This window comes from Citrus sinensis, chromosome 3, assembly GCF_022201045.2.
Source record: "Citrus sinensis cultivar Valencia sweet orange chromosome 3, DVS_A1.0, whole genome shotgun sequence".
Classification (NCBI taxonomy): domain Eukaryota; kingdom Viridiplantae; phylum Streptophyta; class Magnoliopsida; order Sapindales; family Rutaceae; genus Citrus; species Citrus sinensis.
Genome location: NC_068558.1, coordinates 49,589,347 through 49,730,212, shown reverse-complemented (window position 1 = coordinate 49,730,212; position 140,866 = coordinate 49,589,347). Strand labels below are relative to the sequence as shown.

The 140,866-nt window shown below is 34.4% G+C and overlaps 15 protein-coding genes, 4 long non-coding RNA genes and 1 pseudogene across 27 annotated transcripts; 14 read left to right on the top strand and 6 right to left on the bottom strand.

Moving 5' to 3' along the window:
* Positions 1-4,306: 4,306 nt before the first annotated feature.
* LOC102607505 (common plant regulatory factor 1) lies at positions 4,307-9,321 on the top strand. 4 transcript variants are annotated; one of them, XM_025092511.2, is made up of 13 exons: positions 4,307-4,576; positions 5,584-5,715; positions 5,864-5,908; positions 6,012-6,107; positions 6,244-6,324; positions 6,537-6,578; positions 6,739-6,899; positions 6,978-7,023; positions 7,137-7,185; positions 7,907-8,046; positions 8,253-8,330; positions 8,460-8,585; positions 8,708-9,321. In XM_025092511.2, the coding sequence occupies exons 2-13, from the start codon at positions 5,653-5,655 to the stop codon at positions 8,939-8,941; spliced, it is 1,161 nt and encodes a 386-aa protein (XP_024948279.1). In that variant the 5' UTR covers positions 4,307-4,576; positions 5,584-5,652; the 3' UTR covers positions 8,942-9,321. The 4 variants fall into 4 exon arrangements, with proteins under 4 accessions (XP_024948279.1, XP_006491226.1, XP_006491223.1 ...); XM_006491160.4 differs by having other exon boundaries at positions 4,310-4,576; positions 7,802-8,046; XM_006491161.4 differs by lacking the exon at positions 4,307-4,576 and adding an exon at positions 5,280-5,423 and having other exon boundaries at positions 7,802-8,046.
* Positions 9,322-10,425: 1,104 nt separating this feature from the next.
* Positions 10,426-14,319, top strand: LOC127901140 (putative glucose-6-phosphate 1-epimerase). Its single transcript, XM_052437569.1, has 8 exons — positions 10,426-11,309; positions 11,412-11,486; positions 12,016-12,072; positions 12,163-12,326; positions 12,628-12,762; positions 12,877-12,979; positions 13,235-13,334; positions 13,610-14,319. The coding sequence occupies exons 1-8, from the start codon at positions 11,199-11,201 to the stop codon at positions 13,801-13,803; spliced, it is 939 nt and encodes a 312-aa protein (XP_052293529.1). The 5' UTR covers positions 10,426-11,198; the 3' UTR covers positions 13,804-14,319.
* A 1,645-nt stretch (positions 14,320-15,964) lies between these two features.
* LOC102608686 (NDR1/HIN1-like protein 13) lies at positions 15,965-17,769 on the top strand. The gene is made up of 2 exons (XM_006491165.4): positions 15,965-17,229; positions 17,354-17,769. The coding sequence occupies exons 1-2, from the start codon at positions 16,490-16,492 to the stop codon at positions 17,367-17,369; spliced, it is 756 nt and encodes a 251-aa protein (XP_006491228.1). The 5' UTR covers positions 15,965-16,489; the 3' UTR covers positions 17,370-17,769.
* Positions 17,770-19,199: 1,430 nt separating this feature from the next.
* LOC102608974 (ubiquitin-conjugating enzyme E2-17 kDa) lies at positions 19,200-22,795 on the top strand. 2 transcript variants are annotated; one of them, XM_006491167.3, is made up of 4 exons: positions 19,200-19,405; positions 20,488-20,615; positions 21,189-21,293; positions 21,479-22,262. In XM_006491167.3, the coding sequence occupies exons 1-4, from the start codon at positions 19,336-19,338 to the stop codon at positions 21,536-21,538; spliced, it is 363 nt and encodes a 120-aa protein (XP_006491230.1). In that variant the 5' UTR covers positions 19,200-19,335; the 3' UTR covers positions 21,539-22,262. The 2 variants fall into 2 exon arrangements, with proteins under 2 accessions (XP_006491230.1, XP_006491229.1); XM_006491166.3 differs by lacking the exon at positions 21,479-22,262 and adding an exon at positions 22,369-22,795 and having other exon boundaries at positions 19,202-19,405.
* A 1,938-nt stretch (positions 22,796-24,733) lies between these two features.
* Positions 24,734-26,114, top strand: LOC127900946 (ethylene-responsive transcription factor CRF5-like). The gene has a single exon (XM_052436445.1). It carries the CDS (start codon positions 25,147-25,149, stop codon positions 26,032-26,034), a length of 888 nt encoding a protein of 295 aa, XP_052292405.1. The 5' UTR covers positions 24,734-25,146; the 3' UTR covers positions 26,035-26,114.
* Positions 26,115-30,549: 4,435 nt separating this feature from the next.
* LOC127900961 (uncharacterized) lies at positions 30,550-31,761 on the top strand. Its single transcript, XR_008052871.1, has 2 exons — positions 30,550-31,124; positions 31,201-31,761. It is a non-coding gene; the product is annotated as an uncharacterized LOC127900961 (long non-coding RNA).
* Positions 31,762-33,779: 2,018 nt separating this feature from the next.
* LOC102609718 (mitochondrial carrier protein MTM1) lies at positions 33,780-39,168 on the top strand. 3 transcript variants are annotated; one of them, XM_006491169.4, is made up of 10 exons: positions 33,788-34,276; positions 34,813-34,887; positions 35,459-35,578; positions 36,129-36,188; positions 36,326-36,496; positions 37,010-37,109; positions 37,317-37,408; positions 37,529-37,678; positions 38,215-38,273; positions 38,422-39,168. In XM_006491169.4, exons 1-10 carry the CDS (start codon positions 34,034-34,036, stop codon positions 38,555-38,557), a joined length of 1,206 nt encoding a protein of 401 aa, XP_006491232.1. In that variant the 5' UTR covers positions 33,788-34,033; the 3' UTR covers positions 38,558-39,168. The 3 variants fall into 3 exon arrangements, with proteins under 3 accessions (XP_052293053.1, XP_006491232.1, XP_052293054.1); XM_052437094.1 differs by having other exon boundaries at positions 34,134-34,281; XM_052437093.1 differs by lacking the exon at positions 36,129-36,188 and having other exon boundaries at positions 33,780-34,276.
* A 64-nt stretch (positions 39,169-39,232) lies between these two features.
* Positions 39,233-40,161, bottom strand: LOC102610033 (uncharacterized). The gene is made up of 2 exons (XR_008053121.1): positions 39,657-40,161; positions 39,233-39,565 (listed from the first exon to the last, which is right to left on the bottom strand). It is a non-coding gene; the product is annotated as an uncharacterized LOC102610033 (long non-coding RNA).
* Positions 40,162-41,622: 1,461 nt separating this feature from the next.
* Positions 41,623-47,823, bottom strand: LOC127901078 (tubulin gamma-1 chain). The gene is made up of 12 exons (XM_052437092.1): positions 47,431-47,823; positions 46,468-46,668; positions 45,690-45,801; positions 44,957-45,357; positions 44,316-44,369; positions 44,141-44,245; positions 43,591-43,665; positions 43,439-43,483; positions 43,186-43,314; positions 42,728-42,832; positions 42,573-42,650; positions 41,623-41,911 (listed from the first exon to the last, which is right to left on the bottom strand). Exons 1-11 carry the CDS (start codon positions 47,557-47,559, stop codon positions 42,582-42,584), a joined length of 1,425 nt encoding a protein of 474 aa, XP_052293052.1. The 5' UTR covers positions 47,560-47,823; the 3' UTR covers positions 41,623-41,911; positions 42,573-42,581.
* Positions 47,824-57,654: 9,831 nt separating this feature from the next.
* LOC102610656 (uncharacterized) lies at positions 57,655-59,930 on the top strand. The gene is made up of 2 exons (XM_006491172.1): positions 57,655-59,557; positions 59,782-59,930. The coding sequence occupies exons 1-2, from the start codon at positions 57,655-57,657 to the stop codon at positions 59,928-59,930; spliced, it is 2,052 nt and encodes a 683-aa protein (XP_006491235.1).
* A 1,558-nt stretch (positions 59,931-61,488) lies between these two features.
* LOC127900856 (protein SUPPRESSOR OF PHYA-105 1-like) lies at positions 61,489-62,842 on the bottom strand (annotated as a pseudogene).
* Positions 62,843-64,998: 2,156 nt separating this feature from the next.
* LOC107178707 (uncharacterized) lies at positions 64,999-65,941 on the top strand. The gene is made up of 2 exons (XR_008053322.1): positions 64,999-65,675; positions 65,765-65,941. It is a non-coding gene; the product is annotated as an uncharacterized LOC107178707 (long non-coding RNA).
* Positions 65,942-66,225: 284 nt separating this feature from the next.
* Positions 66,226-70,694, bottom strand: LOC102610955 (mitochondrial adenine nucleotide transporter ADNT1). The gene is made up of 8 exons (XM_006491173.4): positions 70,284-70,694; positions 69,572-69,620; positions 69,285-69,448; positions 68,713-68,750; positions 68,058-68,170; positions 67,705-67,818; positions 66,703-67,047; positions 66,226-66,605 (listed from the first exon to the last, which is right to left on the bottom strand). Exons 1-8 carry the CDS (start codon positions 70,439-70,441, stop codon positions 66,522-66,524), a joined length of 1,065 nt encoding a protein of 354 aa, XP_006491236.1. The 5' UTR covers positions 70,442-70,694; the 3' UTR covers positions 66,226-66,521.
* A 14,263-nt stretch (positions 70,695-84,957) lies between these two features.
* Positions 84,958-89,269, top strand: LOC102611440 (jasmonoyl--L-amino acid synthetase JAR4). Of its 2 annotated transcripts, none has more exons than XM_006491176.4 (5): positions 84,958-85,355; positions 86,022-86,320; positions 86,407-86,508; positions 86,731-87,533; positions 88,669-89,269. In XM_006491176.4, exons 2-5 carry the CDS (start codon positions 86,028-86,030, stop codon positions 89,208-89,210), a joined length of 1,740 nt encoding a protein of 579 aa, XP_006491239.1. In that variant the 5' UTR covers positions 84,958-85,355; positions 86,022-86,027; the 3' UTR covers positions 89,211-89,269. The 2 variants fall into 2 exon arrangements, with proteins under 2 accessions (XP_006491239.1, XP_006491237.1); XM_006491174.4 differs by lacking the exon at positions 84,958-85,355 and adding an exon at positions 85,677-85,840.
* Positions 89,270-97,051: 7,782 nt separating this feature from the next.
* LOC127901139 (protein ENHANCED DISEASE RESISTANCE 4-like) lies at positions 97,052-101,808 on the top strand. 2 transcript variants are annotated; one of them, XM_052437565.1, is made up of 6 exons: positions 97,052-97,686; positions 97,848-97,984; positions 98,282-100,574; positions 100,886-100,946; positions 101,043-101,266; positions 101,408-101,808. In XM_052437565.1, the coding sequence occupies exons 2-6, from the start codon at positions 97,870-97,872 to the stop codon at positions 101,460-101,462; spliced, it is 2,748 nt and encodes a 915-aa protein (XP_052293525.1). In that variant the 5' UTR covers positions 97,052-97,686; positions 97,848-97,869; the 3' UTR covers positions 101,463-101,808. The 2 variants fall into 2 exon arrangements, with proteins under 2 accessions (XP_052293525.1, XP_052293524.1); XM_052437564.1 differs by having other exon boundaries at positions 97,052-97,984.
* A 6,217-nt stretch (positions 101,809-108,025) lies between these two features.
* On the top strand, positions 108,026-111,434 carry LOC127898600 (protein trichome birefringence-like 25). The gene is made up of 3 exons (XM_052438466.1): positions 108,026-108,655; positions 108,952-109,229; positions 110,316-111,434. The coding sequence occupies exons 1-3, from the start codon at positions 108,229-108,231 to the stop codon at positions 111,096-111,098; spliced, it is 1,488 nt and encodes a 495-aa protein (XP_052294426.1). The 5' UTR covers positions 108,026-108,228; the 3' UTR covers positions 111,099-111,434.
* A 450-nt stretch (positions 111,435-111,884) lies between these two features.
* LOC102612422 (uncharacterized) lies at positions 111,885-113,175 on the bottom strand. Its single transcript, XR_372050.4, has 2 exons — positions 112,929-113,175; positions 111,885-112,170 (listed from the first exon to the last, which is right to left on the bottom strand). It is a non-coding gene; the product is annotated as an uncharacterized LOC102612422 (long non-coding RNA).
* Positions 113,176-114,691: 1,516 nt separating this feature from the next.
* On the top strand, positions 114,692-116,371 carry LOC102612935 (hydroquinone glucosyltransferase). The gene has a single exon (XM_006491179.3). It carries the CDS (start codon positions 114,834-114,836, stop codon positions 116,247-116,249), a length of 1,416 nt encoding a protein of 471 aa, XP_006491242.1. The 5' UTR covers positions 114,692-114,833; the 3' UTR covers positions 116,250-116,371.
* A 5,257-nt stretch (positions 116,372-121,628) lies between these two features.
* LOC127901342 (hydroquinone glucosyltransferase-like) lies at positions 121,629-123,453 on the top strand. The gene has a single exon (XM_052438455.1). The coding sequence runs from the start codon at positions 121,806-121,808 to the stop codon at positions 123,252-123,254; it is 1,449 nt and encodes a 482-aa protein (XP_052294415.1). The 5' UTR covers positions 121,629-121,805; the 3' UTR covers positions 123,255-123,453.
* A 12,949-nt stretch (positions 123,454-136,402) lies between these two features.
* LOC102613522 (probable WRKY transcription factor 46) lies at positions 136,403-139,428 on the bottom strand. Its single transcript, XM_006491181.4, has 3 exons — positions 138,563-139,428; positions 138,293-138,421; positions 136,403-137,225 (listed from the first exon to the last, which is right to left on the bottom strand). The coding sequence occupies exons 1-3, from the start codon at positions 138,874-138,876 to the stop codon at positions 136,574-136,576; spliced, it is 1,095 nt and encodes a 364-aa protein (XP_006491244.1). The 5' UTR covers positions 138,877-139,428; the 3' UTR covers positions 136,403-136,573.
* Positions 139,429-140,866: the final 1,438 nt, after the last annotated feature.

Here is a 140,866-nt window from a genome sequence, read left to right as displayed (position 1 = left end):
TGGAACCGAATTTCATTAATTTTCGTTAGTCCGAACTCTACATTCAATAATAATCAAAACCTTTCCGGGTTTTAGTTTCGTATTAATTTAATAATTTTAATAAGAATAATTTAATAATTTTAATAAGATGTTTGTTATATAATTGAATGAATGATATAACTTGTTAAGTAGCTAAAGTAACAATTTTTTCCTACCTTTTGAGATAAAATAAATATTTACAGTACTAGATATTGCTCGTGCAAAGCTAAAATTTAGATACAAAATCAAATAGATTAATTTAACTTTTAATTACGTTTCAGACTTATTTCATGCAATATTAATTATAGAGATATAATGTATTTTCTTTTACTTACTTGAGAACAAATAAATTTTGTGGGAAACGAAGAAGACAAGTGAACGTAAAATAATAATAATAATATTGGGAAACTATATGAAGAAAAATATTTTTTTATTTATAATTTTTTTAATATCTCTTTCATGCATCCATCTTGTCCAAAAGAGCAAGTCCTTTTATATGAATAAAGTAGATTATAATTATTTTCTTCAATTAGTTTTTTATGTTTCGTTACTTCTTAGGTGCATTTACTTATGAAATTGAGAAATTAGAATTCGAAATCAGAATGATAGAAAGTGTTTACTTGTTAAATTACAAGGAAAAATGAAAATAAAATATGTTGGTCTACACAATTTTAGGATGAGCGAATAAGAACTTGATTCTCATAAGGCATTAGGAATCAAATTTTCATTCTGAAAACTGACTTTTTGACTCCAACTAAATTTCTTAATTTCCATTTTTCCTTGATTTCATAACAAAAAAAAAAAGAATGAAAAATCAAACCGAAATTCCAAATTCCACATTCATCAAATTCAAACCAATAACAACGTCATTTGATCTTATTGCATATAAGCACTTGTTAACATTGCGTCACTAATCATTAGGCGATATTCGCTCGCTACTCATCGAACCAGCAGCAGGTCATCGCCAACTGCCACTAATGATGACGATGACAATGATGATGATGATGATCATCATCATCATCATCGTCAGGTTGTAAATAAGGTATAATTATAAAAATTATTATTTTGGCTTAATTATCCATAACACAAGTGATATAAAAAAATGTACGACAATAATAATCATTTAAAGAAGCATGTCAAATCCAACATATAGATATTGATAAAAGAAAAACATAATTTGAAGAATTACAAAATATTCTTTATAGGGTCTCCACAAATTTTCATGCGAATTTGAGACTTTATACCGATGTCAAATGCTTTTACAAGTGTGAAATGATTTTTCAATGGTTTACAACATTATAAAAGCGTTGACACTGATGTGAGCACCTCTGCTTAAGAATGATTAATTTATGGTAATATACATATAATTGTAACTATGTGAAGGTAATTTCCTTAGGACAAGATTTAAAAGAATTATAACTTATTACAATGTACAATTTATTTTTATTTATAACTAGGTTAAATTGGGACCAAGATTATTTTATTATCATAAAAAGGCTATTCCTGTACATAATATGTACGAAGGTTTTAATGCATTGTTGTAGGGTTATAGTGCCTACATGTCAGAAATATACACATTTTCATAATTTTCTTTAGGTCCTACTCTCTTGCATATAGTATATTATATTTAGATTAACATCACGTTGATGATGTCGGTACCGTATATATATATATATATATATATATATATATATAGATACAGAGATAGAGAGAGTCGTTCTTTAGTAAAAACATTATCGTTTTGATTAAATTACATGCGAATCAAATAACAAAAATGTTCTTAGTTTTTGTTATTTATGTATTATACATAAAAGTTTTATTTCTCTTGGGGAGAGTGTCTGTGGCAAAAATGAAAGAGTACTTGATATTTTAACAGAATGATCTCGTATAATGATGATAAAACTAACTATAAAATCTTATAACATTACTAAAATATTCATTCAATTTTATTTTTTAAATTCTTATTTACTTTCATATGGAGTAAATATTTGTATAGTTCAAATATTTAAAAAAATATCTCAAAATATTATTGTTGTTAAATTAATAACACTCTTATCGTCGTATTCATTTTTTTTATTTACTTTTACAATAATAACCTTTATATTATTATTTTTTGACATTAATCAGAAGGAAAAATTATCAATCAATATCCACCCTGATGAATAATATTATTTTATTGTACTATTGAACAAAAAAGCAAAACATCGTATCGATTTCACTGGATAATTTAATGGCTTTGCAGTTGCAGCCTCTCGCTTGCTTCTGTTCAAGTGTGGGACTGCCATGGAGTAAGCACAAATGACAAAAGCATTAACTTGTCAAGATTAACAACGAGGGCACAAGTCACTTGAGCTTGTAGCCCAGTCGTGGACCATTGCCCTCAAAGTTAAGTATGACTATGAGGGTAATGGTTTGAGTCCCCACAGACTCAACCTCCCTCAATTAAATATAATTGTGTGGAAATTTCTTATAACGTATTTCTTCCTTGCGAAATGCGAGTGGAGTAGAGACATCTCTCCTCTGTGAGTGGTATTTAGATGAGCATGTACTTCATAGAATAAAAAATGTAATAATATAAGTCTCATGTATATATATCTGATTGTAAATATCAGTGTAATGACCTGCTGTCATAGCAGTTGTATATATCTCTCTGTGTAATACAGTAACCTGATGCTTAATCAGTTTAAAAAAAAAAAAAAAACAACGAGGGCACAATTTGATGAATCCATTTCCATAAAATTGACAAAAGTATTAATCAGGTTGTGCTGAGAAGACTACATATCACGATCAACTTCATTCGTGCAAACCATGATGAAAACAAAAAGAAAAGAAAGTTCAATTATATAGAAAGTGTAGCCAAGGAAAGTTGAATTTGAAATTTTAAAATACATTTGCGGTACCATGTCATTTATATAATAAGTAATGATATTATGACTTGAGTGTATTTATTTTAAACTATTATCATACAAATAATGATTATATTAAATTTAATTATATATATCATGCATACATTAATTAGTTATAATATATTTGAAGTAGTCTAAAATTTCTCCAAAAGGGGGTGTTGTGGTGAGTGAGAAATGAGCGCATTGGTAATGAAGAATGAAAGTAACTGTGGCCATTGGTTTCATCGGATGGTGGATATTGATTCGTAAACACTAAACTTTTTCTTTTGTTAATGTCAAAACAAATTATTGCGAACGGTACTGATGTAAAAGTAAGCATAGAGAATAAGAGAAACAAAAAGCAATGACAAGATTTTTAACTAATTTAGTAACATGGGTATTTTGAGGTATGTTTTAAAATATAACTACTTAATAAATATTAATATCAAATTATAGGAATTAAAGAGGATTTTATTCAATAATTATGTGGTAAACAGAGGAGTAAAACAATAAGTTTTCTCCAAAAAGATTATTTAAATAGAAATAAATTCATATTATATTAATCAAATTATCCTCTCATCAAATTTAACAATCCTCCATTTTTTTTTATTAACCTACTTATAGTACTTCCCCTCGTCCAATAATAATGATATTAAAATTAATATAGTATTATTTAAAGAGAAAAAATTACTTTTTAATATTAAGAAAGAGAAAAATATCTTATACGAAGAATTTTTTAAAATTTTTATTATTAAGAATTTTTTATTGACGCTCTTGTGATGTTATGGTGTTAAGTCGAAAATTAATATCATAACATTATGATAGCATTTGATTTTATTATTATTCTCATCGTCATTGTCACTGTTGCAACCCTTTATCATTTATGCCGAGAAGGTAAAAGCTGTTTGGCAATGCCAAGTTATTTGCAAAAGGTCAAATTAAGTTAAAAGAGTAGAAAAATCTAATTAATTAATTAAATTAAGTTGCATTAAAATCTGAAGAAGCAGATTGAAAATTAAGAAAATATCAAATAAAATCGTAAGGAGTTAAAAGCGTGGCTAAGGAACCCCATATTGCTCGTCAATGACTGGCCAGGCCAGCGGCCGCTAGCCAGTCGTGGATTCCAAAGGACCTATTCATTCTAGTTAATTGTCTAATCCAATTGAAAAAATCTGAATTATTTAATTACAAAAAAAAAAATCAAAACGAAAACAGAACACGTAAGCCACATGAGGGTGGAATAGGTTGGACCCAGGGCAAGGGACGCGTAGATCGAGTTAGAAACGGCCACGTCTACGGTAGAAGTGACGTTGGAATAAATAAAAATGGCCAGCGCGATTATCGATGGGCCAACTCAACAACCAACTTTGCCCACGTATAAACGGTGTATTTGTATACGACACGCGTATGGTGACGTGGATGGTGCCCTGGCGCTCCTCCTTCTTCTTCCCCACCTCTTCTTTCTCTCTCTCTCTCTCTCCTCTCTTCTGTTCTCTGTAAAAAAACACAACTCTTCAGCTCCTGTTTAGCGAACCTTAACGAGAGAATGCCGAGCCTCACAATTTCCTTATAGAAATTTTCATAAAACCGACGGCGTTTCAAAATTTAACGGTTTAAGCATTCAAATTCCTGGACTTTAGGCAGGAAGGAGACTTGGTGTTCGATAATTTCAGGTAATAATGAACTTTTTAAATTTTATTAATTTTTATTTTCACTGTTGCGTTAGAAGATAACTTTGTTTCTCTTACATGGTGAGAGAGGTGCATGAAATTGTTGTGGTCGTTAAACTACGGTGATTAGTTGTCGTTTGGTTGGTGAGCGCATGCAGGAAACTGATGCAATATTGGAATTTTACGAATGTCGGATTATCGTGCACTTGAACAACATAACTCCTGTTTAAATAACTAAACTTTGTATGATTTTTATTTTGGTGGGGGGGGGGGGGGAACACATGAACAGACTGTACGAACAAAAAGTATTTTTGATTAAACTCATCTGGTTCCCTCAGTTCTTCCTTCACTTGTAGATTCTTACAATTTCTCGTTTACGGCTTCTTTACATCTGAAATTTTATTACCTCGAGAGGGAGAGATATTTGTAAAAAATTAAAAAAAAGAAAGTGACTCACTGTTTGCTTATGTTTCCGTGAATTGACGGACGAAATCCCGAGCGTTACGAGTTATCATGAAAGAAAAAACTGCAGGAGTTTTCCATCGCAGTTTCAAGGGTATTTTCGTATTTGTATCTCATACCATCCTTGTGAGATGGACGTGTTGTCTTTGATAATCCCTTTCTTGTTTGCATAGATCACTTTCTTTTTCAATCGTTGGGTACCGTAAAGACAGTTGTACCCTCTGGCCTTTCAGACTTTTTCTGAGGGCTTTCTTGATTCTTCTTCTTCTTCTTATTATTTTATTTCTTTATGATATGTTGAGTTTTTTAAACTTTAAAGTGAATTTTGGAGCTGATGAATTTAATTGCGATAGCCTTCAAAGTATTGATGAATTTATTTACTCCGAAGGTGGTGCATTTCTATTCTCTGTATTTTCTAGTTAAGAAAGGGATGATTTCTTCATATTTCATATGTATTGAGAATTTATGGAAATTTTATGTATATGAATGATTGTATTCGAAACTATGTTTTGTTTAATTGTATCATTACTGTTCTCTTGTCTTTTTAGGCTGCTTGCTCTTTGGAACTTCTTGCATCATCAAAAATCAACTGAGGGTTTCCAGTTTGGTGGTTGGCCATGGGGAACAATGAAGATGGAAAGTCCTTCAAGTCTGAAAAACCATCTTCACCTCCACCTTCGGTGAGCTGAGAAATTATACATTATTCCTTTATAGAATTCAATAGCAAAGATGGAGTATTTGCTTGGAAGAAACAATTTCCCCCATATCTTGTGGCGTTTAACTGCTGAAGTTTGCATCTGAGTATTTGTGAAATTGTTTAATTGGCAGGATCAAGGCAATATTCATATGTATACTGATTGGGCAGCTATGCAGGTTATTTACTTTATCTGTACACTTTGTTTCCCAGTTTCGTTTTAATGCACTGTTTATAGTGAAGTTGCTAATGGGGAATTATGTTCTTTCTTTACATCTTTAGGCTTATTATGGCCCCCGAGTTGCTATTCCGCCATATTACAACTCACCCATTGCATCTGGTCATGCTCCTCAACCCTACATGTGGGGCCCAGCCCAGGTATTGCTCAAAGCTCACGAGGATTGCTTTACCTTATTATTTAAGTTGGGAACAGTATATATCATTTCCTTATTCTGAGGAGTGAATTAAGTTAATACATGATTGGGATAATTTAGCATCTGTTTATTTCTTCCAGCCTATGATGCCACCATATGGAGCGCCTTATGCAGCCATCTATTCTACTGGAGGTGTTTATGCACATCCTGCTGTTCCTTTGGTAAGTTGATGTCCCCGTTATCTTTTGAATAGTCTATTCTGTCATTAGGTACCTGAGGAGTTTCACTTTTTATATTACGAAATAATTATTTATCTGTAGTGTGCAAAATTTGAGTTTGTGTGGTGTTTGGAAATCCTTTTAGCTGTTGCCCCCTGTTTGACAGAAAGTTTCTGATGTGTCTATTTTCCTTTTGATTTTCCCCAAAATTCTAGGGATCACATGCACACAATCATGGTGTTCCAACCTCGCCTGCTGTAAGTGGAGCCATTAAAGCTATGTTTTGTTGTATTTTTGGTGAAATAATTATGAGTAAGAAATGCGTTGTTGGGAAGAGATAGAATTCATTTGTGATTGCAGTTTTAGTTTAAGCTCCCACAAGTTGATTTTGGATGTAATTATAATGCGATAATGCAGGCTGTAACCCCATTGAACACAGAGGCACCTACTAAGTCGTCAGGAAATGCAGATCGAGGTTTAGCAAAGAAGCTGAAAGGGTTAGATGGCCTGGCAATGTCAATAGGCAATGCTAGTGCTGAGAGTGCTGAGGGTGGAGCAGAACAAAGGCCGTCACAGAGGTTGTTTATATTCATTTTCATATCGTGGTTCCTAGTTTATCTTTTCTATTAATGCTAATTGAATGACAATTTGAACAGTGAGGCCGACGGTTCTACTGATGGAAGTGATGGGAATACAGTTAGGGTGAGGACTTATTTTTCCTTTTCGAAACATGAATACGTTCTTATGCATTTTATGCTATAATTTTGGTATATTTTATAAATTTTGTCTATCTTCGCTGTCTGTCCTATTATCAGGCAGGTCAATCTAGAAAGAAAAGAAGCCGAGAGGGAACGCCAATTGCTGGTATGATTCTGTTTCTTCTCCAAGTTTTCATGAAGATGAACAGTAGATTTTGACCCGTGATTGTTAATTTAAGTGGCATAGATGAACAGTAGATACCTGTGATTGTTAATTTTAGTGGCATGGATTTTCTATTCACTGTTTTACAGCATTTCTGATAGCATAGTTTATGTGGCTTAACTGAGCACTCTGTGGTTAGTCATTGTAGATGAGAGATGATGGTATTCTAATTTTTCCTGTGATTCGAGAATAGACTAATTGAGTATAACTTGTTTGCTTGAGTAAATACTTGTTTTGTGGCTTAATTGAGCACTTTATCTGTGTGCCCTGTGGGTTTGTGAATCTTATTGGCAAATGTAGTAGTGATGATTTGTTCCAATAATATTCAGAAATCATTTATTATTATGTTCATGATTTGTAGAATGCTCTATAGAATAATTTGTATGCCCTGTATAGCATGCTGTGCTCCGATTTTATCAATTAGCTTGCAATGTGAATATGATGCCACCTATGGGGGATAACGGAAAAGCAAGGAAATGAAAATAAATAATTGGGCCATGGGACACTATTGATTAGTCTCGTTTGCAATATTATAAGGTTTGTTTAACTTCTATGCCAGGAGGAGATGGGAAAACTGATATCCAGTCAACTCCTGTGCCTGTTGGTGTGAATGCTACTCCTGATAAGGTGTTAGCTACAGCTGTTGCTCCCACTTCTGTTTCAGGAAAACCCGTTGGTCCTGTGCTTTCTCCTGGCATGCCTACAAAATTGGAGCTCAGGAATGCACCTGGCATGAACGTTAAGGCAAGTCCAACCAGTGTTCCACAGCCTTGTGCAGTTTTACCTCCTGAAACCTGGATTCAGGTATTTTTTTGCCAATGCTATTTTATTATATTTTATTTTTAATCTTTCTTACCACTCTGCTTTAACATGATATGGAGCGGCTTGTTTCTAAGTTTTGATTTGATGTATTCCAAGAAGTTTATGTTTAGAATTTTGGTGGTAAATGCAGTGTCTTTAGAAGTTTTCGGTTGAAAGTAATTTTTGATTGTTTTGTACCCTTTTCTCAGAATGAACGGGAGCTGAAACGGGAAAGGAGGAAACAATCTAATCGAGAATCTGCTAGAAGGTCTAGGTTGAGGAAGCAGGTAAAGTAAAAAGAGATGTGAGAGTACTCTTACTTAAAAACTTTGTTTCAATTGTTGGAATCACTGTATAGCTCTCATCAATATAGGAGCTAATTTTCTTGCTTCTCCCTATTTAAAACTTCCTTCCAGGCTGAGGCTGAAGAACTTTCTCGTAAAGTTGATTCCTTGATTGATGAGAATGCTTCCCTCAAGTCTGAAATAAATCAATTATCAGAGAATTCTGAGAAACTGAGGCAAGAAAACGCAGCATTACTGGTATGCCATATAAATGTTATTATTTTCTGGACTGTTAGTTTGTTTTCCAATGAAGCCAACAGGTCATGTGTTTTTGTATGCGAATGTTTTTGTTGTAATCTATTAATTGGTTTAACATACAGGAAAAACTGAAGAGTGCACAACTGGGAAACAAGCAAGAGATTGTTTTGAACGAGGACAAGAGGGTTACACCTGTTAGCACAGAAAACCTATTATCTAGAGTTAACAACTCCGGTACTGTTGATAGAAACATGGAGGAAGGAGGTCACCTGTTTGAGAAAAACTCAAACTCTGGTGCCAAGCTACATCAGCTTTTGGATGCAAGTCCAAGGACAGATGCCGTGGCTGCAGGCTGATTAACTCTTTTAACTCTTTCTGTAGAAGCCGTTTTGCTTGTCTGCCTCGGAAACTAGAGCTAACAGCCAGAAAGAATGAATTAAATAGCTGAATTAGTGTTGTTCTATGTCGTGTGTAATGTGGTTGGTTGTCTTTTTAACTCATGGCAAACCTGATGTATTTTAGTAAAAATCAGAGTGCTAGGATGGGAGATGGGTGTACATTTAAGGAGGAGAGTAGTGATTGTTCAGTTTAGGGGGGAAAGGACTTTGGAATCTATGTTATGTCGTATTTATTAGGTGTGCAATTTTATTAACTAGTATTGAACACAGAGAGACTCACTGTTCTATGTCAATGCCAAAGCCCCAAATGATACTGCGTGCGTGCGTGCTTTCCTGGATTCTTTTTTCTTTCTTTGTAGTTCTTTCTTGTTATTAAAATATAACAAGTGGCCTTCTGAGTCGGGCCAGGCAGCGTAGCGTAGGATTCAAAGCGTCCTCGTTTGATGGGCCCACATGATCCATCTACGACTATGCCCGGGGTAATTCGAATTTCAACCCCGTGCCGGTCAAAGACTTGACCGGTTTCGTTTTATGCAGATTAAAGAGTTAAAGACGACAAATTATCTGGCCTTATACGTTTCTGTATGTAACGCAGCAAATGAGGAGCAGCCACGCGTTGCAGGAGAGAGGAAAAGTTGTTGGAACTTAGCTGATACAAGATTAATTTCCATTGAGCTGTTACATACAGAGTCTGTAACGTAGTTTTGTCCACGTTTTCAAATATAGAGTAGTGGAATTCTGGCAATCCAGCATCGTGAACTGAGTTCAGTCGTTTTGTTTTGTTTTGTTTTTTTTTTGTTTTTTTTTTGTTTTTTTAATAAATTTTGGTTCTACAATGTTTAATCACACAATACAATTACACGTGTGCGCAAATATATGAAGAGGATAGAAAGGAGGATCGTCGATCGGTGCCTGCGGTGCAAACGAAGACACCATGGCTGTGGCCCAAGGCTGCCCACGTAATTGAAACACTAAAATCTACTAAGCCCTTATGCAGTAGCAGAAAAGAGGACCAAATCTACACACTCCCTCCTATCGTTGCCAGTTCATGGTCCCCATAGGATCTCATCTAATGAACATTCGTCTCAAATTTACCAAAATTCGCACCGTCAAATCAAATGCAATTTTCAAATTCCAAATAACGATACTTAGAAATTTCTGGGTGTAATTGTCAAAATAGTTCAATCTATCATCCATGGCTTACTGTCACATCCTAAAGAAAAAAAAGGTCCACCTTGTTGTATCATATAAAATTTTAAAAATGAAAAAAAGATAATAATAAAAGGTCCGCTTTTGTTGGTTAAGGCGATTTTGTCAAATGGAGGGCTCTGATTCATTGTAAAGTCAGTGTCATAACGTGAGAAAAATAATTCTCATTCTTATTTGAATTGTTGACCGTTTGTACAGCTTTTAACATGTACTTTCTCGGATTTCCCACGTCCTAGATCTATGCAACCGAATTCTCAATTTTCAATTTATTATTATTTTTCTTCACATGCTTTCACAATCTTGTTTCCTACCCAATCTTATTTTAGTTACAAATGTTTAAGAAATAGAGCAAATCCAACACTTGTGAGAAAAGTATTGCTTCTAAACACTTTTTCTTTCATTATCATTAGCCAAGAGGCAACAGCCATGCATGTGCTCTGTTTTTTTTGTTACTTACTTACAGTCATAGGCTCATAGGCCCTGACATTGCTTCAATATTAAATATGATGAAGTCGTTAGACGTTAGATTTACATTTCCAAATCTAAAGGGTCTTAGTTAGTTTGTCGTTTTTCGTCATCGTTTTGAAATTTAAATGTACGTACGGTCTGGGAGGGGCTAGTCCTATCTGCAGAGTGCAGTAGTGGGAGATCATTAATGTTCGAATTTATAACTCCTCGAAGTTTGATTTCACTTGTCTTATTATATAAAATAGGACAAGATTGACTAATTTAAATAGGTGTTGGGTTACTCAGTTGCCAGATGTTTCAATGGCGTTAGCCTTTCTGGGGGGGTTCTCTAGATCTGACTGACTCCGAGCAACTTATAAATAGAATCTAGTAAGAACTTGCAAAAAGCTATTGTTTCTAGTCCACGAGAAAGGTGATTTTTTGGATTTGGATTCTGGAAGTGTCACTCTTTTTATGTTCATTAGTCATTACTGCTGTCGGCAACTCAAGATAGGTGAACAGTTTTTGTTTTTTATAATAATTTTCTGTATCGCAACATATGGGACATTCGGCAGCAGTGTGGGATTACAGGGCTGCAATTGAGATTGCAAAAGACTGGAATGGTATTGATCAGGTTGTTCTTCGGAGCCCACATGGACCCTCTGCTAAGGTGAATAGGGAACTTGTTCCAGATAACTGGTTGTGTATGTTGTCATCACTCATCATTATCATCAATATCATTGTTCTTATTTTATTTTGAACGTGTGTATAGGTTAGCTTGTACGGAGGACAAATAACTTCATGGAGGAATGAGAAAGGAGAAGAACTTTTATTCACTAGTAGTAAGGTGATGTTTTGTCATTCTTTTTCTTTCAATGATGGTTACCCTGTCTAGAGTCAGTAGTGATTACATTTCTAAGGTCCTGTTATTCAAAGGAAATGGTGCTAATTTTTTTTTTGTCCTTCGTCGTATGAATGATTATTCTTAAGATGTGGAATTTTATCTGAAAAATAAATTTGGTTTCATCAGCTTCAATCTGGCTATATTTTGAGGTAAATTGCATAGTTTACTGAAGAATTTTGGGAGTTTGTAGATATTAGTTGTTTTGTTTGATTAACTGATGTCCCAAGAGTAATTGCATGTGTAGCATGATATGATGCTGCATCCGACTGCTAGTGGAATAATGTGTATACCGCGAGAACTTGATTAAAATCATATTATTGCTGTAAGACTTTAAGCAGCCTATTCATTTAGTAGTCGCCTCTCAGTTGGAATCTGGCTCTAGACTCAAAATTTGATGAAGATAGCATAAATCTACAAGCTAGAGGCATTAGAGAAATTCACTTGTGTTTTTTTCTTTTATCATCAAAAACAGGCAATATTTAAGCCGCCAAAAGCAATTCGTGGAGGGATCTCTACTTGTTTCCCGCAGGTACTTTAAACCAGTTTTTGGTGTAATGCATTGATATCACCCAGTCCTGAACATTTTCTGCCCGCTCATACTATTTTAATGCTTGTGAAGTTTGGAAATTGCGGGTCACCAGAACTGCATGGATTTGCAAGGAACAAATTGTGGATAATTGATGATAATCCTCCACCTATGCCCCCAAATGATTCTGATGGAAAAACTTGCGTTGATCTACTGCTTAAACCATCTGAAGAGGACCCGAAGTGCTGGCCTTATAGGTATGGACTTGGATGTTGCAGACTTTGCCAAAGCTTTTAAATAAATTCACAACCAACATTACAAAGTTGCACTTAGAGCGCTTAAAATTAGTTTATCAGTTCTGTCATAGGTTGAAATCTAGATTGTATATAATTACATTATGTGATGTAACTGAGGTTTAATTATTGATTATTGATTTTTGTGTGCCACTGCAAAATTCAGAACTATCAGTTTTTACCTTTGTAAAATGGCAAGTTAAATTCAGAGCTGTCAATATCTATCTTTGGTTACGCTATGCTAATGGACCTTTTCTTTTCTCAGTTTCGAGTATCGTCTTAGGGTGATGCTTGCAGCAGATGGAGGTCTGACATTAATATCAAGAGTTAGGAACATTAATGGCAAACCGTTCAATTTCTCCTTTGCATATCACACATACTTGTTGGTTTCTGACATTAGGTATGCAATATCATTTGCACAACTTAAAACAGGATTTACCTTTTGATATTTCTTAACGATCTAATAATGAGTATGACCTTTTGTAAGTAAAAATGTTTGCAAATGTGTTCACAGTGAAGTGAGGATAGAAGGCTTGGAGACACTTGACTACCTTGACAATCTTCGTCAAAGAGAAAGATTTACAGAACAAGGAGATGCAGTAACCATTGAATCTGAGGTAAAATCTTGAGTTTTTCAGTACAGCTGTTAAAAGGATTTGGACTTAAACAATCAGGGAACAAGGCCTCACTTGGATTGGCCGAGATTCTAAATTCCAACTAGTTTCAGGTTTTACTTGGTTGTGCCTCTTATTCTTTTTCAATGTGGAGTAGAGTCCATTGATGCTGAGAAAATTGAGTTTGGAATATGAGGGTTATGTTGCTTCTGGGATCTCAGGCTTGTTTATTTGTTTATTTTTTTTTTTTTTTGCCAGATGGATCGAGTTTATCTTCGTTCTCCTAATGTAATTGCAGTGCTTGATCATGAAAGGAAGAGAACATTTGTTTTAAGAAAGGAAGGCCTGTCAGATGTTGGTGAGTTACCATTTGTTTAAGTATGCACGTCACCTACTGTTAACAAGAAACAAGTGCATCAATTTGTATATATGCATCTTGTTAATTAAAATAATCTCGAGTGAGACTGCAGTTATAACTGTGCTTGTGATGCTTTATTATCAAGAAATCTGATTACCGAGTTGCAAGAGAATTCCTGTTAACATATCAACGGACATAACAATTTGCTCCGTGGGTGTTGTTCTCTGAGCCTTTGATATTTGATGTTTTTTTATATTTCTTTTGAAAATCTACAGTGGTGTGGAATCCATGGGAGAAGAGATCAAAGTCAATGGTAGATTTTGGTGATGAAGAATACAAACAGATGCTATGTGTTGACGCAGCAGCAGTCGAGAAGCCTATCACGTTGAAACCAGGCGAGGAGTGGACGGGGCGATTGCAGCTTTTGGTTGTGCCTTCGAGTTTCTGCAGTGAACAGTTTGAACTCTAGGCAGGAGATCTTCAAGCTGTGCAACAAAATATCAATTTGTAAATGGCCATGATTGGTGTAGTAGGAATAGTTAGTAGTTCAATGTTGCTTTGATTTTGTATTAGTAGCATTGAACTGAAACGAGGCACGAAGTTTAATATTTCTCAGCGCAGGCCTTTGAATGCATGATATTGAACCAAAGAAGTAGCGTTCTATAGAAATGCCAAGATTCAGAAACCGTGACCATCATTCCCAGGATCCTTTTATCAGATTTTGATTCAGTGCCACTGCCGTGCCCGTTGTTTTGAAGCTTAACATTATTCTTCACCGATAATCCACCTGATGAATTGTCATCACTCGTCTTTCAAATCATGATTGCTTCGCTGTTCTACATCAGTTGGTTTTCCTGAGGCTGTAAGGTCAAAAGTCTGAACGCTTCAACTGAGTATGTAGATCGATTTGTTTTCAGACTATTTTAAACGGTTTGTTCATATAAATTCTTCATGTCATTGTGCACTGTCGTGATGACTGGTGGCAGACCATGATTTTGGCTTATGTGTGGTGGGAGATGATGGCGTATTGAAGGAGCTTGAGCTAGTTCGATTTCAGTATCTTGATGGAGGAGCAAACAATTTTTCATAGGATGATCACTCATCTCTGCTCAACATGCAAGTATGAACATTTGTTTTCTTTCTCGCTGCTAGAGTTTATAAATCTGAGCAATTTCTATTGCTCAAAATTTAATCCAACTCAAAAAAAAATAAAATAAATTAAAAAAAAGGGAAAAAATAAATCTTAAATGAAGTAACATTCTGCTTTCTGAAGCTAGCAAATTCGTTTTGATATGCAAGATTTTTACATTTGTCTTGACTGCTTTTAAACTTCACTACCCGCCACAAATAAATTCCGCTGACGTGGAACTTTTAGACCGTTATAATGTGATTCCATCTTCAATTAACAGTCCTTTATTAAATATTCATAGTAAAATTCTATGAACTAGATATTTCTTCTTTATTTTTTTGAAAAAAATTGTAACTTCTTTGGAATATCACTGATGCACTCTATTTGCAACTATTGTTTTCTCTTAAATTTAAATTTCACACTCCTGAAAATACTCGAATCCTCTACTTAATTTATAGATAAAGAGAAGAAATGCCGACCGCAAAATTATTACAATGTTTAACATTTTTTTTTTTTTACACTAGATGCATAGGAGATTTCAAATTTGCGAATTAACATTTGAAAGTATATGCTTTCGACCATAGGTAAGCATATATAATTTTACATTATTATTATTATTATTATTATATGATAATATCTTTGCAAATAAATGTGTTGCGGTGCCTGCTATGCATGCCTATGATAGATCCTAATAACAATAATGATCAATCCCCGACCAAGAAAATGGCATGGTCGGCCAAAACGTCTTAAATTCAATTTTGTTATTCTTGAAATAAAATCTCGTTACATAGATATAACCTATTCTACATTTTATAAGATTAAGTGATGTGTCATTTTTCGTGATTGGTTCACGTAGTATTCAGTTCACCGAATCACACGATCGAGTCATAAATACCAAACAAATATTGGTCCTTTCTGCGTCACTCATGGGTAGGTTACTAGGTTAGGGGCTACTCTCTATTCAGTATTCACCACCGATGTCATAAACTGTGAGTGGTAACTAATTAAACTGGTAATTGCTCGTCGATGTAAATTGTAAAAAGCCAATTCAATGGATAGGATTACCGATAAATGGCAGCGCGCTTTCAATCCCACGTGGATCAAAATGCAACAGTCGGTATTTTTTTTTTTTTTTTTTGGGGGGGGGGGGGGGGGGAAAAAGACATAATAAAATAAGTTTTATTACATCATGTAATTAGAATTATTCGTTTAATGTGCAGGACTAGAAAATAACATTTGTTGTCGAGTTATATTTACAGACCTAATTACTATTTAATAAACATAAATTGACATCACACCGCTTATTCACACATGTTGTAAAGGAAATAGACGCGGAAACTCAAACCACTTTTGCCTGCCCGTTTGAACAAAATCACGCAATTTTCTGAATTTACCAAACCAACAGTAAACAAAGTGCAAAACTGAAAACAAACACACTACCAACCAAAAAAAAAAAAAAAAAAAAAAAAAGAGTGCAATTACAAACCTTCCCGCCATGTCAGCGTCTAAAACGCCGCGCGTGAATCTCGCGCAAGATGAATTTGTGCCACCCGTACTCTAGCTTCCGAGTGAAGCGAGGAGACAACCCCTACCTTCTTAATCCTCAGTCGTGCCATCTTATAGGTTTCTCACTCATCCTTGTGTGTTAAATTTAGCGCGCTCTCTCTCTCTCTCTCTCACAGTCATAATGACTTTGTCATCACGATCCGATTTGATGAACAATCTCAGATCTCTTTAATCAGTTTCGTCTCTTTTTTTTTATTATCATTAATCAGATACATAATTCACGATCGAGATCTCTGATTTCCTCATTTAAATTCTCTATTTCATTTCCCAGAATTTTGGTTTTCACCCGCTAATCAAGATTTCGCTTCACCTTGATTGATCGATGTGTTTATTCATTTATTACGTGTTCGATTATTTTGAATTTTATCGATCATTTCATCATTAATTAGCTAGATTATATTTTCGATCGTATTAATCCCCCCCCAACCCCAAAAGAAAAACAGGGGGCCGATTGATTTCCATGTCGACTCCAACTCCAAGAATAGCCGGACAGCAAGCGAAGCCGATACTCCAGAAACCGCCGGGTTATAGAGACCCAAACGGTCCGCAGGCCAGGCCCAGACCGATAGGCCCGCCTCGTAAACCACCCATCCCACCATCGTTTCCCGCAAAGAGGAGACGAAAGAGTTGCTGTCGTGTTTGCTGCTGCTGCTTTTGTTTCTTCATAGTATTGCTCATCATCCTCATAGTAATCGCTGGTGCGTTATTCTACCTGTGGTTCGACCCAAAGCTCCCGGTTTTCCATCTCCAGTCATTCTCATTCCGGCACTTTAACGTCTCCGTGAAGTCCGACGGAACATACCTGCACGCCGCGACGTTAACGAGAGTGGAAGCACGGAACCCCAACGGGAAGTTGAGGTATTATTACGGGCACACCGACGTGGAGGTGACTGCGGGGAAAGATAAGGAGATTGACTTGGGGACGGGGAGCGTGCCGGGGTTCACTCAGGGCACAAAGAACGCGAGGAGTCTGAAGATTGAAACGAAGACTGATGAGCTCGTTGAAGATGGGATGGGGCCAAGGCTTATGAGCCATCACAAGAGCAAGGATTTGGTGGTGAACGTGGTTGTTAAAACCACTGTGGCCGTTATCGTCCAAGGCCGGAAGACAAGGCCGTTGGCCGTCAAGGTGACTTGTGGCGGTCAGAGCTTGAAGGCTCTCGATAAAATGCCTAAATGCACCATCCATTTCCTCAAATGGTAATTACTAAAAAAAAAAAAATTAATTAATCATCTCATTTAATTAATTAATTAATTATGACTTAATCAATTTCTCTCTTGTTTAATTTGATGCAAATTCTCACTATTACGATCTTCATTGCAGGATCAGCATTCATTGATAAGGGATTCATATAAACGGAGTTCGCATGATGATAGAAGATCGGTATTATATATGTAGGATAAGGCAGTTTTTTCAGAAAAAAAAAAGTATTTTTTGTATTTATAATAATAATAATCATATTGTTATTATATATGGAAAAAAAAAAACAAGCAAAAGAAAGAGTGGTCGGTGGAGTATGGGTGTCAGGGTCGGTGGTATATGAGACGAGAGTCGTCTAACGAATGTGTCCGAGTCCGAAAGCTATGGATTCTCTTTGATGTCATGGGGTACATATGTCTTGTAGTTGACGAAATGGGTATGTGTAAATTAGCTGTTTGTTTAATTTATTGTGGTTGATTGGGTTTGATATTTTTTCCCCCCAAAAAAAAAAGAAAGAAATTATTCGATTGATTAAACAATCTTTTTTCATATGTCACAGTGGTGGCTGTTGGGGGGGGTGTGTTCTCTCTCTGTAGGACAGTAGGAGTGGTGGTTTTCGGATTCCTGATCAAACGAACTAACAGGCTGCCTCCATTTCTTTCAACAAAAGAAACCAACAAAAGTAGAAAGAACAAATCTAAATTAAATGTAAATTAATATAAGGTGCTGCATCCATTTTTATCTTTGGAAAATAAGCTGTCACGTTGTGCTAAGAGTGGAGTGTTTGCTTCGTTAACTAAGACTAGCAGAAAAGGGAAAGGGAAATCATATCTACTTTGGTGCAATTTTTATTATTCTATTAAAAAGCTGAGTAATGCATTCAATAGGGCTCGCTTGTCAAGATTTACCATTCTAGTTTGTTGGCTTTCAAACTTTTAGCGGGAATAATAATAATTACTATTACTATTTAGATTAATTATAATTACTATTTAGATTGGAATGTTGCCACACTATCCATATACATTTTTACTAATTAGATTGGAATGTTGCGAATGTCAAACTTGATGATAATCCCTGTGAATCTTGTTCTTCATATATTCTTGTGTCAAGGAGAAAATTTCATTGCTGAATTATATATTATTTGACGAATTGTCACTTTCACAATCATTTCAGACCAAAAATATATGTCGACTAGCACCTTAAAACAAGTTTATAACATAGCCCACATGACATCAGCAAGGCTGGACAGGCCCGCCCTTCAGATTGAAAACAAATTTCAGAAAGAGATAAGGGTTTTAATTAAAATTAAAGTTTTAAAACTTTATACTTTGACCCCTTTAATTTACGGATTTTACTGTCCTTCTCAAGTTTGTAATTTGTTTACTCTAACGTCCATTGAACGAAATCAAAGCTCCGCCGTTAATTAGCTTCAGCCAAAAGTCATTATGAATGGAACTGTGGTAGAATTCGCAATGAAAAATTATTAAAACAAAAAAAAATTAACAAGTGACATGACCCTCCAACTAGAAGTTCCAACGGGTCGGGTTTCATGTATTTCAGGTTTTTTTAAAAAAATTTATTTCAATGAAACCCGACCCGTTAGAACTTTGAATTGGGGGGTCATGTCAACGGATACTGAGAACCAATCAGAAATCAAAGTTGCTAGTATTCAAGGACCAGAATCCGGCGCTCAGCTGAACTTATGCTAAGATCCAAGTAATTACTGACTATTGATCCGAGCTCACCTGAGCACCGGATCCGTTTCCGTATCGAAGTCGAACCACAGCCATTCATCTAGAAAACTATTTGATGGGGCCCAAATTTGCATACGCGTCGAGACCAGGACTCGTAATCGTAACTTCTGGGTTCAGTATAGTTTCTACATACATATATATGTGTATATATATATATATATATATATATAGATATGTTTATACATATATTTTAGTGTTATTAATATTTATTATATAATCTATTTCTATTTTGATATTTCGTACAGCTTCCTCCAATTTCCAATTGTTCATCATATATCTTTCTCCGTCTCTCTAGAACTTCGTTTCCGTCCCGTCGGTCAAAGACGATCTTCGAGAAAACGTAGTTTGTTCATGGCTTCGAAGAGAATCTTGAAGGAGCTCAAGGATCTTCAGAAAGATCCTCCCACCTCTTGCAGTGCTGGTACAATTTTATTCTTATGTCTCACGCTATACTTCCTACAGAATTGCTTTGGTCTTCGATCTATGAATTTATTGCTTGTTGCTTCTGGGCTGTTATGTTAATTTTTTCTTTTTTCAGTTTAAAAAGTGTTCTATTGTTTGGGTAATATATTGTTTCCTTAAGTCTTTTTATGGATGGGTTTTGTATTTCAAGTTTTAAAAAGCTACTTTTCACTTGCTTTTGGGGGTTTGCTGCAGAGCAATTTGATTGGAGTCAATTAGATAAACATATATACTGGTGATTAAGTTGGATGATGCATTATGAGTGCTTAGATTTCATCTGAAGATTGTGAAACAAGCACAGCCAAGAGAAACCGAGATTTTTTTTTTTTAAGGGTAAATAGATCACTCACCGACAGAAATATCACGGTGTTTTCTGTACTGTGGCAGCAACTTGTTAATTAGTTTAACCAATATGGAACTAGCTTTTTACTGGTTTAAGATAGTGGCAGTTCCACAATTGGGCTTTTTATTATTCAAGTCTGGTGTGATCTTTGAATCCCATCTTAAATCTTCCATTTTTCAGTATGTATTATGTTGATTGCTTCTTTCTGGAAACTCTTCCATGCTAATGGATGACTGCTTGTGCAGGCTTATCCATGCACAAAATAATGCCTTTGTTAAACAAATGTTGTAATTACTTTTATAAGGTCAGTTTAATTGTAGGGCTGCAAACACTGTTATTCTCTGTATGTTGATTGTGATGCAGTCGAACTCTACTTGATTTTCAAGCTCAACAAAAATACTTCACGTGCTTTTTTTCTTCTGTTATCAATGAATCTCTTTCGTTATTTTGTATCTGTATAATTGGTGAAGAAGTGTGTCTTCTTCTATTATTTGTAAAATGGGTTTGACAGAAGATATTCTAGAATGTCTATGATGTTACATTGTATAACATCAGTGATGTTTTGTATCCTGTATACTGTTTTGATTGAAATGATTTTTTATTTATTTACTATTTGTGGCTCACAGCATGAAGTATTATGCTCCGTACGCCCATTTTGAAACCTTTATGAGAAATAACCTGTATTTATATGTTGACAGGTCCTGTGGCTGAAGACATGTTTCATTGGCAAGCAACCATAATGGGCCCCCCAGATAGTCCTTATGCAGGAGGTGTATTTCTAGTTTCAATCCATTTCCCTCCTGATTATCCATTCAAACCACCTAAGGTATAGGACAGTTCTGGTATTAGTTATCAATGTTGACTCACATATATTCACTTTATCTTCTAAATCTCCAGGAAAATTATATTCAAGAAAGTAATTATAGGGATTCCATATAGGAAATGAACAAACTTAAGCAGGGCAATGAGTTATCCTGGAAAGGAGGAAGGTTGGAAGGGGATTAATAGATGTTTTCCAAAAATCAGAAGCACTAATATTACCCTTTTATGTTCTCAAAACTTCTTTTCTCTTGTATTTAATTATTTTATAAGTGGTAGAAGAGATTTATGATTTGCAGATTTCAAGTTTATTGTACTTGTGGATGGGGACTTATTTAGATTCTGAACATACTGACCTAGAAAATTCTTATGATCTAAACATGTTGGTGGTTCGTTTTTCAGTGAAATTTTTTAGTGCTTGGCATATAAATAGAACTTATTATGGCAGATAAAGCCCCTTCGTCTGATATTGAGTTATTCAAGTTTAAAATCTGTTCCAGCTTAACTAAATCACTGTTGAGGAACATACTGCAATGCAATCCTTTACACTCTTTAAGTTATTGCTCTTTCTGTATTGCAGGTCGCGTTTAGGACCAAGGTTTTTCACCCAAATATTAACAGCAATGGCAGTATATGTCTCGACATACTAAAAGAGCAGTGGAGTCCTGCCCTCACTATATCTAAGGTCTGGTCTATTAACAACTAATTAACATTAAAAAGTGGACATGATTTTAACTTTGCTAATCCAGATACGTATGGGCATGATATATTAACCACCTCGAGAAAGTTACTAAATTATTCTGATTAGGTAGATAATGTTATGAGCCAAACTTTATCTGGCTGGTTAATTTATTCTTATGTTGTGACCAGGCATTCACAATCGTTTCTGAGGTTGGATGCATATTCCTGTGTTTGAAAACACATCTTTAGGGGTGATTTAGGCATTGTAGTTGACCCCAGATCCTTTGTTGTGATAAATTTGAAAGCCTGGTTTGGCTGATGCCAAGATGTGATTTAGGCACTGTGTTAGGATGAAATTGCAGCTGAGCTGGTCCTATGCCTTCTCAAATTATGGCCATAGTCATATTTGCTTCATTCTGATCTGGATGATGGGTGTATTTCATTACGCCCATGGCCAATGCAAAGATGTGATTTTGTCTCTGTATCGAACAAAACTGGAGAGTGCTGGTCTATGGATTCAGGTGCATGGGTTATTTGTGATGCTTTGAACTGAACCATGGTGATTGATTCAGCTAATAGACAAAACCAGTTCCAAAACCAAACATCCCCTTTGAATCCCGTATCAATCCAGAAACTACAGCATTTTTAATTTTGCAAGCCCCAAACCCAACCATTTTAATTTTTCTACTTCTTCCATTCCTAAGTCAAAGCACTGTAGTTTCAGGATTGGTTTGGGATTCAAATGGGGATGATATTTGTGCATTTGATCTTAATACTGGAACGTGAAATCAAATTTTTTCAAGTGAATGAAACCTGAACTTGTTAGTGCCACAACTAATGCAAATGAAAAGCTTGGTTCATGTAAGCTCTTAATTGTGGCATTTGCAGGCAAGTTGCTTTGTAAGTCTCTTCTAGGTGTATCATTGTTGGTATTAGAACTAATATATAAATCATGAGGAGATATTCAGAGTTATTTTTTTTGTGTTGTTCAAAGCTTTCTTTTTGCCATTGTTCAGTATTGCATTTTCATCATTGCTGTTTTTTAAGTTGGTGGGAAGGGTGGTTGTTTCATCTCTCAGGTATTGCTCTCAATTTGTTCATTGTTGACGGACCCAAACCCAGATGACCCTTTGGTGCCAGAAATAGCTCACATGTACAAGACAGACAAGGCTAAGTATGAATCAACTGCTAGGAGCTGGACCCAAAAGTATGCCATGGGCTAAGTATGAAATCATCTAGGACATAGTCTTTCATCACATAATATTTATGTATAAAATGAAGTGTGATATGCTCGTCTTCCGTCTTTGTTTTTGCCTTTTGGAAATGATAATTGAAGATGGTGTTCATGCACTGTCTTCCATCAAAACAAGATTGATGTTGTATTGTAGCTTGCTTGTGTTGACATTGATCTTGTAAGATCAGTGGTTTATGACTTAATGTTCTTGGGTGCACGCATTTGTTTACCATGTATCTCAAACAGTTCTGTTTAAATTACTGTTTGCTCTAGCTTTAAGCTGCTTATGAGATTGCAATTTTATCCGTGTTTACAGCTACGAGCCGACAAGGATTTAGGGCTACTAGCATATATTGGCAATTAGCTATAACTCTTGTAGTCACATTGCACGAAGTGACCACAGGAGGAGTTTTGTTTTTTTTGGTTTTTTTTTTTTTTTTTTGGTGGGGGGGGAACATAAACAGTTCTTGTTACCTTACATATAATGAGGTAAGGGTAAGAAAAGATGAGAGATTTGACAAGTGGATCGTCCTTTTTTTCGAAACGTGTAGAAGCTACAAATACAAGTTCACTGTTTAGAATAGTCAAAGTTGGAGTATCCCCTCCGATTTCCGGTACAGCCATATACGGCATGAAATGTTGCGTTTTGATGATGCTACAACAAATATTTAAGGAGTTTCTTTGTATATGACATGGATGATTCGATCCGCAAGAGGCAACCGTGATTGCGAATGGGTTGATCTCCGAGCCGAGTACATTTGTTATCTTATGTTTGTTTTTCGTCGCTTTACTTATTAACATAAAATTAACTTACAATAAATATCAATTGAGACAAATATATTTTATTATAATGTTATATAAATAAATTATATGATAATATTATTTTATTTAATAATATTATATTGTTATATAATATAATATTAATAATTAATTTAAATAATATTTATTTAATATTACTATAAAATTACTATAATAATAAGGAATAACATCAAATATTGTAAAATATTATTATAATATAATATAATACAACTGTATTAAATAACATATTACTCAATAACAATATAGAGTATTAACTATTAACCCGTACCCTTATTTAATGTAATAAAATAGTAGTACTTTAAAATCTCTCCTCCATTCCGCGTAGAAAAATGAAAAGGGCAAACTGGGCAAAGGTCACGTGAAGTAAATGAACAAAATGAGAATGTTTTTTCAGTTGCCTACCAACCATTTATTTCAACCAATGTCTTGCGCTTGCTTGGTCCCCAAGCCGGTGTACAGCGCGTGCCATGGACTTTCTGGGCTCCATTCAATTCCTGTGTACATTTCAACTACAAATATGGCTTTCTTTTTTTAAAATGAGTAAATGACAATGAATTCTCGGTAAGACATTTATGAAGAATACGATTGTCCCTGAAACTTTTCTTTTTTCCTTTTTTTTGCTATTTTATTAAAACTAAGCCTATATATAATTCAATTGATTTCAAATTTACAAAGGAAAATGACCCAAAAGAAAAATTAATGCAAAACAAACAGTGGAGTTGCTTACGTCTGATCATACTTCACCTTTTGTTTGCAGTGCAAGTATCATCAATCAAGAATTTATTTTTTCTTAGTCAACCCGAGTTGATCTATAAACTATAGAATATTCAGCAATTTGACTTGGAGAAACAATCATTATAGAAATTTTTTAATTGGTTAAAAAAATATAAGAAGGTGAGTCAGACTGGTTCCAAACTTAAACAAAAAGAAAAATGAAAATGAAAATGAAGAGGTTAATGCTGGGTGTCTAAGCAAGTATAATTAACAGATTAAATTTATATTATCACTACAATAATATTTTTATTTAAACTATTTTGAGTCAGATTTTCTGACAGTCAAAGGCTGGACTGACACGTTGGTGACCGAATGACAATCGCCAACGTTGGCAGCAGAAGTGGTTACTGCACTCTCTCTCCCATGACGTGGCCTATATTGTATAATCGAGGGAAATGCATGTCTCCCCGGCTGTCGCGCCTAGCTTTAATCACAGGCGAACAGGGAACTATTTAAGCGCGGGACCCACAAGAAGTATCCAATGCGATTCAAGCTGTGAGGCATGATTTGCATTGGCCGGTGGGAGTAACCAAGTATCATTTCCTTGACTGGCGAGTTGATATCGGAGGGCTAACCCAGTTTTTGTTGGGATGTGTAGCCACGTGTCAAGAATCAAGAGCGATAATCTCTGATGCGGCGAGTCGTTTGGGATCTCCGGTGGGCACCGGAATCTCCGGCTGTAACTATCGGTCTTTTTATACGATTTATTATTTTATTTATTGTTATCCTTTATGTGTTTGATTTAAAAACAATTTAAATCACTAATTAAATTTTAAACTCGTAACTTCTTCTTCCAATCAATCAAAAAAAAAAAAAAAAAACTTTGTTTTTAAAATTAAAAATTAAAAAAAGGGTCCATGCTACGTATTTACTATGATTCTCTATAAAAACACTGATTCCTGGTCTTTTGACTCCTCCTTGCAAGTTGCAACTGAAACTCTCTTTGCTCTCTCTCCCTCTCTCTCCACGCTCTCTTCTTTATCTATTTATTTCTTTCTTTCTTTCTTTCCCAACTCTCTTCGCCTTAAAAATGAATCAGTTAGTTTCTTCATCATCTGGAGCCAAATACAGAGAGCAGCGAAGCACGACGACAACGGTTGTAAAACCATCTTGTTCAGGAACAAAAGTTATACGTGTTTCGGTGACGGACGGTGATGCGACAGAGTCATCAAGCGATGAAGATGAAGAGAGGGGAGCGAGAGTGAAGAAGCAGATAAACGAAATCAGAATTGTAGAGTGTTCAAAATCAAACGAAATCAGTTGTTCAGAGAGTGTGAAACAGAGAATGAAAGACAGAAGCATTCCGTTGAAAAAAAGAGTGGGCGGTAGATCATACGACAACAAATATCGAGGCGTGAGAATGCGGCCGTGGGGCAAATGGGCTGCCGAGATTAGAGACCCGTTTCAACGAACCAGGGTGTGGCTGGGGACTTTTGAAACGGCAGAAGAAGCTGCTCTTGTTTATGATCAAGCTGCTATTCGTCTTAAAGGCCCTCACGCTCAAACCAATTTCTTGAGGCCACCCCAAACCGATCAAACATTTGATTTTGTAACGAGCGGCTATGATTCCGAAAAAGAGTCTCAGTCTCAGACTCCAACGTCCGCAATACCTTCCCCGACGTCCGTTCTCAGGTTCCACTCCAACGAGGAAATTGAGCTCGCAAAAACAGAGTTGTTTAATCTTGAGAGTGATCGCTGTTGTCCGTCTCAGGATAGTTTCCAGATTTATGATTCGGAGCTGTTGGATTCTGCAACTCCGGCTCCAATCTTTTTCGATGATAAGATGTGTGTGCCGCTTTTGAAAGAAAATTTGGGTGACGTTTCTGTCGATTTAGGCGGGGATTTCGATTCATGCATTTCGGAGTGGGACGTCGATAATTACTTTCAAGATCCTCCTCCTTTGCCCGATTCGCATTGACGGTCTTACTGTTAGTTATCAGTTTTGCTCTCTCCCTCTTGTCCATCCACAAGTGTGATATACATATATTTTGCCCTCTATGCTCTTTATTTATTAGCCAAAATTTTTGGGCGTCACAGCATTCTTCGGTCTCCAATCTCCCCATCAGTGTCTGAAAAGAAAACCAAGCACGTCTGTAAATTCCTGCCTCGACTTTTTTTAATCGTTTTAAATTTGTTCAGTTCAGCATTCAGTGTGATATTGCAGGATTTATTTTAATTTTGCCACTAATTACTAAGTACTCTCGTTTTGGTCAATAATATCCGCTTAAACTCAAAATGATGCGTTTCATTTGTGATCCTCTGCCTCTATAATAAAAATATATAATAATTATTACTAGTAAATGTGTGTGTATGTAAGTGTGTTAGAACATGTTAAATAAAAAGTAAAAAAAAAAAGAGATCCCACTCCCCACCCACTTAAATGTGGAGATGGTCCCTGCCACTCGAATCAGGGCCAAACTCAATAGTAACGGGGTCTGGGGTGAGAAATTATTTACTGTAGGCACTAGGCAGCAGTTGCCAATTGGCGCTGCGCTCATGCCCCGCATATGCATAAGATAAGGCTGCCATGGAAAGCAACTAAGCTAAAGTGGAGTCCAATCCATGTTCAACGGTTGGCCATCGTAGTTACTCAAGAGCCGTACATACACACAGAAATTATGTGTGTTTCTGTTAAGCCCCTTGTTCATAAAGTCCATGAGAGTTCAGTACAACTCCATGTTCTTATGTTTGGTATTTCCTATTGTTATGTTAAATCTATGTTCCACAAGCCAGAGTGAATGTCATGCGCAGGTGTCTTTTCTGTCTATGCCAAGAGTAAGACTGTGTTCCCTTACTTTTCCAAGTCATAATTTGTCACATGATAAGTGATGACTACACGAAATTTTGATTGTTAAATTGTTCAACCTCCCGAACGGGCTTTGTTTATCAGAAGATATCATAGACAAAAGACAAAACTACAAGAGCACAAAAGAGACCAGAATCAAATTTTGAATCCTTAAAAATGTAACTGCGTTGGTCCCACGGAGTTTGAGCCAGTGGGATCCTATATAATACATTTTTATTAATAATAGAGGGATACAGGATAGGCTGTGTCCCGTATGCGAGCGAGAAATGCACGTGATGATAATGCACGCTATAATTATATTAAATATATATATATATATATGAGTTGGTTGTATTATATTTAATATTATACTTTTTTGTCTTATTGGATGCAACCATTAGATTGAAATAAATAAAAGTGATTCAACACTCGATAGCTTCGTAAGTGAATATTAGCCTAAACTAATTCAACAGTTTATGATTGTTTAAATCTTATATATTTAATCCAAATTCAATACATTTAGAAATATTTTCCCTATATTATCTCATCTTCTCACATACAAATTTTTTATAAGTCAAATAATTAGACCGTTGGAAATATCATGGTGAAGCAAAATTTTGGGTATCTCTCAAATTACGAACATGTTAGTGAAGTTTCAATCAAAATAATTAGAAGTTGAATATTATTGAGCTTCCATCCACCAAAAAAATAATAATAATAAAATTGAAACTGTTATATAGATATTGGGCAAAATTGGCCGTTAATCCAGTTGACGCACATTAGTTCTTTAGCATTAGGATTGGCTGATTGAGGAACTCTTTTTTCTTTTTTTCGAATGAGAGGAACTTAAATATAACTCCCATTCAAAAGAGAAAGATATTAATGATTCCAAAACATATAATTAATATCATATCTCGAACAATTGACCGTTAATTGGCCGTTAATCCAGTTGACGCATATTAGTTATAATTAATGAAACGGTTACCGGTGGCTGATAAATAGAAAAGCATCCAACGGGGTTGTCTAATATGACAATAAGTGTGGTGCCATGTAACTGTTGCATCACAGTTAGACCCATATATATATATATATGTGTGTGTGTGTGTGTGTGTGTGTCAAACAGTCAAAGTCTCGATATCTTGGAAATGGTGGGAATAGGCAATAGGCACAAGGCTAAGGTGGGATTTTCTGTAATCCAAAGACAAGCCGCCCTGCTTTTCAAGTGAATTCCCGGAGCGCTTAATTCTCCGGCCACGAGCGGTATCTTTTTCTGAACATATGGTCAAAAATAATCTACAAAAAGCTTTCGTTATTTGGCTATTGCTGCCTGGCTTTTCTTTTCTTTTTTCTTTTTTTCCTGCAGTTGGATAACGTTTTAAAATTTGAAAGGAAAAATTCATACCTAACTTCCTGTACAAAGTCTCTGATACTGTTACTAAATCTCTTGGAAGATGTTCGAATCAGACCCACTTGTTTGCCTTTGTTTAATAGTTTCCTACCGTAGCATTTGCACAAATTTAATGCATGTAATAGTGACAAAGCCAGTGCCTCATTTGTTGTTTTGGAGAAATTTTAAAATATCTCATATGCATTACAAAAATTAATACATGAATGGCATGTATAGTTGAATTAAATACAATCACCACTTGCACGATAGTTTTTTAAAATAAATGCACATATGTCATGATATTATTTACTTATTGTATGACTGATATGGTACTTTAGATGTATTCTAAAATGTCTTTGTTTGCGAGGAGAGCTTCGTTTAAATTAAAGAGTGGCGTAACACCGACAAACTTTCATAGAATCAATAAATTCTTAAATAAAATATGATAATATCATGAGATTTAAATACAAAATCTTCAGTTTAATCCTGTAAATCTCCTCATAACATCAAATTTTTTCTCCCTTAACTTTTCAGAAAAAAGTGCACGTACCTTTTTAATCTATATAACCCGTTTTGAAAATTTTATGTAATAATCTAAGCCCTGTGAGCTCCGCCCTTGTTTGTCTGCTCAGCCCTCTGACACCTCGTTCAGTGTCGGTGCTGCAGTGCTGCACTGCATCTGTATGTGTTTTCGTTTCTTAAGCCCGCGTTGAATTTACAAATGATTGCACTGCATCTGTATGTGTTTTTGTTTCTTAAGCCCGCGTTGAATTTACAAATGATTCAATATTCTATTTCTTTAATTTTGCCCGAGAATAGAATTAGAGTTCCAATATTTTAATCTCTGGAAAAAGAAAAATATACAAACCCAGCTTCAAAAATAAAATTAAATAATATGTTAAGCCAAATGAATTAATTAAAGTCAAACAACGTGGATCATGCTTGAAACCCCAAGAATTCAATTGTTTAAACAGACAAATGACGGCCATGTATCACGTATGAGAGCCGAAAAGATAAAGAAGGAAACGAAAAGTAATGAAAAAAATATTCCAAATACGCATAAGCATAACATTATGACTCATTCCCCTAATGATTGTGTTTTTTATTTGATATTTCAAACACAAATACAATGTTAATGATAATATGCAAAAATTATCATTTCGCATAATTTTAACTAACTATCGAATAATTAAACTTCGGCCAATCGCCCTCAATATTAGACTCTTGCCGGGCTTCTTGAGCTCTTTATTTATATATATTTTTTTGGGTCACCAAATGGTAACTAATTTTGTGTTGGCAATGATCAGAAAGTGAGCTCCAGCAAAATTTATGCCGTGATCGACATCTAATCTTATCCTGTCATCTTATTGATTGCAGTTCAATGAATACAAACATTTAGGGCCCATTAGCTAAGAACTTTGGATGATCACAGTCGTGGGGTCTAGGTTTTACTAATTAATAGCATTTTTTTTTTCGGATAATAATTGAAGGAAAAATTGAATGAGGTGTGTTTCTGAAATATAAGTATTGGGTCCTCTTTTTCTTCTCCTTTGTTTGTATTTGAACATGTTGCTATCCATATGGACATTAATGTTCATGATCAATATTGTTTTTATAAGTTTAAGCTTAAAGTCATGAGGCGAGGATTAAAATATAAGCAGTAATGTAAATGTTAGCTTATCCGATTTGGCCGTTATATACATACATCATGACTTCACACTCGGCAGAATATTTAGTTCGTCGTCGGTAGCCACTGTTTTGGGTCATTCGTTAAACAAAAAGTTGGATTATTGGACCTTCCGAAAATCTTTTAAAACCCTTCAGGATATTTTCAAGTTTAACTCATTACTCATCAGGCTGGGAAGTCTTTTATGTATAGATTGAAAGACTCTACGAAGAATAAACTGTTAAATTAATTTGAAAAAGAAAAAAAAATGACTTATGGGTAATAAATATATTGTTCAATTTAAAAACTATAAATAATGAACTATTTATACCGTAAAATCTCTTTATAAATTATTAAAAATTATAAATTATTTAACGAATGACGTATCATGTATATTATATCATTTAAAATATAAATTTAGATTATCATTACTCAAAAAAAAAAAAAATAGAGGAAAAAGAATGTTTTAGTGTTTCAGAAAAAGGACAGAGATGGGTTGTATCCTGGTGCATGGTGCATAGATGTTGATACCATACCTGAACCAATTCACCCAATATACATGCGATGGGCTGGCTGAACATAAGGAGCGTGGGACTGTGACTGCGGCACTAGCAACATGTGTAACAGCTAAGCTTCTCAGGCCCTAACAAAACGTCACTTTAAAGCGAATCCACATAAATAAAGGTGAAAGAGAAAGAGACCGAAATGATTTGCAGTACGAAATATTAATTGCAGAGCATACTAAAAAGAAGAAGAGGCCTAGCTTTAATTCCAAATTGTCTCAGGCGCTCCAGCTACAAAATAAGTCTGAAAAAGCGTAATGGTAAAGAGAGATTGCGAAAAAAAAGAAAAAGAAACACGCAGGGATTGAAATGTCATAATACAAGTGCAGACATATTAGAAAAGAAAACAAAATAACTATTTGGACAGGATCATTTATATTTGAAGAGCTGATGGGCTATGAATGATCATGATGAATTCATTGATGGAGTTGGGACAAGCCACAATTATGCTCTGCAAATGTGAATCTGAAAGCAGTATCAGCTTTTCTGTAAATTTCGTGCAGAACATGCTGGTCGCTTCGGTAGCGTTGCGGAGAGGGAGAGGGAGAGATCGACTGCTTTAGGAAATTCATTGAAGGAAGTTGAAGAGTTGCTGGTCTATTTTCAGGTAAATGTTTTTTCTGCCACTCTTATCAGTTCTTGTACGCTTTCTATATATATATTCAGGAAATTGCTTGCAGCAGATGCGGTCTTGGCAACTGACAGATAGGCGTGCGGCTTTTCACTTTGTTTGCAAAACACCAGATTACGTCTCATGGAACAACTAACACCATTTCAAGGAAGAGCAGTTGAAACAGCTGAATGCATGTTTTGGACACCAAAAAACTGCTCTCAGTTGTGATTTAGAAGACAAGACAAAGGATTTTCAGTTTTCTTGTCAGTTGCATCACATTCAGATTTTTCTTTTTTCTTTTTTTTTAACCCGTACAGGCGGAGAAAAATCTGTTGCCAAATTGATCATTGGTTGCGGCAAGCATTTCATCAACGCTTCACCTTTATCATTCCAGATCCAGGCAAGTGTACTGCTGTTCGCAGTCGCAGAGAAGAATTCTTTTATCTGTTGAATCAAGAAATGCTGTAAAAACAGTTCCGCGTCTTTTGCGGCAGAGGGGCTCCCCCCCCCCCCCCCCTTTCTCGAACAGTATTAAGATTTGATTCTCAGTAGCTATGTTGTCTCTTGCTATTACAGCAATTCAACATCCCTTTGTGGTTTTGGACTTTGAATAGAAGCATTATTTTTCATTTGTGCGTGTCCCATTCAACTCGCGTCGATCCTCTTGCAAATCCCGTATTCTATTTGCTCATTCAAAGTTGTTCAATTTGAATGATAGGTATAGGACTCCTGTTTCCGTTCTGTTTTGCCCTCGTCTTTACTAAGCTCCATTACATTAAAGAAAAAAATTGTCCAATTTGGACCCGCCGAAATATTTTGAACCCTAAAATAAAATTACTTTTACAAATCAAGTACAAAGAAAACACACACTAGATGAATTCGTTTGAGATTGCGATCAAAATAACACAATAAGCTAATTAATAAGAACAAGAAGCTCGTAATCAACCTGCTAATTCTTATGGCCCACATCGTAGGCCCAAATAACTCAATAGGAGCCCTATTGGAAATACAGGGCCCATCGTATACAGCAATGATATGAGTAGGCCTTTGGAAACTCCTTTTAAATTCCTTATAAAAACCATTTTTTAACTGAAATTACTTAGACGATCAGAAACAAATTAATTTTTTTTCTTTTAAACACTTAAATAAATTATTATTTTAATAATATTTTTACGCCTGCCCCATTTCATAATTTATATTTGTAATTTAAATTTTAATCAAAATTTTTTTTTGAAGAATTTAGAATTATGAAATTAGAAATTATGTAACAAAAAAATAATTTAAGATTTTAGGATGTGCGTGCAGTTATAAATTAAAAACTTAAAAGAAATACTTTTTCTACATGAAATTTAATGACAAAATGTTTGATTTTAATTATGGATTGATATTTTATAAATTAAACCTGGGCTATTTTGGAAAGAAAATATAATTCAAAAAGGGTATTATAAGAAGGGAAATTATCAATCGTATACATTTAGTTTATTCCGTTATCAAATTTACTACAACGCTTTTAGGGTATATCAGTCATCCATCCTAAGTTGACAAACTGTATATGTCATCCACCAAACCGTTAGTTGCCAGTTAAATATGATGACGTCATAAGGGTAATTTTGTCTTTTCATATGATACAAGTGACAATTTAAAGGTATATAAGTGATCATAAGAGATTTTAAGGGTATACAAGTGATAATTTTCAAGGGTAAAATCGTTAATTCATTATAGTTCCGTTAACTTTCAAACGACATCTAACGGTTTAGTGGTCGACAGATAACTTTTGTCAATTTAAGGTGGACGATTGATACACCCTTAAACTGTTGTAGTATTTTTTTTTATAAAAACGCAAATTTAAGATATACGAATGATAATTTCTCGTCTAAGAATTATTTAGGGGTATTTTATTGGTGTTAAAAGTTCTACTCTAATGATATTTGACACCCTCCAATTATCTCACAGTCATTGACTTTCAATTTATTTGATTACTTTTCATAATTACCTTATTATAATAAAAAATTAGTTTTTATTTTATTATATTCTCTCTCTGCCCCAACCCTCCTCGCTCTCTCTAGCATAACCATCAACCTCATTACTTGTCTTTATTAACAAGTTCATCACCACCACCATCTATCTTCTCTACCATTAATCAAATCACATCAACTAACATATGATGAGTTTTAGTATTGGATTTTGTTAAATTTTATGAATAAATGGTGAGTTTCATTGTTATTAATGATACTGTTTTTACTTTGTATGATAATCTAAAATTTTATTTAATTTCAACATTCGGGATTCAAGTAAGAGTTATATTTGATTTAAATTTTTAATCAATAAAAAAGATAAGAAATTAATCTATTGAAATATTGGGAGTGAAGAAAAATATTTAATATTGAATTATTTTTATTTTTAATGAAGATAGTTATAATATAAGTAATATTAATTAAGAAGAGGAGACTAGTAAGATAAATTAAAAGGTCAAGTATCACCTCTAATATATCGTATTTAATAAATAAATACTAAATTATTTTGTTTATTATCCAATACAACAACAGAATGTGCAAAATTTGCGTGTCAAGTTCATGTTCTCTCGGGATGAGTCTTTATTCGAGAAGTACACGTCAGACAACGATCAGTTACTTGGCGCCATCACTTACACGCCACCGCACCGCACCAATCGCTTTAGGCCCTCCTCTTTCTTTCTTTCTTTCCCATGCAAATTAATTGGAAAGACCTAGATAGATAGAATATACTAAAACCAACCAAAATTTGACTTTAAAAAAAAAAAAAAAAACTAATGTTCAAAGGATTACAAACCTCACTACCTTATTGTTTCTTTTGATTCGCATTTCGAGTTCTGCTGTTTTGGTATATGCAAATTGTTTGGAATTTTACAAGTAAACAAGAGGGGAATGGTGGTGGGCTCAAGGGTGAGTGTGCCTTCATGGATGAGCGCGGCGGCGGCGACTAGGGTTGATTTGGAGGGAAGCGTTTCGTCTGTGACAGTATCATCAGAGACTTCGTCTAAAGAGGAAGCTTTACGGCATTCAGAAGCCATAAATGATTTCAGTTTGGGGTTTGCAGAAAGGGCTTTCTCTGCTGCCGGCGCTGCTATCGTTTCTGCCGTTATTGTTAATCCTCTCGATGTCGCTAAGGTTTTGTAATGACTCTACTCCACCTAAATTTTCATTTCATTTTTTCTTTATTTAACTTATTCATTGCTAATTTTGCTCTGTTATATCGAAATTTTTCTTCCCTTTAATTGTCATTTTCATTATTTTTTATTATTGTTAGTATTATTACTACTTTTGAGAATCGTATTGTGGATAGATGTTAATTATTGTTTCTCTCTATCTCAAGAATAGAATCCAAATGTTGTGTCATTATTCTCAGTCCTTGAAAAGCTATGATTCTTTCAGAGAATGAAAGAAAAGGAAGCAAAAAGATTGAAAAATTAAATTTTCTTTATTTAGCTACTTTTCACGATTCTTTTACTAATTATTATAAATATTTTAAACGTGGGCTAAAGTCGCCCAATTATTTTCTAAATTTGAGTTATGCTTGTTGCATGGATCCTCTATCTCTTCTCCAGTTTAACTTTTTTCAGAAATCCTAGTCTTCACATTGCTTCATCTTTTGAGATTTCATGATGAAGCTAAAAAGCTAATAGATGTCCTGCCTTCATCTTCAGACAAGGTTGCAAGCCCAGGCTGCTGGCGTCCCTTATGAGGGTCTATGTCGTACAGCATCTTTTGAAAGTAACATGGTATGTGAGCTGCCCTTTTTGGGATTCTTTACTTTGCATTCTACACTATCCGAAATGGTATCTTAAGAGGAAAGAAAATGCTTGAAACATTGATATTAGAGAAAGTGGGGTATCTTCTCTGTACATGAATAGCCATATCAAGAAAAAAATCTTCGTGTCCTGATATCAAAATGACTTATATTGAGCACACATAACAGTCTTACCAAAACTGAGTGGTATTTTACATTATGAAATTTCATCAATTGCTATTGTGGTCTAAGCTCTGGCCACCGTCTAACTTCTGTAGGTACTAAATGTATTAAGTGTTAGATAACTTGTTGAGAGAATGAATCCAAATGTTTTAAAAATGCATGTCATCTGTTTTGCTTCCCTCTGGTTTTCCCCCTTGGTTTGCTTTTGTTAAATTTGTCTCCTCCTCTCCTTCAGTTAGTATTTTGAGAGGGTTGGAATGACAAATTTGATAGATGAATTCTCTTTTCTGTTATGATCGTTATGCATAGACATTACTATTCTTACTGCTCTATGTTATATGATCTTGTGATGAGTACTGTCTTTCAAATTGTTTCTGCAGATGCTTTCAGATATGAGAAATTCTCCATCATGCACATGTGCAGTTCCAGGCACAGAACCAGCTCCAGAATGTAATCGATATAAAGGAACACTGGATCTTTTCTACAAAGTCGTACGCCAGGTTGGTGGATACAAGGACTTTATGAATAAATTGCACATATATCTGATAAAAAGAATTGAAGTTTTCCAAAAGTGTATAGTTTACATCTGTGGAGAAAAGCTTTCCTAGGACTATTTTTATCCTAAAGAGTTTTATATTGGGTCTTTGTAAAGTATTGTATCTCCAAAGAAGAAAGAGATCCTAGAAAGCAGTTGTTATAGTTCACTGGAAAATTATGAAGAAGAAAAACTAAATTCAATCGGAATTACATGTTAATACTCCTGATTTCCTATTTAGATGACGTCATTTTTCCAGTCCTAAAGTGATTTGATCCATGGGCAAAATAACTCCATAAGAACTGGGATTTGTAAAGAATGTCTTATAGACATTGTTTAGAACAAGTCAACTGATGGCATTTTAATGTACTGCATTTTACTTGCAGTGTGATTACATATATTATGGAAAGAGATTTTGTATGCCTTCAATAAATAGATTGCTTGGTGCTAATGTTGGTGAATCTTAAATTTTGATCATTAATATCAATGGTTTCATAAGAGCTAAACATGTGCAGGAGGGATTTGCCCGACTATGGAGAGGCACTTATGCAAGTTTAGCATTGTCTGTGCCAACAGTAAGTCTCTCCTGTACATAAATTGCTTGTGTTTCTTCAAATATTTCATCCCATACATCAGTGTGGCATTGAAATTGTTTTTCATTCTGATGATTATCTTTTCTTTTTTATTTTTTTCTGTTAATTACTTTTTTCAGGTGGGAATTTACCTTCCTTGTTATGACGGTTTTCGCAATTTGATGGAAAATTTCACCACTGGCAATGCTCCAATGTTGACACCATATGTCCCCCTAGTTGCTGGGTCTGTTGCACGTTCGTTAGCATGTATTAGTTGTTACCCCATCGAATTGGCAAGGACACGGATGCAGGTATATTTATATATTTTTCTTGTTTCTTACCCAATATGACCATGAAGTACAAGATTGTAGCTGATTTGTCTGCTTGATTTTGATGTCTTATTGATAGCAGTGGACCATCTTGGTTGTTCAATTATCTCATAAAATCCACATTGGGAGTAGAGTGTAGCATAGGTATTCGGAAATTGAATACTCTATCCAATTGTAGGATATTGATGTGAGATTCTACTGGTGGTTCTGCCTTCTTACTTGACCATTTACACTCAATTTTATGGGACAAAATTGTAGGAATACTAGTAGTATTTACTATAAAGGACTGGTGGCATTGCTATACAGAAAAAAATTGGCATCCATTACTCCTTAGATAAAATACTCCTGAGGCATTCACTATCCATTTTCATGAGTGTGTTCTATTAGTTACGTCCTTGACTATGCATGAAGGCACATTTATCTCTTTTAATATGATTATTTATTTTTAATATTTTTTAATGAAATGTTATTCTTCTGATTTTCTATGCATTTTAGGCATTCACTGAAACACAGTCTGGTGTGAAGCCTCCAGGAGTGTGGAAGACACTTGTTGGTGTTGTCAACCCGCTCAAGAGCCGAAATAGCTCTCAAAAGTGTAAGTTGGCTATGTTTGGAATGGATAATAGAAAGTATTGTCCTTGCTCTCTTAAATTTGGTTTTCAGTTGATGTTGAATGAGCATATGCAATTATCTGGTAATGTATTGTGAACTGATTGAGCTTGATGAATAATCTCAAAAATTTAACTACATTAGTTCTCAGATGCCCTTTTTGATATCATTGCGAACACATCCTTTTTAACAGTACAAAACTACCGGATCTTGTGGACTGGTGTTGGAGCACAGCTTGCTCGTGATGTTCCCTTCTCTGCTATCTGTTGGTCAACCCTTGAGCCAGTGAGATTTTATTCTCTCGAGAAGTTACAAGATATATCTTAATTTTCAAACATTGACATCTTTATGTTACCCTTTGGGAGATGTCAAACTTATGCTATTTTCCTATTTTCATTTGTGTAGATCAGGAGAAGTATTCTTTCCCTGGTGGGTGATGATGCCAGGGTTACCAGTATCCTGGGGGCAAACTTCACTGGTGGTTTTGTCGCAGGGAGCATTGCAGCTGCAGCTACATGTCCCTTGGATGTTTCTAGGACACGACATCAAATAGAGGTTGTTTCTCAGAACCAAGCTTCACTGACATGGATCTAATCTTTTCTGTTAGGATTTTGTGCCGCCCTTGATTCCCCACAACTAGAAAAAATTGTTCTGTGACAGGCAAAATGAAATTGAAAAAAGGAAAAACTTTGGTACCTCGGGGAGGATTTTTTTATTTTTTATTTTTTTAAGCAACCATCATATCTGTCTGAATGCGCATTGATTGTGTCAAAAACTTGACTGAGGCAGTACCTTCAAAGGTGGAATGTCTTTCTTTTGTGCATGGACAGGGAATCTTAGGTAGTAGTAAATTGAACTGTTACCTTTGTATTGACATCATTTATATTTGTCTGTTTTCATTGACCAAAATACCTTGATGGAAATTAAATTGTCACTAGAGATAGCAATGAGAACATTGGACCAACCAACTTCAGCTATAAAGGGGAGCACAATTAAGGAATTGGAATGGCTGAATTGACTCTCAGTGATTATTTCCTTGGTTCCTTTAATTGTTTTGGTTCTTAATACAGTTTTCCTTTTGCCATCTTCAGAAGGATCCTACTAGGGCATTAAATATGACTACAAGGCAAACATTGATGGAAATCTGGAGGTGGGTAGCACTCTTATTAGTTTTCATTTTGTATTTTATATTACCAGCCGAAGAATGTCAAAATGATTCTTAGACTATATTGATGTTTTGCTTTCAAGAATATTTGCTCCAATTGACCTTCATGACCCCAAAATTTCCCCTGGAACAGGGATGGAGGAATGAAAGGATTGTTTACAGGAGTAGGGCCCCGTGTTGCTCGTGCCGGTCCATCTGTTGGCATTGTAGTCTCCTTCTATGAGGTTGTCAAGTATGCTTTATATCAAAGACACCAACTCAATAATTGAAAGGCATAAGTTGATATTGCCGGCTGAAAATTTTATTCGATATTCGGCATTACAGACACATTACTCAAGCTGAAGGATAAAACGTATTATATTATGCATTATAGATACCTTAATCTAGCTGAAGGATAAAACAGGATTAAAACAGATCATATTCTGCATCCTAGACACCTTGATCAAGAGGAAGGATACAACAGACCGTCCACCACACCCACAATCTTCAATTCATTCCATTTTCAAGGCTGACCAAGTGGAAGCTTCTTTGAGAGAATTTTTTTTTTCCCCTTTTTTTGGTGAAGGCCATTTCCTCTCTTCGAATGAGAGAGATTTTTTCAGTGCCTTTGTCTTCTTTGAAAGAAAGTTACCTTCAAATTCCATCAATGTAGAGAGTAAGCCATGGACCATGGATGTTAGATAAGGGAGTTTCAATTGAGTTTTGCCTTCTACGGCTATATGGGTACATGGTACGTATGGTAGAAAGTTAATCTCTTTTATACTTTTTTTTTTTTTTGGCATCACCAGCTTGTATTTCATTTCATCTCTGTTTTTTAATGTGAGATGGCGTTTCAATTTGGATTTTAATGTGCAAGAAGGAATTTTGGTTTGCTGTTCAATATTCTTTGGTGGTATTTATTAGGCAGCAGATTAACAAGGTAAAATTACTACCAAGGCACAAGAAAGCAAAAGAATCCACCTCGCGGCTGGATGAAATGCTCGAGATAAATACACACACCAATAACAATAATAAGATCCAAGAATCACACACAAGAAAGAGAAAAATAAAAATAAAAATAAAAAATTCTTCCCGCACTACCAATTTATACGGACATACATAGCCCCATCATCCAGCCCCAACTTCTAAGAATTCTAAGATTGAGAAGAAGAAGAAGAAGAAGAAAATAATTTAAAAGAAGCTGTAAGAGGAAGATGCGTCTAGTGGGTGGATGAGGTATGTAAGAAGCAGAGCCACCAGCATGAGCAAGTACGCGATCCCTTGGTCGATTGATGTTCCTGAACAACAATACAAACTCGGTAATCATCCCGGAAAGAAAAAATAACCAAAAAGGCAGATTTAAATTGATTCTAAGGGAAGAAAACCTACCATCGCTAGAAGGGGCAGGAGCAGGAGCAGTCGCAGGAGATTGGGCTTCAACTGCAGGAGAGGCTATGGCGAGTATAAGACCCAAAAGTGCCAAGAAGCAGACAAATACTCTTGATGTAATAACCTCCATTTTTCTTGACTCTTCTCTCTTTTAATATTTCTTTTTTTCCGACGAATTCCAGTAATATTGTGACTTAAGAGAGGAACAACAGCCAAAGGTTCGAATTTGCGAGAGAGAATGCGAATGCGGGGATCGGTGATTTAATTTGTAGCAGTAGTTTCTCTCTTTTTAAATAAGGCTGGAAATGGAAGAAGAGAGAGAGAGAGAGAGCTGATGATGAGGATGAGATATAGAGAAATCCAGCAATCGATCAAGGGTATAATTGTAATTTGATTTGTGCTTGCGTCGGGGTCCACTTAGATTGAGGTTAGTGATGGTTGATTATACGACAAGAAGGCCATGTGACTCCCTACTAAAACTAAAGCTTCATTCGGCTACAGACTGTCAGCCAAGTTGTCACCCAATTCTTTTTCCTGCGAACGTGCCCCACCTACCATTCAAAATTATAACGGATTTAACGGCTAATTTCATTGTTTTTAAAGTTGTTACAAGATGCCTCTCATGCGTTTACGAGTATTATTATCTGGACACCACAACTGATTCGAGACTTCGATGAATCCATTGTGGTCTTGCGGAGCTAATTGCACATTTTAAAAAAAAAAAAAGTAAATGAAGGCATGTGGTTGGCGAAATAAAGTAATGATTGACAAACAACCATCTTTCCATCCTAAATAATATAAGGTATGATGTGTAACAAGTTATAGAATAAGTGCCACGAAAAAAAATTTAAAACCAATTTTTTATTTTAAATTCAATTTTTGTAAATTCTCTTCTCTTACCATACAAAATTGTGACCATGCAGTTGATGTGGTCTTCTAAAAAATAAACATTTACAAAATAAATGTTAGGTTATTTTTATCTCTTTTAAATTATTATCGTAATTATCGTATTTATATAATTCTAGGGATTTTGGAGTCTATTGTTCTCCTAATCTTTAGTTCCGTAAACTAGTGTTTAAACTAGTATCAATGTCAATAATGGTAAACTGAAACATTTTATTTAGCAATTAAATAATTGTATTAGGAGGTATTTGATTCCTCTAGGCACTAAAAACATGTTTACAAATATTTCAATTTCTTCAAATTAGTTTGATTTTTTATTGCACACAATTTGTACCTATAACCGCAGTCAAGGAGAATTAGGGGAGCAGTAGCATTCCACGTCTTACTAACAAACGTAACACAAGGAACAGAAATTCTTTGCTCTTTTCTTATCTGTCCTAGAAGTTAAGTCACCTACGACAATCGATTACAGCTTGTATTGCCGGTCTCATCACGACCGTTCCTAACCGTTACATGTCGTAATCATTATCTTTTCTAATGCCAAAATTATAAATTAAAATCCAAAATGCTTTGTACTAAGAATATGAGTTGCCCCGCAGCAGACTACAGTTGCCACAGGCTATCAAACAAATAAAAGAACCATGTTTTATACATATTTTAATCCGATCTCTCAAACCACGAAATTGTTTTTCGGTATAAGCAATTTGATAGGGGCAGCCTAGAGGTGACCTGGGATTCAAAACTCAATTTCTTAGGGGCTCTCAGTAATATGGGGTCTAAAACTCAGAGAACAGAGAAACTTGTATAATTATAATGATATCAAAAGGATACTGAGTAAGAAGAAGACAGTCAACACAATCATAAATGAGACTAAAAAACATGTGGTACGCACAATGCACCACATGCTATGTTTTGCTCTAACGAATGACGACAATAGGGCACATGGGAAGTATGGTAGCATGACAGAATTTTCTCAAAAATATTTAGATGATGCAAAATCCTGACCAAGAATTAAATAATACATCAATAGAATAAGGAAAACGAGAAACATATCAGCCATCAGTTGTAAGAAGAGGTCAATCCACGCCAGAAATTTTGAAATTCTGGCTCCAGCTGTGCTGCCTGGATTTCTTTAGATTTTAGGGGAAAACAAAGGCAATCTGATGAAAACAGTGACATTCTGCATTTCTCAGACTTGGGTATCAATAAATATCAGTTGAAACAAAAACACCCAAAACTTGAATGCACTATAGATCACTCAACGTTCCACACAACAGGAACAACTTCAAATACAAACACCCATGTTTAATTACAATTCTCCTTCCAGCATGCTTTCACCAAAAGGCTACATCCTGTAGTGAGCAAAATCGAAGATAGTCACAAAATTGAAGATAGTCAACTCTCTGACTCAAAAGGGGAGGGGTGGGTGGGGGAAGAAGCTTCCCCAAGGAAATCAGATAATACTACATCTACATGAGTGAACCATGGAGAAAACACTGTGGGAATTCAAACCTTGCAATTATAACATTAAGGCTACTTCAGTAGCTTCTAAAAGAATACATACAAAGATTTCACTAGCACTTGCAATGCCAAAGCTTCAAGTAAAATATAAAGAAAGAGCTACAAAAGGATGGTCGCTGTAACCCATTGGTAAGTGTTGAGAGCCATTGGTGCAGGAATTTAGCTTTCTAATGATTATTTAAGGGCAAAAAAATTGAATCCACAACTATAGTTGTACTACTAGAAATTTTTGAGATGCGATATATTGATGCTCTAACTGATTATACAATCATCTAATGCAGTAACCTATTAGAAGAACATGACATTTAACCATTTAGTGGATAAATCTTTTCCTCAGGTTTTTGGCCAGTTATTGGACAGTATAACAATAAAAATTGTCCTCTGAAAAGTACCCCACTACAAGCAGAGCCAGTTATATAAGCTTGGCATGCACATACATGCAACGTAGAACATAGACTCCTAATTTTCAAGGATAATGCAATTTTAGCTTACCTGGTTTATTCACACTGCTAAGTTTGGATCCACTGATCCAGTGGCATTGCCTTCTCCTGTTAGAATGTGGTCAGGATCCTGTATAAAATCATCAAGTAAATCAGTAAGATCCACAAGGAACTAAGGGCATAAGACATCAGGGCCATATCACAAACCTCCATTCCCCATTTGATGTAATCTGGGGATTCACAAGCCTTATATTCATCAACCAAGCTCTCAATTATGTCCCTTGATTCATCAAATTCTGAAAGATCATTGTCCTGCCAATGTTTGATATTTCATCAAAATAATATGCAAATGTAACACAAGCAGTCGATAAAACTAGCACAAGCTTAAGTGACTATTATTCATAAAGGGCCTATGTCAATAAGGTATGAGGAGAACAGTACAATCTGTGCCCAATTTATTAGAACATTTATCAGATGTATAAAATTGATTCCTCAAATAGAGACGTACATTTTATTCAAATACAATAATATCTTATGATCAAACAACATACGCGTAAATGCATATATAACAAGAGAGGAAAATAATTTATTATTCCGATGGTATATGCAAAATTGTCAAATCATAGCAGAATTTGATCATGTCAGTAGTGAAGCTGGAAACTTACAGCAAACATTGGAAACTTTCGGTAGTTGTCAAGAAAGGCTTGCTTTTTTCGCAACTTCTCATATTGGCTCAAACATTTGCTGAAGAGATGCCTGATACTAGTATGGCTTGCCAGCATGAGACCACTAACCTTACAAATACAACATATATGTTTATAGTCAAAAAAGGTTGATATCCCCAGTAAGATTCAAAATGATTGTATACCATTAGAAAGGATGAAAAATAGTGAATAAAGACAAGATATGAAATCCTACCCTATGTGCAGTTTGAACGTATGGCGACTTTCTAGAGAGAGCAACCTACAAAAGGAACTCAAACAGCAAAAGTCATATTAAACCCAGCATTGAGCCACAAGTTCAAGTCAAAAGAATGAAGACCAGAAGATTGCTAATTCAATGGAGAGGACCTGAATACTTGCAGGGCCCCACTCAATAAAGTTGACAAGCTTTCTTTCACGAATCCTCTGTAAACTTTCATGCACCTGACAAAAGAGCAAATCAGCAAATCAATGCAATCCCCTTGAGTTTATTGTAAGGCAATTGCAGTTCAAACAAGCAAGATGAATTAAAGTAGTCTAACATTTTACAAAAAGTTCCAAAAAATATAACAGAGAGAAAAATAGCCCAATAACATTACCATCTTCAATCAGCTCTATAATAGTGTGTACAATTACACCATGATGTAAAGTTTCAATCAAATTGAACCTAGGTCAATATAAATGATCTGCCACCACTGTAACACTTGCCCCTTTAACAAACCAGGGAGAAAAATATACTTTTAACGGGTGCCATAGAGGCAACATATAAAAAAAACCAAAGAGCATAATTTCCCAAGTTTTAAAGGCCAAAGATAAGAAACTAGGTAGCTTGTTCACTCATAAGCCCGAATAATATATCTTCAAACCAGAAAAAAGAAAAAGTAATAGCAACCACATGAACAATATATGATAAAATTACCTGAGTAGGGTCCACCTCTCCTTGAATGATATTCAATATAGAAATGTACTTAGCCTGACTAGCTTCTTTTGTACGAGCGTAAGAAGAAACCATGATATTTTTGGTCTGAAGAAAAAGTGGTCAGAAGAATGCCTATCTTCACTTTATTGAATTAGTTTTAGAAAAAGTTTCTCACCTGCAGCAGTCTTCTCATAACATCTAGTACAGTAGTTTTACGGATCACATTAGCCTGCCAAGGAGAATATACTTGCATCAGACTGCAGCTAAAAGCCTCCTCTTTTAAGGGCAACAAATGCAAAACCCAATTTGAAAGAATAAGATATAAAAAATAATTATATGATACTAAAAAGAGTAACAACTCCATCAGAACCAATCCTGCTACACTCTTTCAGCTTCCATTTCATAAATTGCTGAACTTTGGAGATTTAATTGGTCAAGCAGCTCCTCTAAAATGTAATAGCCCAAGCTTCAAGTTGGACCCTGGGCTGTAGAATAACAATTTGGTACTATTGAAGATTGAAAGTGAAATAACTTGATGTGATAATACTTTTTTTTTTCTTTTTATTTGAGTACATGATATTTCTTCACTGTAAGTGAAAATTATTGCATTAGGTCATCTTTATAACACATATCAATCCTCCACTGAATAAAAAGAAGTAGAGAGTTTCTTAGACTCCAGTCAAATCTTGGAATGCAGAATAATAGTTGACTGAAACTTTTCTATAACCCACACAATCAACCGAAAAAAATTAAATGCATAAAAATACAAATTTCTGCAAAGGTGCAGATGCAGACAACAGGATGTTCAAAACTTACTTGACGTTCCACAGTTAGGGGTGTGTATCCTGTCATGAGAAAATGGCATCTCGGCGTTGGAATTAAAGAGGCAAGAAGACCAACCAAGTCATTATTCATGTATCCTGGATACCTCAATGTGGTTGTGCTTGCAGACATTACAGTGGAAACCAATGAATTAGTTTGAGCAAATGTAGGATTTTGCAGATGTAGGCGCTCCACAGCAATTCGATTCAGTGCAGTATTGTCAAGAACAACAACACAATCAGCATTTAGGGTCAGTCGCTTGAGTGTCAAGAGAGAGTTGTACGGTTGGACCACCACATCACTTGTCTCCATCTGGTTCGGAAATACACTGTATGTCTGAACCAGCTTTTTGCTATAGCGATCATTTAAAGTCTCCAACAAATATGAACCCATACCTTCAATGCATGATGAAGAGACACTCAAAATCAAGAATGATGTACATAAGTCATCAAATATATACTATTATTAGCAATGGTAAACTATGTAGACAATAAATCAAAATTTTGGAAATTCAAAGCTGCAAATATCAACCTGCATAGTTCATCTGCCCCTACTGAGCGGTCATTTTATTTGTCTTTTTGTTTTCCAGAGTACTTATGGATTCATCCAAATAAGATTCATATAACCAAACAGTAAACTTCAATTAAATTCATGAGTGAAATATTTCACTTAAAAAAACTTCAAAAATTTTAATATACAGGAACAAGGTGATGAAAGGTAAAGAGACCTGAGCCTGTTCCTCCAGCAATTGAATGGCATAGAACAAATCCCTCAAGACTATCGCTTCCATCAGCTTCTCTATCAATCATATCCATGATATCCTCTTCAACACCTTTCCCCTGTTGAGACACAAACACAAATTACAACTCCTGAATAATTAAGTGATATCTCATAACCAAAAAGGTCACTTCCAATTAACTAACAAGAAATTCGTGTAATTTTAACATGCCATCCAGGAAAATAGCAAACCACCCACTTGATTGTCTAAATTATTTCCTTACAAGGTTTAAGGAATGGGCAAAAAAAGGGTTAAGTTTTCAATTGGATGTTGCATCATGAGTAGCTCTTCCAAAATTATCAGCAATTTATAAAGATTAGTACTGCTTCTAGACACAGGACCAATTACAACCTCCAACTCACTATAGCCTTCAATTTATCACAACTATCCGCATGAACAAGCAGACTGGTCTGGAAACTTCTATTAAACTTCAATGTTGTAGAAAATTCACATTTGCGTCCCCATTCAATCATTTCAAAATATGGCCCACATGAAGGCCCACAATATGAACCACAATTATATGCATTCATTTATGATAATTTAGAAAGAAAAATCGTTAACAATAATCAACAGATGGAGTGACCGTTTATGTGTTCTGTAGTGCATAATGTTAAGGTAGACATCAAAGAAATCTACATTCAATTCTTGACAGGATATGCAAGAATTCTTTGCTTATTGACATTGACTCAAAGAAAGTATGTCATAGTATGAATGACAAGTAGAATACCTGATGATATCCGCTGGCCCAATTATTTCCGGCACCCCCACCATGATCAGAAACAAAGATGTTCTCATGATTGTAGAGATTTCTATACTCACTATTTTGAATTCCATTTATCACTCTCGGCTCCAAATCTATCAGTAAAGCTCGGGGAATATAATGCTGATCATCAGCTTGATAGAAAAATACATCTTTCCTGTCACCTCCCTGCCACAGCAATAATGATGAGATGGATGAATACCAGCCCTCCATTTGTCAAATATAGCAGAAAGAGTAAACATTGACAAATCGTTATCTGTAGCTAAACCTGAATAAGATTTGCAGACTCAATTTATCCACAATCTCAGTGTTTGTTATGACTTAAAACTATATGGGGTCAATCCTGTATCCCTACATTTCTTAAATGACTGGCCATTGTAATCAGTGCTGTCACTTGAGATAAAAGCCAACAAAGAACTTCTTGAAGAATTCTATAACCCAACAGAACCAAGCCTTGATCCCAGGAAATTAGATCCCATGATGGTATCACACCACAACAGGAATAGAAAGCTAAAAAACGGTGAACATGAAAGTTACATAGATCGAAATTGAATTCATTCATATGTATTTGTAGCAGCCAAGCATTTACTAGGCGAAAATGAGAATTCCAGGTTAATCTAACAGTCTCATTAATCAATAACAACCTAAGAAAAACCCTAACATAATTCACATTAATCAAATTTTCACATAAAATTTGCTAAAAACAAATTTGTCAAAATGAAAAATGAAAATTATCAGAGGAAACAAGTAAAACCAAACAAACATCTTTCAATTAAATGAGAATCCATCGTGTAATTAGTTATTGACAGTTCCCACGGCAACTAAATAGCAAGCCCTTGCGCGCGCGCGCATGCGTGGAAGAAAACTTTAAAAGAAAAGCAAACAATGGAAAATGAAAAAAGAGAGAGAGAGAGAGAGAAGAGAAAGGACCTGAGTAGCGAAGTCTTCGAGAATGCCTTCTTTGCTGATGCCGTGTTCGAGGCAGAGTTGTTTCCAGAACTCCATTCCGATCTGATTCCCGCATTGCCCCACCTGCAGAGTGATAATTTCTCTCGGCATTTTTTTTTTTCAATTTATCCCGAATGAAAAATTAAATTAGGGTTTTTGGATGGAAGAAAATGCGAGACGAAAGAATCTACTCTAGCTGTGGTGTTGGTGCTTTTTGAAAAGGTAATAAGAGAGGGAAATATACGAGATGAGATATCTGAATCCCGGGAATTATGATGACATTTATATACGGTGAAGACTGAAGCGTGAACACTGACTGAATCACACTCACTGACGAGCGTGTGCCTGATCAAACTTGAATTATCCGGTTAGCGCTAACGTGCGCGGTATGTGAGCATTAAATACTATTTTTTTTATGTTACTTTTGATGGGCCTTGGTTAAGTCTAATCATGCACTTTCGAGTGACGCTTCCTTTTCTTGGGCCGTAGTTAGGCCTTACTGCGATGTCGTTAACACTAATAAGGATTATTGTAGGCGGTAGCAGAATAAAATAAATAGCAAAGAGAATATGAATTAATTAATTAGGCCATAAGAAAAGCTTCGATGGCAAACATACTCTTCTGGTCGACATTTCCAACGAGTGGTAGTGTTAGGCTATAATCTTGAAGCAAAAGATCAAGCTTCCACTCAGGCAGGGACTCGCAGTCAGCTCGAGTGTAGTGCATCTTGGATAGTGCAATTTTGGCCCTTTCGGCCCCTCACATACCTCCATCCATTGCTCCTCCGCTCTTCTTCTTAGGAGCTTTCTTAATTAGCCTTAGTGAAGGACTTGAATAAATTATTCAGCGAGACAGGGAAAGCGAATGAGTTGAATGCAATGGGTCCCGTGCTAAAGTTGAGAATTCACCGAACAAAACCCGCTTCATAATATCTTCATATTCACCTCTTAACAAACCAATTCATCATCCGATCGGGGCAAAATCATTAATTCGTTGACATATTTACTCGTTACGTTAATAATTTGCTATTTGTTTAAGAGTGTTTTGTTTTCTTTATTTCAATTAATTATTAATCGCAACAAATATTTAGTACAAAATTGAAAACTCAATTGCAGGCTGAGTTTAGGCCTACGTGGAAGTTGGGCCTTATTCGCTTCCGGTCGAATTTCAGCCCCGTTGGACGTGTCTTTGCTCTACCTTTCTTTTTATTTTTATTAAGGGTTCCTCTATGATGCTGTAATTTTTTTACAGCATCAATAATATTTTTAATTGTGTACCATTGGATTTAATCAATGGTACACAATATTTGTAGTAAAAAAAAAATGGTAAACGGTTAACAAACGTGTAAGGGGTAGAGAATTTTGTAAAATAACTATGACCATCCTTAGAGTTTGAAACAATTTCACTTAAATATCATATTTTATTTAAAATTATTTTTCAATCCTCCTTTAAATTTGAAATGTGATAATTTTTTTTAAATAAATCTTCCAAAATATATTACCATTAAATATAAAATATAATGGTAGGTTATTTAACACAAATCAAATAAATAAGTTGCAATTGCAAAATTCATATATGATATAATAGTAATAAATAACACAACTAAGTACATATAATTAAGTAAATGTCATAGTTACATCAATAAACTCATTGTTGAGATTGCTTGTAACATAAAAGTTACTTGATCACACATGTTTTAATAAAATTTAATATCGTATATTAAAATACTCACTATTTTATATAATATTAAGGGTCATTGTATAATTGATCATGAAGTATGTATTATTTTTAACACCCAGTTAACATACTTATTCTCTGAACTTTATATTTATCTTACAATTAATATCCTTACATGATAGGAATTTTAAGTTTTATATGCCTATATATTTTCATTTTATTTTCAAATATCACTTTGTTAATTTCATAAAAGTTAAATCTAATATATATTCCTAATGAGTTTTAATTTATGAATCGTGAAATATTATTTTATTGATATCCTTTTATTGTAATTATAAAATTTTATGTTATTAAGAGTCATTACTTTGGTTATGATAATTAATAGTGACAATAAATAAAATATTGCCTCCAATAATATTTAAGTGGGAAAAAAAAGTGAGAAAATCATTTATATTTTTAGATTTTTATTGACATGGTAGGAAATTATCTCAGCCTTATAAAATTTAACTTTCACAAACTTATTTTCATTTTATTTTCAAATGTCACTTTGTTAATTTCATAAAAGTTAAATCTAACACAGGAATTAACTTTAGTTTATGAATCATGAAAGATTATTTTATTGTTATTCTTTGATAGTAATTATAAATTTTTTATGCTACGAAGAGTCATTACTTTTATTATGATAATTAATAGTGACAATAAATAAAATATTACATCAAATAATATTTAATGGACAAAATGAGGAAAAAAATCATTGTATGTTTTTATATTTCCATTATAAAGATATTGTTTGGGATACTTTAACTTATAATTTTGGCACAATATTTGAGCCACTAATATCTCATAGTCTAATGGTTGATATTGAAAGTCAAAGCAACATTTCATAATGTTATATCCTCCACCATTGAATTGTATGAAATAAATAGTTTAATTTTTTTATAAAAATTTAAATCAAAATATTTCTCACTCTATAGTTATATAGACATATATATTTTTCAATAATAATTGGTGAATAAAATATTTCTCATTTGTTGTGACTCATATAGTATTATTAATAAAACACATATAAAATAGTTTATTGTAATGCTTTCTATTATCATTATTGTTTAGGTATTAATGGTTTGTAATTAAATTCATACAATACAAATTATTACAAGACTTTGTGTTAAATAACCTACTTGATATTATATTTTATACTTAATGGTAACTGATTTTGGAAGATTTATTTAAAAGAGATTATCATATTACAAATTTAAAGGAGGGCTAAAAAGTAATTTTAAATAAAATATACTATTTAAGTGAAATTGTTTCAAACTCTAAGGGTGGTCACAATTAATTTACAAAAATTATCCACCCACTTGAACGGTTACCATTATTTTTAAATTATTTCTTTAGTACAAATATTGTATACCATTGATTAGATCTAATGGTTCACAATTAATACATTATTGATGCTGTAAAAAAAATTACAGCATCATAGAGGAACCCTTTTATTAAAAGAAAATGGTAAACAAACTAAAGGAAGACTAAAGGACGACAAAAACTAGTGTGGTTTCACGCGTTGCCTTACGCCAATTCAAAAATGCATGGGACCATAATAAATAATAAAATAAAGAATAAGAAAATGGAAAAGCAGCTCAAATTTCTTCATTTTATCTTTTTCCTTATACTTTATCCAGCAAATCTCCCAAGAGAGATAGAGAAGATAGGAAACTAATTTTAATCTTTTTTCCTCTTAATTTCAGCTTAGCACCGTGTGAGCATTCCCTTTTCATCAAACGATGTCGCTCTGCTTTGCTTCAATTCATTTCAGTTAGGCAGCACGTTGTGAGCTCTGCTCTGTTTCGAAAATAAATCAGAACATAAAAAATTTTGTGCCCATACCAAACTGACAAAATTGAAAAACTGAACTAACTTTTATTGATTATCTCTATTACAAACATTGATTTTGTGCCGAGGCCAAACACTTATTATAGAAGCTTGTAGTTGAGACAGGAATAGAAACAGAGACAAACAAAAACACACAAACACAAAAAAAAAAAAAAAAATTCCAGCAGCAACAACTCCAGCATCAATTCCAGTACCAGTAACACTTTCAGCAAAAAAAATTCCAATAACACTTCCAGCAAAAACAATTCCAGCAGCAACAACCTGGCTAAGGGGAGCCGTGGTGTGGCGCTTTGTGAGTGGATGAGGAGATGAGAAGGGAGAGAGGTTGACCCAGTTTGACCCACGAACCCAACTCGCGAACGTGACCCGGTTGGATTTCACGATCCCGCCCACTCTACCGGCCAATCAAGGTATTGATCTGAAGCTTGGAAGTCGGCCCTCATTTCCATGCCATCCTTGCCGCCGAAAACCAACAAGAACGCCATCGATTTAGCTCAAAAACCGCGAACCCGACCCGACCCACGAACGTGACCCGGTTGGATTTCACGATCCCGGCAACTCCACCAACCGATCAAGGTATTGATCTGAAGCTTGGAACCCGACCGTCGTTTCCCTACCATCCTCGCCGATGAAAACCAACAGGAACGCCGACCTTTTAGCTCAAAGAACCGTGGCTCCAACGCACCACCGCGTGAGTTCTACTCCCTCGATCACGTGATGGTGGTGGTCCGTCGTCTGTGGGCTCGTCCGTCGTATGTGGTTTGTCAAACGGAAAGTAAGAGTGCGTGGCTGATTGTTGATTGTGGGTGTGATTCTATGGTTTGTCAAAAGGGAAGTAAAGAGTGCGTGCGTGAATGAGTTTGTGGTTTCTATTCCAACTAAAAGAGAGGTGAGAGAGAAAAAAAAATTCTTGTTAATGCTTTATTGGCTCACGCATTATGTTTAATTTAATTTTTTAAATTGATTGTGGGTCTAACTTAAAATTCACGCATGCTCATTTCTAAAGAGAAAGGATAGAAAACTACAGCATATGTTGCCGTTTCTATCTTCCTTTTGTCGTTCCTGAGTCTCAATAGCAGCACTCTTTATTAAATTGCTGTTGATTTTCTATTTCAACTTTTGCTCGTCATTCTTTATTAACACCACAGGCCGGCAGCATCTTCATCATAATAAACAAGGGCCATGCCTACGCCCACGCGTGAATGGAGAATCCTCCTCCGGTCCGGAGCGTGCAATGGACCGCTAGCAAGGCTGAAATTCGCCATTATCGTCAGAAGCTTTGACCATGCACACACATCTTTTCCAAGAAGTTGATAGTAGCAACCCAACAGAAGCATAAATCATAATTAATCACAGCCATATATAAAATAAAATGAGGAAATCACAAATTAATATTAATTAAATCAATCAGTGAACATTTCCTTAAGCATACGCAGCATCAGCATCTAAACAATACCCAGCTGATTATAGACTTGAAATTAAACAAACCAACGTACAACGTATTAATATTAACTACGCCAGAAACCATAACTAACTTAATTTCATGCGCGCATAGATGCATTTATATAATACTTGCTTTTAAAGTAATCAAGACAAAATGAAAAGAAGAGAACAAACTACAAATTAGATAATTAAATTAAGGTAAGAACTTTCAACTAGCTAAGGCCACAGGAAAGCTCCCATGGCAAACTTTCTCTTCTGTTCAACATTTCCAGTGACTGGCAGGCCATATTCTTTGAGCACGCATTCGAGCTTCCATTCGGGCATGGACTCATAGTCAGCTCTGGTGAATCGTGGATAATGTAATGGCATCTGGAAATGGCCACACCGCTCTCTCGAGTGCTGCTGCCCGTTTGGCCCAAAGTTTGCCACCGGCTCCATTCCTCCTCCTGATCTACTCATCTTTTACTTCTTCCCTTAATATACACCTTTTCTTAATTATATATCATTCGCGCTATCTAGCTTTCCTTGTAGTTTCGGTTCAACAGCTTGCTGCCTTTTATAGAGGCTTTAAAATAATGTGGCCTAAGTATATATTGTTGTAAGGTATAGCTAGCAAATACGAAGAAAACAAAGCTTTCCAATGATCGTATGAAATTTGACACTCCGAAATAGCCCTTAAATTACCGAATTGACCTTAGAAGGAGAGAATTTATACATAAAAATAGTGTGTGTGTGTGTGTGTGTGTGGACACAAAATAGAACAATTATTTAGTTCATAATCACTTTGAATTTAAATTGCTGAGGCATATTATCAGTTTACAGGAGCATATCTATCCATGATCAAGGACAACTCAAAAGTTTCGTAGATTGAAAAGTTAATTAACTTAGTTAATTCTTAAAGCAGATCTTATTCATAGAGTACTAATCAATACAATTGTCATCTGGTATAAAATTGTAGATATCTGCGCCTAAGAAATATTTTCTAATTAGCATATAAACAACATAAACTTTCAATAACCTTAAGCTAATACCAGCCACACATTCCAGCAAACTGGTCCTAACTCTAGTACATGCTAAATTAATGAGGTAGGGTAGGAACTCCTAACCGATTTGTGTGAATATGAATAGATGATGACCATTCAAAATTAAAAGGGCCAAAAAAAAAAAAAGTTCAATATATTAATAAGGATTTTGCTATGTTACATTTCATGCAACATATACATCCTACAAGAACCACACAACTATATGGGTTCCACAATTTGTGTGGTTCTTGTGGGTTCATGTAACATAGGAACTCCCTATTAATAATAAGTGTAATTACTGGACTTACCTTACCGAACCCTCTTCCAATCAGGGCCCCTGGACTGCATTAGAATGAATAAGCTCAGCTGCTACCAGAGCTCAGATCTTTCAAGTGGTGGGACTGTCACTGTCAATGGCTACAAACCACAAATGAAAATTTCCTATTACACTTCATTTTTAATTTATAATGATATCAGAATAACGGGCACGATACTCTGCATGCACTACTCTAAACGCAACAGTTAATTAATTGCTATGAACTGTTCGGTGAGTGAAAGCGATGGCCGGCTTTCCCTTGACCAATTAAAACCAGGTTTAAGATTTAGAGTCGTAACCCGGATAGAACTAATTTGTTGTGTTCACTGAATGCACCCAAGGCCAAGGGCGCGCGCACTGTGCTCTTCAGATGAATGGGACATGGCAAGCGTGTGAAATTATTCATGCATATTGCATTAATTGTTACGGTAACCGTTTACGTTATTGGTATGTTTGGGACAACTGCGGTGTCATAATGTAGAATATAAAGAGGTAGAATCAAAATATAATCAAAAATAGTTCCAATCAAAATAATTGACTATAGAAAAATTTAGAATTTCACGAAAGTAATTAAGTTTACTGAATTTGCAATTTAATATTTGGGTAATTTCTCTTAGATAATAATATATTAATATGGTGGTTTCTTTTGTTTTAATTTTTTTTTTTGGGGAAAAAAGGTGGTTAAAAATAAGAAAAAAAATGACTCCAGAGAGGAATGCAGACCACACAGATAGTGACACTGACTTATTTGCAGTTTTGGATCATTGCTGCCGGTGGGTGCCTGCAACAACAGGCAACAAACGGCAGAGACTCCTGTATAAATTAATGTATTAACCAGATTTCGTTGTTTCCACAATCATTCGCCTGCTTTTCATATACTTCTGTCTATGCCCAGGCTACGTAATCATTCTGTCCAAGGCCTCATCAGTCATGCCCTCGTTCCAAATGCTTACTTTAGTTTGTTCTTAATTAAACGCACTGTTTTGAAAATTTCGGTCTACTTTTTGCAATTCAAATTAATTAATCACAGACCACTCGGCCTTTGACATTGGAGGGCAAGAGTTCAAACTTCAAACTCCCGCGATCATTCTTTAATTATATTGTTGGGAAATTATCATTTGTATACCATATATTTACTCTACTATCAAAATTACTCAAACACTTTGAGGGTGTATCAATCGTCCACCCTAAATTTATAAAAGCTATCTGCCGACCATCAAACCGTTAGCTGCCGTTTGAAAGTTAAATTAAAGCAAAGAAAAATTATCACTTGTATATCCTTAAATTCTTTTATTATCACTTGTATATCTTTAAATTATCACTTATATCATATGAAAAGATTAAATTACCCTTTTGATGTCATTTTATTTAAACGGCAATTAACGATTTGGTGGATGGCAAATACATTTTGTCAACTTAGAGTGAACGATTGATACACCCTCAAAGTGTTGTAGTATTTTTTATAACGGAATAAATTAAGGGTATACGAATGATAATTTCCCTATAATGTATAATTGAGTGAATATAGTCTTCTTATTTACCAAGTGTGAGTGAAGTATATATCCTTGGAATATTAGTGAGAGTTAAAAATTTGGGCAGAATTTCATAAGAATTTATATAAACTACTCCTAGTAATAGTCTAATTTGTAAATATCAGTTACAATCTCATGTAATATAAGTTGTAGTTTGGGCAATAGTCTCATGTATAAAAAAAAATGAATTTATCCTAGTTTCTATAATTTTTCCCCCTTTGAGATTTGTAGGATCTTGAAAGTAATTTTGTAACATTAGTGCAATTTGCAAAAAGAGAACAAGAAATGTAAAACAATAAACATGATAATATTAGTGTATGTTTGAATTGTTTTCTTAATTTTAAATGCGTTACAAAAATATACGTCAATAACGAATGAGAAAAAATCAATCATCCACTTATTGTCTTCTCTAATTTCAGAAAAAAAAAATCAAGAATTTTGAAATTGTTCAATAGTCCACCAGAAATTACAAATTGCATAAGTCTCATGGGTGTAAGAGAAATTTGGTAAAATGATCCTTGAAGTTTAGCTCAACAATGAGTGAAAATTTAATACTTTTTGCAATCATTGGATAGAATTTGATTTTTTTTTTGCAAACATCAGTATGTTAAATATTTAAATTGCCTTTATGATATCATTAAAAAGTTATGAAATCTATGCAATAAAATAGAAAGGAGTACACTTTGTAAGCAATGGCTAGGCTGCAATTATTATTATTTTTTTAAATCTTGTTAAATTTAGAGGAAACAATGGTGGTAATTTTCCAAAATTAACTTTTTTTCTTAGAATTAAATTATACATATAGATAAGGGTGGTGATATTACTACCTCGTACTTTTTGTAAACCCAATCCTTTTCTAGAAAATAATTATAAAAAATCCACAAAATTTTCGCAAATTTTAGGAAAATTTTAGAGAATTAATTAATTAAATCTATCTTAATTTATTTTTTCCGGCTCAGATTTTTATTACCAAGACTACTTTAATCTAAGTTTAATTTGACTAGTAAAAGTAGTAAAAATTTACTTTAACTTTTTTTTTTAATTTTTATAAATGAAATTCATTGTTTCTAAATGGTATATCAACTCTACTTTATTATGGTGCATGATTATTAGTCTTTAATTAAACTAAAATATTGTGTTCATGGTATAAAACTCATAAAAATCATCGGACTGTCAAATATATGTTATTTACATGTAGGGTACTAAAAATTATTAGATTTCATTAAATAAATTAGATTATAGGTAAAAATTATTAGATTTCATTAAATAAATTAGATTATAGATCACAAAATTAAAATACATAGGCAATTAAATGCAAGAACACATATTTATTGGGGTAATTTAGTCATTTAACGTCTTGAAATAATCAAATAAAATTTTTGTTAAAAAAAATTAATGGTCGAAGAAACATAAGTAAGAAAAAAATTATAAAAAGAATTTAATTGATTAATTATACAAAATTTTTGGTTAATTTGTATATATTTAAAATGATGTGAATTTATTGTAAAGGTTTCTTATTCGCGGACTGAGTTCACACAAATAATAGAATAGAAATATCCCTACCTACAGATAATAGATTCGTAACTATTTTTATTTTCATATTTTTCTATTTATGACCTTTGTAAATGATAATACAGGGAAAAATAGTCCGGTACCGGTAGTCGATGAATAATTTTTTAACGCGTAGACTGTTAATAGTCCAAAGGCGCGTGGAATCAAAATTTAGTTAAAAGGTAATGGCAAATCAAACAACAACATCGAAACTCGCGGGAACATTTTGACAACCAAACCAAACCGAACTATTGTTTTAACCAAAACAAGCCGGAAAAGTCTTGGCTCATACACTCTGGACGAAAAAATTCCCCAGAACTCGGACATTATCAAGGCCAATTTTCCCCAGAAAACTTTCAATCTCATTTAAAAAAAATTAAACCAGAATCTCTTACTGGTCATTTTTACCCCCCCCCCCCTCTTGCCTGCTTATTTTGTGTTTGATTATACAGTAACCTATCTAATTGGGGATTGCCAAGTAATTGGAGTTCGATATCCTGTTTTTAGATTGTTGTTAATTGTGACTGAGTTTTTAGATTGTTGTTAATTGTGACTGACACATAGCAAAAATCTTCAGGAATTGTCATTTTTGTGTTTGAACCAATTTTGATTCTTTCTGACACAAAAGAATCCCACTGGGCCATTTTTCTCTGGTAAGAAATATCAAACTTAGTTTGGCCATCTTGTTCCGCTCCATATTGCAATAATGCATATATTGCGTCATGCCAAATTTCATCAATTTGATTGATTTCATTTACACACAGCTTGATTTGGAATGGAGCAATTTGGACGAATTGGAGAGGTCATGGGAAGTATGAAGGCGCTAATGGTATTCAGAGACAGTATACAAATAAATCAAAGGCAATGCTGTTTGTTGCTAGACATTTTCAGTTTTGCGTATGATTCAATAGCGGAAGAGATGAGACAAAACCTGAGATTCGAAGAGAGACGCGCGAAATGGAAAATTCTTGAACAACCATTGAAAGAGCTCTTCAGGATATTTAAAGAAGGAGAAAATTACATTAAACAGTGCTTGGAAATTAGGGACTGGTGGGCTAAAGCCATTACCCTTTATCAGAACACGGACTGTGTTGAGTTTTACATCCATAATTTACTTAGTTGCATTCCGATCTTGATCGAAGCAATAGAGACGGCAGCAGAATTCTCTGGATGGGATCCTGATCAGATGCACAAGAAGAAACTTGTACACTCCGGCAAGTATAAAAAAGAATGGAAGGACCACAAACTTTTCCAATGGAGATACGGGAAGCAGTATCTTATTACCCCAGATTTTTGCTATAGGATAGACACCGTATGGAAAGAAGATAGGTGGATCCTTTTCAACAAAATCCAGCAAAAGAAAATATCAGGTTCAACTAAGCAAGAGCAGGGACTCATAGATGTCCTTTTCAAAAACTTGGATGGTTCAGGATCTTTGAGTGGGAAACTCTTACCAAGTAGAATCCTAATTAAGTCTGAGGATTACCAGGTGCGGCGAAGATTAGGGAGTGGGAGTCAATACAAGGAGATCCTGTGGTTGGGTGAAAGTTTTGCTTTGAGACACTTTTTTGGGGACATTGAACCCTTAGTTCCTGAGATTTCTTCTCTATTATCTCTTTCCCACCCGAATATCATGCATTTCCTGTGCGGGTTTACCGATGAGGAAAAGAAAGAGTGTTTTCTGATTATGGAACTAATGAGTAGAGACCTTTGCAGCTACATCAAAGAGATTTGTTGCCCAAGAAAGAGAATTCCATTTTCTCTTCCGGTTGCTGTTGATCTTATGCTTCAAATTGCTAGAGGAATGGAGTATCTCCACTCAAAGAAAATCTATCATGGTAATCTAAATCCTTCTAACATCCTCCTTAAACCCAGAGGTGCCTCAACAGAAGGGTACCTGCATGCAAAGATTTCAGGATTTGGCCTGTCTTCGGTGAAAAACTTTGGCCCAAAAAGTCCATCTCAGAGTGGGACTACCCATCCATTTATATGGCATGCTCCAGAAGTTCTAGAAGAGAATGAGCAGACAGAAAGTGCATCAAATTCAAAGTACAGCGAAAAGTCTGATGTTTACAGTTTTGGAATGATCTGCTTTGAGATTCTCACGGGGAAAGTTCCATTTGAAGATGCTCACCTTCAAGGAGACAAAATGAGTCGAAACATTAGGGCAGGAGAGAGGCCATTGTTCCCATTTCATTCACCAAAGTATGTGACAAATTTGACAAAGAGATGTTGGCACGCTGACCCAAATCAACGGCCAAGCTTCTCATCCATCTGTAGAATTCTTCGCTATATAAAACGGTTCATTATGATGAACCCTCATTATAATAGCCAGCCAGACCCGCCAATGCCTTTGGTAGATTATAGCGACATTGAGTCAAGGCTTTTGAGAAAATTCCCTTCTTGGGAGACTCACAATGTTTTGCCAATATCAGAGATCCCCTTTCAAATGTTTGTTTATAGAGTTGTGGAGAAAGAGAAAATAAGTTCAAGCCCTAAAGACACATCAGACTCAGGAAGTGATAAAGCTTCTGTAAGTGGGGACGAAAATATGACCACACCAGAGGATCCATCTCCACCTGTGACTGAAAGAAAGTTTTTACCTTCACCCGAAGCTGTGAACAAGAAACTCTCCGGTGTCAAGAAACTGTCAGAATCGAAAGTTATTAAACAAACAGGTAACAATTTTCATGAAACAATAATATAGATTTTTGTTACTAGAAATCAATGCTATTAAAACAGCAGATGTAGCAAGCTCTGAAAGGCTTTTCTAGAAGCTGAATTAGAAAATTTTAAATTTTAAGTTGCACCCAAGAGCATCCTAATTTCTGGTGTAATACTGAAGGTATGATGGATAACTGACAAGATATTGGACTAACATCCGTTGGGTTTGTTTTTAAAGGGACACCAAAAGGGCGAGCTGTAAGACCTCCGCAACTAATTCCTTGCGGTCGTAGTTTAAGAATGAGCTCAGAAGGGCAGCTAATGGCGATGAGTCCAAGAATACAGAGAACATCCTCTGGCCATGTGTCGGATTCTGAGCTCTCCTAGACCTAAAAGTACCAGATCCCCTCAATACACAGTGAAGCTTTTATCTCTCTCTCGAAGACTAAGTGGATATGACGATCATTGGCTATAATCTAAATTAGCCAACCATGCATTGGTTGAAGACTTGGGCGGACTGAGTTCTCGTGGTGCTCCTTATTCATGTATAATTAGTTATTTCTGCTCAACATGCATAATGTTTATAGTATGAAAGATTCAAATTTTCAGCAACGCAGTTGAAGAAGCGTAGGAAACATTCGACAAAATTATGAAAGGCGTTCTTTTCAAGGTCAGTTGGTTAATTTCAGTTTTCTTGCTTCATTGATAATTGCAAAACTGTCAGATTCAATAGATTGTGAAGTTTACTTCAAACTTTTTGCCATAGCAACGCACCCTTCTACTTGTCTTAATATCTCTTTTCTTAAGTGATAGACACAAGATTCCCTTGAGCTTTCTGTTGTTTGAAGAATTTTATTGTATCAGCTTTGCTGCATTGATGATTGTTGCAGTATGATTTTCATTAACGGTTTATTTATAAGCAGTGGAGTTTGACTGATCATCATTGTAAAATAATAATAATAATGTTGTGTTAGAAAACGAATTAGCACAGTAAAAATTGCTGGGGATTTTGCACTAACAATGAACAAAAATTTTAAAAAAAAAAATTGTTCTGCAAAAAGTATAAAACTACACTTATTACATCAAAATTTAGCATACCTCAACCATTTTTAAGGTACAGTTTTAAGCAGCAACCACATTCTATATTCAGCTTTTCTTGAATTTTTGAATTCCCTAAATTCATTTCATTTTTCTGTTCCAATATTTTAGTACCAAATTTGCCCCTCCTCCTCTCGTGATCTGGCCATAGCCTGATCTTGGTAAGGAAATCATGGTTCCTTTTGAATCATTTCCCGAATGAAAAGAAGAGTCCACTAAACATTTGAAATTCTAATCACAAGTTTTCTAGAAACAAGAAAATTGTCTGGATATCGGTCTGCTGACAAACTATTTTCTCATACAGAATGTGTGGCAATACAAAGTTCTTGATATCACCGAGCATCCGTCGTCCAACTTTCAAGCATGTTTATGATCAATATGATGAACTTGTCTAAATGAGATGGGACAATGAATCAGAAGATAACAAGATCTTCAATAACTGGACCTCCAACACTTGGAGGCAGTGTCGCCCATAGCCCAAGTTCTACCAACAGCATTCAAGTTCTAGCCAGCTTCATTTGGGTTTTACTATTAAAGGGTTCAGCTGGTGTACTCGAATAGAAGAATATGTTGCTGGCGTATACCAGAAATTAGAGAGGTTCAGCTTCATTTGTGTTTCAAAATCTCTATTCTCATTCAAGACATTTCACTGCATTAAAATAGTAGCTAGAGTTCAATTCTCTCTCTCTCTCTCTTTTTTTTTTCGAGTGTTCAACATGACGGGGTACCTTGTTTCAAATCGCTTTCTGCTACCAAAAAGTAAAAACATATCTACTTGGTAGTGGCAAGCAAATAAACACCGCTCAAGGAATAGAACTGAACACGAAGACACGAACCGAAACGACATTCACTGCCCCATTTGCAATAATTTTATACTTCCACTTGAACTGGTAGCGGCAACCATGTTTGACCTTTGTCTCCAACAAACACTCGAAACAAACTGTCCATTATCATCACCAATCCCGTATCTAAAATTAGGATCAATGGATCCAAATTTGTGAGAAGTGATTGGCATCGGCAGAGATCTATAATAACGGTCAACCTAAGAAGTAAGAAAACAAAGTAGATGAAACTGGTTGGAACTTATTTGTAAGGCTACTTAAAGATATAAACAAATACTGTTTTAGAACAGAAAAAGTGTCGAATACCACACATCTTCCATATAACTCCCGAAGATGACAAATCAATGGGTGTGTATATGTTCAAGTAGAATATAATAAACCATCATTATATTCTCAATCAAGCTTTTAATAGACAATCAGAAATCATAAGAATGACCTTGCAATATAAATCTTCAAATTTGTAACTGAAAAAATTTGCCTCATTAGATTCTGAACCGCAAGCTATATATCCATCCAAAACAGATAAACCCATAAAATTCGGAGGAAGCAAACTAAAGAATAAGAAACTATACGTGTAAATATGCAAATTAAATACATTCTGAAATGTTTCATCAAATCTAGAGCAGGCCGCAGGGTAACAAACCTTTTCATTAGTGTGACCCCTAAAAGTTAAACTGCAAGCGCCAAAGGACAGCCCAGCTGGGCTGGTTTTTTTTTACTAGGGTTTCCGTTCCCAAAAATTTTACTTAATAGACGTTTGATATAACTTATTTAATGGATATAAGTACTATCTAATTTTATAAACTCTTATCATAATTTTTTTTTTTTGTTTAGTTGTTTATCTAATGGAGTCTTTTAAGTTCAGATAAGTTATTTTGTCTCTATTAATAAAAGCTCAAATTTTGAGATTTTAAGAGTAGAGATTAAATTTTTTTTAAATGTTAAAATATGTAGAATATTCTCTATTTATTTAACAATCTTATTTTATTTTTTTCATAACATAATTTTAAAAAACTTGCCTATTAAAGTAATTTTATAAATTTTTTATAAAAGTTCTTATTGATAATCAAACAACTAAAATTTTTGTAGTAAAAACTCTATTTATAAAATCTCTATTTAAATATTTGAAAAACTGTAACAAACGGAGTCTTAATAAACAGCTTTCTCATGTTCAGCTAATTTGCACCTAGGAATCCATGTACGTATATAATAACAGTAGAGCTTGTAATCAATAGATCCAAAAGCCAATAAATGAGTAAATAAAGCAGAGAACTGGACACAGCAGACATTAGCATTTAGCAGGATTTTCGATAGTGACAGTAGAATTTTTCTGCATGAGTTATAAATAGTCGGTTCCATATTTCTTTTAATCACTTCCAATGAAAGAGTGCGGAGGAAAAAAATGGTAAGAGGAAGCATGTCTCATTTATGCGTTCACAGAACAGTCATCACTTCCACTCGCAAACCTGGTCTCAACATATTCCTGTCTTGGGACATACAATATCCACGCAAAGCCTTATATCAAGACCCACTAGCTAACTGATGTAGACGTTGCCACTGGCCCTGGCTAGAGATATTTATTACTATTTGGTCTGCTAACTAAACCTGAATTCACTCCCCTAAAATTTCCTAGGATTAACTCTTCGACGACTAAGCCAGTGTCGTTCACAGAACAAGGTGGTTCGGATGCTACCAGAGAAGTTACACATCTATGTGAATACCCAGCTTCAATTGCATTGGTGTAACTATGAAGCTAGCTCTCCGGCCAATCACTCCTTAGAGGTGGTGCACACGTTAATATTGGTGAATATTCCAACATGTTGTGACCCTCTGGTCTTCCTGGAAGAAATATAATAAAAACCGAAACTTCAATAGTTTTTTTTATTTTATAAAATGAAATAGCACAATATTTTAAACACCGTAACAGAAATTCAAATTCAAAGCCAAAACGATTTCCATCGAATGAAGCACCCAATGCAAGAATATCAAAATGACAAGTGAAATAATGGAAAGAAAGGAGAGGCCACAAACTTGCCAGAAATGGAGGGGGAGAAAGAAAAAAAATTCTTTCATTTCATACACCAATCACCAACCAGCATTGTAGCAAATAGTATTTGAAAGGACTTTTCAGTATCTCATAGATATGTTTTTATTTCTTCTAGTGATGCTCAAATTACTCGGTTTGTTGCTTCGCTCAGAGCATCAAGGCTCGGAACGTCCACAAGATCCGCCGAAAAGCAGAAAAAGTGAAGCCAATATTATTTCCAGCGAATCAAATAATTGTCCGCATGGATTTGAAGGACGTTCAGGGAAATAACATCAAGGTCCCTGTATTTATACGGATAAACTGTGCTCTGGTTAAGAAACAATAGAACCTACGGATTCAGATGTTATGCACCAACGGAATTTTGATTATTCTTTTGTAAATAAATAGCGCCCAGTTTGAGCAAGTAAAAGCGGCGTTCCTTCCGTTGAGTAATGCTGGTTGGCGCAACCAGCCAACAGGAAGATGGTAACGCTAACCCATTAACGTAATTATTTAATCAAACGACAAAGAGTCGTGACACGTGGAGCCCACGGATGACATGATTGGGCAGTGATTGTCACCTTCGAGTATTAATGTAGGGAGACCAGTATTAACAAATTCCCTCATTCAATTCAGAGATTGAAAAAATAACAAATGAATGGGGACTTAAAAATTTTATATGAAATACTTCTTTTTTTTTCTCTCTCTCTGCATGGGTCTATCGATTACCAGTGAGTTGATTCAATAAGAAAAACATAAATGTTACAAGTGAAAAATTTAAAAATTTTCAAATAAATGTTTTACACTTTCCTTACGTGTATAGTCTTAAACAAGCCACAAAAGTTCATTTTTGAGTCTCGCATGACCTACGCATAAAAATTAATAAAATTGGCAAAGATGAAACAATAATTAAAATAGCGAAGTCATGCACTTCAATAAGTCATAACATAAAACCTATAATAATAATAATAATAATAATAATAATAATTAGGGGGCATGGCATAGATATACATAAAAATTGGTAAATTTTAAACTCATTTATTTTTTTCTCAAGTGACATCACAATTGATTTCACTTGGTGATGGGTTGTTCATATATGAGTTAAAAATTTTCAGAAACTCCAGTCTCAAATGAATAAACGTCGTGTGTTTTGATGAAATATATTGCAATGTACAAGACAATGTTGTTTCATGACACCCCAAATGTTTTATTTCGCAAAAGATTGCTTATAAGAAAGCATTACTTTATTTTCAACATTAAAAAGGAAAGTGACCCAAGAACGTGTGAATCCTTATTTCATTGTGATATTGTTACCCATATGCGTTAGGATATAATTATTATGTAATACTTTCCTATTGTTATTGAGATAGATTAAGTATATCATTACAATTTGTGCCGCACAAAGTTCCAAATGAACACTAATTTGTCAACCGCTTGGCACTAAAGTCTGAAAGGTCCTGAGCTATTGGTTAAAAATACAATCCTTGAAGTAATGCTTGCTTTAAGGCGAGCCACAGATAAATTAAGGGTAGCGGCGAACAAATTCACGGCACGATTTGATGTACACCGAAGTTTTCAGCTCCATTGACTCTCCCCTTCCCTCTGGCCTTACAGCCCAAAAAAGCCCATTGAGAGCCGCTGTCGACTTGGCCGCTGTAGATTTTTAGGCCTCTGTAGAAAGTTTGCCTGCAACCTACCGAGGTTTTGTAATCCGATCACTTTGGTTCATTCAATTAATTCCGGAGTTACGGTGCTCACTTTTCATCGCTATTTGCGTCTGAGTGAATTTTGCCAATGCGTTTCAGGTTTTAGCACCTTGATCTCCCGATTGGAGAAGAAAAAGATCTCCTCTACAACACAGGTAGGTCAGAAAATGGCAGATGATTTTACAGAATCACATAGTAAAATAGAACAGATGCTGGAAGATGAAAAAGGCGGCCATTCAGTGCAAAAAGATTCAACTTTTCTACTTGAAATGAATCTCCTTACTGTGCTCCTTTCATCGCTCTCTACACCCGGTGACGATTGCCTGAATTTTGACGGGGAGTTTAGAAAAGGCAACCAAGACACCTGCGAATCAAGAATTCAAAACAGAAAAAGGGAACTGAACCAAGTCAAACTGGGGAGACGACCATCTGAAAGATTTCAGCCCATCAAAGATTGGAGGTTCATTGCAAAACTTAAACATATTTCAACTTTTCCCAATATCATCAAAATTTAACTGAGAGCCTTTTCTTTTTTTTGGGGGGGGGCAGGCATTGCAGAAGAATGTAGAGAAGAAAAATAATAGGGTCAACAGAGGGCAGACAAATCAGAGCAATCAATTATGGCTAGCTATCAAAGGAAGAGCGAGCATATTACTATATGAAATAAAATTGTACATTGACACCATTCTCTTATTATTATGATATGTTTTGGGAATTTGGTATACATTTCACTATCCTTTATATTAAATATGCCAAGTACACCAACAGCAATGATAAGCACAATGTAGCAAGCAGTCAAAATATTTGTCTTCACTTTTCTGGATAAAATAAAACCTGCTTGATCTGGAAATGATCACAGGATTATATGCCCAATGGTTGGTGCAAATATATAATCCCAAAATCAAGTGCAGAGCTTCAATATTAATTATTAACAAACTGCATCACTCATTCGCATCCAATTATTTAAATGATATATTCATAGTGCAATAACATGCAGTGCATGAGAGAGATAGATCAAGTAAAATCAATTACTAGGAAGGACTCAAAAATTTGCTTATTTTCTGCTTTGTTCCTTCTGCATAACTTATTGACACGGCACATGAATAGGAAGTTGAAAGGTACAGAATGTTCCCAGGGAAACATAGATGGGAAACAAAAGAAAGCGAATTATAAACACAAGCTCAAACGTGTATCTAGACTTGACCTTAGAAAGACAAAAGGCAAGAATGCCTACTTTACCTTTTCCCTAACCCCTTCCCTACAAAAATAACACCTCTGTCCAACAAATGTCAAAGTTCCACAAACTTCAGTCTGATATTCTAATTTCAACTCCTAAAATGTCCTTCACCACCTCATAAGTCACAAATGCTAGTGATATGGATGGAACAACCTGAACACATAAAAGAGCACTAACATGAAAACATGTTCACGGATTCAAGCTTTTAAATTCACTAAAACTAAACAAGTGAAAACAGAATCAGACCAACCTTCACAGAATTGGGAACCAAGCCCTTGTATAATGCTCCAAACCCCTCGTGCCGGACAGTTTTTCGGAATGCATCAATCATGCCATTATATTCAAGAGGAGCTCTGTTTCTCCCATCACCAATGACCACAGAGGAAGCTTCTTTCCAACCCACCATCTGCATTCTTCGGCGTATAACATCAAGAGGGTAGGCAACAGTTTGGCCAACTGTTCCTGCAGCAGCTCCACACGCTAGTCTTGTCGTCACACTCAACTCAGAATCTTCAGCTAACCCAAGGGGCTTAGTTTTGATTAACCAAACTTTTAAAGATTCATACACAGCAAAGTTGAGACCCACGTAGGGGACCTGCAAACATAAAATGACAGATGATAAAGACTCACAAACGGAAAATAAAGGAAATTGCATAACAAAACAGAACCTTGATGTTAACAGTGTGATAAAAAGTAATTGTTATGCAGCATCAAGTGAAACCGGGACAAATCTGAACAGTGTGAAAAAGAGTTATTGTAATGCAGCATCAAGGGAAACCAGGACAAACGTGCTGACTCTTCCACTGCAGCACGTCTCTCTCAAAACCAGATCTTAAGAGTAAAGAGAAAATTCAGCTAGAGCACCAGAGCAATTTGGATCACTTACCAACTTTCTCTCCCTCCATTAGTTTCTTTGAAAATATGTAATCCAAGTTCACATTGCATTATCACAAGTTATTCAAATGTCCAAGTCTGGTTAATTGTTTTGCAAAGAGATATCAGGCAGAATTTGTGTAAGAAAATAAAACTAAAATCTTTTTCAAACTTGCCCATCTACAAAGGGTTGGTCACACCATAGCAATCCTATCAGCTCTAAAAGTAATCACAAATGCAAATTTTCTAAGAATAACAAATAGCCTGATGGCTATAAATAATCCTATTTCCTGATAACCAATTTTTTTTGGGAGGGAAAACAAGAAGAAGATCACACTGCTAAGATACACAACAAAAATTTAGGAAAGATAGTACTTACAACTCCAATTACTGAAGGAAACCAGCCCCTGTACAAAGCCCGTGGGCCTTCTTCCCGCAGCACAGTTGAAAGAGCATGGAAGATTCCCCTGTACCGGTATGGAGACTTTTCTGTCTGCAAAGATAAGACAAATGAAAAAATAATATAACTTCCTATGCGACAAGGTAGTAAATCATGTCCATTTTTGTTAGTCACAGACTTCATCTTCTTCATAATAAAAAGTACATACAAGTTCTTTCTATGTCTGCTTCAAGGCGAAAAAAGCAAAAAACATTCACAGAGAGAAGAAACTGGTTTCCCAAAAGCCTACTATAGTGATATAACCATTCATATCAAAGTTAAGAACAACATACCTGAACAGTTAGCCTCCCCCGTACCATATCCATGGGGTAAGTGGCAGACATGGCAATTATTCCAGCACATGCTCCAGCTCCAAGGCGTAAAAGAGGAGTGAGTTCAGCATCTTCTGCAGAATATAACAAAAACAAGGAAACTTACATGAACCCTGTATTCTTGAATATTAACATCTATGACTAGATTCAAGAAATGATCAGGTGCATAAGGACACTATTCCTCTCAGGTTATTGCACAACAGAGGACTTGAAATAATATGCATTACAGGAAAAGACTAGTATGGTGAAAACATAACCCATGGAATACGGTATGACTATCAATTTATATATATAATATATAATTAGTAGACACCATTTTCATTAAATTATCAAATCAGCAACATTAACAAGCATGGGAGAGGTGTAGGTGTGCGTGCAAGGATGAGAATAGGTATGTAACATTTGCCATTGACAATATCCCTCAGTAACTGAAAACAAGTAATCAATCCACCCTATTCCTCCATGAAGAAAATGAAAAAAAAAAAAAAAGAAGAAGAACAGTCAAGTGACGTTGTTCTTGGCATACTAGACAAAAAGCGACAAATTATTCTGAAAAGGGAAACGTATAATTCTTCCAAGCATCACAAATTATGAAAAAAGCAAAACGTTGACATACCATTTCCAGTGTGATGCTGATACAGATACAGTATTCCCCTGTTGATAAATAGTGATGACAAATCAGCAAGAAAAATAGTCATATACAAAACCTTATTTCAAAAGTTTTAGAAAGAAGTATAGAACTAATATAAATGTGGCAGGAGAAATGTACAATAAAATTCGCCCTCCCTCATACTGCATAAATGGAAGCATGATTATGATTCAAGAATACATTTTAAATGACTATTTTGTCATTCTCTCATGTTAGCAAAAGTTATAATCAATTAGAGAACAATAACATCAGATGGAAACTTGGATTGACCAAACGATTTCTTCCTTGCCTCCAATGCGTTAATGCAATATAAGAATTATGGATAGACTATAACTATAATTATGATAGAATTTCATAGTAGTTGTATCCAACTAAATCTTATAGTTGTCAAAAAGAAACATACAAAGGCAACAAAATCACCAACTAAAACTCTTAGTTTCTCCAATACTAAAGATGTTTCAACGACTTAAAACACAATTATGAGACTAATCTAGAATTAAACTAAATCAATGCAGCACTATGTTTCTGGAGAATCATACTTAGAAGCTTGCTCATAGCTGAAAAATTTGACAGCTGAGTTTGGAACAATACGTGCGCAATTGGTACCATTGCCTTTAAACAGTCCGCGAAATCCTTCAGTTCTCCATATATATTTCAAACCTTGAATCGTTCCATTATATTTTATACTGTGGGGATTCTGCACCTGCGTGTTACAGAATTTAAAGCACATGTGAATGAGTGCACTCGTCAGCATAACCATGAATACTCCAGCACGAAAGTTCTCAAGGGCATAATGTCAGCAGAACAAATAATTTACAGAGCCAACCTGTAGTAGTATTTTCAATCGTTCCAATGGAGCAACAGCAGTGCGAGATCTGCAAAAAGCAGTGGTCAGGTCAGTGAAAATTCAACATGGAAAAAAACTACAACAACAGAAAATTTAAAGGGTGCATATGCAAATATGCTAGTCAATTGATAATGTTAAAAGCAAATTGAAAACAAGTGATTCTTTCAGCAGTAAGCTATCTGTTCTAAAGCAATTTCAAAACCTTCATTGTGCATTCATGATTAGTGCATGGTGATAAACCTGCCTCTAAGAGAAACAGTGTTCACTTCTCAGTGCTTACTAAAAAAATGCATCAAAATTCATTTTATACATTTCAGAAAACTGACAAGATATTGAGGTTGAAATTTTCAAAATAGACAATTGAACTTTATGCTTATCAGAAACAATTTATAGAACAGAATGATTTCACATCACTATTGCAACAATTGAAAAGATCATTCCTTTAAGGTTGATTCTGATATTTGCTAGAAAGATTTATCTGTTCATCCTTCTAAACTCATTTCCATCCCCAGCACAAAAGAATCCAAGAATCAAAATTTCCCCCCTTTCTTTTAACATACAGTATTGATTGAATCACTCACTTTACAACATAATAATACAACTTTTCATTAATTTTCACGGAGATAATACAAATGAAATGTAAATAATAATAATAATAACAATAGTAAAGCAAGAAGAGAGAAAGACTCACACTGCGCCGGCAACTCCTCCAGCAACGAGAGATTTGCAAATACTGAGAACAGCATAGCTTGGGGCTTTGACGCCTTCTCCTGCAAGCTTGGCCTCTTCCGCCAGATTAACGATCTTCGACACCGCCGATTCGCTCGTCTTCACATCCTCCGAAGCCATCAATGATACCAAACCCTAGGCTACCAGAAAAAGACAGACAGCAAGCAGTCGTGTCCTTTCGCACTTTCAATTGATCGGTCGGGTGTCGGATCTCCGGCGATTATCGGGCGGCGATGATAATTTGCATCTGTTACTGACGAAGATTTTGTTGACGGCTTCCGAGGACTGAAAGTGGAGTGTCAACTTTTGTGACTCTGTGCGAGTGACGGCGTGCGCTCATTTGGACGTCATCATTTGTGTATCTATATAAGCGCTTTGATGGGCGTATCACACTCGCTTAAGTAGGCATCAACTTGGAACTCACCAATTATGACTGCCACGTGTAAGTTTGAGAGGTCATCGTACAAGTGTTGAGTCCATGACTGCTAGGACTCCAAAATAATTGTACCACGCACGTCAAGCGTGTGCTTGATCAGGGAATATGAATGTTATCAAAGGACTTGACTAGCTTACAGAATCTGTAAGCTACAGACTGCAGCATCAGCCGTTGGATGTGGTTGGATGTGGAGTGAGAAACTAAACAATAGAAAATCGGATGGTGGGATGACGGGAGATGTTTGTTACAGAATGTGTACCATAGACAGGTCCGTTATCAAAATGATAGATTTTCAAAATTTCAAGAGCAATATCCGCAGGATCGCGTGGTCTCGGCAGCAGCTGATCAGTTTTAGTTGGTGCCAGTTAGTGGTTTGTATTGTACGATTGACACCACCTAAAAATGGGGTCCCCAGGAAAAGGGATAACGCCAGTAAAGGGTAAGGTAAGCGCACCTGCCACCTGGGGACTTTTTTATGTTGCATGCATAAACGGAAACCTAGAGGGTTATTTCACGACGCCGTTAATTAGACATGGCAGATTTTAATTGGTTCTGAATCGCCACCAAACCTCGTCATTTTCTGAACGCTGGATTCCAGCACACCGATGGTGCAAAAATAAATTTTTGGTCCCTCGTGTTTGGCCAATATTTAAAATTTTTAAATAAATTATCGATATTATTAATGTATGACGAACACTTTTTTTTTTTTTTTAAAGTAATCGCGCACGGGATTCTGAAATTATTTTGGTCAAGTTTGATGTGCTCGAATCGTGTTCGTTCAAAATATTAGGGCCTCTTTTAATTTTTAATTTCACACGCCGTTGATCCACTCCTCCCCACCCCATGCCTGAACACAAATAACAAATTAACTAACTTCTCCACTAAAGTTGGTGTGAGAGACAATTATTCTCTTAACTTCTTTGTTTCTGATTTCTAGCTTCCCTTGTAGTTGTAAGAGCAAAACATATTGATCCATCCCCTGAAGATAAAACTGTAAGTTTTTTTTATCGAAGACTACTATGCGTAGTTTAATTAAAGACAGAATGGTTTATGAGCATGATGATTTTAAGTAACTCGTATCAAATGGCTAACCAACTAAGAAGTTTGAACTTAATGTTGGGCTGAGCTTAATTTTTTTTTACTAACATTTTGATATAAGAATGTATAGAAGAATTAACCGTATAATGCAATACATTCATACGTGATTGAAAATCATGAAAAGATGAGCACATTTAAATTTCAACTAATAAACGGTAGATATTTATTGAATTGAAACTGGGCTTAATTTCAACTAAAAAAGAAACTGGGCTTATTCTAACGCGTTTGTGTGCAGTATATGAACTTCCCTTTTAAAGGACCCTGTGGGCTTCGTTGGACCGAGACTAAAACTACTTTGGGCTTTACCAAAAGTGGCACTTTCAAACTTGAGCTCAAAATGATCGAAATAGACCAAGGTAAGCCCCTCTACGGTTTCAAAATTTAAGGGCCCAAAATACAAGCATCATAGAATATGAAGGCGTTAACTACTCAAGGGTAAAGAAGATAAGCAGTGATATTCGACCCCTTCATATTGTTTCACCAGTCCTTATTTTTTAATTTATCTCATTACCTTCCAAAATTATCCTTATTTAAAATATAAAATAAATTATTTTATTTTATTCTCCCTTATAATTATTTTATTTTATTTTATTTTTATTCTCCCTCCCCCCACCCCGGTTCTATCCGACATAACCATCGCCCCACCACCTATCTCCATCAACAACAAGTTCATCACTATCACTGCTTATCTTCTTCTCTATCAATCAATCAATAGAGTGCCTCCACCAACATATGATGAATTTTAGTATTGAGTTTTGTTAAATTTGATAAACTAGTGGTGGATTTTGTTGTTATTGATGATATCGGTTTTGATTTTCCTTTTTTTAGTTTAATTTCAAATAGGGATGTGATTAAAAGTTAATATTTGATTCAAATTGTGAATCAATTAAAAAAAATGAGGGAGAATAATCAATTAAAAAGTAGGGACCGGTAAGACAAATTAAGAAGATCAAGTATCATCGTTGTTACTTAATTGTTGTGAATTCACGTGAATATATAATCAAAAAAGCGTAAAACAAACTAAAAGCATTTGAATCTCTATAGTAGAAAATTCGCAAGCAAAACAGGTAAAGTGTTAGTTCACCTCAAATTTTACTCTCTTTAAATTTTATTTTGCGTGCTGAATAGATGTTTAGTTACTTTGTTAAGGCCCCTGATCGGCCATCGTGAATGGGTCAAAAGTATTCAATCAATTGTATCCGCCTCTTTATTGATCAAAAGAGATTAGTTGAATTATTTCTGAAATCTTGGTGTCAAAATTCATCATTAATATCCCCAGATTCTTTCGCTTGGGATCGAAACATCGCAATGCTACTACGCTTGCTACTGTGGGTTGTGATATGAGATATAGTGTGATTGGTTTCAATTTAATTAATCAATCTCCAAAATCACATCATATTTGTGCTTTTTATAGGATGCATGCATGATCATTAGCCAACGAGGTTGTATCTTGTCGACAATAAAGAAATGGATGCATGCACGTATCCTGTGCGAAGAGACGGCAGCAGCAATCTGCGCTCTGCAGCGACATGATTGACAATTTTATAATCAATAAATTATTTATTTATTTATTTTCTTTCAAGCATCCTTTGGTAAACTTTGGAAATTTCTCCAATTCAATCAATCATCAATTTGTCATTGCAGTTCATGGGAATTGAGGCCGGTTTAGGACTGCAACGAGTGATGAAATTAGTTGTTTTTACAGTGAAAATGAGATAACTTACTAGTTAAAAAATAATTTGGTAAATTGTATTGTTGTAGTTACTGTGAATTTAAAAAATAAAATTTATATGTTTAGTAAATTTTATTATAAAAATTTTGTTTTATTATTTATTGACTAAAATAGATATAGGTTTAAATTGTCTTTGATTCATATATCAAGATTAATGAAAATATATTTTAAGATGAATTTTTTTTTTTGTTAAAATATTAAGGTTATGTGAAAAGACTTTGTGGTTTCACTTAACAATCTGATTATAAAAAATAATCTCCGACTAACTTTTAAAATTTATACTCAAAATGAATAAATTTATAAAATAAGCATGTTTAAAAAATTAGTAAATATTATTGTTATTAACATTAATTAAATAAATTACCTTATAATATTTCAACCTAAATTTCAAACGCTGACCTTACCTTACTGAGTTTAAAATTATTCGTGGATCGATGAACTCATTCTCCCCTTTTAATCACTTTTCACTTGGATAAAATCAAGTGGATGCTGACAGGGTATCCCATTTGCACTGTCGCGGATGCGTGAGACAACTTTCTCTTTTGCGTTTGATCTAAATTAGCAAAATCCATTCACCTTCTTTATTAAGGCGTCGTTAATTGATCGAGAAGTATTTAAGGTACAATGAATTTTTACTAATAATTATGTCAAACAAGCAGAAGAAAAATGACTGACCAATAAGAAAAATGATTAAGTTCGAGAAACCTGGTACAACTAATTTGGGTCACGTCATCGAATAGATCACTTTATTTCGTTAACAGGGACTCTATATGCAACGAACGACGTTTTATTGGTGTGATCAATAAAAATATCATCCTACTTTTTTTCTTTTCAAAAAAATAAAAAAACCTTTTTGTGACAATAAGGACTTTTAATGTTAATTGTTTGTCATTTATCACTTTTGGAATAGTACCCTAATGGCCAAACACGATTTTGGATTTAAGAATTTGACCCAAATACATTACAAAAGTTACCAATAGAAAATGACTAATAATTACAAATTAATACGGCACGGCATGATCGATTGAGCGACAACACGACTTTATCTAAATAATTTATTTATATAATCATAAGATGTCATATCAATTTGTTAATAAATAAGTATACAAGAATTAACAGTAATAATAATAGCTTACTCATAGAAAATATCATTTTAGTTTCCTTACGTTTTCTATACGTATTTGCTCGTCTAAAAATGCATTGGGGTCTCTGCTTATTAAACAAATTGAAGCTTCTTTGCTAACTGAGGAACGCCTTGTTTTGGACCAAAGAAGCAATTGATTACCAAATAATAATAACAAATAATTCAATTAATTTTATCATGACTCCTTTGAATTCAACTCAAGCATGATTTTCAAATTCATTTTTCTTTCTTTTTTTCAGAAAGAAAATACAGTAAATGACTGAAGTCGTTTGGTCCTGGGGCTCCATGTAAGGAGAAAGGGCCGTAATGGTCGGTGCTAAACAAAGTGGCTTTCAAAGTTTTTAAAGAGAGAAGTAAACGTGCGTCGCGTGCAATAAAAAAAATACAAGTCCATTTTGTAGGGTACCCCACGTGCACTGCCGCTCGCTTTTGCGGCTTGATCTGTTTGTCTGTCAACTGTTCACACCTGAACTGGCCATAGGCGGATACGGAGTCAAGTTGATCCATATTCGTGAACCTAACTTTTCGATGGTGGGATTGTTACGAGCTCATTTATTTATTTATTTTTATTGTATCTTGCATATATATATACACTCGTATTGCAACAAAATTCGAAAGAAAAGGCGAATTTGGTTTCCAATAAGGGAGGGCATTCACTGGGCGGAAAAAAGTCCACAAACTCGGCCTACCCTGATTCTTGTAGAGCGATACACATCAAATTATTGTACCAGCTGTTTTTAACTGCCACGGCTGTTAGGGGTCATTCTCATTCATTTGCATTAAGATTTAAGCACATGTAACCCATGAGCACTTAAAAATGATTTAAGCTTTGTCAGCTGAACTGAAGACGATAAAATAAATAGCAAGCATGCCTATATAGAAATGAAGGCCGGCAGATTTCACAATTTCCACGCGGCTAAGATATCCTACTCGGCTGGATTTGGATTTATCCTATCCGCCATAAATCATTGAGATGCCTCTGAAAATATAAAATTTTGGGAAGAATACAAATTGCCGCAATTTTTATTCGCTTTTTGGCATGAGTATAAATGAATGAATTAATCAACTGATCATACTTACTTTGGGATATCGAAAATGACCATCACTTCGTCAATATTTTGTTCAATTGGTCCCCAATTTTTGCCTCATACTCATCGGCTTCATCTAATCTAATTGCTGGTGAGGTGAGGTCACTTTCGCTACTGCGCTGTTAACTACTTATCTCTTTTTCTAATAATTTAATATTAGCTCGCTTCTTGTTTGGTGTCGGCGTATATACTTCGACATGGCCCCAGTAAAAAAAAAAGAAATATATATATATATATAAGAGAAATATATAAATCAGTATTTACATTTTACTGATGTACCATTTTCGTGCTCTTTTTTTTTTTTTTTTTTTTTTAAAAAATTTTGTAATCTATGCACGAACTACTCCTGTGGCCAGCCCATGGAATTTCTTTTGCTTTTGAAATCAGATTCCATATGTTTTTGCAAAAGAGAAGATTTGCTGCACAGTTGAAAAATAAGCGGCTCAAAATTCAAAATTCAAAATTCAATTATGAGCAGCGCTACAGCAATCACAATCGAAACAGCGCAAGATAAGTATATGCTTACTGGCATATTCCTTATACTGTCTCTTATGAAATCTTCTCAATTACTTTACCAATATTGAAGGAATAGTGTTTTAGCCTTTTTTTTTTTTTTTGTAAGTTAAAACATTAGAAAGGATTTATTTTTTAATTGGTTGCGAAAGTTTGTATGTACTATTGAGCTTTACAGTATTTCGGAGGGTGGAAAACCTCTTAAAAAAATAGTGTTTAGGGATCTGCAAAAAAAGAATGTCATTAGAAGGCAGGCTAGATGTGGCCTTTGGTAGTCAAGTGAGGCAGGTAAAATGATAGGAGAGGTGATTTTATAAGCGAGAACAATCTTTTCGTTCAAAGATAATGAGATACTTTCCTTATCCATATACTTAACCATTTATACGGAGTATTTCTGAGGGCATCCTGAGGTCCATTTAGACATGTGGAGGAGGCCTACCGGCCTGATCCCTCCTCAAATGGGGACGGTATGATACTAGTGCCTGTGATACAAAATATTTGAGCCGTTTGGATACTTTTCTTGATCGACATGTGGAGCTCCTTAATATGTGCCCTCCTTTGCCATAGTGGGTTCTCGGGCTCCTTTACACGCCTCCTTATTGAACATCTAGGAAGTTCAAAGAAGTCAGGTGCTCCCTGACTTCTGTTTGCTGTTCATGCCCATGGTCTCCTTAAGGCCACTATCTAATTCTAATCTGTTGTCCCTTTCATTCGCAGGTGATCAATTGAAGTGCTTAGAGAGGGAATTGTTGAATTGAGGGAAGCTCATTGGTCCATAGTGTGAGCTAGTATAAATATAGTGGCCCATCACATCAATACTAAAAGACATATTAGGCTTTCTTTAGAGAGAGTAAGACGGAACTTTAAAACTTATTATGTTTGAGGTTAGCCTGATGATCCCTGCTTGAATGTTCTTATGATCAAGAGAGTTTCTGCTATTAAAGAGTCATATAGAAATAGTCCTTAATGTTTTTATTTCTTAAAACACGTGGCATCACTTTATTGCTGCATTAACTTACAACAAATAGTTGAAAGGCGTGTTAATGCCTAGCGAGGAAAAAAAAAATGTGTTATTGAAACCCAGATGGGGCATCCAGTAGATTCGATTGTACAAAGCAAAAGAAGTACTAAAAGTAGGAAATTAGATATTGATGACTTTTTGACTTTTGCACTCGATTTTCTTATGGGTTCTCATTCATTTCGCTCCATCAATATATTGGACATATGGCACTCGCATATGGGGTAAGTGGGTATCCTCCCCAAAAATTCCAGCACCCATGCCTGCAACTTTTCTGGTATTTTTGGCACCGACATACAAAGCAGTTGCCTTTCGTTGGTATCAACTAAATTATAATTTACAAGTTCAAATCCCCCATGATTGTTTCGAAGCCAAATGTGTATGCCGTAATACAAAACTTGGTATATTATATTGTAGACAGCCCTATTCCCATTTTGTATCACCTTTTAGTAGTTCATTTGCTGTCATTTAAGGTTATAAATGTGTGAACCACTTGGGCTTAGCCCAAGTGGCCGGAGCCCCTCCCTCACAAATGTGAGGGAAGGGATTCGAGCCTCCGCAGTCGCATTGTAGGGGTTTAATTTAAATATTCTTCCTTGGAGCCCTTGAGCTCGAGTGAAGACAGTCTTTCTCCCAGGATGGGAGTTTGACATCCCTCGAATATTTGAGAGGGTTAAAAATTTGAGCGGTGTCATATCAGCATTCATATCAATAGGGCTCAGTATAAATATATGATTGTACATATCAATTATACTCTCATGTAATATGAGTTGTAATTTGAACTGTAATTTGAGCAATAGTCTCATGTAATAAAAAAAAAAAAAAAAAAGGTTATAAATGTGTGAGAAAAGTATCGCATGCAAGTTTCATCCTCTTCTAAAGAAAGTCTTTAAGAGTTTTAAGCGAAGGACGAATCACGTGATCTTCATTTGTACTGGTTTAATCATTTAAACACACTTATAAATTTTCAAATAGACTAATTATCGAAGCATGGTAAGTGATAGGCTGCATCCCGATCCTGCCTCAACCGCACTTGGCAAATCTTAGGAGTAGCTTTGATGTTAATTTAAATTTCATGAATAATCATTAAAATGTTCCAACTTTTGTTTTCTCTTGCTAGGATTGAGGTGAGATTTATCGTTAGGGTATTTTTGCTCTTAAATCACTTTCAGAGAATAAAATTACAGCAGGTGACGTGATTTCACAATTGGCGACCCAGTAAAAGTCTCTCTCTTATGTAAAAATTCTCCATCATGCATTGTCAAAGGTTTTTATCGTACAATACATGCGTTTAAAATCCGGGAGCCTATAAATTAGGATAAAAATAAATTGAAACAAAAATTACTTCACTTGTCGAATAATTAGATCTTGCTTGAAAGTCATAATTGTAAAATATTTGGTAAATACTTGTAACTACGACTTTTAATTCAATATGATTTTATCTAATAATTATTTTATAGAAGAACTTATAATATACCTTTATTTATTTTTAAGAAAATATTATTTAAAAATTACACCTTATTAATTCTTTCAAAAATATTATTTAAAAATTATATTTACCAAACATAATTAACTTTTGTATCATAATATTTTTACATCTCGGAATAAGGATCAGAAACTAAGTAAATATTTTACCATTCTTTTATTAATTAAACATGTATAGTAGAATCTCGATAAATTTAATAGCTATATGACTATGAAAACGGTTATTAATTTAGTGAATATTAATATATTGATAAGTTAATCATTATTAATATATAAAAATGACATCACATTCATAATAGGAAATTTTAATGAATTATACAAATAGTATAATTAGAGAATGAAATGATTTTGTTATGCTATATGATACAATTCTAATTTAATATTAATTGAGTGAATTAGTCATTTGATAATCCTTGGTTGGATTGCATGGCTAGCTGGATCATAATTACGTGGTGACTTATCACATAAAGACCTTTTAGAGGCAATGTATTAAGATAGTCTATCTATTATTTCTCTTAATATGGCATATGAAACACAACAATAGCTTCTTATCTGAAAGGTATAAAAAAGTAATAATGACCGATGAAATATGTAAAGCATTATGCCAGTGCAGCAAAGAAAATCATAGATCTACCATATGTTTTTAGTTTCAAAATGCCTGCTTCCTAGAAAAATGAGGCACGAGGTTTAGAGATATCTCCGATTTTAACCTTGCCTTAGTTGCAAAGCAGGAGTGAAGGCTGATTTAGCATCCACATTCTTCAGTTGCCGGAATCCTAAAAGCTAGATACTTTAGGCAATCTCATTTTTTGGATGCTACGCCTGGATCAAATCCATCTTTCACATGGCGAAGCATTTTGTGGGGTAAGAAAGTTATTCGATAGGCGACTGCGTGGATAGTAGGAAGTGGAGACAAAATTCAGGTTTGTTCAAGTAATTGGACTCCTAGGCCAAAGAATTTCATGCCGATTTTTAATTCATCTTTGCCTGTAGACACAAAGGTAGTGGATTTAATCAATTCAGATCATAAATGGAATGAAAGCTTGATAAACCAACATTTTAAGTGGATGATGCTAAAGTAATTAGAAGGATCCCATTATCAAGTGAGCCCGAAGTGCATGAGATGCTTTGGCATTATCATAAAAAGGGACATTATTCAAACAAGAGTGGTTATTAGCTGGCTCTCAAACTCATAATTATGGATGATAAGAAACACGTATGCCATAATTAGCTGGCTCTCGTGTGTGTGTGTGTGTGTGTGTGTATTGTACTTATCTAGTGTGGGTAACCTTATTTATTTTTCATACGGACACTCTTTAAACTCGTGAGATTTAAGAGAGTTAGTTTTTAACTCTTTAAAACCACATGGTTTTATAGTTCATCTAATAACTAATTCTTTTTAATTGCAGAGTTTAAAAATGTGTCCGTATTTAAAAAAATATGGGCGTCCGCACCCCTGAGAATAATTTCATATATATATATATATATATATATATATATATATATATATATATATATATATATATATATATTCATCATCTAAGTGGCTAAAAATGTGAGTTTATCAATATTGATCACATATATAGACTGCTAAGAGGTAGCAAACTTATTAAGTAATAGAAAGGGTAGCAAACTTATGAAGTACAAAGAAAAATTTCAAACTTTATTTTGCTCACTCCTTAGTTAAGAAGGCTTTTAAGGAACATGGAATCTGTTGTTTGGCTGGCAAGTTTCCAAATTAATGTAATGTTACTACTTACTATTTTCTCATCTCAATGAATGAAAGTATGACATTCTTAAACCAACAAAATAATAATAATAATAATAATAATAATAAATAAATAAAATAAAATAAAACAGACAAAACGAACTAGCAATCAACTTTTCGCCGATACTACCGCAAATCATGTATCTATTAAAGTTTAATAATTATTACTTCATACAATGACCCACCAAAGGTTCGGCCATTTCTATTCCAGCTCCATTTTTTTCCCCGGTTTTAATTAAATACACCGAATTTTGAACCAAGGTATGTAAATGAAATTTATATTAGTTATTATGATTACGGAATAATGTCACCCGGTTGTGCCAAAATCTTCTAATATCCTCACTCTTCTCAATTCCAATTTTCTGAAGGGTAGCCTTCCTCTTCCCTCTTCTTTTTCCCCCAAATTAATTCTGTTGTTGCGTTACTAAATATTTAATGGATTGTTACAACTTTTTATTGAAAGAGTAACCCCTAAATACGAGTGCGCATGCAATATCTTAAACAAAGACTCGCTCTTCAAACATACATACTCGTCTTCTTCCCGGTTCTTCTTGCCAATAGACTCTGTCATGCCATTTGTGTTTCATTGAATCACGGCTGGTCAGGTGGTTGCCAAAGGCTGCCTGGTCATCGATTGAATGATGAGACTAAATTGTCGGTCTAAGCTTATCATCTGTTATGTGTTTTGCAGGCATTCTTTACGTGAGGCTTTTAACAGATGATTGATGCAATATGTGTTTTTCACGTATATATATATATTTTACTTAGATTTCGCCGTAAAATATGAGTCATTTTTGTACGATATTTTATCTTAACTCAAATTTTTTAAAATTGGGGTTAGCAACTGATAAACTCGATTGGCGTAAGACGTAACAGCTTTTTTTAAAAAATAAAAAATAAAATAAATAAATAATGTAAAGAAATTTATTACGAACGTGAAACCAAAATTAAACTTAATTATAATTTCCATAATAACGATGCTCACCAATTCTCTTTTTGTCCGACAAATAACGATTATCGAAAAATATTTATCTGGGCATCTACCTTGTTGCCCTCTATGAAAGTAATGAGTTTCATTTATTAATAATAAACTAAAAATAAGTCAATTTTTGGTCTAATTCAGTCGATTGTTTTTTAATATTATCATTTTTAATTTTTTTTCTCCTGAGTAACCTTTTAATGCATATCTCCTGATAGACGTTAATATGTTGTTTTTTTTTAAAAAAAAAATTTTAAAACTTTTATTATTTGTTTTTGGGTGTGTGTATATATATATTTATTGAGAAGATTTGTTTTTGGGTATATGAAATTGAAGAAACCAGCTCATGATTGACTAATCAGCAATCACCTTGTTTTTATAAAACTACATGTCACATGGCTATAGTTATGGGCAAGCAAAGCATCATCCATAATGCCTCTTCTTGCCATTTACCGTGAGTGATTATAAAAAGCGGCAAAGCCTTTGATCTTATCCGTCGATTTCAAAAATAATTGAAATATGATTTACGGTGCACCTTAAAACATATTATTGCATTAGATGCAGATTATTTTTTTAATTTAGAGAAAGACAAGGTTCACAGGTTGGACAAGTACTGAATATAAGGATATCCAAAAGGAGAAAAAAGTATACTATTAAATTACAAAACTTCCAAAGTCCATCTTTATCAATACAAAACAAAGTTGAACGAGAAAAATGGCCACAAAAATATTTTAATATCTTTGTCCTTTTCAAATGGAAGTATAAAATTGTTTATTCTCTAAGCTCGTATGAATGCAATTAACATTGTTTTAGATGAATGCATATAATAAGCAAAACTGAAAAAGCATATTCAGTAACAATGCTACACGCAAGTCTACTTAGTTTTATATTTGAAAAGTTTATAATTTTATAAGATCTGTGCTTATAATTTAAGATTGACCTTGGTTAATTGTTTGCCTTAATACGAAAAACAAGAAAAAATAAATAAAAGGAAAATATTAACTGTGGAAACGCCAATTTAAATAGACAAAATTAGTATAATTTTTTGAATTAGAAAAATGATACACGCACCAAAATTTTGTTAAACTTAATCTATTAATAGTTTTTTAGGCGATGGCTGCATGATGGATTATCATCTAATTTTTTTTTTAATATATTGATATATATTACAATCATATCTCTATTGATATTTACAATAAAAAAAGATTAATCGGGGACTCTCCTTAATAATTTTATTATGACACAATCTAAAATTCGACTCTCATTTAACACTCGAGGAACATCTAATCTACCTCAAAGATCATGTGGATTGTCATCTAATTTTAGATTGATTTTAATGAAAAACGTTAATAATTTTTGTAAATGGAGTCTCGGTCCACACGTCAGTGTTATTTTGATTATTATAATTTACAAATATATTATATGATTAGATGTCTATAAATATAGCTTAAAAAAAACATTGTGCTCTCTTAATATCAAGGGAGTTGAGCCATTTTAAACAATATTCAAGTATATTATATCGATATCATTTCGTTCAAAAAAAAAAAAAAAACACAAATTGTCCTTTGTGAAAATGAAATTCAATCAATATATTGACGGGGACAAATTAACCGAACATTCCAAGAAGCGGTACTTGGACTTTTATGAGCATTTCGTTTAATCTAAGCACTTAAAAGAAGAAGAAAAAAAACGCAATTGCTAAAATTCATGAACCAGTATTTATTAATTATTGACCAAACCAACCAATTTCGAGATTTGTTTTTTTGAAGAAAATAAATTGAATGTGTTGTTATCAATAAAACATCATGATGCCGCTAAAATAAATGCAATTGACCCGTTGCTACAGCCGTGGCCGCCACTAGGCAGCTACCACGTTCTCGCAAGGCACAAAATTCCACAACCTTGTACTGCAATTGACGACGCCATTATTAGTCACCATTCCAATTTCCAAATCAAAACATCACGAATGGATATTTCACCATCCCCATGAAATTTTCTACATTCCTATAGGCTTCAATTTCGTAATGTGGGCGATTGATCAAAGTGTTTTGTTGACTCGGGCATGCTTAGATTGTTTTCTAGAGGTTTAAAAATAATTTTAAAAGATTTTAAAAAATTTAATTTTAGTGTTTAGCAAAAAAAAAATTTAGACATTATTTTCGGTAAAATTACTTCATCCTACGATTTTGGAAAAGTGTAAAATTTTAAAATTTAATTTTAAAAATCACATTTATTCTTAATACAATTTCATATTTATTATAAAAATCTAAAGTTATCCTTATTAATTAGGAAATAAAGTCATTAACTTTAAAGAAATTATTATTATTACCAATTATGTTGTGATAACAAAATAAAAAATAAAATTAATAATATAAAATATTTATTTTTATTACCAATTATTATACGTTCATGATAAAAAAAATATTATATATATATTTTTAAATCACATTTATTCAATATTGTGTCTAATTCAGTTATTTACTTTCTTATAGTAGTTTACCAATAAAATTTACCAGATGTATATGATTGTTTTTCAGACCTCAACAATATTTTTAAAAATAATTTTTATCAAATATTTAATTGATTCTCTTCACAACATATTATTTATATAGAATAACTAATAATAATTATTTTAAAAACTACAACCCTTAGCAAGATCCTTGTTCAAAATTCTAACATCATATTAACGGTGGCTCAATATTATTGTTATTATCATCATCATCATCATCTAATTTCTTTTTTGGAATTTAAAAGAAAAGAAAAGAAAAAAAAAAGTAACCTCACTTCCTTTGGTTAAATGCAAAATTACTTGATGAAGTAAACTGAAAACTCTCACATCAGTTAAAAGGCAAGCATTTATTGAGATTTATAATCTTTTGCTTTGATTTATCATATAACCTTCAACGAGATGGGATAATGTATTTATTAGATAAATTACTATATTAATTGTGTGACTCAGATGCCACACCACCAGTTAGAGATTTAATTATTGAGATATCTGAGGCTAGAAGCTCATATTAGGAATCAGAGTACCTTTACTGCGTGAGACCCACGTAAAATCTGCCTTTAAGCAGCATCTTTTTCAACCTCCCTGTTTGCATCTCACAGGTAAAGCCAGATATAGAAATAGAAGGAAGGTCAGGATTGTCATTTTATAGACGTAACAAAGTCCTAATAATCTCTTTTTTTTTTTTTTTTAATCTCTTGTGATAAGAAAGTCCCACTAATCTAATCTTATCTCCGAGTCATTGGGTGAATAAACAACGGGCAAAATCGGTATTTCGCAAAAAGCCGACGGCACGCATGAGGTAATGCGGGGCGTCGGCGGGATCTTGCACGCTTATATATTGTGTGTGTGAGACTGTGAGTATATATATATATTGCAGAGCCAAAGAGAATCTTCGCCCATCATATCCTCAGTCACCACCACCAAAGCCAATAGAAGCACCATCAGGCATCAGACAATTGCCTATATTATTATTTTTTATTTAATTTTAAAAGCAAAGCCCACCTTCATCCATCTGGCTCTCCCGTCTCATCATATTTTTGGTCAATTTATTCAAGAAAAATATCAAACGAACGCACACTCAACGCATTGAAGTCGGTGAAAATCTTAACGTCATTCACTGAACCTCGTCGAAAATTGAGTCCACTCTCTCTCTGTATATAGAAAATAAAAATAAAAACAAAAATAACGTTACTGACTCGTAAAGCTTGCTCCTCTTCTCTCCCTGTGACTGTTAGACTATTTCTCTCACTCTCTGCGACTGCAGGTATTTTGTTTATTTTTCATTTCCATGAAAGCGACGTTGTTCTTGTTGATCAGCTTTCCAAGTTCTTGAAATGAAATTTTTCCTCTTCCGTATTCTTTTTAAGAAATCAGCTTTCTGTTTGTTGTAAATTTGTAATAAACAGTCATTTGTTGTATGCACCGAGTATATTTATTCGCTGTTATTTTATTATATGATCTTTGCTGAAAGTTTTTTAAAATTCGAGTGTAATCTCCAAGCTCTGGAGTTCAGTTTGATTTCGAGCTTTCAGCGGCCTTTTTTTTTTTTTTTTTTATAAATTTTCCAGCAACTGCGTCCATTTTTAATTGTTCAAATTCAATTACCTTTCATAAGAATAATTTTCGTACAAAGTTAAAGAGAGTTGACAGAGTTGACTATAGCTCAATAAATACTAAAACTTCAAAGCTTCATTTCCTCTTCGTCGTCGGTTTTGAAAACAATCGGCTATGCGATTGACTCTTGGCTCGGTGAGGCTTTTTATTTTTTTTCCCCTTTTTTCCTCTCAAAATTTCAACCTCATCCATCCATTTATAGCAAATTTGGCAATCAATCTCTTTTTCAGCACGAGGAGCTTATATATATGTATATATATATATTTTTTTTAAAATATGTAATTAATCTCTCTGATTGGTATTTTGTTTGCTGCAGCTGAAAATGTTAGAAAAGATGGAGACAGTGGATGTAGACGAATTGATAGAGGAATTCGAAACGATCACAAAGGACGCGGAGAGAATTCAAAGAGAGACTCTGAGGAAGATTTTGGAAGAAAACGCATCGGCTGAGTACTTGCAAAATCTCGGCCTCAATGGACGAACCGATCCCGAAAGTTTCAAGTCTTGTGTTCCACTTGTCACTCATGAGGACTTGCAGCCTTATATTCAGAGAATTATAGATGGTGATATTTCACCAATCCTCACTGGCAAGCCCATTACGACTATATCACGGAGGCATGTAATCTATATGTTTCTTTAGTCAAAGAGAGGTTTTTGAATCTGACAATTTTATTAATTTTATGTATTTTGTGTTGTTGCAGTTCTGGGACGACTCAAGGAAAGCCCAAATTTCTACCCTTTAATGATGAATTGATGGAAACCACCCTGCAGATTTTTCGAACTTCCTACGCCTTTAGAAACAGGTACTTGTGTGATTTTATTTATTTATATATATTTTTTCAAAGAAGAATCTTATTCCTTTTCTGCTATGTTTCAAAAGTTTTATTTTTGTTCTAGTATCAAATAAGAACCTATTGCTAGATGGTAGATAATACAATAAAGCTATAAATTTTTTCAATTTACCTTGATTGAAAAGCTTATTATCTCTAGTTGATGAAGAGGGTGGTGGTATTATTTATGTGCAGAGAATTCCCAATTGGGAAAGGAAAGGCCTTACAGTTTATATACGGCAGCAAGCAATCTAAAACTAAGGGGGGTCTGAATGCTGGAACTGCTACTACAAATGTCTATCGCAGTTCAACATTTAAAGCAGAAATGAAGGCGATGCAGTCACAATGTTGTAGCCCTGATGAAGTAATCTTTGGTCCTGATTTCCACCAATCATTATACTGCCATCTCCTATGTGGGCTGATCTTCAGGGAAGAGATTCAACTTGTATTCTCAACCTTTGCCCATAGTCTTGTTCATGCTTTTCGGACATTTGAGCTCGTTTGGGAAGAGCTATGTGATGATATAAGGGAAGGGGTTCTTTCCAGCAGAATCACTGTCCCTTCAATCAGGGCGGCTATGTCAAAAATTCTCAAGCCAAATCCTGAATTGGCCGATTTGATCCATAAAAAATGCTCAGGATTGAGTAATTGGTATGGGTTAATACCTGAGCTTTTTCCTAATGCGAAGTACCTGTCTGGAATCATGACTGGGTCAATGGAGCATTATCTGAAAAAGTTGAGGCACTATGCAGGGGACCTTCCTCTTATGAGCGCTGATTATGGTTCTTCTGAGGGGTGGATTGGAGCAAATGTGAATCCAAGTTTGCCCCCAGAGTTGGCTACGTTTGCTGTGCTTCCTAATATCGGATATTTTGAGTTCATTCCTCAGAGGTTGGGGAATCTTGAGAGCCAAGTTCTTTGCATAGAACCCAAGCCAGTAGGATTGACTGAAGTCAAAGTTGGGGAAGAGTATGAGATCATTGTCACCAATGTTGCAGGTATGAAAATGTCTTACACGAATAATTTCTTAATCGCAAATTGATAATTAAGTATTCATGTTCCAACCAATGCAATGCAGGAACTTTGATAAATCACTAGTTATATTGTCTATTGTGCAGTTAATTAATTGTTGATACTTGATACCTTGAGTCATTGTATTGGATTTTGATGCCTTTGTCTATTTGCTAGTAGCCATTTAATGGAATTTTCTTTGCTATAATTGCTCACCATGTGAGCGTAGGGCTCTATGCATCGGTTATTGGATTACAGAGTACACATTAACTGATCTTTTTTTGTACTCATTTCTAGCTTTTATTAGGTGTTTGCTGGCTCCTTAATGTTCCCCATTTAAGTTGCAGGATCACTCTTCTCAAGAATTCCCATATGTGGTCTGCCATAAATTCACTATCTTATTCTTTTGAAAAATGAAACTTCATATTTGGTAATTAGCTACTATTTGTCTGCGAATGCAGAAGCAGTCTTCTGAAGGAGACAAGTATAATTTTGTTCAATGTATTTGCTGCTGCCCTGCAAGATATTATACAGATTACCATTATGTAAAGTGATGGCTGTCTCTTTAATTCTATAAGGTTTCAAATTGTCATATTTGTTGTTTGACTAAATACATGAATGAATAATACTATCTGTTCATTTAATATATGACAATCCTCTGGATCCCAGGAGTGGGTGAACGATTGAGGTGGTAAATTTGTCTCATTGCAAAAAAATTGAGTTGGGACATGTGAATCAGACCTAGCTGTGCTCATCCATTATTAAGAAATTACAAACCTAATCATATTAATATTAAGTGTGATGGGTACTCAATGAGAAAGTCTTGTATTTTAGTTGTTGGCAGCTCAATCCTGGATCTGTATGTAGTGCTAGTTTGCAAATTTTCAAACATTTAGTTTTGACGTAGTCTATTTTCCTGCAATGCACTTGCATAATTTGCATGTAAGTACGTATGTATGTGTCTAACTCTGATTTCTCCAATTTAAAAAAAAAAAGGGGAAAATTTATTTCTTGATCCCACACTGAAGTTGTGCTATCTTAATGTGATAAGACTAGTATGTAGGCCTTTGGAATATGATCATAAAACATAAAATCTTTTGTTCTTTGAATGTTAATCTGCAGGTTTGTATCGGTACCGGCTAGGGGATGTGGTGAAGGTTATGGGCTTCCATAATTCAACCCCAGAACTCAAATTTATTTGCAGGAGGAACCTATTGCTAACCATAAACATTGACAAGAACACTGAGAAGGATTTGCAGCTATCTGTCGACGAAGCTGCCCAGCTTTTAGCTGAAGAAAAACAAGAAGTAGTTGACTTTACGAGTCATGTTGATTTGTCAACAGATCCTGGTCACTATGTGATCTTCTGGGAAGTCAGTGGTGAAGTCAATGACGAGGTCTTGAAAGAATGCTGCAATTGTTTGGATCGTTCCTTTGTCGACGCAGGTTATGTCAGTGCACGCAAGGTCAATGCCATAGGGCCGCTCGAACTCCGAGTTGTTTTGAAGGGCACCTTCCAACAGATTTTAGATCATTACCTTGGATTGGGAGCTGCTCTTAGTCAGTTTAAAACCCCTAGGTGCGTTGGACCTACCAACAAGACTGTGTTGCAAATCTTATGTAATAACATTGGTAAGAGCTACTTTAGTACTGCTTACGGGTAATTGTAAGAAACTTGCAAATCTGATAATCTTTTTATAGGTATTGAAATCTTTTCTGGGTCCCTTGGTCTCTTGATAGTCAATTGTGTAATCTACTTTCACATCCTCAATTCCTCATGTAAGACTGCCATTGCTAAGAATTAAGAAGATATACACTATACAAGATTATACTAAAATTAAGAATTGCCGGCTTATGGCAATTTTGAATTGAACGAACGGGTTATGTCCCCTTTCTTTTACATCCAACGTGGCTATTGCGTCTGTATATGAATATTATAATACACATCGTTGTCATAGATAATGATTTGAGAAGAAAATTATTTGACAATTTCAAATTGATATATTTCTCTTATGAGATGTTCAAACTTAAAAGATAATATTATTTAAAAACCCAAAAAAAAAAAAGAATATAATCTTTAAATATTTGTCAATTCAGTCCACTTGGTTTTGCCATGTCATCTCTCATTTTCGCCTTTAGTAATCCCATGAAAATGGGATGTAGTTAATCCTCCCCTCCACTATACCTGGCGGTTGACTAGAGAAACCAATTGGGAACTTTCTCCACTAGTCAAGTGAGATCTTTTACTTTATAATTTGCGTTCTAATAATTACTTCATGAGCAATTTAGAGTGGGTTATTAGATTCATAAGATATTGGGTGATATTTGATAATGTGAAAATTCATTTCAAAATGGGACACATATTATTCATTAATTTAATGCTCTTACAATGTCATACTCCTCCATACACATAACATGTGCCACACAAATTTCATCAATGAATATTTTTAATTATAAGCAAGAATGATAATATTGCTGATAAAAGAGCTTTTTATTTTTTATTCTCTTATATATATGCCAATGCACAAATTATAGATAAAGTTAGTTCCAGAAACTTACATAATTTTTCTTACCAATTAAATTAAATTAAATCCCGTATAGAATCTTTTACTTGGACAATGGAAAGAATTTAGATTTAGTGTTAAATAGAAAGTTTCATGGTATTGTGAATGGTAGTCATTAGATTAGAAATAATATGTAACAATACCTTAATTATACACTATTGTAAATGCATGCATGGCAGGGTATTATAAAATAATCATATTTTTTTATCCAAATTCCTATAACAATCTTTTTTTTTTTTACTTTAATATTTAAAATATCATTTTCAAATGCAGATGCTCTCATTTAAGAAAAAAATAAAAAATGAGATTTTTTTCATTTAAAGATGCCCGAATTAGATAACGACTCGATGGTTAAATACTGAATAAATTTGTTTACGGTGAAAAGCTTGCTTTAAAAGTCACATAACATCTAAATTGTTTTATCACATTCTTAAAAAGCATATACTACTTCGGTGCAATTATGACTTAAAACTAATCAGATGCGATAATGCAAACTTAGTCAAATCTCTAGAGGAGGCACCTATTGCATGAAAAGGCAATTTTATCCCCAAAATACTTGCCTAATCAGTTTCCTACGCTGGTGGACAAATTAGGGTTTTCACAATCAGATTTGTTTTCTAAGTTGGCCAGCTGAAATTAAAGACACGTGGTAAAGAGAATCTCTGTAGTTGTACACAAAGCGAAATGTCTGTTTGTCGAGCCGCATTGGCAAATCTTGAAGGCAATCTTGTCACTCCCAGAGAAATCTCAAGGCCAACCAAGATGACAAAAAATTCAGAAAGGACAGAAATTGAAGCAGAGGAAGCATCAATGGCCACATGGGATTGTGGCAGCCCATTATATGATTCATATGAACTGGTCTCGCTTGATCATCTCATCCAACGCCATCTAATGGTAATCCCATCTCTCGGCCGATCAAAGAGGCTCAGCTCCAACTATTACTATCAGTACGATGTACAGGACACCAGCTCTTTAGCTGTTACCAGAGGTAATTCATCGTCTTCTATAATGAGCACGTTTAGTGAATTTGTGGGCAGCAAGTTGTCGAAGAGGAAAGACAAGCAAAAGCTGTCGAAAAATGTACTCTCCAGCTTGTGTTATAGATTTGCTTTCCCGAAAAAATAGGAGCCCGAGAAATGAAACAGCAGGTAATTGCTTTAACTTACTTATATATTCTCAAATCAGTGTGTCATACCTCTATATTTGGTGAACATGATCATAATTCTAATGTTATCGTTAAATGTGATCTTGATCGGTGCTCGGTCTGAATTATATTTTGATTAATGATGATTTGCTTTGGATTGACCTTTTCCTATTCTTGTGATGTGCAGGCATGCCATTACGGCACAGCGGCCTGGCTTCAGTGGAAAGAGCCAACTCATCTGGGCAAGCAAGTAAATCATATGCGATTTTTTTTTTTTTTGCTAATTATTAATCACTTTCAGTGACTTTTAGAAATTAAATTATAAACAATTTGTAAGAGGAATCAAGACTTTCAAAGTTGTTAAATCGAATTGCCGAGTGGAGTAGCTGTTTTACATTATGAGAAAATAATGTCGCTCATGATGAGTCAAATATAAATATTATCAATCTGGACATATTCATCTAGATTTCTTTTCCTTTCTCTTTTTTATTGTTCCCGAAAAATTTCACCATATCGCTGCTGGCGAACATTGAGGCAAAAACTGTTAAATACTCGCTCAGTGTTAACGCGGCTCGCAATAATTCATGTGCAAGTGTTAATAATTCACCAGATGTGCTCAGGTTTGTATTAAATTCTTGCTATAGAAATAAAAACTGTAATCAAGAAATAACTATTAATATTGTGTGATAGTATGATTATTAAATAATTTTTTTTTATAAAAATGGTTAAGATTTTATTGATTTTACATCATACAAACGTGCGATGAAATTAACTTAACTTCTAAATCACAACTGCAAGCGTATGCTAAGTGCTTGATGAGGATATTGAATCTATATTTTAAAAAATATTTTATTTACTAATAAACCATAAACTTGAATTACGATTTTAGTCATTGGACAAGACAATAAAACTAAAGAAAATAATTTAATCCATCTGCTCTTCTTTCAACACCCGCCTGTAACGTGCCTGCAATTTCGAGTAATGAAGCCAAACAAAATAGAAATGCTTATTCAAGATTAGATTAGACACATTGAGACAAGCTTCAATGCGCAGTAGAATTAAGCGCCAAGCGGATTACAAATTGAAGCTTGTCTGCAAAATAAACATTCCACCAACACAAGATGATGCCTGGTTCTAAAGTAGATGAAACCAAACAAAAAATTCATTTTCAACAAAGACTTTTATAGGTTTTTAAATTTGATTTTGGTTTTGATTCGTTATGATCACAAGCAAATTGACAATAACTACCTGTTTATTTAAATTTGATTTTGGCTTTGATTTGTTATTGCATGCATATAGGCAATTTATTGGAACACGTCTGGGTGTATTGTTAACAAAAAAATTCAAACAAAATTTTAAATCAAATTGTTAATTTATGAGAATAATTGTTAATTCATATTAATCTTTCTAGTGATAGTAAGCTTTTTTTTACCTAAAAAAATTGTTGTACGATATGAGCAAATTGTTTTCTCTATATGTTTGATGAAAGATAATAAATACACCCCTTTTGTTTGTTTACTAATGTAGATCTGTTGTACATGCAATGTGTTTGTTCGTAACTTTTTTAAAGACTTAGATTACGTTTGGCACGCAAAATTAAATTAGATGACTATAAGAATAAGATTGGATTATGTTGAATTGAATTAGACTAGATTATATATAGTGTTGTCTTATGTTTAGGATGATATAGTATTAATATCATATTAAACTATGTTAAATTAAATATAAGTAAAGTTACATAATATTTAATTAGACCAATTAAATATATTTAAATTATATATTTTTATATATGATGTATATTTTGCCTATCAAATAAAATATTATTAAAACAATTAAATATAAAATTAATCATTTATCAAATGTTAATGTTTTACATAATATTCAAATGATAAATGGGATGTTTCTTAATAATAATTTTGTCAATACATATAATATACTATTAATTATTTATTCTAATATTAAATATTAATACAAATAAATAAATGAAAGAAGATGTCATAGGTAAAATAAAAATAAATTACTTAATTTTTATGGAACCATGAATAAAAATAAATAAATAATTAATTAATTAATAACAATACATAAATAAATGAAGAAATAAAAAGAAATCATAAAAGGACAAACATGCTTAGTCTAATTATCCTTAAGCCCATGTGAAAATTAGGATATCTAATCCTATAACTTAACATAATCTAAGTGAGTTTGCCAAACACGTGATTCGATATTTTATCCAAAAATTAGTTCAATCCCACACTTTGTCATGCTCCCAAACATGGCCTTAAGTTCTTATTTGCTTTGAATTGACTTAGAATGATTTAAGCTTTTCTCTTTATTGTTTGTAATTGAATTTTATGTTTTAAAGACTTAAATTCGGCTTGGATTTTGTCATTTTGACTTGATTTTTGGCTTCTTTTTTTTAAAGTTTTTGTTAATTTAACTTTGTCGTAACCCGAAATTGCAACTCAATTTGTTGTAACCCGAAATTGCAACCCAAACCAAATTACAATCCAAACCGTAATTGCACCTAAAATTATAATTCGAACCAAAATAACTTTTCAAAATACAAAAATGGGGGGGGGGGGGTTCGATAAGAACTTTAGTGGGGCGTTGGAAGCCGCCGCAATTGTACGAACAACCTTCGGCGCCAGAGACGAAGCCTTTCAAGTTTGTATGGGCCTCACAGAAGAAATATCTGCAATTGTGCCCAAGCAAGTAACTATTAGCTCAACAGATTTTTCTGTTTGCTGCAAGCTAGTTCTGAGTTCTGACGCTTGGATATGCCGACGTGGAGCTTTTGGTCAAAAGGGGTCCTCCCCTAATCTGTATTTCCTTTTCGCAAACACATGAAAATGGGTATGTGGCTATGTGCTACGTACTCTCTCTCTGGACTCTGGAGTCCGGAATCTTATGTACGTAATGGCTAGGAGTACTCAAGTAGAAGCTAAGCACATTATGTAAAATAAAATACTTGAAAAGCCAAAACATAATATAAATCAAGGAGCTTGCTAACTTACAGATTCTGTAAGTTGCAGCTCACTCACAAATTTGGTTGTGGGTCCCACTCGGGCCCACAACCAAACACTATTTAACAGTATTCATGTGAGGGCTGTTACTTACAGAATCTGTAAGTTAGCCCTCTCCTATAAAATCAATTACTTTACAGTTTCAGAATCTTCAGTCCTTTCCAGCTCATACTTGAGAAACTGTTAATTTTTAACACCACGTACGGACTCAAATATTAGCAAATAAAAAAAAAAAAAAATCAGCCTAGCAATATGAATTGGAGTGCACGGACATTATTGACTTTCAATTGAAAATTCTTTATATGTTTCTTGAAAATATCCCTAAGCAATCCCTCTAATACTTGGCCCTTGACTCATAAATATTTCTTCCTCATTAACTTGTCACCTCACCGGTTGTCTGTACGTTTAGTACGATTTTTTTTTTTTTGAGGGGATACGTTTACGATTTTGACATAAACAAAATCAACGTGTAATTCTAAATATATGCTGCCATTTTTGTCAACTCTGTTTTTATTATTATTATTTTTTTTAAAGTTTTTATCTAACAGCAACTAGTTCCTTGATATTACTTAAATTTAATCAACATCTAATTAGAGGTGGCCAGTGGGCCGGACGGCACGAGACATGGCACAGGCACGACACGTATCCGTACAGCATGAGCACGATTCGGTAGAGCACGTGGTACGTCACAACACGCACATGGGCTGGGCCGGGCTATAATTTTACGCACGTGGGCCTTAAAAAGCACGGCATGCGAAAAAACACGTTTCATTTTTTAATGAAAGTAAATTTAAAATTTTATGATTTTATAAATAACTTGAAATTAAATCTTTTAATATATTTTATTAGTTCAAATTTTTTAAATTTATTTAATTCTTAGTTTCAAAAAAATTATAATTGATTTATGTTTATAATTTATTAAATAAATAATTGATATCATAATTTAATAAATAAAAATAAAATATCAGGATTTTATAAATATGTATTAATATTATTATAAACTATGATATATGACTCTACGTAATTCTAAGTTAACAATTAAGTTAACCCTTTAAAAAATTATTATTCTTGTTGTTGTTAAGTACTGAAAAAGAATTCTAATACCATAAAATCAAACTTAGTAACTAATATTATATTCTCTTATTATTATTATTATTATTTAATATAAACTTGAGTTTTAAATTTTTTATTATATTAAATTTGAATAAAGGCACATGAATCCAAAGAAGTATGCGTTTTTTTTTTAAATAAAAAAAGAAAAGAGCTTAGAGGGTTTTTTTTTTTTTTTTCCACGGCACGAGCACGAACACACGTAGATTTCTTTTAATGAGCCTGGGCCGACACGACATAGCCGGTTATGTATGTGATGAGATATTCGGTTTGATGTTGCATTTGACAAAGTCAACACGTTACTTTTATCAAAATCAATGCATCAATCATCATCATGAATTTGTAATGAGATTCTAAATTTCAGATTGATTTGTGATTTAATCGTTTTTTTGGAAGAATGCTCAAATTTTGTCTAATATTTCTGAAGTAGTGGCCAAGAAAAATCACAGCTAACAACGAAGTAGTCAACCAAATGGGTGGCCAACTAAGGAAAATCCTTTCACCCTCAAAATTGTGCCAATTTCAATCTGTCGGTGACGGAATTAATTGCACAAACACTAATCACAGAAGTTACGTGGTGGTGGTGCATTAGCATTAAGTTAATACGTCGATTCGGAAACATAAAAATTTCAGTGCGGTAACAGAACCAACAAAATGAAAAAATGAAAAAAAAAAAAAAAATCAGAAACGTTCAATTTATCATTCAGCAGCGCAGCAGCAAGGGAAATGGGGTCGATGAATTGATGTTTGATGTGTGAGAGTTAAAAAGGGGAAGCAATAAATAAAGAAATAAGACTGCAGTAGAAATTAGTGTGTGGTGAGGAGCAGCGAATCACATAGAGACTGGTCACAACTCGTAACTCAGAACTGAGGGTTGTCAGTCTGTCCATTATTTTTCTTTTCTTTTTCCATACGGCTTTCCCTTCTTTTCACAACGGCCAAAACTCGGCTTTTCTCTCTCCAGTCGCTAACAATAATCCTGTAAAAAGCAAAATTGCGGAATTCATCGACTAAAGCTAAAGCAAAAGATTTCAGATACAATAACATAACATAATTTATAAAAAAAAAAAATCAAAAAAAAATCAAAGAATATCAACAAAAGCCCGTTAGCCACTTTTTTTTCTTCTTTTTTAGTTTGGGATAATAACATGGACGTACCTTGTTTTTTTTTTTTTTAAATAAAAACACAACCAAAGACACAATTTGCTTTTTCATACCACCTAGACCGCAGCCAGTCGTGCCGTCCCTTTCGAATTTTAATTCAAATAAAACTAATAATTTTACTATTTACCACTACATCCCCAGAATTTCTGAAATAAAAAGTCCCAAGACAAGCTGAGTTTTATATGTTTCATTTTTATTTGTTAAACCCCTTAATTAATTTATTTGATTGGGAAGAGATAGCAATTAAACAATTAATGTTACCTACAACTTTAGAACATAATTTTAGTCCCATGCTTGGTCAGCACAGCACAGCAGGGGCCTGCCTGTGTCAAAAAGCTAGAAACCGTGTCTTCAATTTTGTCTGTGTGTGTACACACACACACACACATATATATATATATATATATATATATATCTGAAATTGAAGGACCTTAATGTTATTGGCCCATTCTGGTTTTGGAAGGAGCCGGGAGTCGGTCAATGGCCATTTCGGGGGAGTGGGAAAAGTAAAATTAGTAAATATTTCAACGCGAGAACAGTGTGCCGATTTACTTTACTCCTTTCAAGTTCGGACAGTCGTCGATTCCCAACGAGTACTTATGGTATTCAAAACGACATCGTTGAACCAAATCGTTCAGTAGACGTCGCCGTTTTGGCTTGTTTCTTCATTTTCCTTTTGCCTTCAGATTTCCTCCTAATTGGCACATACACACCTCAAAACATTGGAAAACGATCTGCGGTATCGGCCCTCCTCCGCCCTCTCTCTCTCTCTCTCTCTCTCTCACCAAACTTTTTTTAGTCTCAACAAAACACAACAGAGTACAAACTCAGATTTCTCAGAACACGAACAGCTATCCTGAAACAGAATTTCAGTTTAGTTTTTTTAACAACTCTTCTGGGTTTTTGCTTACGTGTCCCACGTAACTGTCTGCTATTTGCTTCTGCAGCCTCACCACTCACAAACGTTTCATTTCTTCGTTTGGTTCCTGAGAGAGCTGAAGAAAAGAAAAAGAAAAGGATTCTCCACGCTTTCTCTTCGATTTTTTTTTTGTTTTTTACTATTTCAGCATTCAGCTTGAAAAAAAAAAAAAAAAAAACAACACTCAATTGATCTCAGCTACCAAATATTCTCCAAGTAACATTTCTTTCTTTTTCAAATTGAACTTGACAGTGATGGGTTTGTTTGATTGTTTGTGCTTATGTAACTTGTATCGTTAAAGGGTTTATTAATTTTCCTTCAATTTTATTTTGTTTTGTTTATTGTTGTTTACTGAGTCGTCGTTTACGATTGAGAAGGTATTTATTGTATGTTGCGAAAATGGCCGAGTCAACCAAATTGAGGTTGGTTAGGTGCCCGAAGTGCGAAAATCTCCTCCCTGAACTTGAAGATTACTCTGTCTATCAGTGTGGTGGTTGCGGTGCTGTTCTTCGAGGTTAGCTTTCTAATTCTTGCAATTGCTTTTGTCATTTCAATTCACCACTTGACACGTGTTGTTTTGTTCATGATTCATGGAATTCTTTTTCCTTATATAAGCTGCTATTTTCCTCCCATTTGGACTATATTATTAGCGAACAATCAGTTGATTAACTAGTACAGCAAAAATACGTATTCAATTTTGTTGCTTGTCTTCTGTTTTCTTTGCTTGCTGCCTAAAGAAGCATTAGTCTTGTTGATATTTCGCACAAAAGATTGTTAACCCTATATCTGAGAGTGGGTCTTTTGCTCTCAGCAAAAAATAAGAAGAGGGAAGCAGACACTTCATCTGAGAAGTCTGAAGAAGAGAGGGTTGGAGAAGTTTCTGTGAAATCACATGATTCTCCGGAAAAGGGAATAGCAGACTTGAGTGATGCTTCTGATACAGATAAGTCAAATCCTGGCTCTTTGAGCCATGAACAAAGGGGTTTGGAGAAGAAGAATGAGGCTGGGTTTGTTGACGGATGTACAAATCAATCAAAGGGTCCAAGTGAGAAATGGGTAGTCGAGAATGGTCTTGATGTGAAAGAAGATGGCAGAGATGAAGCAGCTAATGAAACAGGAAGAGAAGATAGGGATTTGAGTTCCAAAATTGGATATATCGGTGGTTCCCGAAGATCAGGGCAGATGTCAGATTGGCGAAGTGTGGAGAGAGGTGCGGTGGACGGGTTTCCTAGAAATGCAAGAGCTGATGCTGGAGGAGTAAGGTGTTCAACTTTGAATTATTCTGACGAGGGTCCATCAAATCACCCTTCTGATTCTTCGTATGGTTATACTGAGCCATTAAAGAATGGTGTTGGCCTAGATGGGGTTAATCGAGTTCGGTACCATGAACAAGATCGAGCTGAACTTTTGAGGAAGCTAGATGAGCTTAAGGAACAGCTTAGTCGGTCTTGTGATGTGGTCGATAAACCAAAGGAGAAAGTTCCACTTGATGGGAGGATTGCTCCTCCAGATCCATACGTTGGTTCTGATTCTTGGCTTCCACATGGTTCTTTGGGATCAGATAGGGCTTCAATGCCATTTTCTGGGCCTGATAAACATGTTGCAGGACCTACTTATTTCAATCATTGCCCTGAACTATTTCCTTATAAAAATGGTAATGAAATGCCTATGCATGGTTTACGTCCTGGAATGCATAACTCAAATCATGCTCCTCCTTATGGGGATCCTTTTGGATCCCAGGTGCTTAGGAGAGCTCCACCCCAGTTACCCCGTCAGTATCAGCAACCATCTCATCCGTACTTTTCTGGACAATATATCGACCCAAATCATGATCTATTTGAGTCATACCAGCAAAATTCAATGTTTCACCAGCCTTCTTGCTCTTGTTACTATTGTTATAACAAACATCATCAAGTTTCAGCTCCAGTTCAATCCTCTGCTTTTAACAACAGAACAAACAATGCAATGTTGTACCATCATGAAAATCCACGGGCATTTGTTCCACGAGTTCATAATCATAGTGCTGCTGTTCCTCCACTGAATTCCCACGGTCCACAAGTGCACACAAGATGGCCAAGTGACCTAAACTCTGAAATGGGTAATTTTGTTCGTTGCTGCCCTCGAAGGGTTGTGTTAACCAGCAGTGGCCGCCGTTGCCGTCCAATAGCTGGTGGTGCCCCATTTATAGTATGCAACAATTGCTTTGAGCTGCTGCAACTGCCCAAGAGAACTAAGCTTATGGCTAAAGACCAGAAAATATTTCAGTGTGGGACCTGTTCTACAGTAATTGATTTTGATGTGATCAACAAGAAACTTATTCTTTCTGTTCAAGCCGAAACAAAAGGAATCTCTACGGAGGTTAATGGTGGCTCTAATGGGGCAATGAAGGACTATACTTCGCATTCCCTTGGCCGTTTGGACAGGGTTAATGCAAATTTCTCTTCTGATGATTATGATAATTCTGGTTATGACTTTCAGGCAATGGATAGAGAGCCTGCTTCATCAACAGACCAATTCCTGGACTCTGGCAAGCCTCCAGAGACGCACAGCCTTCGTTCATCAACTCCCAGTATCTCTGAGGATGAACATAGTCCAGAAGTTTTAATAACTCCAAGAGAGGTCACACACTCAACTCAACAGCCAACTAAAGCCACCCAATCTACACCTCCCCCTGGTTCACCTCTTCAAGAACATTTTGATTACTCTTCCAGTAATCATGTGGTGAACCGATTTGCAAAGGGAAACCGAAGTAGTCGCTCAGATCAAGAGAAGGTGATTACAAATAAGGTTACCGCCCGACAAAATTCATTAAAAGAGGCATCACTGGCAACTGAGATGGAGGTATCCTTGAATGAGTATTCTAATGCTGGGATGTCTCAAGATTCAGGGGATGCTACCAGAGAAGATGATCTGCCAAAGAACCACAAAACAAGTGAGTCATTTTTTGCAAACATTATCAAGAAGAGCTTCAAAGATTTATCCAGATCTAATCAAACACAAGAGCGTGGCAACAGTAATGTTTCAGTCAATGGGCAGTTCATACCAGATCGTTTGGTTAAGAAGGCTGAGAAGTTGGCAGGACCAATTCATCCCGGTCAATATTGGTAATTCACGCAAACATGCTATAAATAATTCTTCTTAACTGGCATGCCATAAATTATATTTATCTTTAATATGTAGGTGTTATTTCCTGTGCAATGGACCTATGTGTTTGATTGTGGTATATATTGATCCTAGTTAAATTTTACAAATTCAGCCTTTTGAACAATGCTTTATTTGGGGAAACTGAAGTACATATTTTTTTTAATAATAAATTTATTTATTTATTTTTTTTTTGGTGAGCTCATGGATTGAGCAGTTTACTCTGTGGTATTTCTGTTCTATTAATGGCTTTTTTGTTCGCTGTCTGAACCAGGTATGATTTCCGAGGTGGATTTTGGGGTGTCATGGGTGGGCCTTGTCTTGGCATAATTCCTGTAAGTTCAACTTAGTCTAATATTAATATGGATATATTAGTGTTTGGTTATCTTTACTCCCTCACTTATTTGGGAAACATTGTCGTTTCTCTGCAGCCATTCATTGAAGAACTAAACTACCCCATGCCAGAGAACTGCGCTGGTGGAAATACAAGTGTTTTTGTGAATGGAAGAGAACTTCACCAGAAGGACTTGGATTTGCTTGCAAGTAGAGGACTTCCAACTGCCCGGGATAGATCTTACATCATTGAGATATCTGGGAGAGTCTTTGATGAGGATACTGGAGAAGAACTAGATAGTCTTGGCAAGCTTGCACCAACGTAAGAGCCAATTTTCAGTTCCTTTTGTTTAGCTGATTGCCTTGACTAGTAAATTTTGCAATTATTTGTTTTAACGCAGTCAATGAATTTTGGATAGCTGCATTATATTTATATGAAGTACTAACTTCAAATTTTGAGCAGAGTTGAGAAGGTAAAGCATGGATTTGGGATGAAAGTCCCACGGGTGGCTGCTTAGTGGAATTTGGAAGCCTACGAGGATCCAATGTTGATTTAGGAGATATTGAGCCGTCACATTTAGAGTAACATGGCGGACGAGTCTAGCGCTGGAATATGAGATGCTGGATGCTGGGTATTTTCTAAATATATAGAAAGATTTATTGTGAATTTTAATGCTTGATCCATTTTAGGGTATTCGGTTGTTATTGTTGCACCGCACATTCAAAATGGTTAGTGTGCTAAATTTTTGTCTATATATGTCAAGTTTGTAATTTTTCCCAGGCATGCTCATTGTTGCTTGTATGGTTTGTCATTCTTATTTTCAAGTATTATATAATATAATTAATTGGGCTTCTTCTAAGAGATATTCAGCTTATAAAATGTTTTAGATTGATTTTCGATTTATATTACACAACGCTTTGGTCGGGATTATGGTTTGTCATGGATTTGGGATTCCCGGCCCGGCACCTAGCAGATGATGGTCCGAATATCTACGAGGCAATGATTGGATTATCTACCCACACGGATAAGGTGCAGAAGGAAGGACAAGTACTTGCACTTGGAATGGTGGGCCCCTTATTTCTTTTTTTGAGGTCCCCATGGGTTTTGAGTGGGCCTCGTTGGTGGACTCAAGTCCTGCAGAGCGAATAGAATAGACAATACATCAAAATTCAAAAATATTATTGAAACGGCGTCGGAAATGGGCTCTCTTGTAAATCTAAACTAAACTAATGGCTGCCCTGCTAATTTACCACTTTCCACCTCGAGAAGTCGAGTAGGTGATTTATTCTGATTTTCTTAAACTTAAATCATGCAGGTCAATTTGCACGTGCGAACCGTCAGTCCCTTGAGATGTATGTCTAATTGTCTGAAAGAAAACCAAAGCTTGTTTTAAGTGGATCCATCTGTAATACAGCACTGTGCCTTTCAGGGGAAAATAAAATAAAGCCAGATAATTAAGGGATTCGTCTGCAAGTCCTGGGCCGGGGTAGAAAATTGCCGCTGTCTTGTCATATTAAGTTGACATCGACCCAACAACTTAATAGAATCACAAAAATTTAAAATAATGTTTATTGATATAATGCAATGGAATCAGATCACAATAAAATGAAATAAAGAAAAATGTAAAAGAATGCACATGGATTCCAAACATGGGAAATTAACAAAGATAACTATAATATTTTTTGCTTTTTTTTTTTTAATTTGACCGTCTTAAATTTTTTTCTCATCAAAATTTGATGTTTAGAAAAATACTAAATTTGATGACCAAACTACCCTTATCATTCTCACCCTTATCTATCGTCGAAATTCTCCCCTTTTTCGCTAAAAGCTATATCATCGAAGTCCCTCACACATCATCGGTGGCTTAGAGCAATACCAGAGTCCATCATCGACAGCCAAAATAATCTAGATCACGTTCAAAAGCTTCCAAGATCTTTGAAATCAATTATTGGAATTCAAAAACCTAGGCAAGCTATTGCTTCTTTATTGCTTTGTGTTGCGGTTTTGTGTTGTTATTCTTGTTGTTGTTGAAATTCTAGTTATGCAACCCAAGAGGGGGGGGTGAATTGGGTTTCTAAAAATTATTCAATTCTAAAACAAAATATGATACAAATCTAAAACGAATTTAAAGCAATAACAATTAAATCAATCACAATATAAAAAGATAAGGGAAGAGAGATTCAAACACGAAGATTTTTACGTGGTTCGGCCAACCTTGCCTACGTCCACGCCTCCAAGCTTTCCGGACTTGAGGATTTCACTAAGCATGCCTCCAAGGCTTCAAATACTTACACTTGACTTCCAAGGTGTCAATGAACCTTTACAACAAGAGATTATCCCCAATCTTTTAACCCAAGTGTATCCCAACACTTATAATCACTCAAAGTAAAAGATTACAAATTATTTTTCTCTCACACAATATTTAAGATTATAAATCAATGCCCAATGTGTGAATAGATGAAGTAAGAATGTGTTTAAAGCTCTATGAAGATTGTATTCTCGAATATAAGCTCAATGGTCGTGTTGTGATCAATCTTGTTTGAATTTGAATGAGCTTATTTATAGTTAGAGCTGAAAAACTACTCGTTACAAACTGTGTGCTCGAAAACGGTTCGCCGTTAACCATTAACGGTTAACCGTTTAGGCTGGTCAAAAGTTACCGTTTAGGCTGGTCAAAAGTTACCGTTGTGCCAAATTTCAAATAAACGGTTTGTCGTTTAGGCTTACCCTTTCGCCGTTAAATTCCAGAGACCTACAAAACAAATTTGGTTTAACCGTTCTTACTAAACGATTCAAGGTTAGCAATCTGGAAATAATCGGTTAACCGTTTTCAGTAAACGGTTCACCGTTATTTTCCAGAATCATCATTTTAACAATACTTTACAGAATATGTTTTCTGGAAATTATCGGTTAGTCGTTTTAAATAAAAGGTTAGCCGTTTGCTACATTGATTGCTACAGTGAAATTATTTTTTAAATTTATAGTTTGACCTCAAAACTTTATAAAACTATATTATGGCTCAAAACGTTATGAAAGTTTGCAAATAGGTCCAATTTCAGAATTTCTAAATAATACTATGACACTTTTCAAATAAGTCATTCTCCAAAATTTCAAGCAATACTTGTTGATTTCAAAGTTTTCAAAACTCTTTCAATTAAATCATAAACTTGAAAAACAACAAATTTCATAAAATCATTTTTCCATTAAATATAAAACCTTTATAATGTAAAAATAATGATTTATTTAAAATGTATAAAAATAATAATTTGAGCTTAAAAGATCAATCATTCTTAATCATATTTGTTATCATTAAAATCAACATTATGAAAACATATATATTAACAGTTGTTGTTGTTGTTGTGTTATGTTGTGTTCATGGTAGTGGTGATGGAATGAGTATTTGTGGTTGTTGGTGGTGGTGTGTGAGGTTGTGATGGTTGTGCTTTGTGTTTGCAAGATAGCTACTGCTGCCCAGCACATGAAATTTAGTGCGATAGTTGTTGCCCATCGCACAAATCATAGGTTTTGTATTTTTGTTGTTTTTGTGAGAAGGGTTGTTCGTCGCATGAAAACACAGCATGTTTTTTGTACAATGGGAGTCTTACACAAACACATATGCTCTATGTTTTTGTGCAACGAGTTCTCGTTGCATGTAATTTTGTGTGACGGGGCAAGATACAAATTGTGCACATATGGTGTATTATGTTGCACAATTTTTGTTTATTTTATATTTTTTCGTAATTTTATTTTAATTTTTTATTATAATAATTTTATAAATTTTAATAACAAACATAATTTTGATTTTATTATAGATACGTGGCGAAAAATAAATTGGCAAAGCATAATCCACCCACACCAAGGAAAGATCTAGGCATGATGAAGTTAAGCTTTGATAATCATTTGCTGGGCCATATTAAGGAGACATCAAAATTTAAAATAGTCGTCCAAGCTATCCAGAGTAAGTTAATGCAAAAATAATTATTGTTATTCAAGAGTGATATATTCAGACATTTTATGAATTTAGAGAGTTATGCATTTAGTGATGTTATAATTCACAACCTGTTGTTTAGGCAAGTGACACATGAGGAAACCGATGAAGATCAATTGTGGTTTCAAATAGGAGAATGTTTGACATGTTTATCGATTGGAGAGTGGTGCTTAGTTAGGGGCTTTCTGGTGGTCAAGACATTATACTAAAAGATCCTTTGGAAACTTCCAATCTGCCATGTCGTCAATTGGCTTTACTAGTTGTGCATAAATCATCATCACCAATGATTCCTTGGTGTAAAAAATTAGAACAAAGGCTTATGTAATTCACTCGTACAGAACGGTTAGGCAAGTAGCAATTGCATGCGCACAGACAAGCTAGTGAAGTTGGAATACTCTACATGAGCAAGTCTTGTTACCCATGTCAATTATTTCTTTGTTAATACCATCACCTAAAACATGAAATCAATACTGAGACACAGGACGATTCAACCACAATTTTTCTATCATAAAATTATTGCTATAATATTTTTCTAAAATGACTAATAAAATGAGTAATATGAAATTTTCATGGTTCCCTCGTGAAAGATTTCACACTCTTTGCAGTGTTGGTGGTAAGAATACTGTACCTTTAACTGTCGAACTCAAACCTTGCCTCATTACGTGCCCATATTATTCTTTAAGTAGTTAACTGCACCTATGTAGAGCCGTGACAACCCCTCAAGTTGTTTTTTAAAATTTATGTCCATATGTTTTTTATGCATTTATAAACGCAAGCTCAAGTTCATCTTAAATAGCTTTGGACATCTTGAATTTTGACTTTATGTTATTTTTGACATGATAAAAGCAAACGTCATGTCAGCAGCGCAAAATACTTTCAAAACAACTCTCTTAATGGTAGTGCATTTGTTAGAGATAAATACTCACTTCAGTCTATCGTCAATCACTCCATGCAATTTCATCATAAATCATTCACAAGCATCATTATTTTCCAAATCCATGACCCCAACGACTAGCAGATAATTGATTGTTTCCATCCGGACATGTTGCCAAAACATACTTCCATGATATAACTCCTTTTGATGAGTAATATTTATAGTAATCACTGGCCTGATCCACTGCATGAGACCCTTAATAAAAGATTCAAGAGCTACAAAGTAATATAAGAAATTATCATTTCCATCCTGCTAGAGGTGAGTAATTGTACATTCATTTGCTTTGGTCAAAATATAAGAGTACTTGGGAAATAAGTTGTACGACTCTGCATGATTCCCTCTTACTATTTGGAAACTAACTTCCTTAGCTCGATATGCATGCTAATATGATAAATGGACATCATATTCATGTTGTATGTCTACTCTGATGTTATTCAGATTATATATATGTTTTTCCTAGATAAACTTATCTGCGATAATATAACTAACAAACCGATTCCTTACTTAATAAACACCAACATGCAATATCTCATTCGAACAAGTGTGTACATTGTCAACTCTCTTTACTAACCAAGGAACATTATGCTCATTCGAAACTCTTGTTCCTCAAATACGCCATTTACATGACTCCGAAGAACAATGGGTCTCGAGACGTGTCATTGTGGATCATGTGATCTTGAAATCAAACTTATCCCTCAAAGTAACTTTGCACAATTCTAGTATTAAATCGTTCTTCTCAGCAAACAATTTACCCACACCAATATCATCAAAATTATATTTTCTAACCAAGTCTGGAGCAACTAAGTTCGAAGGCAAAACTATAATAAAACTTATGAGGTGGTCAACTGCCATCCTCCTTCTCGAACAGGTTATTGGAGGAATATGTTGGCTGTTGAATATTCGTACTAACCCCCCATCCTTGTCATTAATAGGAATACTGGAATGACCGATGCCCTAATAATACTATTGAAATGATTGGTCGTTGTACTATTATATGGTTCCATAACTGGAGCAAGACTTATAGGCACATGTCGCCCAGCCTGTCACACAGAATTTGGGCTTTGTTTTTTTCCTCGAATTTATGTTGTTTTCAATTTTTTTTTTATTTCTCAACTCAAATCCGAGTACTTTAACAAATCACATTACTTTATGAATGAAAAATAACAAATTTTACAACAAAACCCACATAATTTCGAATTTAAACCCTAAACTTAATACATTGAAAATTCATATTATGTAAGAACATATACTAACCTTTAAGATGATTTCCAATTGATGATTTTATATCTTCTAACATGCTGAGATTGTTGAGAGTGTTGGAATTTCTTGAGAGTGTAGAGAGTTTTAAAAGTGTTGAAGTTTATTGAGAATGACATTATTTGAAAATTTGTTGAAAGTGATGATGGTAATTTGGTCCAAAAATATTAATATTTGACTAGTTATGACAGGAAAAAAATTAAGGAATTAAATTTTAAAAATATAAAAATATTATGACTATTTTTGTAAATTTTCTTAATGTCTCCATTTCCTTTAATTGTTGAGAAAGATAGAAGATGAGTTAGTGATGTAATGGGTGACCCAAGTGGTCCACAGATGATGTGGCGAATAATTAAAGCAGTAGTAATGGAGTCCTTGGCTCCTTGCCAGTTGTTCTTATAAGTTATAGCGGGTACATTAATGTACGACGTGGTGCTTTGCCTGCTTGGTAAGTTATAATATAATAAATTTTTTTTTACTGTTCAATCAGAATTTGGCATCCTAAATCAAAATTCGATATCATAATATCTATCCACATAATAGAAATTAGATCTAAGGTGTGAGGATGAGAGCAGGCCATGTGCAATAGATGTAAATTTGTTTACTACCAACTTGGAGGCTGGAGCTAAAGCATCAGACAACAAACAAATTATATTATCTTTCAAATTTCAGATTCCGGACACATATTCTTTCCACTAATATATATGTTCCCTGTATATTACATTGCCCATTTTTTGTCCTCTTTGTTTCATTTTTCTAATTTACTTTCGGGATAGTGTGACCAAAAGCTATTGTCATTTGAACTCAGGAATCATCCAATAGTATGTGTATTACAGCATTAGTATGTCAATTTTCTTCTAGTTATGGAATTAGATACCTCATGCCAAATCTCTGAATTACGTCAAATTGTTAATATTGAGATGTACAAAAGAAAGAAAAACTTTAACATGAAGCTAAATTTATGTTTCCTGTAAATTTACCAATAAGCTCCCAAGAATCAAACATTAATTATTAATTGTTGAGCATGATGATAACAACAGAAACAGAGGTCACTCCTTTGTCGTTAGCAAAATCAGGTAGATAATCACACCGTTTATCTACCTCATGAATCAATCATTAGTCAGTCTGAGCATTTCGTGCTTTAACAACGCTTGGGTTGTTGCGAGGAACACTTGTTTCTCAATACCTCTCTCTCTCTGTCTCGCGTCAAAAACAGAGATTTTATTGGTGTCTCAGGTTATACACCAAATGGTAAAAGAAATGAGGTTTGATTCGAACCCATTATCACTTTATAAAAACAAACACAATCATGTCTTCGTAAAGTTTGCAGTCTCGTTTGTGTTACTGGGCCTGGCGTTTCGCCTCTTCGTTTCGGATTCAATTAGATTTTCGTCTGTTAATTTTGAATCACAGCAGACTCAGATACATGTTGAAGAGGCCAATACAGGTCCTCCTGTGCCTTCAGCGCCTCCCATAAAACCCATTTCTGCTGATTTTCACCCAAATGAAACCCACATATCATCAAATCAAGGTAAGTTTTTTTTCCCCCCTTCTTTTGGACGTAAAAGAAAATTGCAAATCAAAAGTTACGAACTGGGCATGTACTTTTGCTCTAAATGAAAGGAAATTTTTGCACTTTCTTCCATTTTTTTCTGTTTCTTTATTGCAATTTCATTTGTTATTAGCTTTTTCTTTTCTTTATTTTTAGTTTCTAAATTTAGAGTAATGATTTGTATTGTGCCTGGATTTTTTTTTAGTTCTTAAATGTGTAAAAGTTTCCCATATTCTGGTTCTGATTTAATTAAGATATATAAAATGTGGTTTCAGAAAAATGTGATCTGTTTACGGGAGAATGGATCGCGGACCCATCTGGTCCGATTTACAGCAATGTTACCTGTCATGCAATTGAAGGTCATCAGAATTGCATGAGAAATGGGAGGCCTGATTCTGGCTACTTGTACTGGAGGTGGAATCCGAGGGACTGTGAATTGCCCAGGTTTAATCCTGAGAGATTTCTTAATTTTATGAGGAATAAATGGTGGGCCTTTATCGGTGATTCTATTTCTCGTAACCATGTCCAGTCATTGCTTTGCATTCTCAGTCAGGTAAATGTTCATTTTTCAGAAATTGCAACAAAAGTTTGGCAAATTGTTTAGTATACGAATTCCTTTGCTTCTCTTTTCAACTCTAACATCAGTCAAAACTAAGTTTAGCTTGCAAGTAAAGTAAAAGTTCCAGCTATATGTCATTTTAACTCACATATCTGTTGACAGTACATGTACATCCACTTCCTGCATGTGAAAGCTGAGATGATAATTGATCATAATCATTCATTTGTTTTTCGTCATAGGCAAATGTACTCACACAAAAGGAGATTCCTCAATTTAAGCGATCAAAATTCTTATAATCAATCTCCTTTTACACAGAAGTTTTGTTTTTTTATTATTTTACAACAAACATTATTTGGGAATAGAATTTATTAAATGCTGTAGTGCCATCTCCTGAAACTAGCTTCTAAACCACCGTGAGATTTGAACTTTAGGCTGCATTGCCAAATTAGGTGCACAAGAGTTAAGGGGTTGTGAGGCAGGTCTCCCATGTTGGTTTATCTTCTTTGCAGCTTTCTCAGTTGGAGATTCTTAATTTCATTATGTTATGAAGGACAGCTGCCACTTTTATTGTTAGCCAACTGCTTTTGTAAAGAGTTATCCAGACCTTTCCAAGCAGGTACCAACCAGCCATGACAAGAATCTGTTTGTTTCAATTTTCATTTCTCTTTTTTTTTTCCAGAACACTGATTGTTGTTTGATACAAAATTTCTGGCTGGTTATCACTGTAATTGTTGCACTTTTTTTTTCATTAATAGTAATTTGATTCTCATTGTAAATAATTATTTTCCGTTCATATGAAGAAACGTAGTTGTCAAGTTACTTGTAAAAGTAGATTGGTATTAAATTTTAAAAATGGTGGCAGACAGGCTGTGAATCTTCAGATATAAGACCCACATCTAGACCCCACGCAGAACCCACAGCGAACTAAAAGTTCTGGCATCACAACCTGAACCTGACAAGTTGATCTAGCTCTTTGCCGTTGTTGTGTTTTGTTCTGTTGCATTGTACTCTGCCAGTCTTAAAAAGTTTTAGTCTCGGTATTATTGAATGAATATCAGTTATTATGTCCCACTCCTGCAGGTGGAACAAGCTGTCGAGGTTTACCATGATGAGGAATATAGATCCAAAAGATGGCAGTTCCCCTCTTACAACTTTACTCTTTCAGTTGTTTGGACCCCATTCCTTTTAAAGGCTGAAGTTTTTGAAGACATTAATGGTGTTTCCTCATCAGAAATCCGGCTATATCTTGATGAACTTGATACGAAATGGACGGAACAATACAAGAACTTTGATTATGTGGTGATTGCTGGTGGGAAATGGTTTCTCAAAACAGCCATATATCACGAGAACAACACAGTAAAAGGCTGTCATTACTGTCCTGGGAAGAATTTAACAGAGTTGGGATTTGACTATGCGTATCGGAAAGCACTCCAGCTAGTTCTTAGCTTTGTCACCAGATTGGACCAGAAGGCATTTGTTTTCCTCAGAACGACAACGCCTGACCACTTCGAGAATGGTGAATGGTTCAGTGGAGGGACTTGTAATAGGAGCGTACCCTTCAAAGAAGGTGAAGTGGAAATGAGAGACATAGATTGTACAATGCGTGATATTGAATTGGAAGAATTTGGTAAGGCCACGGGCATAGGAGCTGAAAAGGGAGTGACTTTGAAGTTATTAGATACCACTAGCCTTTCATTACTGAGGCCTGATGGGCACCCAGGGCCATATCGGCAATTCCAGCCATTTGCCAAGGATAAGAATGCTAAAGTTCAGAATGATTGTCTACATTGGTGCTTGCCCGGGCCAATTGACTCTTGGAATGATTTGTTGATGGAGATGATGGTTGATGGAATCAATGGATGATTAATAATTTATTAGGCTTTTGCTTATCTGGGGTATGAAGTGCTCGGTGGAGGCAACGTTGGCGTCGGACATCCCTCTACGGGCTATGTTGTTTTACTCGGGAGTTCTTTTGTTCCTAAAGTTACATGGAGGCCCTACGACTACGAAATTAGCTAGGGTTGGAAGCACAAATACTTGCGAAACAAAATTATGTAATTATCTAATTTTATTACAACTTTAAGTTCATTAGCCGTGTGACCAAATTTTCCGGAAATGTATTATGTATCCACATCAGTTCAGCCGTTCTAGACAGTCAATTAACAATTATTAAAAGAACAAGATGCTCCTCTAGCCTAACAGTGATCCATGTTATATTGCAATTGTCACATCAAAGTGGCGAGTCTGCAGACTTCCGTTGAATGCATAATGATGCTCTTTATAATTACCGTCAAATACAATGCCAAGCCTGGCACACATTCACTGCCGTTGAAGCTTACCAACCATTCTGCTATTTTATCTGCTATTTCATTGAGAGATGAGAACAAAGGAAACACTCTCCATATTGTAGTTAGGACCTGTCCACACGATCAAATTATAGGGACTAATATCAACTGTGAAAGATCCATCTTAATTACTCATTTAAGTTCTCATAACCTCGTAAATGCGTTCCCTAAACTCTGTATCCACCACAAAAAGGTATTGACATAAATTTGCACTGCAGAGGAACTAGTACAGGCAAAACAATCTTGACAGCCAGGAGCTAGAAAGTAGAAACCTCCTTGAAAATTGAAATCTCACACTCATGACTAGTGTGCAAAAAAGCATACGGCAATTTTGAAATTCAACTTTCAAGAACCTTGGAATTGGGTTATTAAAGGGTCCAATGTCATTATTTCAACATTTCTTAAACTAAAAATTCATAATCCAACCAGCAAGTTAAAATTCTTTTGCTCCAAAATACATGACAAAGCGGGACATCACACAGATTTGGAACCACATCCAGCATGCAACTATTCATTCCCCACATACCCTCTTCATTCTACTTGGTTGATGATGCATCTGACTTCTTCTGCTCCTGTTTGACGAACGAGTCCTGGAATAAACGAAGACATTGACCAGATATTAGATAGAGCAGAACCCTTATGACAATATTAAGTAGCTTTTCAATAGAGTCCAGCCATAATAATAATAGTACACAGAAACCAAAGCAGGACTTTTATGGGAATGAAACCGAATAAACAAACAAGAGATACTCAGAGCTTACATATTATTCAAATTCATCATATCAAAGTTGGACTACAGTTTTTTATATGATTAAGGAACATAGATCTAATGCAGCAAAACCAGGAAGATAACAAGAATGGAAGCCTAATCAGCACTAAAAGTTAAATGAATAGAATAGTGACATCCACAGAAGCCTTGAATGACTTCTCTAATTAGATCATCAATTCTGACAACGGTTACAGTTATATTCGGTGGCACCATGAATCATGAAATTGCTAATTGAATTCCTTTCCAGCAAAATGACCACATAACCAAGTTTATCATCAAACAAATGAAAACCTGAGAACAAATAATTTACAAATAAATAGTTTGAAAACTACAATTAACATGCCTTTCCTTTTTTTTTTTTAATAATTATTTGTTTACTGCATTGGATCAATAATTGTACGATTCATCAACCCAAAATTAACAATTTGATACAAAGGCTCCAAACCCTTAACTTTCTCGTAAATGATATCCTGTTAAATCAGAAGTAAATATCACTAGATTGCAAATAACGCACACTAATAGAAATATCCATAAATAGATCTTAAAGCAAGGGTTTAAAAACAGGGGAAAAGAACATACGCTGTCAACGAAGGCGTAGGTGGAGACGACTATGGCGCCCACAATTCCGCCCAAGATGGTCACTGGACCCGTTAGCAGACTCCACTTACGGTATATCATCTTTCTTCTTCAATACTAACGATCCCAGGATTCTTCTTCTTCTTTCTACGGAGCTCCAAGTATTGGCTTGATTCACGTGCCAATCTGAATGCTTTATGAAGAGATCCGGTTCGGGTTATTATTAAACGATTGGTCATATTTAAGTTAACCCCCCATTTTATCTTTTTAGCCCCACCTTTCAATTAATATTATTTATTCTAGAATTATTCCTATTTAAAAATTAAAAAAAATTAATATTTTTCTTCCCTACCATACTCTTACAATACTCGATCATTTCTTTCCTTTTTCAAGTTATTCATAATTTAAATTAAAAACCAACTCCTGAACAAACTCTAAATTAAAATAAAATAAAATTTTAGATTATCATACAAAATCAAAACCAATATCATCAATAACAATAAAGTCCACTAGTTTTTATAAAATTTAACAAAAACTTAATAATGAAATTCATCATTATGTTGGTAGAAGTGATGGTTGATGGTAAAAAAAAAATGTGGTAGTGGTGATGATAAATTTAAACTTCTTGTTTATGAATATATGTAGCCGGAGTGATCGTCAAGCTATGGGGAAAAGAGAATAAGATTAAATAAAATAAATAATAGTTTTTTTATAAGGGTAATTCTGAATAAAGTAAAAAATCGAGGGCTGATATAAAATAGGGAAATTATCATTTATATACCCTGTAGATGTTCTATTATAAAAAATACAACACTTTGATAGTGTATTAATCGTCCACCCTAAGTTGATAAAATATATCTGCCGTCCACCAAACTATTAGTTGCCGTTTAAATAGGATAACGCCAGAAGGGTAATTTGATATTTTCATATAATACAAGTGATAATTTAAAGGTATACAAGTGATAATAAAATAATTTAAGGGTATACAAGTGATAATTTTTAAGGATAAAATCATCAATTCACTATTATTCCATTAACTTTCAAACGACAGCTAACGGTTTGGTGGTCGGCAGATAACTTTTATCAATTTAGGATGAATAATTGATACACCCTCAAAATATTATAATATTTTTTATAACAGAGTATTTATAAAGTATACGAATGATAATATCCCTATAATATATCATACTCTTGTTAAACTCAGACATAGGCTTTTATGTTGGACTAGGGCGGATGATTCCGAGAACGGCCCAATATATTTTATAAGGTATGGAGGTGTAGAAAGTTGAAAACTAAAAGGTTCAGAATCATTTTCAGTCAAAATAAATAGATATTCCAATATGTTTTATTAGGTAAAATATATTTTAGTTGACTGACTGTCTCTGTCTTTTGTTCCCTAAGGCTTTCAATTCATTTACCTACCCCTGAGAAAATTGATCTCAATGAAAATAATCCAAAAGCCATCCATGAGGAAGAGGGAATTGTAAAGAAAAGAATATCTCAATCATGTAACTCGACAAGTCAGTCGCTAATTTTAAATATAATGTTTGAGCGGCCAATTAGAGAGAGTCAACATTACTATTAGTGGATGGTTATGATAATTTTTTTTTTTTTTTTTTAAAAAAAAGGAATCACAATTTTTTGGTCAGAGGAGTTGAGATTGAGAATTTGTCAATTTGAGACGGGGTCGCAAACAAACAAAACTCACTGATTGATGTACGTTGCACCCTTGACTTATAAGACGAACGAACAAATTAGGGGGTCCAGTGTATTTAACTACCAAAGCTCTCAGCTTCCAAGAACGCCACCCTGTTGTTTGAACTTTTAATCTGAAGGGAGAAGAAGCATCTAGCAAACCAATTTTTTTTTAAAAATTATTTTCCCATCGAATTGAATTTGATATCGCTCATGGCACAGGTGAAACACCATGTAGCTTGCATGCCGAGTCCAGGGATGGGTCACCTCATCCCACATGTTGAATTAGCTAAACAACTTGTTCTTCGCCATGATATTTCAGTCACCTTTCTGGTTCCCACAATCGGACCACCCTCAAAGGCCATAACCTCCGTCCTCCAAGGCCTGCCCGAGCATATCAACCATGTTCTTCTTCCTCCGGTTAATTTCGAGGAAGATGTGAAAGCTGAAATCCAAATCGTCCTCGCAATCAAGCGCTCTCTTTCTTCAGTTCGGGATGTTTTCAAGTCATTAGTTGCAAGTACACACCTTATGGCTTTGGTTGTCGACCCCTTCGGCACAGATGTTTTTGATGTTGCCAGGGAATTTTATGTTCCATCGTACTTATATTTCTTAACAAATGCTCTGTCTTTGTCGTTGTTGCATTACATGCCAAAGCTAGATGAGGTGATTTCCTGTGAAGTCAGAGACATGGAGCAGCCCCTTAAGTTACCGGGATTCACCATCCCTATTCACGGAAGAGATTTTCCAGACCCACTGCAAGACCGGAAAAACGACGCCTACAGATTCATGATTCAGATCCGGAAACGGTACAGTTTAGCTGACGGTATCCTGATAAATACCTTCATGGAATTGGAACCGGGAGTTATCAAAGCGTTACAAGAGGAGCCCAGCATGCGGTCCATTTACCCGATTGGTCCAATCATTCGAACTGTTTCCGACGGTGAATTAGTTGACGGTTCTGAGTCTCATCAGTGTATGTGTATCAGATGGCTGGATAATCAGGCAAGCGGCTCTGTCTTGTTTGTCTCATTTGGTAGTGGCGGCACGCTCTCATACGACCAACTCGAGGAATTGGCCCTAGGCTTGGAATTGAGCGAGCAACAATTTTTGTGGGTCGTAAAAAGTCCTGATGATAAGTCTGCCAGTGGGTCATTTTTTGATGTCCACAGTAAAACAGACCCATTTGGTTTTTTACCGACTGGGTTCTTGGATAGGACCAAAGAGCAAGGGCTTGTTGTCCCATCTTGGGCACCCCAAGTCGAGGTCTTGGGCCATCCCTCGACTGGTGGGTTTCTAACACATTGTGGTTGGAATTCGACACTGGAGAGTATTGTGCATGGCGTGCCTTTAATAGCTTGGCCTCTTTATGCGGAGCAGCGGTTGAATGCTGTAATTTTATCAGAGGATTTAAATGTTGCATTGAGACCACCTGAATACGAAAATGGTCTAATCAAAAGAGAGGAGATTGCTAAGGTTATCAAAGGTCTAATGCATGGGGAGGACGGGGTAATCATTCGCGATAGAATGAACAGGCTTAAAGATGCCGCCGCTGCGGCGGTAAGTGATGGAGGATCTTCTACAAAAACACTTTCTCAATTGGTCCACAAGTGGAAGAATCAAAACTAAATAGCGCCCATAAGTAATTATGGTTTTGTTTCATTAATGTTTCTTTCTTTTTCCTTTCCGCTGTTACTTCTCCTTGCCAATTTTTCTTTTGCTAATATAAATTAAATAACAAGATTTCAACACTTTGAGCTGCAGCAATATAGTTAAATTTGTGTAACAGTAATCAAACGAACAACACTGCGCCCATCACACTATAGTTTATATTTTATATTTTGTTAGGTAACATTAAGGTTCCCCAAATTTGAACGAAATTGGAGACAAAAGTGGATTGGAGGTGGTCCATAGAAATTTTGCCTTTGTCTTAAATGAACAGTAATTAAAATGTTTATCTCCATTTTCAATTATCAATAGGGGTGGGCACGGTTCGGTTCGGTTCGGTTCGGTTCGAAATTAAGTAGAACCGATTTAAATCGGTTATTTTATAAAAAGAACCGAATTCAAAAAGAACCGAACTCAAACGGTTCTTTTCGGATCGGTTCGGTTCGGTTCGGTTTTTTCGATTCTGGGCCTATTGGGCCTATTTTTAATTTTTAATTTTTTAGCCCATTGGGCCTCATGAATGTAATAATTTTTTTCAACAATTAATTTATCTTAATTTTATTACAAATATTAACAATAAATACAAAGTATTCAAAACACATTTTATCACTAATATCTTACTAACTATTAATAAGATACTCCCAAAATATGAAATATTAAAATTTCAAAATACATAACCAAACTCCAATACTTCATCTATATAAACATAATCATAATGTTATAAAGAGAAATAACACATGTTTGATTTGAATAAAATCATGTTTGATTTGAATAAAATTATTAACACATGTTTGATTTGAATAAAATCAAAAAATAATTCGGTTTTTCGGTTCGGTTTTTCGGTTCAGCTAAGTGAACCGAATACCGAACCGACATTTCGGTTTTTTTTACAAACGGTATATTCGGTTTTTAAAAAAAATAAAAACCGAACCGAATTAGAAAAAACCGTCGGTTCGGTTCGGTTTTTTTAACACTACGGTTTTTTTGCCCACCCCTAATTATCAATGATGTATCGGTACCCCTCTCCTTCAGGCAGCTACCCCTCTCCTTCAGGCAGCCGAGGCAACAAACAATTGAATTGACTCATCAGCTTAGCCATATCCACGGACCCAAAGCCCCAGATAGTATCAATCGTTGATTTTGCCACAAAACTCGTCTTTCCAATATGAATTCAAAATAAAAAAAATCTGCTCTTGGATTTTTCCTCAAGGCACAAACTATATTCTCAGGACACAAGATTCCAATTCCAAAACAATCACGCGCTCGCTGTCTTCCTTTTATTCGTGATGCGATCCAGATCATAATCGAAGCGTCCATGGGCCAAGGCGTTAGGTGAGGAGTGTCATCAACAAAATCGCTTTCTGACTTGGTCCGAAAGTGGACCTAATCATAAAAACGATTTAATTAATTAACCATTTTGCCCTGTTTATTGCTGTCCACGACTTGTGTTGATACAAGTTTTCCTGTACAACAACTCCCTTTGTTTTCTTTTTATCAAACTAAATGTCAACTAATCATGCATGGAGGTTCATTATATTTGATTAACTTCTGTTCATATAGTCAGATGAATTGGTGATGAAACTTGGGAGTTTGAAAATGTGGTGCCAATGAAGCCAATGGGCAGGTATGAGATACTGAATTTAATAGGGGTGTGGGGGTTTGAACTGACATCACTCAATAGTCAATAATGTATAAGGTATATTCGAATCGAACGATCTACAAGAATCATTGGCTGTTCTAATTCAAACGGCTATTAAAAGACCAGACTGTTAATGCATGCATGTTACGCATTCACCGCTCTGCTCTTCAATCAGCCACCAATTGCGATAGGAGATTGCAAATGTTGTAATGGTCTATTGCAAACCGATAATGGGGCAAGGTTCGAGATCGAGAGCAGCACGAGCAAACTGAAGGATGCTGTATCCAAGGCTGCCGATGATGATGAGGAAATCGTTCAGAAACTCACCCACTGAATTGATGCTCTAGTTGTCAAAACCATCAAATTAGTTAGTTTAATGGCACGTTTACCCATCCACTTGGGCTAAGCCCAAGTGGCTAGAGCTACTCCCTCACAAATGTGAGCGAAGTGGTTCGAGCCTCCGCAGACGCATTGCAGGGGTTTAATTTAAGAGTAATGATACAGTCACAAACTCTTGTACAAACTTATTTTGTACAAACTGATGTGGCATGATAAGATTGGTTGAATTAAATATCACTTGGCCCACATGATTTGTTTTTATTAATTTATATTTTCATTCAACCAATGAATTAATGCCACGTCAGTTTGTATAAAATAAGTTTGTACAAGAGTTTGTGGTTGTATCATTACTCTTAATTTAAATGTCCTTCCTTGGAGCCTCAGAGCTTGAGTGAAGGCAGTCTTTCTCTCAGGCGGGGAGTTGACGTCCCTCGAATATTTGAGAGGGTTAAAAAAATCTGAGCGGTGCCATATCAGCATTGATGTCAATAGGACTCAGTATATATATATATATGATTGTACATATCAGTTATACTTCCCTCAAATATTTGAGAGAGTTAAAAAAATCTGAGCGGTGCCATATCAGCATTGATGTCAACAAGTCTCAGTATGTATATATATATATATATATATGATTGTACATATCAGTTATACTTCCCTCGAATATTTGAGAGAGTTAAAAAAATCTGAGCTGTGCCATATCAGCATTGATGTCAACAAGTCTCAGTATATATATATATATATATGATTGTACATATCAATTATACTTCCCTCGAATATTTGAGAGAGTTAAAAAAATCTGAGCGGTGCCATATCAGCATTGATGTCAACAGGTCTCAGTATATATATATATGATTGTACATATCAGTTATACTTCCCTCGAATATTTGAGATGGTTAAAAAAATCTGAACGGTGCCATATCAGCATTGATGTCAACAGGTCTCAATATATATATATATGATTGTACATATCAGTTATACTCTCATGTAATATGAGTTGTAATTTGAGCAATAGTCTCATGTCATAAAAAAAAATGGCACGTTTACCCATACATAATGGAAATTGATAGAAATGGAAATATGTTGGAATTGTAATCAAAACAAAATGTTTATTTGAACTGTATAAATTAAAATCATAATTAAAATAAACTATATTATCATTGATACGTTTATTTTATCTTGAATGAATTATTAGTAAAATACTTTTATTGTAGGAATAACAAGAACAACAATAATAATAATAATAATAATAATAATAATCATTATTAGTACTATTTAATTTTATTATTATTATTGTTGTTTTTGTTAATTCATAATACTAACAATAACCATAACCTTCATCATCATCAACGTAATCGGCGATTGGTGACAATAGCAAAAAGATCGAAGATCTGGTGGTGGTTCATTTACCACAAGATCGATTGCTGCTATTGCTGGTTTGACATTTTTGGCGAGATCGATGAGCGGCTAATGATGGACGACTATTGCTCGTGTTGTACAAAGACTAGCCGCGCAGTTCTAACAGGTGCTATGCGAGATCATCAGAGAAAGTAGCTGATGCAATTTGGGAATTAGGCTTTTATATTTTTAATTTTTAACATTATAATTAAGGATAATTTAGGCATTTTAAAATTTAGTAGGAATAAAATGAGAAATTCTGATAATGGAATTTTGATTGAAAATATCATACATTTTAAAAATTTAGCTAGATAAATGTGGTGAATGCAATATTTCATTGAAATGGAGAAACGTCAAGTCTCTTATGATTTAAACGAAAAATTAATTAAAACTAATTAAACTATAAAAAAAAAAAAGAGATTAAGATTTTAAAGTGGATACGAGTTGTAGGATACCACAGTTAGATTATCTTGGCTGTCATTATGATATCATCAGACTATCTTGGCTGTCATTATGATATCATCAATGCCATCATCGTAAATTTCAGCAAAATTTCCTTAAAAGTGGCAGAACCCTACAATCCACCAACCGTAATTCTAATTACATCATGCTAGCATCAAGGGCAGCAGAACTTAGATGTTCTGAATTATTTCAGAAATTTTAAGGCAAATTGAAGTGCTTGAATCGCGCTAAGATCCCGCACTTTTCAAAAAACTGAAATGTCATTATTCGCTCTTTAGCTACGTCGGTTTTGAATAATGAATCACTTATTGTATGACTAGATACATTTCCAACAAAAATTACACATATATGATTTTGTGAAGAATGCCAAACTAATTTTTAATCCTCAAATTCGAGCAAACAATTAAATAAAACTACTTGAAAATTACTAGATCAAATTCTTTGGAGCAAATTAACCACCAATTATCTACAATATTTTTGTTCATAAGAATTATAGGTTAATAATATCAGAATGATGCATGGGCTGTTGTTTATTACGTCTACGTAGCGAAGCTTCCTTCAACATTATTTCATGATACACGTGTTAATGAAAGTCGGGCTAAGCGATTTACTAATTAATGCATAAATATAGTTAAAAGGTATTTATGAAAAATGAACTCAATTGCTTGATTTATCGTGATACAAATTACGAACCGGAGCATCCAATAATTATAAATTTTGGATAGCTACATTATATTAGAGGCCCGTCGTAGATCAGTTCATACGAAGAGCTTCTAAATAAATAATGTTCAAAATGACATTCAGTCATGATTTAAATAAAGATTTATGACAATATTTTTCTCGTACCTGTTTTTTGAATCATCGTAAACGACGACGACGAGGGCAACAAGCCTGATGCCGAAAACGCCCAACGGACAAATCAAGACCGTCCATGCACAAAGGAAAAATACAGTGTGGACAAATTAAAAAGGTTGTGGTGCTGGTGGTGGAGAAAACAAATGAAAAGATAATCATGAACGTCAAGATTACATGGGAAAAGAATCAACAGAAAAAAGAAGAATTTTCGATGTTTGGAAGGGAAAACATAGGAAGGAGGAAAAAAAAAACTAATTGAGAGAATTAATATCCTCTAATTAGATACTATATATGTTAATTATGAATTAATTTAAAAAATAAATATTTTTTATTTTTTATTTTTATAAATATATATACATAAAAAATAAAAAAAAAAAGTTAGTATAAGGAGAGAAAAGTATTGATATTACTAGCTTGGATGAGAGTGCTAAATTTAAAAGAAAAAAAAACCGATAACACAAGCATTACGTTGGAGTGACATCACTGGACATGGCACACTTGGAGTTGGCTAGAAAATAATTGTCTTCTAGAAATTCCAATAAATTGAGCCATCAAATTTTAACAAGATAAATTGTCAAACAGTGAGGGAAAGCATCGGCCATAAATAATTGGACAACTCCCAACGAATGAAGACGAAGAAGTAGGCGGCATCAATCAATAACAAGTTAGTAACAATTAAAACAAACCAACCAACACCTCAAACAAAATTAAAATTCCCCCACTTATTTAAACCCACCCTCTCTGCTTCATCTTTCTACTCTGCTCCATACACACAAAACTAACAAGATTTTACCTGACCAAGCACCGGCACCAATTCCAATACCATGGAACAAACACTCCAAGCGCAAGCAGCACCCCATATAGTCCTATTACCGAGTCCGGGTATGGGTCACCTCATCCCACTCATCGAGTTTGCAAAGCGACTCGTTCATCGTCATCATTTTCTCGTCACTTTTTTTATCCCCTCGGACGGCCCTCCCTCTGAAGCTCAAAAATCTACCCTTGAGTCTCTCCCTAGTTCCATAAACTCCGTCTTTCTTCCCGTTTCATTAAACGACGTCGCAGAAGACGCAAGAGCCGAGACTGTTATTTCTCTCACCGTCTTACGCTCTCTACCCTGTCTTCGCCAAGAGTTGACGTCGCTTGTAGCCAAGGCTACAGTTGCGGCCTTGGTCGTCGATCTTTTTGGCACCGACGCTTTTGATGTTGCTCAAGAATTTAACATTTCGCCCTACATTTTTTACCCTTCCACGGCTATGTGCTTGTCTTTGTTTCTTCATCTTGAAAAGCTTGATCAAATGGTTCCACGCGATTGCGAGTACAGAGACATGTCAGAACCCGTTCAGATTCCCGGGTGCATACCCGTCCACGGCGGATACTTGCTCGACCCGGTTCAAGACCGGAAGAATGAGGCCTATCGATGGGTCCTCCATCACGCAAAAAGGTATAAGCTGGCTGAGGGTATTATCGTAAACAGCTTCACGGACCTGGAAGGAGGAGCTCTAAAGGCCTTACAACATCAGGATGAGCCCGGCAAACCTCCGGTTTACCCGGTCGGACCGCTCGTGAAAACGGGTTCGACTGCCGAGTCCAAGAACGAGGGATGTTTAAAGTGGTTAGATGATCAGCCACTCGGTTCGGTTCTATTTGTTTCTTTTGGCAGTGGTGGGACCCTCTCCTGTGAACAGTTGAATGAATTGGCCTTGGGGTTGGAGATGAGCGAACAAAGATTCTTGTGGGTCGTGAGAAGCCCCAACAATGCTGCTAATTCGACGTTTTTTAGTGTGAACAGTCATAAGGACCCTTATGATTTTTTGCCAAAAGGGTTCTTGGACAGGACCAAGGGGCGGGGGATGTTGGTTCCGTCATGGGCACCACAGGCACAAGTGCTGAGCCATGGCTCCACCGGAGGGTTCCTATGTCACTGTGGGTGGAACTCTGTACTCGAAAGTGTAGTCAATGGGGTGCCGCTGATAGCCTGGCCACTTTATGCTGAGCAAAAGATGAATGCCGTGATACTCACCGAGGACGTGAAATTGGCTTTGAGACCAAAAGCTAATGAAAATGGGATCGTGGGAAGAGATGAAATTGCTAAAGTTGTCAAAGCTCTAATGGAAGGTGAACAGGGTAAAGAAGTTCGTAATAAAATGAAAGACTTAAAAGATGCGGCCGCCGCGGTGCTGAGTGAAAATGGATCTTCTACCAAAGCCCTCTCTCAGTTGGCTTCCAAGTGGAACAACAACGAAGGGAAACCATGCAGTTTGCAGATTTAAATTCAATATTATAATTTTCTACATAGAATTTAAAATTTTTAATCTCAGAGTTTTTTTTTTTTAATTTGTTTAATCTAATTTCCCTTCCGGTTGTACGCTCTAGCCTCTAGCAGTAGGTCGTGTGTGTTTCCTTTCTCTGATACATTGCCGTTTCAATGTATATATAAATTCAATAAATAATAATGCAGCATTCACTTGATGTGGATTGTGGAAAATATAATCGCATTGCTCAGCTTAATACTATTAATTAATTGAAGTAGGTGGAATAGCGAATAGGCGTGAGGGGTGAGGCCAAAATGAAAAAAAAAAGATAGTGGACCCAGTGGCAGTGGCTAAGAAATATTGTACCAGATGAAAATCATGGCCGATGAGCAGCACTTGGCCTGAAATAAAACAGGAGGTGGACATCAAGCGAAGTCAAGACCACTAAACAAGAATCTTTTCGTGCAATGTGAAATCTATGCAGAATTTTTTTTTTTTTTTAAAAAAAGAGCCCTATGGTACATTTCATGTAACATACATATTCCACAACAACCACATAAATTATGAGCCCACATAATTTGTGTGGATGTTGTGAAGTGTGTATGTTACATGAAATGTAACATGAAAATGAGATTCACACCACATTTAAACACCACACATAGCATCGAATGGTGCGTTTTCAACTAACAATAAATTCTCGCACTGTGGCCCACATCTCACACAACGTGCGCAACTCACACAACTCTCACGCAAATCTCACCGCTTTGTGCTTTCTTCGTCGTCTCTCTCTCTTTTCGTGCAATGTGAAATCTATGCAGAATTTTTTTTTTTTTATAAAAAAAAGAGCCCTATGGTACATTTCATGTAACATACACATCCCACAACAACCACATAAATTATGAGCCCACATAATTTGTGTGGATGTTGTGAAGTGTGTATGTTACATGAAATGTAACATGAAAATGAGATTCACACCACATTTAAACACCACACATAGCATCGAATGGTGCGTTTTCAACTAACAATAAATTCTCGCACCGTGGCCCACATCTCACACAACGTGCGCAACTCACACAACTCTCACGCAAATCTCACCGCTTTGTGCTTTCTTCGTCGTCTCTCTCTCTTTTCGTGCAATGTGAAATCTATGCAGAATTTTTTTTTTAATATAAAAAAAAGAGCCCTATGGTACATTTCATGTAACATACACATCCCACAACAACCACATAAATTATGAGCCCACATAATTTGTGTGGATGTTGTGAAGTGTGTATGTTACATGAAATGTAACATGAAAATTAGATTCACACCACATTTAAACACCACACATAGTATCAAATGGTGCGTTTTCAACTAACAATAAATTCTCGCACCGTGGCCCACATCTCACACAACGTGCGCAACTCACACAACTCTCACGCAAATCTCACCGCTTTGTGCTTTCTTCGTCATCTCTCTCTCTCTCTCTCTCGCCTCTTGTCGCTCGCGCATCTCATCTTGCTCCTTTTTTTACTGCCCATGTGTTGTATATTGATTTATTTCAATATTGTTATGAAGCAGTAGAAAGATGACATACATAATTAATATTAGTTTTATAAATTGATTTATTTCATTGAAAGTGAAATTACAAGACCACACATGGACCACATACATTTATGGGGAAATTGAGCTGAAGTGTGTGTCAACTGCCAAAGCTTCAGTGTATTCAAATGCTTGATTGGGTAAATCAGTGGCAAAGAATTAATTATTTCTCACACAGCCGAGGGAATGAGACACCGTGAGGGAGAATCGAAGATCAGAGGCACCGTGAGGGAGAGTCGAAGATCAAAACAGAGAGTGGTGTGGGAGAATTGGCTGGTCAGGTTTGTGGCTTGAGGTGTAGATTTGGTGTGAGTGAGAAGGAGAATCGTGTGTTGTGAGCTGCTGTGTGTTGTCTCAACTACGCGTGTTGTTTGCCATGCGTTCAACAGTGACCTTTTATAGTGTGCTCAAAACGCACCGTTCGGTGCTTAATGTGGTGTGAATATCGGTGTTGAATGTAACATAACATTTGCCAAAAAAAAAAAAAAGTCAGATTACATTAATTTAATATAATTTCTCATTCAATAGCAAGTATTAAAACAACCTATCTATTCTTCTAGATTATCATTTTTTTTAATTAAATGAATGAGGTTTTGTTTTAAAGTTTCAAGTTGAAAGTTTAAATCGAAATCATGAGAAGATTAAAGGCACATCTTCTTCAACAGATATTTTGGGGAAAAGTGGTTAGTTTCCACCCAATAAAATTGTCAAGAACCACTTTATCTAATATTGTCTTCATAATACTCCATTATCCTATTGACACTAAAAAATTCAAGGAAAAAACGGAGCAAATGGATCATTTAACTTAAAAATTTATCTTGTACATACGAAACATACATTTACTAAAAATTACTTTTTTATAAGAAAAAGACAACACAAGTTAAAAAAAAAATTACTTATATGTTTTAAAAATTTCAATTCTAATGATGCACTTCTTTTTTTTTTTTATTTTTTATTTGCACTGCAGTGATTGGTAGTGGTAGTTTTTATACGTTAGGTACTTGTAGCAATTTATTTGAGAAGCAAATATGGATCTAAGGTTCAAATACTTTTTAATTTTTCTGACTATGCAAAATCATTTTAGTTTTTAAATAATATGCATATTAGAATAAATAGAAAATATTTTTTTTTTAATTTTAATTTGTGTTTCATTTTATTAAATTATTTGATTGACCTAATTAGTATGTATCAATAAAAGCGTATTTAGAAACAAGGGTAACAATGTAAAATCATAATGTCACCGAGGTAATAGAGTTTTATGAGGCAAATAGTATGAGGTAAATTGTAGCTAGTAATTTCATTAGAGGAAAAATTGGTTATCTACCACTTTTAGGAGCAGAGCTTTCTAAAAATGGAGATTTTGACAATTGTCAATTGAAAAAAACACTTTTTTAAATCATTAGACTGTTTAAGCTTCTAGTAGTAGAGGAAAAAAACTAAAAATAATATTTTTAAAATTCAAAAATTCTATTCAAAGTGTGACCAAATAGTACCAAGAAATTTTTAACAGAGACTTGGACACTAAAAAAGGAATTTTTTTCATCTAGACAAACTATATAAAACTGATCAATTGGGGGATTGTGAAAACATGAAAGTATTATTGTGGTTAACAAATTTTCGAAACAAAACACAAAGAAGAATACGAATGATTTACTTACAAGTATTTTCTCAGAATATCTTGAACTAATGTTAAAACCTCTGTTTTATTTTATATTATGTTAATTGGAATACTTCGATAGTTTTATCATTTCAAGATGTATATATATATATATATTTATTAAATTTCTTTCAGAAAGAAATTTAATTGTTGAATGTTGATGATTGAAGTGCTTCAATTTGTGAACTTTTTCCCATCATAAAGTAACTCCGGATTATTTTATAACCAACAAATTAAGATAAATTAAAAAAAAAAAGTGTCACGGATAAGCCTATCACTTTCCAATAATTACTTGATGATAATGCGATAAATATTGTTGCCCGAATAAGGCGTGTGGTGTGGTGTGGTCAGCAGATCCGGAAAAGCTAGATGGCAATATAACAACAACACCACCAGCACCACCACCACTATGGGCGAGGGCTCTTATTGATTTCGTTGACAAATGTTCCTTCCACGAAATGATCACCTCATCATTGCGTCACTAACACCTTTATACGTAGGGTATCAAGTATCACATGTGTTATTTTTGTTTTGCACTTTTAAGATGACAAAGATACATATATATAAATTAATAAATACCTCAAAGGCAATAATTTACTTTAATTAATTATCTGCAAAGGTCAAGTGCACGTTCGAATCCATGTATGTGCGTACACTCTCTCTTGTCCATTGGATTTGATTGAAAAGAACTGACTGGCTTATATACGCTCCCACAACACCGATGCATGTTCACGTGTATTAAATGCAAATTGGAACCGAGCAAGGCTCTATTACATTCACTTGACACAGCATCTTCAATCCTGCGACTGATTACCTACTCTTATTAATTATCATGTCTTCCAGCCCACCTGGATTATTCAACAAAACCTCAACTAATCCATTAATTCCCCCAGTCAATTTGTCTGCTAGTGACTTTTATAGTTCTATAGAAGGGGGGGGGGGGGAAGAAGGATAAGATCATGTCCTAATTTAAGTAAATTTTTAATAATTTATTTTTAAATAATAGTGTATGAATAAGATTTATTTATTTTTATTAACTATCAATTAACACTTTAAGTTTTTTTTTTATATATAAGACTATTGCTCAGATTATAACATATTACATGATACTATAATAAATATTTACAATCAAATCTTATATAGCGCTATCTAAATTTTAACACTCTCTAATATTCGAAGAACGTCAATCTTCTTCAAAAAAATTAAACTTTCATAATACTTTGGTAGAGTTCGAACTATTGTCCTCACATTTTTTAGAAAATGACTCTATCCACTCAATTAAGGCCGAGTGGTTAACACTTAAGTTATTTGATTAGTAAATTATCAGCTGCATCTAGATAGGCTTTTTGTTCTCATGATCTCATGAAGGCCAAGTCAATTTTAATTTTTTTGTTATCAATAATCTCATCTTCGTGCATAGCCATGGCGTGGATGAGGATGACAGCAATTACCCTCTCACCTTTCTGTATCTGTGCAAAGAAACACTAGCAAATGAGAAAAAGTTACTTGAACTAATGATTCTTTGAGGAGCCGTCAAAGAGAGCATCACCCATCATCGACGCCAGAGAAGTCAAATCATGTCATCATTCCATCTAGAAGAAGACATTCAACTTTTTTAATATTTTATTTTTCTGCTTTAAATTAGTTAGTTGGTTCAAATATTTCCCTTTGCTACGTAATCAACACGATATAATTTCACAACTCACAAGGGTCAAAAGTTGCGAATAATTGTAATGCGGCCTTCCCAAATTCCAATTCCTTATCAAAAAATCTCCCGTATCTCCCACTTATCCAGCTTAGCTAGCTTTGCGTTTTTTTTAATCTAATTTCCAACTCATGGTTTCCATTTGGTCTTATCTAATTATATGATAATGTTGAACTATGTTTTTTTCTTGAAGTTGGTCATCTAATCCTCTTTAGTTTATTATACAGTGCGGTGGCCATTATATTAACATGCATAGACTATTGAAACTGACTCCCACCACCTTGTCAAAGAGAAATAAAATTGAAAAATAAAACGGGAAATTTGTAACCTACCCCCAAATAAATTGATATTTTGCACCGCGTCCCCAACAAATTTGACTTGTTGCACTGCGCACCCAAAAAAATTGACATTTTTGCACCACGCCCCCAATTCCGTTATTTTCTCAGTTAAGTTTAACGGTGGAGGGGTAAAATTGGAAGTTTATTCCTTAAATTAATTTTAATGGGAATTCTCTTTATTGTAATTAAAATAAAAATTTTTAAAAAATTAAAGAAAAAATAATAGTGGTGACAATGTACATGTAACAAGAAATTTTTTTATTACAATTAAAATAAAAATCTTTAAAACATTAAAGGAAAATAATAGTGGTGATAAATGTACATGTAACAAGAATTTTTTTTATTAAAATTGAAATAAAAATCTTTAAAAAATTAAAGAAAAAATAATAGTGGTGACAATGTACGTGTAACAAGAAATTTTTTTTATTGCAATTGAAATAAAGATCTTTAAAAAAATTAAAGGAAAATAATAGTGGTGACAATGTACGTGTAACAAGAAATTTTTTTTATTGCAATTGAAATAAAGATCTTTAAAAAAATTAAAGGAAAATAATAGTGGTGACAAATGTACATGTAACAAGAATTTTTTTTATTAAAATTGAAAAAAAAATCTTTAAAAAATTAAAGAAAAAATAATAGTGGTGACAATGAACATGTAAGAAGAATTGTTTTTTTTATTGCAATTGAAAAAAAAACCTTAAAAAATTAAATGAGCTAAAAATTTTGTTTTTTTACATAGAGGGGCATTTTTGTCATTCAATCAAAAGTTAAACGGAGCCATTAAACTTAACTAAGAAAATAACGGAATTGGGGGCGTGGTGCAAAAATGTCAATTTTTTTGGGTGCGCAGTGCAACAAGTCAAATTTGTTGGGGACGTGGTGCAAAATGTCAATTTATTTGGGGATAGGTTACAAATTTCCCAAATAAAACCCAACTCCGTATCCAAATTTTTTTTGAGGTTTTCTCCGATGACGTTACCCTAGTTCAAGCTGGTGACGATAAATATACCACAGATACGTTGACAGTTCTGCACCACAGCCCAATTTTCTTTAAAATAGTATTTTAAACCGAAAATTAAAAAAAAAAATTCATTATCTTTTGCCCACATATTTTATTTGTTTGTACTAAAAAAAATGTCATTTCAATAACATAGAAAATTAATCATATAATTAATGAGTCTTAGGGACAACAATTTCATTCACATAAAATTAATGCTAAGAGTCCAAAAGTAAAGAGCCCGTCTTTCTTGTCCACTCAAAGGTGATTTTTGGATCATAAGGCCGAAAAGTTTTTTGGTTCTTTGTACATAACTCTGTGGCCACGACTACCTTGCCTTAGGGATTAGATTTTGTCTGGTTTCTGTAACTCTCTGGAATTGCAGTTCTTCAAGGACAAAAAAAATTCAATTTTTTTTTTTTTGGGTTTGGAAATAAAGAAATCTAGATAAAATGAAGCAACCGTGATAATAATAGATAAATACAAGGGTCTAGACTATTAAAAATTAATGGTTCTCCATTAATCAATTGATTAATCATTTAATTTTAACAAATCTCAATCATTGAAAAGAGTTAAATCTAAAGGTCCAGAACTGATGTAAAAATAAATATAATTTTAGGCGTTGTTTTTCCAGGAAAGATGGATTGGGACGCCATTCGTATTCGTAATTAAACAAGAAGTTGAAGATGCTTTGCCTCCACATCATCATCCTGCAAAACCAAGTTCCATATACTCCCTCCATAATGATACAAACAAGCCCAGTTCACCAATAACACTGGAAAAGTATGCTCTTCTCGTTAATCAGATTGGACAAAAAGAAAACCTGCAGACAGAAATTAAGTTAATAAGTTCCATTACTAAATACACCCAATTGAACGACTGCTAACACCTCCTATCTATGTCGAGCAGTGTGTTGTATTGTATGGGCTTTTAGTTCTATCAAGTGATTTGTCATAGTCCAATTGTGCCCGATTAATCATAGGATTATTATTATCATCATTTATATGTGGGCGAGGACGAGACGAGACATTGCTTTGAATTTCTGAATGGGTCATAATTGCATCAATTGGAGTAAATTAAGATTAGGACTGATTTGAGCTCTTAATAAGTGGAAGTGATATTGCAGACAAATAGATTTTCAATGGAGAAGAGCAAGAGCAACTGCAAGGTTTGTGTTACTGGAGGTGAAGGTCTTATCGGCTCTTGGCATGTCAATAACCTTTTACACCAAGAAAGGCAAGGATATGCATATACCGTCCAACATGAAACTTTGAGAAATTTTGATTCTCTCCCTCTTACGTACATTATGAGATGAGACCAATTGCATGTTCAATATTAGGACACAAATTCTAATTACATGTTTGAATTTCAACACTGCAGATGATAAGTCGGAAGTTGACTTTCTAAAGAGCTTTCCTGATGAGATTTATGATCCAGATAAGTTTCAGTATCCAATCCAAGGATGTCATTTTGTTTTTCGACGAGCAATATTGTCTCTTCAATTCATTACCTTCCAATTACACCAATACTTAGATATTGAACAGTTCAATAACACATATAACTGACGCCAGCATTGGAGCTGCTGAGGGCATTGCAGACTTCTGTGTTAGATCAGGAACTGTGATATACACCTAGCACTCAGGCAGTAGTGGTTTTATGAGATACCTCACCTCTTGATCATCATCATCCAACTGCTTACTCCAATGATTTTCTAATGGTATCTAAACATAAGTTTCTTGTTGTCCGCTTAAATCCATAAATTAAGCAGAGACCAATTCAATTAAATTGAGCACTCTGTCCTCACCTCAGAGATGTATATGCAGAGTCTAAAGTCCTACTGCTAGAAGAAAGAGAAATATTGAGAAAGCTTGGCCTTGTAGCTGGAGATACCAATATACCTTAGAGGTACAGTTGCATATCAACAAAAGCATCGGTCTATGTTTTTCACAACTGCAGCAATTGCCCATTACTACCAACAGAATTACCCATAATTTAATTTTAATTGGGTTTCAGGGATTAGGACGTGTCGAAGAGAGAAATTAAGGGGGACGCAACCAAGATTATGGAACAGGGTAATTTTGAGCACAAAAATATGATTTCAAGATGACATTAGATGTACTCAGCTACAACAACTTTATGTACCAATAAATATTCTCTTTCAAAACATAAAGTACCACCTTGTCTTTCCATGACTAGTAAAAGAAAGTTTGGGTACTCATCTAAAATATATAATATAACATTATTAGAATTGAGGATATGACACTACTGTGTTTAATTAAGTATTCGAAATAAATTTTCAAACCTCCAATGGTACTGCTGTATCAAGGCTCACACTACTGGCTGGCAGCTGGCTTTTAATGTAGCCTTGAACTCGCGTAGTTTGAGGTGTTGAGTAATCAACAGAGCTAGTTCCAGTAATCAACAGTCAAGCCTTCGTAATGTGTATTCAAACCAGAAATCATTCCCAACCATCTTCTCATCCAATGATTACCAGATCAAAATCTGGAATCTTCAAACCAAAGGTCTATACAGTCACCTTAGCCAACAAAGAACCTAGTACAGTTCAAGAAGCTCTTAGCAGTCAGAATTGTCATCAAGCCATGGTAGATGAGTATGAAGCTCTGATACCATGTTTGAAAGCTTAAAAGCTTGAATGAACAGACTGTTTGGTTACTGAGAAAGTGCTAAGAAAATTGTAAAAGAACTTCTGGAATTAAATGCTTTATTTCATTTTTTTGCTTAAATCACAAAATGATTACAATATGCTTGGATTTATACTCAGCTGTTTTACAGCTTAACAGAAAATGAAGAACTAACTAAAAACTTGATCTTAACGTGTCTAACTAACTTCACCTGAGCTGGCACTTCAATCTTCAATTGATTCAGCTGACTGTATTCATCTCACACGTGTGCTGCATCCTTCCATGTATTATGAGCTTCCTTGACAAAGCATAATAAGAAATGGAAAACTGGTCTCTGTTAAAATTAGTTTCTTTTGTTTCCTCAACTTCTGTGAATTCACTTGAACTGCTGATGTTGTCATAATTTTTAACAGGTTCAATCATCAGAAGTCGCTTTTGCTTGCAATTCCACTTTTCATCACAATACCAACACAAACCCTTTGCCGTGCACTCTTTGAGTTCTTGGTCTGTAAGTCGCTTTGAATTGTTTCGAACAACTGTTCTGGCGGGTCGGGATCTTTAGTTGTAGCCCTAGTTGTACGAGGTGTCTCCTAGTTGATCTTGTCTTCTAACATCCTAGCACAGGAAATAGCTACTGTCATGGTTTGAGGCTTGTACGCTTCAATCTCGCGCCCGAATGTCAGTTTGTAATCCTTCATATAAAGGTTCCTATTAGACTTTATAAATTTTACTATTTAAATACCTATTTACTTACCTATATGACAAATAAAAAAAGGTAAAAAAATATGATATTCTCCAAAAAACTCTTCAAATAAAAATAAGTTAATATTATTTTAATCATATAATTAGTTTTTTTAAAATAAAAGTCAATAACAATTAAGGCAATGTTTACTTTCTGGAGTGGGAGTGAGAAGTGTGGATTTCTCCCACTCCAGTGTTTACTTCAACAAAATAGAGAGGAATTGGAAATCCCACTCCATGGGATCCATCCATTTTTGGAGTAGGGAGTGGAAATCCACTCCCACCTCTCCCTTTTCTACCATTTGTTTTTAATTTAATTTAATAAAATAAAATAATTTATAAATATATTTATTTAAATAATATTATTATATTTAACTAAATAATAATTTACATTGATTATAAGTTAAAATTACTTAAAAATAATAATATTATATTAATAGAGAATTAATAAATATATTCTATCTTTATTTAATAATATAATATTATTATATTTATTTTAAAAATAATAGTACTATATTTATTTAATATTAATAATTAATAATAATAAACAGTTTATTCTAAGAAAATATTAATTTTGTACTAAATAATATTATATTAATAAATTTAATATAATTATATAAAATAAAATAACGTTTCATTTTATATTTACCCTTCTTTTATTAAATTTACTATAACTATATTTAATAAATATTTAAATAATATTATTATATTTAACTAAATAATAATTGGGTTTGATTCTAAGTTTAATTTACTTTAAAATAATATTATTATATTAATAGAGAATTAATAATATTACTATATACAATCTTTATTTGAAAATATAATATTATTATATTTATTTAAAAATAATAGTATTATATTTATTTAATATTAATAATTAATACTAATAAATAGTATATTCTAAGAAAATATTAATTTTATACTATGTTAATAGTAAAAATATTTCATTTATATTGCCCTTATCAACAATTTTTAATTTATATAATTAAAATTATAAAAAAATTGTGATGTTCATAATTAAGAATATTAATAATTATTATAAATTTACAAATAGAATAAAATAAATGTTTATTCATTAAATATATTTTTTATTAACTTTGTAATTAAAAACCATAATTTTTTACATAAAGATAAAATTGTAATTTGAAACTATTTACTCCCAATCCAAGACAAAGTAAACACATAAATTGGATTCTAATCTTCATTCCATACTTCCATTCCAGTGTAAGTAAATAACCTACTCTCACTCCCACTCCACACTCTCAATCATAGGATTCCCACTCCAATCCAAAAAGTAAACGCTACCTAAAATACTTCTCTCTTTTTCTTCAATAAAAAATAATAAAATATAAATTGAAAAGAGAAAATTATCTCTCCAAATTTGAAAAGAGATAATCAATTTTTATTTAAAGAATCTTAATTAGAGTGTCTTTTAGAGCTTTAAATATTGATGCGGCTCTTCAAATAAATAATAAAATCTTATTTGAAGAGCATTTTGGTGATGCTCTTAGTTGTTGATCTGACCAATCGTTCAAAGCAACTTTGACGTTGCAATGCAATAGTTGTTTGCTGAAATTTGCTAATGTATTTGGGCAAACGTTTGTTTAGTTAATATATTTTAGTTAAATATTTGTTTAATCCATGTGTTTTATATTTCAAGATACTTGTTGGTCCTACTCTTACCTTTTTTTTTTTTAACTTTTATAATAATAATACTCTTACAACAATATTCTTGCAGATAATAATAAAAAAATGAATTTATTAAATTAGCCTAAAGAGAATTAATTTTTTATAAAAATTAATGGAAAAATTACTACAAGGGTATTAAACATTACTTTAAATTGGCTGGTATTAATTTATTTATAACTAATAATTAGTAAGATTGTTGAAAAGATATGAAAAATATCAGTTGTATTATACTGATATTTATTTCTCAATTTGCTAATAAGTAAATAAGTAATTATTGTTAATTTACTAATTAATTTTTTATAGATAAAAAAGTTAATGTAAAAGATATCATTGTATGGGTATTATTGTAAAAAAAAAAAGTAAGGATAAAACTATAACATACTTAATAATATGAGTATCTTGAAATACTTTTTAAAATATAAAGATTAAATAGCACCGCACTGTTATGACCTTAGGGATTTAACTGAAAATTGATATGTAATTAGAAACTAAATTGATCACTTCGAGGGGATCGGCCTTCAATTTTGCCAAAGGCTGAAATTTTTATTGATAGCTAGTCTTAACGGAATGAGAATTTATACTAGTCTTAAACTGTATTTGAAAAGGGAAAGAAAATCCTAAATTATAGAGAAGTAGAATAGAGAATCCTAAACTAATGTAAGAAAGATAAATAATAGAAAGTCAAGGAACTCCTTGTAGTAGTAGAAATAGAAAAGGATGGGTTCTAAAAATGAAAGATTCAAACGATTCAGTTTTAGTTTTACGGCCACGGTACAAATAAAGCCGATGAGACAACTTACCTGAAAATTGAAAGGCTCAATCTTTCGAGCTAAGGTTAACCTGAAAGAAGAGTGAAGCTTGATGATAGCTGATGAGGCTTGGGAGAGGACAAGCGAGAGAATGAGGGTGTATGTTTATTTTTTATTTTTTATTTTCAAAATTTATGTGCTCTTACTTTAAAAAAATTATAATTTTTTTAAATAATTTATAGCTAATCAATGTTTCTTTTATTTGCTGCTAAATATTAGGATTCGCCCAAATTTCAAGCAAAGATACTAATTAGACAAGTATGACATGTCTTAACTTGGTTTGATTATAGAAAGTTTCATCTCTAGCATTTTTCTTAATTTGTACATAATTTCTTAACAAAAAAAAGTCCAACACATATGAAAGGAGTTCCTGTGTGAATTAACAATATAATAAAGTCTAACAAATCAGTATAATAAAGTCCAACACAAAATAATTTACATAGTCTAGAAATCCGGTGTGAATTACAAATTTACAGTAATAATAAAAAAAGAAAGAAATAATATAAAAAAAAACACATATGAAAGGAGTTCCATTGCCAATTTGGCATAACCATTCACCACTTCTTAATTCTTCAACATATTTTTAGATAATATTAGAACTCCACACCAAGTTATTTGCACACATCCACATTCACATCCAAAATATCTGCATTATCACTTGTATTAATTAAGATAAAATCTACTTTTAATTTTAATTTTTCTCTCCAAATTGTTTGGCTTTCCGGTTTGGTGCGGTTTTGAACTGAATTAAACAAATGAATCATTGCTGCTATTTTTGGGTTTCAATATTTCAGCCGCAAACAATACCGTAGATTTGTATTGTGAGTGAATATATGAACTTTGTAATTGGATCATTTTAAATCTTAAAATCATTTTTCCTTTTCAAGCGTAAGAAATATGTAGCAGTGATGTAGCTTATTAGTCAGAAAATTTTACACGAGACAAATAATTTATTGCCTAGATTCAAACAACAATGGAGAGAAGAGAAGAGAAGAGAAGAAAAAAGAAAAAAAAAAGTTACAATTTATATAATTTCCAAAATCAACTGCCAAATCAAGAAAACTCTCTTGGCCAGCTCCATATAAATGGAGACTTTCTTATCTTATTGTACAATTAATTTGAGTATACGCTGGCTAGGGTCTCCAAGTGCAACATCTATCCCATATTTATTTAATAACCTAGAAGCAATCCAAGTCGTCAAACTGAAAATTTGGGTCCAAATCTTCCTTTGTAAGCGAGAAATCAAAGTCCCCAAATGGTGAGTTGATGACTGAAGTTGGAGTTGAAATTATCTCAGCTTTGAGATCAGACTCCGGAGTTTGCACATCGTAGCCAAGTCCAAAGTTGGTCATGTGGCACGGTGACATTGAGAAGTAGTTGGATTCTGATGTTGCCGGTGAAATAAACGTTGGCGAAAAACCACCCATGAAATTGTTGTCTATCATACCATCCAAAAACAAGTTGTCTTCAACATTAATATTTTCTTGTCCAATTGATTCATGTGGAAAAGAAAATGGAGAAAAGATGCTCTCTGCGGCGTCCAAGTCCTCACTCTTAACTCTAAGCTCTGCTCCAAAGTTGAGCATTACCCCATTTGCTTCTTTCGGCTTTTCTTCACTCTCTTTTTGTTGATTGCAACAAGGATTCTTCTGATCAATGGACACTTGCTTTGTTGATGAAGTCGAAGCCAATGCTAAATGAGAGTTTTGGCTACACTTATGTCTCCCTCGATATGTCACTTCAAACATTGAAGGGTCATCGTCGGATCTTTGAACTTGTTTAGTTGCTAAACAACCTCGGGCATGACGATGGGTGCACCTGTAATACCCTCTGCAGATTTCGGGATTTTGTTTTTAGAGAAAGTGTCAACATATATAACCAATAAAGTTTTGAAAGTTAAATAGAGATTATCCATAGAAACACGAGGAGAATTTGTGCGAGAAACAGAACACAAAAGTCCACAGAAAGGTAAAATTGTTGCAGCATCAGAAACGCGGAAAATAATAATTGAATCTAAGCCAGTTGAGTGCCCTTAACATAAAATTTAAGAACTAGTTTGGGGGACCCCAGGGCACAGGCCCAAGATTTGATACTTGGTGTTAGACCAGTAGCTAAGAGTTGTCCACATAAAGGGGTATGAAATGAAAGGAATGGCCTACATAGAAAAGGAACAAAAGGACGATATGAATTGCCGAGCATGTTGATCAAAATCGACAGATGCATGAACCCCATTAAAGATAGCAGCCATAAAACCAAAACCTAACTTGAATGCTTTGTCAGAACTTGATAGAAACGAAGCTGTAATTAGGTGCTTTGGATAAGTTCAAGTACCGTGTGAATAAATATACGTATTTCTTTTTAGAAACTATATATTATAATTAAAAATTTACTGAGACTAACCTAGATCAATACCACTGTGACACAACTTCAAATTTTACCTTTTCTAATTTGAATGGATATAATTATTTACTCTGTAAATATCCACTCTACCCAATAATAATAATTAATATATACATGTAAAATAGCTCTCGCGCTGTAATTAATTTTATTTTATTTGTAAAGAAAAGGGAAGGTGAAAACTGAAAAGCAAAGGGGTTTCGTCCTCTTTCGATTTGTAAGCTTCTTCACTTCTCCGGATGATATGATATGTCATCTCAGATAAACAAATAGATAGGTGTTGTGTGGCAGTGGCACAAGCAAAAAGGCCTTTTTGCTTTTTAGATAAGAAAGAAAGATTTTGAGTGATTTAAAGGTGGAGCTTAATTTCTATCATAAGCTCACGTAGGTACATATAATGTATTCATTTCAATCATGCCAGATTACAGACAAAAGCCAGCAAGAGGATTTAAATTATTATAGTTAAAGAAATGGTAATAAAAGTGGTGAGGTGAAGTTACCTTGGAAAATTACGACCAAGAATATCTTTCTGGCCATATTTTCTCCAGCAATAACCATCATCAAGAGTCCCTTCCAATGCTGTCCCCGAGGTAACCTTTACTTGTTCAGTCCATTGAGGCATTGTCTTTCTACATTTAATTAATACACAAGAACCAAACAAGCCAATTAGATGGAATTAAATGCAAGTATTTTAATTACTTAATTATGTGCACATAAAGATAATAAGGTTAGAAAGATTAAAGTAATTTGCAGGAAAATTTAATTATTACCTCTTCTTGGATACGACATCTTTACAATAGTCTTGATCAGAAGCATCGCTTCTTGGGCTAGTAGCAGTGTTGGGAAAAGAACGTGGTGATTCAACCATGGTGATGTCGAGCTTATTGGACTGGAGAGAATGACTATAATTTAGCATTGAAAGTGCTTTCTCATAAGAAGAAAGAATCTCTTGTACTAAGAATTCGCGAGTTTCTGGAGAGGAAGATGGATTCAGATGATTCCTAAGCCGCTTAGCTAGCTCTTTCCCTTGTGCTAGCTCAGTAATAAGAATATTTTGATCCCTATCCATCGTCGACCTTTTCATATCTGAACAATTCCCTAGCAACCAATTGACGAAACACTAAGTACCGGAATCCGTACGAGTCTGAGCAGAGAGATCACTAGCAAGTCCAATTCATACGAGCAAAGGAACCAAAATGTGAGCTAGGATGTGACCAAAACCACTCTAAATCTTGAATTTTGTTTTATTCGGTTACACAAGTGCTCTAGTAATCAAGATCATGCGAATTGATTACTTGAAGGAAGAAGATTAAGAAAAGAAGAAAAGTGCTTTCGTAGTGAACGAGAGTTGAAGCTGAGGCGAAAGAGTAGAGGATATTGGACAGAAATAAGAAGGAAGAGAGATCAACTTTTGACTGAGTCGTGTTTTTTGATTTCCTGAAATGAACTACGTTCTTTCCGGTCATGGGAGTGGGGTTGTTTTATACATGTCTATGGAGAGAGAGAGAGAGATGCACCTTTAAGTATTTAATAATACTGAACAGTAGTGAGCGAGAGAAGGTCCAAATGTCTAATGGTGACCGATTCAACCCCTTCTCTCTCCCCTTTTTATTCTTTAGTTTAGTGTATGAATCACTGATTGAAGTTGAAGAATATAACAACGAAGAAAAGTGAAAAGAAAAGAAAATCTAAAATTATTTAGCGAAAAGAAAGTGAGTGACGTGGAAGTTGGAACCAAGAAATAAGAATCTTCAAAGCTTGTTCCGCGTTGTCTCTCGCTCGCTTCCCTTGGTTTTGTTTCGCCGTGGATCAAGATTAGGATGACGAAGGCTGATGGCGTCGAGTGCAGGCCCTTGCTTGCGTCGATGTTGATAGATCGCTCCATGTGACTCGCGATGCACCAATATTTTTTCACACGTGTAACACTAACTCATTTTTATATTAATATTATATTCTACAAATGAGTTAAATTAAAAAAAATCGCTTAGCCTTTGCTCGAGTGGTCAGAACCTTGCCTTCCCGCGACACATGCACATAATTATTTTCTTTCTTAATTATGATATATAATTAAGTAAAGATAATTTTCTTCATTTTAAAATATGAGTAGAATAAACACTCATTGAATATTAAAGAGAGTAAAATCTAGACAGTGTTATATATTGTAAACTAGTTCCAATAATTATTTGATTGTTAATATCAATTATAATCTCATACAATATGAATCATAATTTGAACATTAATCTCATGTAATTACAAAAATTAGTTCAACTAATTAATCTTTTATTTTGTACACATGATTAGAGAATATATGCCTTAATTTTTATCGACATCGTCTTGTCCTTTTGGGGTGGTGGTTGTTTATAAATGATCTACAATTTTTATCCACCTTGACCCTTGAACAGTTGAACCGGCCACGTCAGCTTAATTAGCCCACTGACAGACAAATTTTGATAAATAAACTTTTTCATTTTTTAATCAAATGGGAAAAAAATTAATCAAATGGGATTAAGGCCCCCCTTTTTTTTTCGCTAGTGCTAATGAAACACTGTTCACTGTTGCTAGCATCTCATGAGAACATAATTTTAGTTTTGGGTTTAAAATGGTTTGCTGATAGAATATAATTCCTTTTGGGTTCAAGCTATTGATTTTGGTTTAAAATGGTTCGTTGATAGAATATAAGCCAAAGAATATAATTATTTTTGGCTATCTTTGGGAGTTAAGATTAAGTAAAGGATTGGACTAATTATTGGGACAAAATATTAATACCATGTTTGGCATGCTCACTCGAATTCGATTAATGGACTAAATTCAAATTTTAATCCTAAATTCAGGGGATTGCTAATCCTAATTTTCATGTGGCTTTAGTTAGGACTAGGTAATGTCAAGAATAATATTTGTCCATTTATAATATCTTCCATAATTTATTACACTATTTTTTTTATAACTTAAAAATTATTTATTTATTGTTTTAATTAAGTAATTTATTTATTTTTCATGATTTACTTAAAAATTATTAACTAATTTATTATTTGAAAATTTTTATTTATTTTATTTAATGAAATGATATATTTCAT

What these genes read in the sequence shown, in the direction of transcription:
- LOC102607505 (XM_006491160.4), top strand. Translation starts at nt 5,653, where the DNA reads ATGGGGAACAATGAAGATGGAAAGTCCTTCAAGTCTGAAAAACCATCT. An exon ending in CACATCCTGCTGTTCCTTTG is followed by an intron (nt 6,325 to 6,536) that starts GTAAGTTGATGT and finishes CCAAAATTCTAG; the next exon opens with GGATCACATGCACACAATCA. An exon ending in GTGTTCCAACCTCGCCTGCT is followed by an intron (nt 6,579 to 6,738) that starts GTAAGTGGAGCC and finishes GCGATAATGCAG; the next exon opens with GCTGTAACCCCATTGAACAC.
- LOC127901140 (XM_052437569.1), top strand. Translation starts at nt 11,199, where the DNA reads ATGGGACATTCGGCAGCAGTGTGGGATTACAGGGCTGCAATTGAGATT. An exon ending in TTTTATTCACTAGTAGTAAG is followed by an intron (nt 11,487 to 12,015) that starts GTGATGTTTTGT and finishes CATCAAAAACAG; the next exon opens with GCAATATTTAAGCCGCCAAA. An exon ending in CCGAAGTGCTGGCCTTATAG is followed by an intron (nt 12,327 to 12,627) that starts GTATGGACTTGG and finishes TTCTTTTCTCAG; the next exon opens with TTTCGAGTATCGTCTTAGGG.
- LOC102608686 (XM_006491165.4), top strand. Translation starts at nt 16,490, where the DNA reads ATGTCGACTCCAACTCCAAGAATAGCCGGACAGCAAGCGAAGCCGATA.
- LOC102608974 (XM_006491166.3), top strand. Translation starts at nt 19,336, where the DNA reads ATGGCTTCGAAGAGAATCTTGAAGGAGCTCAAGGATCTTCAGAAAGAT. An exon ending in TCCCACCTCTTGCAGTGCTG is followed by an intron (nt 19,406 to 20,487) that starts GTACAATTTTAT and finishes ATATGTTGACAG; the next exon opens with GTCCTGTGGCTGAAGACATG. An exon ending in ATCCATTCAAACCACCTAAG is followed by an intron (nt 20,616 to 21,188) that starts GTATAGGACAGT and finishes TCTGTATTGCAG; the next exon opens with GTCGCGTTTAGGACCAAGGT.
- LOC127900946 (XM_052436445.1), top strand. Translation starts at nt 25,147, where the DNA reads ATGAATCAGTTAGTTTCTTCATCATCTGGAGCCAAATACAGAGAGCAG.
- LOC102609718 (XM_006491169.4), top strand. Translation starts at nt 34,034, where the DNA reads ATGGTGGTGGGCTCAAGGGTGAGTGTGCCTTCATGGATGAGCGCGGCG. An exon ending in TGGCAAGGACACGGATGCAG is followed by an intron (nt 36,497 to 37,009) that starts GTATATTTATAT and finishes TATGCATTTTAG; the next exon opens with GCATTCACTGAAACACAGTC. An exon ending in GGACACGACATCAAATAGAG is followed by an intron (nt 37,679 to 38,214) that starts GTTGTTTCTCAG and finishes TGCCATCTTCAG; the next exon opens with AAGGATCCTACTAGGGCATT.
- LOC127901078 (XM_052437092.1), bottom strand. Translation starts at nt 47,559, where the DNA reads ATGCCGAGAGAAATTATCACTCTGCAGGTGGGGCAATGCGGGAATCAG. An exon ending in TCGAAGACTTCGCTACTCAG is followed by an intron (nt 46,669 to 47,430) that starts GTCCTTTCTCTT and finishes TTGCTGTGGCAG; the next exon opens with GGAGGTGACAGGAAAGATGT. An exon ending in CCCTAACTGTGGAACGTCAA is followed by an intron (nt 44,370 to 44,956) that starts GTAAGTTTTGAA and finishes TCTCCTTGGCAG; the next exon opens with GCTAATGTGATCCGTAAAAC.
- LOC102610656 (XM_006491172.1), top strand. Translation starts at nt 57,655, where the DNA reads ATGGAGCAATTTGGACGAATTGGAGAGGTCATGGGAAGTATGAAGGCG. An exon ending in GAAAGTTATTAAACAAACAG is followed by an intron (nt 59,558 to 59,781) that starts GTAACAATTTTC and finishes TTGTTTTTAAAG; the next exon opens with GGACACCAAAAGGGCGAGCT.
- LOC102610955 (XM_006491173.4), bottom strand. Translation starts at nt 70,441, where the DNA reads ATGGCTTCGGAGGATGTGAAGACGAGCGAATCGGCGGTGTCGAAGATC. An exon ending in TTCCTTCAGTAATTGGAGTT is followed by an intron (nt 67,048 to 67,704) that starts GTAAGTACTATC and finishes TTATGTTTGCAG; the next exon opens with GTCCCCTACGTGGGTCTCAA. An exon ending in TGGTTCCCAATTCTGTGAAG is followed by an intron (nt 66,606 to 66,702) that starts GTTGGTCTGATT and finishes TTATGTGTTCAG; the next exon opens with GTTGTTCCATCCATATCACT.
- LOC102611440 (XM_006491174.4), top strand. Translation starts at nt 85,820, where the DNA reads ATGCGATTGACTCTTGGCTCG. An exon ending in TCCTACGCCTTTAGAAACAG is followed by an intron (nt 86,509 to 86,730) that starts GTACTTGTGTGA and finishes ATTTATGTGCAG; the next exon opens with AGAATTCCCAATTGGGAAAG. An exon ending in CATTGTCACCAATGTTGCAG is followed by an intron (nt 87,534 to 88,668) that starts GTATGAAAATGT and finishes GTTAATCTGCAG; the next exon opens with GTTTGTATCGGTACCGGCTA.
- LOC127901139 (XM_052437565.1), top strand. Translation starts at nt 97,870, where the DNA reads ATGGCCGAGTCAACCAAATTGAGGTTGGTTAGGTGCCCGAAGTGCGAA. An exon ending in TTGCGGTGCTGTTCTTCGAG is followed by an intron (nt 97,985 to 98,281) that starts GTTAGCTTTCTA and finishes TTTTGCTCTCAG; the next exon opens with CAAAAAATAAGAAGAGGGAA. An exon ending in CTTGGCAAGCTTGCACCAAC is followed by an intron (nt 101,267 to 101,407) that starts GTAAGAGCCAAT and finishes AATTTTGAGCAG; the next exon opens with AGTTGAGAAGGTAAAGCATG.
- LOC127898600 (XM_052438466.1), top strand. Translation starts at nt 108,229, where the DNA reads ATGAATCAATCATTAGTCAGTCTGAGCATTTCGTGCTTTAACAACGCT. An exon ending in CCACATATCATCAAATCAAG is followed by an intron (nt 108,656 to 108,951) that starts GTAAGTTTTTTT and finishes ATGTGGTTTCAG; the next exon opens with AAAAATGTGATCTGTTTACG. An exon ending in TGCTTTGCATTCTCAGTCAG is followed by an intron (nt 109,230 to 110,315) that starts GTAAATGTTCAT and finishes CCACTCCTGCAG; the next exon opens with GTGGAACAAGCTGTCGAGGT.
- LOC102612935 (XM_006491179.3), top strand. Translation starts at nt 114,834, where the DNA reads ATGGCACAGGTGAAACACCATGTAGCTTGCATGCCGAGTCCAGGGATG.
- LOC127901342 (XM_052438455.1), top strand. Translation starts at nt 121,806, where the DNA reads ATGGAACAAACACTCCAAGCGCAAGCAGCACCCCATATAGTCCTATTA.
- LOC102613522 (XM_006491181.4), bottom strand. Translation starts at nt 138,876, where the DNA reads ATGAAAAGGTCGACGATGGATAGGGATCAAAATATTCTTATTACTGAG. An exon ending in GATGTCGTATCCAAGAAGAG is followed by an intron (nt 138,422 to 138,562) that starts GTAATAATTAAA and finishes AATTAAATGTAG; the next exon opens with AAAGACAATGCCTCAATGGA. An exon ending in CTTGGTCGTAATTTTCCAAG is followed by an intron (nt 137,226 to 138,292) that starts GTAACTTCACCT and finishes CGAAATCTGCAG; the next exon opens with AGGGTATTACAGGTGCACCC.